Genomic DNA, 144,179 nt, shown 5'->3' on the forward strand with positions numbered 1-144,179 from the left:
AGTCTCGGCTGGGTCAGTTGGCATTTCTGTGTGGAGTTTGCATGTTATCCCCCTGTTGGCTCCGATTTCCCCTCACAGTTCAAAGACGTGTGCAATAGGTGAATTGAATAATCTAAATTGGCCGTTGTGATTGTGTGTGTATGGATTTTTCCATTCTGCTTTCTTTTTTCTTTTTCGATAATCATTTACATTATATCAAATCTTCGTCAGCTAGACAGATTAGACAGACTTTATGTGTGGTCATTCCTTTCTGTTTAATTGATGACTAGTCTCATTTTGGCCTATTCTTAGACATCTGTTAGATTTTTACTTTGTTTTAGCCAAAACAACTATGTTTAGACGCAGGGGCGATTTAAGAATTTTTATTTTAGAGGGGCTCAGCTCCTTATAAGATAAAAAAAAATATATATATATATATATATATATATATATATATATATATATATATATATATATATATATATATATATATATATATATATATATATATATATATATATATAAACCCAAATATTACATTTATAAGTAGTAATTAGTAATTTATAGTAATACACATAAAAATGTTTGTTTATTATGGCAGGGGTGTACACTAGTATTCCACTGTATTGCATTGACAGGCATAGGCCATTTGAGTTCTGGGTAGGCCAAATAGGCTCAACCCACCTGTTTATTGTGGTAAAAACGTTCTATATTCAAGTGCATTTTTTGCTTATGTATTAAATAAATTAAGTGTCACTTTTCTAATTAAATGACACACATATAAATATATGTTTTTAAACTTACAACCTAATTCACATATTTCATGATCTGAATGATAATAATAAATAATCCTACACAACACTTAGGGCTCTATTTTGACGGTCCATGCGTTAGGGCTAAAACGCAGGGCACAAATGCTTTCAGGGCGTGTCAGAACGCGTTTTTGCTAATTTAAGTACGGGAAAATCCGCTTTGCACCATGGCGCATGGTCTAAAAGGGTTGAGTTTATTTTCTTAATGAATTATAGGTGTGTTTTGAGAATAAACCAATTAGAGTCTCATCTCCCATTCCCTTTAAGAACCACCTGCGTCGCGCCAAGAGCGCATTCGCTATTTACAGGACGCAAAGTAAGTCTAAGTGGAAAAACTGAGCATTTCACTAGCAAACAGTTAACAGTAAACAGTTTTTTTTAACAGAAAACTGTTAAACAGAGCATCTACTGCGTGAGAATGAGAGATAATGGAACTACTTTCACATTCGCTCTTGGATAGGGAAACCTTTACGCTAGTCTTCACTTATTTTCAGGCAATGTACATTCTAGCAGTGTACTAACTTTGTTTATTTCTAAAATCTTTGGGGTGATTTTTCAGACAGTACTATGGAGATTTGGATAGTGTTTCCAATATGTGATGCGAAAATTGCTAGACCCTGCTGACAGTTGTTCCAGACATTATTCTGTGCTCAGTCAAAACAGTCTGAGAAGGAGCTTCTCTTATTAACTGAAGTCTGAGCTTTCTGAGGTGGCAGAGCCAGATAAAGGAGCTAGTGTGACTGAAAGAGCAGCTTTTAGAAAGCAGAGGCAATGATACCTTCCTCAGCACTGATTTTCCTTCATATTTAATGTGTCAAAACAGTTCAGTTAGTTTTAAATAGTGCATGAAGAGCTGCCTTTGTGATGCAGCACATGTGACACAAAAATTAGGGTTTCTTCTTTTATTTCCTTTTTTTTTTTTGGACAAACCTGACATGCATGACAGACGGCTTTAAATGCACAATTAAAGTTTATCATTAGTACATTTTTAAAATTCTTTTGAAAGAAATCTCTTAAGCTGACCAAGCCGAAGCCTGTATTTATTCGACAAATAATAAGAATGTAAAAAAGGTAGAATATTTTCCTAACTAAATATATTTAGTGTAAATATAATAGTGAAGTATTCAGTTTTTCCACTTACAAAGGGAAATGGAAGATGAAAAACTGATTGGTTTAATGCATGTTATGCTCAAAATACACCCATAACTCATTAAGAGAAGAAGCACAACGCTGTAGACCATGCGCTGTGGCGCAAAGCGTATTTTTATGTCCTTCAAATAGTGATTCAGGCACAACCTTAATGCTTTTGCACTATTCGCTTTAGACGTTGTGCTTTAGAGTCAGTTGCGTCGCGCCATAGTGCATTTGCTATTTACATGGCAGACTTTGTAGGTGGAAAATCTGAACACTTTACTAGAGAGAAAACAGTTAAACAGAACATCTACAGCGCGAGAATGTGAGATAAGGCCTTCTCATTATCTACTTTCGCTCTCGTGGATAGGGAAATCTTGTACGCACAGACATCAATTAGCCTATAAACAATTAATTTTGTTTGTTAAGCGCAAAGATTTGTTTCTAAACTGTTTCTAAATTCAGTTCTAATTTCCAGCAAACGAATAAATGAACAATAATAACGAAGTGTGCTTAAAAAAAGTTTTATCCTAATTCAAATGCTGCGCCTCATATGGTCTTAAACCTGACAGGTGGGCAAAGCTAAGCTTGTTTTTAATAAAACAAATATAAATATGGATATATTAAATAATACTGCTAATAATAATAACATTTTACAATAGCAAATTGTCACGAATAAACTGAAAAAGCCCCCGAGATGAAGAAGGCATGAAAGTATGGTTTTTATACTTATGTAGGTTAGAAAATAATGTTTTGTAATATTTTAATCCTTTTTATTTATATATATATATATATATATATATATATATATATATATATATATATATATATATATCCTTATTATATCCTATATATCCTTAAAAATTTATTTTCTTTTTATATATATGTAAAGATATTTGCACATCTTGTGTGTATTAAGCAGTGTGTAAGTGAGGCGCACAACGTTCTGCGCTGGACAATAGACCTGATTTGTTCTGGTCTACAGAACAGACTATTATAGTTTTTCAAAATTGCACCGCCCCAGCAATGCGCCTTAAAATGCCGCCTTTTTTAGACTAGAACGCCTATGGGCGCACACATGAGAGCAAATGCATTTGCTATTTAAACACCGTGGCGCAAAACGTCAAAACAACTCTTGCGCCAAGATGAAACTAGCAACAATTGCGCCTTGCGCTGCATTGCGCCGGGTGTATGATAATGCCCCAAGTGTTTTGTCAAACTGACGAAAATGTTTTCTCGGTTTGTTATTGTTTTTCTATTTGCATGTGTTTTCTTAAATTGCAGTGCATTTGAGCTCTCTCGCCTACTCTATAATCAGCTTTTGATTTTAATGTTTCTATTTATTTTCTATTTCTGGACTGTAGTCTTTTTTGGCAAATCTAGCAGAACACTGTGATTTACCATACACTTATTGCTTCTATTTGCAAATTGTACTCCAATCTTTAATAATAATAAAAAAAAAACATGAATGCATAACTGATTATTTTCCAAACCATAGTAACTGTAAACATTATTACTCCAAATGCCTTCGCCTTAGGTCGTTTTTTTCTTTCAGCTCACATACACATGCATGCACACAGACCTGTAAACACACTCACAAATGCAGTTGGACAGACAGTGCGGTCTAATTACACACAGGCTCCAGGACTCACATCTGAATTTCTGGAGCTGGGAAGACAGGTTGGGGAAACGTCAGTCACCATAGGGAATAGACACAGCCCATATCTGGAGATCAAACACATTCAAATGTACCCTATATATAGCTCAAGCAGGGCATGTAGAGGCTGTTTTCCTCCCAGATGAATCAAATCCAGTTGGGTTTTGTGAATGTAGTTGCATCACTAAGAATGAAGAATGAGCTGTGTGTTTTTCATGGTGTGAAAAATGCAGATGGGAATCGCTGAATCCAGAAGTAACAGATTGATATGGAATTTGGCATAAAAGGACTGTTTATATGATCATATTCTGCTTTGAACTGGTGTCTGTGAATAATAATATTTTAAATATAAAGTCTGCATCGCTGCATGAAACATATGCCGGAATAGTTGGCGGCTCATTCCGCTGTGGCGACCCCGGATGAATAAGGGAACTAAGCTGAGGGAAAATTAATGAATGAATAATAACACATAAACTAAACGGACATCCCCCCCCCCCCCCCCCCACACACACACACAATGTCCAACGTTCAACCTAAAATCAACAAAATATTAACATCTAATGATGTTGCAGCTTGATGTTGTTTGAACGTTATCAGACAATGTATTTTGGTTGCCACACCTGACGAATAAATGTCAGTATTTGACGTCAATATGACGTTGGTTTAAGATGTTGGCTCGACATTGGATTTTGGTGACTTTCCAACCCAACCTAAAATCAACCAAATATCAATGCTCTTTGATGTTGTTATTGGATATCAAAATAACATTGCCCTTAGACGCTGGCTTGACATTGATATTTGGTTTCCCCCACAAGTCCAAACACATGTGGTATAGGTGAATTAGGTAAGCTACATTGACTGTCATGTATGAATGTGTATGGATGTTTCCCAGTGATGGGTTGCAGGTGGAAGGTGTGGACAAAAAGAATTTATTATTGTTAATTGTGTCTTTATTTTTTATAAGAAAAAAGTTTAGACTAACAAAAGATTAATACATCTTTTTTTCTTTTGTATGATACTATATACTGACCAGGCACACTCCCTCTTTTTTACTGTGCTGCATACTTTTTACAAGGAACAGCTGATAGGAGGAAAATAACAGAATAAGAATAAATTTAGTGTGGGGGCCCTTGTTCCAGACTGCTGTTTAATACAAAAGTCTAGACATGTCACAAGGAGCATGATGCTTGTAGAAGTTGTGAAATATATTAAAGATGCACGTAATTGTTCAATTCTGGTATGCAGAGAAGTGTTGCAGAAGGAGGAAGTATGTCTGGGGTACAAGAGCCAAAGGACTGCAGAATGACTGATATGTGACGTTACACCAAAAACTCCACCTGTTAATATCAGTTGTGTATATATGCTGGAGTCAGGAAATGTATGTTAGTTGCGAACCTCTTGAATGTAATTCTTTTATTGCATTGGGGTAAGATAACCCAGAGCTCTGTCATCGAATTATTCATTTGTATCTAATAAATTACTAATATTTTTGCCATTGAAGAAAACCCTCTGCAGACCTTTACTTATTGAACACGCTGCAAAAAATGCTTTTCTTACTTAGATTTTTTTGTCTTGTTTCTAGTCCAAATATCTAAAAACTCTTAAATCAAGAAGACTTTTTTAGACATGCAAAACATATTGTCTTGTTTTAAGATATAATATGCCAAAATTAGGTGAGTTTTCCCTTAAAACAAGCTAAATAATCTGCCAATGGGGTAAGCAAAATAATGTTATGTCAAAAGGAAAAACAAGATTATTTTGCTTACTCCATTGGCAGATTATTTTGCTTGTTTCAAGGAAAAACTCTCTTAATAGTGGGATATTATTTCTGAAAACAAGACAATATATTTTGCTTGCCTAGAAAATGTTTCTTGATATAAGAGTTTTTAGATATTTGGACTAGAAACAAGACAAAAAATCTAAGTAAGAAAAGCATTTTTTGCAGTGCACGCATGGAATTGGCTTGATATTCCAACAAAGGGCATCTGCTCTGTAAAACATTTGCTGGATAAGTTGCCGCTTTGGCGACACCAGATACCCACTGTGTCAACGTGATGCCTATAATAATACAAATTAATAATTTAAATCATACATTTTCTTCCATTAATCATGAATGAAAATATTATAATAAAAATAATGTTTATAATCTAGTTGCGAAATATTGATAAAATGTTATTAAATTATTGTATTATTTTAAGAAAAAAGCTAAAATAAAGTTTTATTTAAGGACTGAAGTGAAGTTTAGAAAAATCAAAAAAGCAGCACAGGCTCATAGCCTGTAGCTCTACATACATTTCTGGAGATTGCAAATTATGTAGCTCAATGTATGTATGGAAGCATTTTGATTTAAAGCAAAAGCTATGAGACAATATAATGCTGTACCTTTTCGCGCTTACCAGCTGACTGCTTACCTCTGTATTGATGGCTTTCCCGCTGTTACCAGTTTGTTCGGTAGCTCGCTGCATGCGTCGGCATACTTGTGACATTGAGTTGGCCACAACAATAGGGTTTGAGTCCGGCGAAAAACAGTTCCAGAAAGTGGGTAGGACAAAAACAGAAGCCAAAAAATAAAATAAACAAGTAAATAACAGGGTGAGAATGTGGTAAAACCTGAAAATGTGGTAAAAATAAGGCTGCTGCGAGGGATTTTCTTTTTCTGAATTACTTTTTAAAACACTGTGGGTTATGTTTCGGTAAGAAGGTTGGGTTAGTCGAACAGGGGCCAGGGACAGCAGCATCTAGTGGATTTACCTGAGAACAGCTGGTGCAAATGGCACTCGCAAGAGAAATTTGAGATCTAAAAAAACGTACACAGCAGCATCTGGTGGATTCGTGAAAAAACAAATACTGAAAAAAAAAAAAAAACGTAGCTCCTGGGACATATTGGCCCTCTCCAGAAATGTATATAGTGGTATATTTTCAGCATGAGCCTGGGTTGGAAAAAAGGTAAAAAATAAAACAAATTTTATAGGGCCATATGAATTAGTTTTGTTTCCTCATATTGACTATTCAAGCATTTTTTTTAAATCTAGGGCATCATTAAAGAAGGATTTATGTTCATTAACATTTTTTGCATTCCTGCAGATGAAAAGAATTTTGCATTCCTTTTTCCAGATGAAAGAGTACTGCTAATGACAATAGGACCCATTCTTTGCACACAGAGTGAGTTTTTGTTCCATATTAAATCTTCCTCTAATCATAATGTCCTGTCATTGATTGTTTTTGAGCTTCCTTAAGGTATCTGAGCATCTTTACCGCTCAGCAGTTTCAGCCAGTACCCCATAAATGGGTCTGTTAGGAGAACCGACAGCACCATTTAAGGACTTCACATTCACAGTCTGATATTTGCTGGGGGATTGAGAGAGGAGGTATTCTTGTTCATTTGGAAAGTTTTCAAAAGGCACAAGAGATAGAAATAGCACAAATCCCGCATATCTCCAGGCTGTGGATTTAGCGTTTAGCTTGGATTCAGTGGATTTATTAGGACAGCAAGACTGGTAAAGTCTTTTTCACAAACACAGAGGATTTTCTGCTTCATTTAAATCTACAATTTTACATATTTTTCTCAAATCAGTTGCTAGGTCACTGCTATACATGTAACAGAGCCCAGATATTGAAGTGCTGTGTAGGTAAACCTAAATTCTTTGACGTCTTACATTGCTCTAGCGACAGATGCTAGAGGCCATGGTCTTTAGACCCCTTGTTAAAGCATCTGACTCCCATGCGGAAAGTCGCCACTTAGGTCCCAGCTCGGTGCGGGTTGGGTGCAATAGGATTGGTGGGTTACATTGGTGCTGTGACCCGGATGGGAATGAGGTTTAGGGGGTGAGAGTAGCAGAGGCCAGCTAGTGAAATACTGTGCAGGTAAACCTCACTCCTCTGACCTCTAAAAGCAACCCAAGCTCATTCTGAAAACGTAGTCCCACGGACGTTTCTGGAGACAGCGGAATACGTCCCGGGGGGTACGTACGGCCGCGTTAATTTTTTTCAAACGAACGCTGCGGGGCGGTGTGACGCTGTTCCCTTTCGCCCTTGCCTCACCTCCTTGTGGAGGGCTTCCCCGCTGCAACCCGTTTGTCCACTCAGCTCAGCGTGTAACGTCGGCAGGCTCGAGATGCGGAGAGGGGTCGACTGCGGCGACCGGTTTCGAGTCCAGGGAAGGGCAGCTCCAGCAATCAGGTAAGACGAAAACAGAATCCCAAAAATTAAGTGAACGAGTTTAGTGACAGGGCGAGAACGCGGCGAAATCCGAAAACGCGATGGAATAAAAAAATCAGGGCTTTTATTTTTTCGGACGGCTTTTGTGTACTGTTGCTCGAGTCGATCGGCAAAATTGGTCGGGTTCGGGGAAGGAGGAGGGCGAGTCGGCCGATTGGCCGGTCGCGCAGTCAATCATCCGGTCAGTCGGACGGCGGCCTCCGGCGGGTTCACGCGAGAACATCGGTTCGCGCCCGCGAGAGGCGTCCGAGGTGCGAAAAAGCGCGCAACAGCGGCCTCTCGCGGATTCGCAAAAACAAAAACTGCAGCCGTACGTCCGCGGGACTACGTTTCCACAATGAGCCCCAGATGTCTAAAAGTGCTTTAGCGATGGTTGGGTTTAGAGTTGGGTTAAATGTTAGAAAAATACTATTAATGGGTAATTTAATACATTTTATTTATTATAATTATTATTATTTATTTCCTCGCCACTGGCTTGCTTGGATCAGGACTTGTGGAGCTGCGCTTCGGTGGATTTGCTCTACAGTGTTTGGACTTTCAGCAATGAAATTTAAACCACACTGACATAAACTAAACTGAACTCTGAAATCTTTACTTTACTAGAACTATGTTAAGCTGCTTTGACACATTGTGAAAATAGCTATATAAATAAACATGAATCGAACTGAATAAAATAGAATATTTATAATTTAATAATTGTTGTTTACTTCTGGCTACATCTGTATCCTTTCTAGCAACAACCCAGTACATGGGAAAGGAGACCAGAGAGTGTTTTTTTATGGGTGTCAATGAAAGAGAGGTGTCGCTATACTAAATAAACAGCTTTTGTGAGGGAATAACGTATCCTTTAATGAATTAACACCGTTTGCTAATCTTTACCATGTTTTAGCTGAGTTGAAAAGCATGTTCGTTGTGAACCATGTATAATTTACCCACATTAAAATTTTAAGAGAAGGCAGAGTAGGGAATGCTTGGCATTACTATACAATAATATATGTAGTGTACTGTATGTGTTAATATTGTGTGTTGTCTAAAATATCTTTTTCAATCTTTGGTTTTACCCTTACCTGAAACAAGACTTTAATTGTTGTAATAATAACTACTATGTCTAGCATGAGCCTAATTTATATTATTTATAATCAATTTGAATGAATAATAGGAATGTTGGTCCCACTTTATATTAAGTGTCCTTAACTACTATGTACTTACATCAAAAAAATAAATACAATGTACTTACTGTGTTTATAATGTATTTGAGAACACTTGGGGTGCTTTTGAGTTGGGATAGAGGTTGGGTTATAGACAGGTTTGGTGGTATGGGTAGGTTTAGGGGTGGGCTAAGGTGTAAGGGATGGTAAACAGTGTATTTACAAATGTAAATACAAAAGTTAATTACAGATGTAATTAAATACATATATTTAATCAAGCATAAGTACACAGTAAATACTTGTATTTACACAATAAGTACATTGTAACGAACTCAATTCCTGTGTAGGTACATATTAGTTAAGGCCACAGTATAAAGTGGGACCGGAATGTTTAATATTTATTGAAAAGTGGGATGGCAGGAAGTTGCTATGCTGTTACTAGGGCATGGTTACATGGTTATTGTGTTATATAGGGCATTGTTGTGTGGCTACTAGGGTGTAATGGGTGGTTTCTAGGGCATTGTTGTGTGGTTTCTAAGATATACTGAGTAGTTAGTGGAGCCTTGTTGTGTTGTTACTGAGCTGGGTGGTTGCAGGGGCATTGTTGTGTTGATAGGGTGTACTGAGTGGTAACTACAGCATTGCTATGTGGTTGCTAGGGTGCCATGGGTAATCACTAGGATGTCCTGGGTGATTGCTAGAGCTGGTAGAGTAGGTTAGTATATTATACATACAATTTTATGAATATCAGCTACAAGAGAGCATTTGTAAAAGTATTATTAAAATAACATTAATAACAGATGGGCGACACGGTTGCTCAGTAGTTAGCACTGTCGCCTCACAGCAGGAAGGTCGCTGGTTCAAGTCCCGGCTGAGTCAGTTGGCATTTCTGTGTTTATGTTTGCATGTTCTCCCCGTGTTTGCGTGTGTTTCTTCACAGTCCGAAGACATGCATTATGAGTGAATGGAATAATCTAATTTGGTCATAGTGTATGTGTGTGAATGAATGTGTATGGGTGTTTTCCAGTACTGCGCTGCAGCTGGAAGGGCATCCGCTGCGTTAAACATATGCTGGATAAGTTTGTGGTTCGTTCTGCTGTGGCGACCCCTGATGAATTAACGGACTCAGCCGAAAAGCAATGAATGAATAATAACAGATTGAAACCAGGCTTTAAGAAGATGATAACCACTAATATGTCTCACTATAAACAAAGCAGGAAAAGATGCTCGGAAGTAAAGAAAACTATTTCCTTTTATTTTGTCACAATACATTTAACTGAACGGACATTTTAAGCTTGTTATCCATCGTCATATCTGGTCATAAACTGACATTTTCCTGCAGTGCAAATCATTGAGCTGAGCCCAGTGGAGTGACTGATTCTCTATAAGCTTTTAAGCTCTGAATGTCTCGCTGCTACTGTTTCCAAACAATATGTCAAATAAGCCATGCTTCTTTGAGCAGACCTGTTAATCTTACAAGGTCATCGCAATCTTCAGGCCATTTGTGATATTTTAAAAGGATCAACAAGTTGCCGGAATACACACAGGGATTAGTGTTGCTCAGAATTAAAGACTAAAGATCTGTTAAAAACTCAACCCAAATGGAAAAATGGGCATAGATTTTATTACATGTCTTAAATGGAACAGTAAAATCTATAGTTGCATTACAAATGATAACAAGATGAACAGAAATTATTTGTGGCAATTTTGAAAAATTTTTCAGATGTGTATCCCAGCTTAATAAGCGGAGACAGTCTGAAGTCATTAGTAAAATGTGTAAACACACAGTGGCTTTTTGAGCCGCATTGCAATACTGATTCAACCAACGGCATGAATTTAGAAAGGGGTACACCATGGCAGTGATAGCAGGGCTCAACAATAAGGACTGGCCCATCGCCTGGGGTCAGCGTGTAAGATGCTCAAGACAGTAGACTGGATGATTACTGGCCCAATCAGGCCAGTGCTGCCTTGTCACTTAAGTTATGCAAACACAGTCTTAGAATCGATATCAGTTTGTGCTTTTAAGCCTTTAAATGTCATCTTCTCTGTGAAGTCATTTTAAAGCAGACATTAATGTGGGTACAACACAACGAAAGTGTTGTTTTGCACAGTTTGCCCTCAGTTTGGCAAGTCAGCCACCTTTTGTTTTGCAAAAAAATACCTGCACGATTTCGATACAGCTGTTTTTGTTTGCATAACACTTTAAATTTTGCTCAATATACATTTATCTTTTTATTTTTTAATATTTAAATTCTAAAATCACTTTTGTTATTTTGACACATTATTTATTATGTAGCTAAGAGATAGCAATTAACTTTTTTTGTGGGGCCAGTGAAAATTTTGGCAGGGCAAGTAAAAATCAGGCCAGTAGACAAAATCCTTAGTGTTAAACCCTGAATTGAAATACCTGTCAGAAAAAAAAAAGAAAAAAAAAAGATTTTTGCTATTTTGTTTTTGTGCCAATAAAGGTGCACAAGTCAACACTTCATTTTTAAAATACACTCACTGGCCACTTTATTAGGTGCACCTTACTATAACCAGGTTGGACCCCTTTTGCCTTCAGAACTGCCTTAATACTTTGTGGCATAGACTCAACAAGGTACTAGAACTAATCCTTAAAGATTTTGGTCCATATTGACATGATAGCATCACGCAGCTGCAACAGATTTGTCGGCTGCACATCCATGATACATATCTTCCATTCCATCACATCCCAATGGTGCTCTATTGGATTGAGTTCTGGTGACTGTGGAGTCCATTTGAGTACAGTGAACTCATTGTCATTTTAATGAAACCAGTCTGAGATGATTCACCCTTTATGACATGGTGTGTTAACCTGCTGGAAGTGGGTGCACTGTGGTCATAGTAGTGTACATTATAGTGGTAGAGTAGTGGTCATTGTAGCTTCAGTTTGCTGTTCTCAGCTGACAGGAGTGGCACCCGGTGTGGTCTTCTGCTGCTGTAACCCATCTGCCTTAAGGTTTAATGTATTGTGCATTCAGAGAAGCTCTTCTGCATACCTCGGTTGTAACGAGTGGTTATTTGAGTTACTGTTACCTTTTTATCAGCTTAAACCAGTCTGGCCATTCTCCTCTGACCTCTGGCATCAACAAGGCATTTGCGCCCACAGAACTGCCACTCACTGGATATTTTCTCGTTTTCAGACAATTTTCTGTAAACCCAAGAGATGGTTGTGCATGAAAATCCCAGTAGATAAGCAGTTTCTGAAATACTCAGAGCAGCCCGTCTGGCACCAACAACCATGCCACGTTCAAAGTCACTTAAATCAATTTTCTTCCCCATTCTGATGCTCGGTTTAAACTGCAGCAGATCGTCTTGACCGTGTCTACATGCCTAAATGCATTGAGTTGCTGCCATGGGATTGACTGATTAGAAATTTGAGTTAACAAGCAGTTGGACAGGTGTACCTAATAAAGTAGCTGGTGAATGTAAGGCTGCGTCCGAAACCGCCTACTACTCAGTAGGTACTGCTTTTAAATTTAAACGTACTACTCGGCCGTTAGAAAAGTACGTTCTATACAGTATGAATGTGAAAAGTATGAATGGAATTCGGACGTACTACATCCGGCATTTTGACATAGTCACGTGACCTACCTGCGTAATTTGCAACGATTGCTTTACTCCCATTCATGAATTTGCTCGCGGGGCATCATGGGATAGTGCAGCATGCATGGGATGCACACTCCAGAATCTCGGCGGAAGTAGTAAATCATCCGGGTACTTCTCACATACTGTTTTTCGAATTCTATAGCTGCGTCCCAAATGGCACACTATACACTATGCACTCATGCACTATGTACTTATGCACTTACACACTCAACAGGATAGTATATGTATGTAGTGTTGTCCCAAATGGCACACTAATGTTTTTTTTACTAAGCGGAAATTCAAACCGTTTTCCTGATGACGTTTGACGGTTGCCAAATCAGTGAAATAAACAACTGAATTATCAAATAATACCTGCCGTAAGTACTGCCGTATTGACCATCAGGAGGCGCTATAATCACTCTTGTAGGAGAATTTTGCTTTCACCATCCAAAATAAATAAAGTTATTCAACATGTGCGTCCGATAGCTCCGCCCCTTCCGCTACGTAAGCAAACCTGCGTTCGTTGAGTGCGTGAAGTGTCCATCATTACACACTTCATTTTAGCGGCTGAATGAGTGCATCATCCGGGTAATTAAAGTGTACTTATTATTTTTAGAGTTTTCAGTGTAAACACACTACTTACACTATTCATACTACAAAATGGCGTAGAATAGTGCATAAGTATACGATTTGGGACGCAGCTTATGAATTCTTACATACTACTCGGCTCACATACTGATTTCAGCGTACTATATAGTATGGAAGTATGCGGTTTCGGACGCAGCCTAAGCCTTACACATTGTACCCCCTGCGGTCCACAGTCAAGTTGTAATCGTTATAATAAAAAATAATACCTCATTTTACAACTGTTTCGAAATAATTTTTCTAGATGCATGTGACTGATCTTGTAGTAAACAATTTACTTATCTATTGACTATTCATATAAAAAACAGATTGTCAAACAGATTTTTCAGTTAAATGGCTTATTTCTAATGATTTATTTCAGATAATAGCTTAGTCTCCTTAAATCCTGCCTCTTTTTTGCAAGCTCAGATTCAAATCAATTTTTACTTCTTTTTTACTAATCTGGTTCACTTGGATGTATATTATAGTACAGACGTCACCTCTTCTGTTACATCGCAAAGAAATGCCCCATTTGCATGTATTGACCTTATTCTAAAATGCGGAAGTGCGCCTGTTTTCGCGATTTTCTTAGAACTTCCGTTTCAGTCGCCTATGGGAGAAATGACAAGGTATAATAAACGGCAAAAAACGGTCAAACTACTTGCTCTACAAACAAATGTTTGCATGACTATACAGACCAAGTAGAATAATATAACAAGGAAATATCAGTTTGCAACAACAAACAGCGAAACGAACAGTTTTTAATGTCTAAAAATGAATGGAAGTGAATGAGACCGGAAGTCTCGTGCCAAAAAGATTCAAATGGCAGCGCCCGCTCTTCTGTGGAGAATAAGGTCAATAATGAGCACCAACTGCAGGTTTGTGCTCATGTTAATACGGTTTTAGCCACTTTGCAATTCTGCTGCATTAGATTGTAACAGCAAAGTTAAACTCAAGGTATACTTAAGATTTTACTCATGTGTACATTGCATTTTGTGCATAAAGCCCAGATTATACTTTGCCTGTTCCACTTACATGTCAGTTTGCATACAGCAAATGTTATGCAGATTTCATCCCTAAAATAGTATGTACATTATATATGTGAACGGTCCAGTTTTTGCAATAAACATGGCATGCAGCTCACACATGTTCTTTAAATTGTTTTTGGACTGCTTAGTTCTACTAAAAGGTGTTCTTCAAAACATTGATCTAGTCTGTTGGCTCGGAGTTAGAAGAACAACACACTACTGAAGATGACAAAAACAAAATATGTGCGTTGTCAAGCATTTGTGTGACTGGACGTGTCTGGGTTGATGAAATACAGGGGTCTGGAAAGGAGTTAAAGGACATTCTTTTTGATCGTAACTTTTGGAGATAGAAAACACAGACACTTGATGAGGATAAATTATTCTCAATTTCTGTTTAACGGAAAGAAGATTTTTTTTAACTAATTTCTAAGCATATCAGTTTAAATAACTCATTTAAAATAACTGATTTGTTTTATCTTTGTCAAGATGACAGTAAATAATATTACTACTTACTAAATATTTTTCAAGATGCTAGTATTCATCTTAAAGTGACATTTAAAAAATTACCAAGGTTAAATAAGCTAACTAGGCAAGTTGGGGTAATTTACAACTGTATATACACAAATTAGGCGTACATAAATAAAGTATACCTCAGGCTTAACAGTGAATGTGCTGCTTGCACATGTGCTTTGAACTTTTTTTGTACTTTGTTGGTGTACAAGGTGTCAACACTGAATTTGAAAGTTGTTTCACAGTTTGAATAGAAACAGAGGGGATGTGGATTATATAGATAAAAACCCAAGTATACTTTGAGCTTTACACTGTGTCCTAACTATACACGCACCGAACACGTCACGACAGAAACATTTAAATACCGGACATTAATTTAAATACCAGCCACTTCGCACTTCGGTAAGGGTTATAAGCTTATACATTAAACCTCTTTGTCATAATTAAAAGTACAGTACATAGTAGGGATGCACCAAATATTCGGCCACGAAAACTTTTATGCTGAAAATGGCCCAAAAGAGCAGTTTCGGTTTTCGGTTTCGGCTATGAATTTTCATTTCAGTGCATCCCTAGAACACAGGCTACTGAGTGGCCTTTGTTGGTTTGCAGTCTGGAGTTCTGTTAGTTAGATTTATTTCCAAGATCTGAGATGAGCTATCTGCTGCTGCTTTCAGTTGCATGGCAATAAATGTCAAGTGAAATGGTGTGCAAACTCACATTTGTAGCATTTAACACTGAATAAAGCACATAATCTGTTCCTGAGGTAATTGTTGCCATTGTTGTTTATGCTGCTGCTCAGCTGTGATGTTGCAAAAATATAATAAACAGCTAATTACTCTGGCATATGTTCTATGCGGGTGACGCGGGTAGAACCTTTGCCTCACAGCAAAAAGGTCGCTGATCAGCTGCCATTTCTATGTGGAGTTTGCATGTTCTACCCATGTTAGCGCGCATTTCCGCCGGGTGCTCCGGTTTCCCCCACAAGTCCAAAGACATGTGGTACAGGTGAATTGGGTATGCTAAAATTGACCGTAGTGTATGTGAGTGAGTGTGTGTGTGTGTGTGTTTGTGTGTGTGTATAAATAATTGTGTGGGTGTTTTCCAGTAATGGGTTGTGGCTGGAAAGGCATCCGCTGCGTAAAACATATGCTGGACAAGTTGATGGTTCATTCTGCTGTGTTGACCCCAGATTAATAAAGGGAGTAAGCCGAAAAAAAAATGAATGAATGAATGTTCTATGTGATGGATTCCAGCAGCATAGAAAAGGCATTTCTAAAATAGAAAGGGTTAGTGAAAAAACTAGCTTTTACATGGAAAAGATAGCTTTTATTCAACCCAGGCTTATTGTGGATAAGTACCCAGGTCTAGATTTCTGGGAACCGTGAAATATGTACCCAGAGTTACGTCTGCTTTCAGTTTTTGTTTTCGTAAATCCATCCACTGTGTACATTTTTGATGATCTCAAATTTCTCTCATACCTGCCATTTGTGCATCCTCTTCTCTTTTAAACCCACCAGAGGCTGCAATGTACATTTTAACCAATCAGCTTGCTGTGGACTGACCCAACTAATAGTGTTTAAAAAGCAATCTAGAAAAGAAAAGCCATTGCGGCCTGGTGATTTTACCATCTTTTTCAACCTGATATGTATATATTTTTTGCTTTTGTTTAACCTGGTTTCTGAAACCCTGAACACACAAACCCTGCTATGGTCCACTCCGCTATGCATCCCAAGTCCATTGGTGTACGTGGCGAGCTACTGAGCAAACTGGTAACCCCAGAAAAGCAGTCCATATGGAGGTAAGTGATCAATAGGGTGAAAAAGAAAATAAGTTGTTTGTGGCCTCATACCACCCCATATCGTTCGTTTCACACACAAAATGCAGCTTGACATAGCCCCAAGTACATATTTGTGGTTTCACAGCAATTTAGGCCTTGGTATGTATCCACAATGAGCCTGAGTTGCTATTATTGCATGTTGCGGCATTGAATCGCATGTAGTTAGGACACAGTGTTAGGAATTATTATCAGTGGCATGACGCCAGAAACATGAGCATTTCAGAGTTTTTTGCAGTAATTTTTTTAAAAATTATGGTTTGAGGCAAGTTGCGATATGATTTCCTATTTCAGCAAACACATTTTGATTCCTTGTCATATGAGAGTGGTCTGTAAAAAAACTTCAGTATCTCTTTCTGCACCAGCATGCTGCAGACCTACTGTTACCACCAGAGATCTCCTGCACTGCTGCGTGTGCTGGCTCGCTCTCTGCCCTGCAACCGCAGCATCTCCAGCACACTTCTGGCATAGACGTCCCGCAGGTTCACCCCTATCGCCGACATATCTGAGGCTGAGCTGCGGGTCAGTCTCTTCAGCACCTCCCCATGCCTCAGTGCAGCTTCCTTCATTTTAAGAGTGAAGTAGCAGGCGGAGAATCGGTCATTGATGATGGCGATGGGCAGCGCCAGGATAAGGATCCCTGATAGGATGCAGATAAAGGCCATCACCTTTCCAACAGCCGTGTCTGGACGGATGTCTCCATACCCTACCGTGGTCATGGATGTGGTAGCCCACCACCAGGCACTGGGGACATTGGTGAAGGTGGTTTCTGGCGTGTCATGTTCAATAGCGTATTCCAGAGTGGCGAAGATGGAGATGCCCACAGATAGGAACAGCATCAGGAGACCAACTTCCTCATAGCACTGGGCAATCGTCAAGCCCAAAGACTTGAGACCTGATGACCAACATAAAGAAGAGATATAGTAGCCATTATAGAAAAACTGCATCATCATGTGCATATTTATCCATTAAGATAAAAGCAATCCAAGGTGTAGGTGACAATATTTCTTCAGTAGATAGATTGTTTAGGTGAAACCGTGGTCTTTGGTAATTCGTATAATTGAGAGTCCAAGAAACACATCCACAATGTGAACATGCTTAGGATATCTGTGAAAGGAGGCTGTGGATTCAAAGTTATGACACTGGAAATAATGTTTAGTTTCTTCCACAGACAAGTTGGTTTGATCTCAATTGGGCTGGACGATAAATGCATTTTAATTGATTAACTCGAGCGTAAATTTTACATTGATTTGTTTGAATGAAAATCGGTTTTCACCCTAACACGTGGTGGGTTAAGGAGAAGACAATTAATGGAGAAGACGCACATATGACATAAACTGTTACCGATCTGATGTTGGTACCCAACGGTACTGTTTTCAGATAAATGACATGACCCAAAAACAAAGACATTCATTACGGTAAATATCAACACGAGCTATGTTTCCATCCACAAATGTCAACTAACTTTATGTACAAAACTGGAATATCGCATAAAAGACGTGTGAATAAAGCAGTGTTTCTATACAACGAGAACAAAATCGTCACTTCCTGATTACCTGGCGCCAAATATCAAAAGTAAAAACGTGATTTGCTGCTTAGGAGAAACTGCGTGAATCTTTTCCTTATTTAATAAATGACTTGCGCCTTAGAAGATGATGCCAAAATGCAGTGAACGCATGGTGGCGTTTGAAGGTGTCAGAAGCAAAGACACATTTGACAGTTCTGGAGGTAATAACACTAATACTGAAACAGTTAAGGCATTTTAGAATGACCAAAACAACATTTCATTCCTGCCGGTTTGTCCATTCACACACATTTTTATCATCACATGATCTCTTATATCAAAATCACATGATTTTTTTTAATACGCATACTGGAATTTGTTCAGTAAGTGTTTCCAACCTAGTTTATGTGCATCTTTTCTTATTGAATAGAAATTTATTCTACTTAGTTATGTGCATGCGATAATTTATGTGCATTTTCATAATTTATGCGCATCTTGGTGCTTCCAATAACCATTTTTATCTGCATATCCAAAATGTGCATAAAAATAGGTGGATTGAAACGTAGCTACTGACAAAACTCTCTTGCACTAGACTGATCTACCAGATGCAGTGACCCCACGCAAACAAAAGCAATAAATGCAACCCACTAGTGTAATGTGAAAACTGATATAACACAAAATAAAAAAAGAATAAACCTCTGAATAAATGTTCATTGAAATTAATAAATCAATAAATCATCTTGAAAAAAAAAACCTTTTTAACAATCATTATGAGTTTATTTTCACTGTAGTTTACCTTCACTAAAATTGTATAAAATGGATTAATTTATATCATTATTATAAAAATCTTGTTTGCAATTATATAATTATAATAACTATATAATTATAGAACTTGTTCAATTTAAATTGTTAATAAAATTCTTTTTTTCTTTAGCATTTTTTATCCTATAATTAATTATAATTATGTTAAGTTTATACTGGTTTTATAGATTAATCACTTCAACTCCAAGCATTTTTGGTGGGGGTCATTTAAATCCTCAATCGAATTTTTTTATTAATTTTTTTTTTTTTTTTTGTGAAAAAATTAGGGAATTTTGTTTTTTAAAGGCCATATTATTTTTTAAAGGACTTAATCTCAATGTATCATCAGGTCAGGAGCCAATGGTATTTTTTTCCCCCTGTATTTAGGTATTTTAGTCCTGGTAGCCTTTAACTCCAATGTATATCCAAGTAGCATAGTATAAAATTTTAAATCTTATTTTAAATGTTCTACAGAAGAAAATGTCACCTGTATCTCGGGTGGCCATCCACTTTAATTGAATTCCATTTTATAATTTTGTCCGTACAATGGAAGTCAATTGAAATCTAAACTGTTCAGCTACCATCATTATTCAAAATGTCTTCTGATGTGTCCAGAAGAAAAAACATCATACAAGTGTGTGCAGGCCTTTAGACTTATACAACTTTTTACAATTATATTAAGGGCTGTCATACGATTGCCGAGAGAGCTTAACATGCTGCAATTTAAGAAAACATTAGCAATAACGGTGTAAAAAAACACCAGCAAACTAAAAAAAGATTTTATTGGTTTGACAGCAAACGTGCTGCAAATCCTCGCAACGCAAACACATTAAAACAAATGCGCTGCATTTTCTCACGATGCAAACAATTTACGAAAACGCACTGCATTTTCTCACAACACACAAAGAACAAAACACAACAAAAATGCTTCAAGGGGACCCAAAAACGTGACGGACAACGCTGTGCCGTGACTGTTGTTTGGTGAAGTTGTACGTGATCTTTAAAAGGTGAGTTTTTTGTTTATTTATTTTAACATCCCTATTTCCAGTGTCTTTAGTATTTATTAGCCTAAATAACCATAATCTGAATAGCTGGGTCCGTCACGTTTAAGGCCTCCTTAAAACATTTTCATTGTTTTTTGAGAAAAATGTTACGTAAAATGTTTACGTTGAGAGAAAATGCAGCACATTTTATTATTTGCTTGCGTTGTGTGAAAAAGCAGCGTGTTTTTTTGTATTTGCGTTGATTTACAGTACGTTTGCTGTCAAACTGATGAAGATCTTTTCTCAATTTGCTGACGTTTTTTGTAATCGCACATGTTGTTTTAAAACTACAACACGTTAAGCTCTCTCGGCCACCGTACTGTCAAACTGTGACATAAAATTCATCAAAAGTAAATGCATTAAACTAATTGCAATAATTATTGTTGCAATAGGGCGGCACAGTGGCTCAGTGGTTAGAACAGTAACCTCACAGCAAGAAGGTCGCTGGTTCGAGTCCCAGCTGGCTCAGTTGGTGTTTCTGTGTGGAGTTTGCAGATTCTCCCCGTGTTGGCAAGGGTTGTCTCCGGGTGCCCCGGTTTCCCCCAAAGACATGTGCTATAGGTGATTAAACTAAATTGGCCGCAGTGCACATGTGTGAATGTGAAAGTGTATGGGTGTTTCCCTGTACTGGGTTGCAGCTAGAAGGGCATTAGCTGTGTAAAACATATAAGTTGGTGGTTCATTTTGCTGTGGCGAACCCGGATTAATAAAGTGCTGAAGTCAAATGAATGAATTGTTGTAATAAATAAATGAGCACATGTTTTAAAAAGTAACTTTAGGAGCAAAATAAATGGATGATTTATGTCCACAGCAAGTGCATCATTGTGCTTTCAATACTCTTTTATATTATTCAGAATTAGATGCCCTTTTTCTTTATAAATAGATTAAAGAGCCCATATTATACATGAAATAGGATCATATCTTGGTTGTAAGGGTCTCCAACAACAGTCTAATATGCATGCAAGGTCAAAAAAACACTTTCATGGTCTTATAATCTGCATTTATTTTTACCTAATTATCCCAGCGACTCCTGTATGAATCGTTCAGTGATTCATTTGTTCCCAAACCCCTCCTTAGCGCGAACCTAATCTGCGCTGATTGGACCGATGACAGTCTGTCGCGATTGGTCGACTGCCTTCAGTCAGAGAGTTAAATCCCCAATAGCTAATCAGCAATATAAAAAGTAATCACAGTTCATACACGCTCGAAAGTGTAGGCGTGGATTTTAGATGCCACACACACACAAAAACACACACACACCTCCGGACGACAACGATCCCGCTTCCGCCCGCACCCGCCAGGTTTTAGCCTGAACCCGACCGCTCCCGCTTATATTAAGAATTTGTTGTCCCGGTTCCCGACCCGCCCCACTTTCTGCCCGCCGCGCCCGATCCCGCTAAAGAGCGAGGAAGAACAAAACCAAAAATCACCCAGCTATACAGCTATACTCTTTCTCATTCGCATAGCAATATCCGTGATATTGCTAGACAGCCCGCTCCCATCCCAAATTAAACCCGTTACCGACCGCTCTGCTGACAAGTTAATGCAGACCTCTACCACGGAGCTCCGTAAACAAAGCAGCACGCGTCGCGTGAATATAGCCAGTTAACCTGATACAGTACACTCGGTTACAAGTAACAATTCACAACTAAATACATTTGCAAGCTAGAGTCAACGAGGCAACAACTTTAATCGCACGTACTTACACTTGAGAAATGGAGGAAGAAACTCATCCTGACGTCCATCAGTAAGTTAACTTACTCTTTACTGATCCTTCCTTTAACAAACGCAGATGAAGTATTCTTTGTAGCATGTAGTTTCCAGAAGTTTCCAGTAGTTTCCAACTGCTTGGTTATAATGCTGAGGTTTCATCTTTGGGTAGACACTCGATAATATCCATCTGCAGTGTGACTTCAATCAACCGGCATGTTTGTGTGCGTGTGTTTGTGGGTGTGTGTGTGTGTGTGTGTCTGGGTTTCTGCGTCAGAGGGCGGGGCCTCAGGTTTGAAATCTCCCGGGTTTGCGCGTGCACGTGAATAACTTGGTTTCGTTCGTACGTCATGGCGAAACACCTAATGACTCGGTATCAAGGCGACTCGTTTGAAGCACTATGAGTCGACTCTTTTATAGATGAATCAACCGTTTTAAACACTGTACACTTACAGATTTAAGCCTTAGCTGGATACTTCACTTCACTTAGAGCTGTGTTACACACTACATGGAGGTGGATTTTCAAAAACCCATAATATAGGCTCTTTAAATTTTAATGTAATTTTATCATGATTGCCACACATCAAGAGAACAGAGAGTACCAAAAGTAATTAACCTAATTGCTTAATTACTTTTAACCTTAAAACAATAGCACAAAAAAGAGACTTTTCAAATCACTAGGGAAGGAGAAACACTACGGCGTTTTCAAATAATTAGTGTAATTTTGATTAACATCACTAGAGCAAGCTACTAATGTGTTTATTTTTTAACATGATGCTCAAACGAATTATATTTTTGACCCAATTTGCTACTAGTCAATTTGCTTGCCAAATGATTACATCCCCCATAAGATACTGTGAACAAAATTTAAATCATTGACCACATGATTTTATTTTGGGTGCAACATGTTCTACAGACAGTACATGAAGTCTTTTAGTGATCGATGAAACAGATTTTTATATGGAAACAAGTTTATGCTTGAATGTGCAGCTTTAGGTATTGTGTAGAAGCACTATTCAACAGCTCTAACATGCATCACTTGAATGCATGCTGTACATTGTGCTGTTTTATATAGGTTAGATCCCACAGCAGTTTTAATCCGCTAGTGTGTGATTCTTACACTGAAGGATCAGTCAATAAGAAGTAACAGCGGTAATGAAATCTTTCTAGCCTTTAAATATAGACACCTGAGAACGACGGCTACACTTTCTCACTCCAAAATGGCACGTCTTCCTGAGAAATGCTTTATTTATTCCTTTTTTTAGCCGCCGTGCTGAATACATTTGCAGAAAGATAAGTCCAGCAACCAAAGTCGACATCTAGCCTACTTATTGTGCATATCAAAGCATGTACTTTTAGCTTTCAAGGTAGAAACTGTATTTTTGTTATTAATACTTCTGAGGAGCTGGAGTCGACATAAGTGCCTGCTAAGAAAGAGATGTCTATTTTGAGAAAATAAAAGTGCACTGGGGAACACTCAGAAGATTGACGTTCAAGTGAATTAGCTTTCCATTCATACAGGTTTTGTCCTCATATTCGGTTTTGAGGACCGTCTGCTTGCTTCTTTTTTCATTTGGTTTACGTCTTCTGATCAGATTAGCTACTACTGTGGAAAAAAACAAACACATTTGGTAGAGAGATAGAGAATGCTGCAGACATCAGAGGCCCTTTTATTAAAATGTGTCGGATATGAAAATAGGCTCTGCCGTTCCCTTGGTGGATTATCTGTCGGTGTTTGCTTCAGATATTTTTCCTGAGACAGAGTCGATATTGTCTGCTAAGAATGTTTTAATTCTAAATGTAATGACTGTGCATTTCTGTGAAAAATGTTTGGATTGCTACACTGTAAAAAATGCAGGGCTCCATACAATTGATTATTGTCCCAACACAAATCAATTAGGTTACCTTTACAGATTTGACAAATTTTGGTAGATTGAACTTAAAATAATTAAGTATTCTGTTGTTTCAGCTCATTTTAAAGTAGTTTGAACAAGCAACAAAAAAAAAAAAGTTTTTGAGTGTTCACCTTTTGTGGCCTTCACAGATTTTTCTTTTGTGCAATTTGACATGCTTTTTTTACAGCACATTGTGTTCTGCATCCTGATTGGCTGTAGACCATTGTCAATCAATCTTCTCCGTGTCTCCTGTACAGTACAGGATGCGTTCAGCTTGCCAAATGAACATACATCTTCGATCGCTAGCAGCAGGCCCGGATTGGCTAATCGGGAGCACCGGGAGAATTCCCAGTGGGCCGGTCCGTTTTTTGGCCGCGAGGGCCGGTGTCCCTAGCTGCTTATTTATTTATTTATTTATTTGACCATAGCCACACTATTTTTATTTATTATTTTGCCGCAGCCCCAACCTTTTTATTTATTTTCTCGCAGCCCCGTGAGCAAAATGCAGCCCGCAGGTTAATAATGATGTAACTAAGTTATCATTCACACCCCAAACAGCAGCAACTTAGTGAATATTAATTAATATTAATGAATAATACACCTGCTCAATGAAAATCATATGATTTACTACATTAATAAATCTGACATAACTTGATCAGAAATCTACAAAGGGGAAAATAGAGTAGACATCAATAGCAGCAGATAACAGTGCAATACTTATTTTACATCCAGAACACATCATCCTACCAGCGCCATCTTGGTCTAGTGGTTAGCACGTTGCGTTATCATGCCGCCAATCTGAGTTCGATCCTCACTATGATCCCACTCCGGCCCTGGCTAGCAGTGTAAGTTTCAACAAGTATGCAAAAAGGGTGGTAACTGTCCACAACAAGACCATTGTAAAGGAGATCGCACACTAGGTGCGGCGCGCAATGCCTCACCATGCAGCGCCATGTATTTTAGAATTGTAAACATAGGTTTCTGGGTACACACTGGCGCCGCAAGTCAGCGGTTGTCCACGGTGCCCAGCTACGACTCAGGACACTGCTCATATTTCTGCTCGCCACAGAGAGCCATCTGAATAATTTCATTATAAATAACATGCGAATGTGGGCACCAGGTGTGTTTTACTTCCAACGTTCATGTGCTGGCGCATACAGTGTGTGACCCCCTTATGGATGTAGTCTGCTTTAGCTTTGGGGATCAGTGACTGTAGGAAAAAACGCTGGATGTCAACATTATCCGCACAAAAAGCTAAAAAGCTTTATGAACCTTTTGTGGACAGCGATGACCACATGTTTTGATCTTTGGTTTCGTTTTATTCAGTTTTTTTGAGAGTTTTACACTTTGAGAGTGTTTAAACAAGAGAGAAAAGTGTGAAAATAATAATGTCTGTCTCAGACAGGTGTATAAAGTGTGCAGTGAGGTGATTTAAAATAAAAATAAAGCTATCTACTTCGCGGATTTTGCCTATTTTGCATACTGCTTGTTCAAACTGCTTTTTTAAATTTTGGTGAAACAACACAATTATATTTTTGGAGACAACTTATGCTGGCACACATTTTCATAAGTCGTTAATGTTAGGTTAGATTTAAGTCATGACATGAGGCGACCAAAATTCAATTTTTGGCCAGCGTCTGAGGACAACGTTATTTTGACGTCCAATAACCCCATCAACTGGCGTTGATATTTGCTTGCTTTTAGGTTGTGTTTGAAAGTGACCAAAATCCAACATCTAGCTTACATCTTAAACCAACGTCATATTAACGTCAAACACTGACATTTATGTCAGGTACGGCAACCAAAATCCAATGTCTGATAGACGTCATAGTCACACCAAATTGTATTACAAGGTAGGTGAATTATAACAGCGCAAACTTTTCTGTAACCATAGTAGTGCTAAGCGTCATTTGTTTAACCCTTTAAGGTTACATGCTGACTGACTGACTGTTTTCACTTTTTGCACTTCAGCAGCATTTATTTGAGAGTGCACAAGAAGATCTACGTGCTCTTGAAGCGGCTTATATTAGAGGGGGCGTGCAAGAAGTTTTGTGCACGAGCAGAGGAAATCGGCGCGCAAGTAAAGAGATCCGCATGCTGTAGGCTATTACATAAATAGGATCTCGACTTCTATACTGCCCTCACAACATTTGTCATTGATATAACGTTACAGGTAGTTAGTAGATCTGTGTAAAAAAGGCCTGCCGCCACATCTGGAAAAAATCCTAGAGGAAACACTGTAACATTACCGGTAATTTGCCGGGATGCTGCGCTGTCTCAACGCAGAAGGAACATTGCCGGAAAGAGCACATTCACGTCTATCACGCGCTGCCGTGAGGTGCCTTTAGCCAATCAGAACACTCGCATTCACGCCTGTGCGGTTTATGAGAATAAAAGCCTGTGAACATTTTTCCAGACACATTTAGCTGCTAGATGTTAGTCAGATAATTTTCACAATACTTATCCATCCACAGAGTTTGCAATGTAGTAAAATGTTTACAAATACAAGCGCAGCCGATTAGAGCTCATTTCTGGTTAATGATGTCAGAATTTATCTGTATTTTTGAATGGATGTGTGAACGGTCTTTTTCGGAAAAAATACCGTAACGTCCTTGCTTGTGTGAACAGCACTGTTTTGAATTTACCGGTAAAGTCGTTCCGGAAATTTTCTGGATATTTACCGGTGTACCTGTGTGAAAGGGACTAATGATATTTGGTTTATTTTAGGTTGGCTCTTTGGACATTGAGGACGGCCTGATGTTGGGTTCGGACGTTAACCCGATTTTCATTTCCAAACAAATGGTACAACAGCAATCTGACTTCATGTTGACATCCTGTGCCTGCTAGGGCTGTATGTTCAATCCACTTCAATTTGTAAAAACATTTACATTAACTTAATCAATTTGTGTTGGGACAACATGAACGAATTGTGTGGAAAGCAGCATTTTTTACTGTAAATTAAGCAAAAAAGAAAACAATTATAATGTGGCTTTTAAAAAAAGGTTTAGAATTAATCTCATTCCATAAGATTATAAAAGTTTTTTCTTATATTACACTTCCACATGGAAGTTGGCATGATAAGCCCCTGTCCTACCAAATTCCTCAACTGTACCCCTCTCTTTTAGCTCTCGCATATCATGTTTTTTAATTATTCATGATTCTGTGGCTGCATCTTACAAAGAGATTTTTTCCTTCCACCAAAAAGCTAGATCAAAGCCACAAGTCTGTGCTCAGTAACTATTTGTGTGTCTTCGGATCTTCCTCTAAGTCTCTCTGGGAGTCTATCAAAATATGAATGGATGAATAAATTGACTCACTTTCCCCAAAAATAGACTGAGATCTTCATGAATTATTTCATTCGCAGGGTTAAGAGCCCATCAGTGTGGAGTGAAAAATGCCCAAATGCGTCTGGTGGACTGCTGAACAGTATGCTGTAGAAATGTTACACTTAAATCCCAATATATTCAGTCTGTTTTACTCCTTTTTATGTTTTATATGCCACCGTTATTGTCAAAGTAAATGCTTTAATAAATTTTCAAACTTTTTGATATTGTTATACTGTTGATATAAAGAAACAAGCATGGCTTACAGTGAGTTTTTGAAAGTTTTTGGGTAAAAGCTTCACTGCGCACAATGGTGTCCTTCTATATAAAAACAAGGACCATAACTATTAAAATAACAATCACATGTGCATATTTTAGCATCAAAACTAATTAATGATAACTTTCGGTTCATTATAATCCCAAGCTGTTATTTAGTACTGCTAATTTCAATCTTCACAATATGTCTGGTTTCTCTCAAGGTTTTTTTTCTTCACTCTGCTATTGGTGAAGTTTTTTCCCCTCTCCGCTGTCGCCTCTGGCTTGCACGGTTCAGGGTAAGTAGAGCTACGCATCGATGAATTTGCTCTTCATTGTTTGGACTCTCAGTAATGACTTTAAACCACACTGAACTGGGCTAAACTGAACTGAACTTAAACACTAAAAACTGAACTACCCTGATTCAGTTACTATGACCATTTATGTGAAGCCGCTTTGACACAATCTACATTGTAAAAGCGCTATACAAATAAAGCTGAATTAAATTGAATTGAATGTGTCAGATTCTCATTTTCTGTCCGTGTTTGTTTTCCCAGCTAAAGAATAATAATTATAAACGTGATATAGACCATTTATTTCTTCTGTGACATTATCATTGCAGATGCAGTTTACTTTTAAACACTGATTATTAAGTAATGCTTCTTTAAAACCTAATAAACTGATTTCTGGTCATGTGACATAGTTGTTATTTTCTGTTGACAGTAGGATCCTTTGAATGCAGTTACATAATTTGATTTCATTTATAATTTGTCTGTCAGAAAAAAAAATTCTCAATGTAGGCAAAATGGACCGTTTAATGGTCATAATAATAAAATCCTTTAACATTTTAAATTATTTTGTACATTTATTGGAGTCAATGTGTGGGTAGCACAATCACCTCACAGCAAGAAGGTCGCTGGTTTAAGCCTTGGCTGGGTCAGTTTTCATTTCTGTGTGAAGTTTGCATGTTCTCCTAGTGTTCATGTGGGATTGCTCCGGCTGCTCCGGTTTCCCCCACAAGTCCAAAGACATGTGGTATAGGAGAATTGGGTAAGCTAAATTGGTCATGGTGCATGTGTGTGAATGAGTGTGTATGGATCTTTCCCAGTGATTGTGTTGATTCAGCTTATTTTAATTAAGTAGTTTGAACAAGAAGCGAAAATAATATTCTGAGTGTAAGAGACTTCGTATGATGAGTCTCGGTGTGTCTATCACCTGTGGAGTGTCGTCCGAGTTTCAGCATCCTCAGCGACCTCATCAGCCGCAGCACCTGAACGACCCGTCCTACGTTTTCCAGCTCTGTCGATTCTCCATGCAGGCTCTCCACTGCCAGAGTCACATAGAAGGGCAGAATGGCCAGCAGGTCAATGATATTCACCACGCTCCTGCTGAACTTACATTTATCTCTAACACACAAGAACCTGAGCACCAGCTCTCCGGTGAACCAAATGATGCAAATGTACTCAAGAATGTCCAAGATGATGGGTGCACCAATTACAGAGAAGTCCAGCGAGATCAAAGCCATGTTCACGATGGACACCACCACGAAAAACATGGAGAGCGTCCCAAACGTCTTGGCCGCCTTGGAGGAATCCGGGTTCTCCATGATGTCCCATAGACGCTGGCGTAAATCCTGGCACAAAACACCAGTAAAGTCCTCCTCCTCCTTGTCCATGACGTCAGCATCTTTGCGAATATCCAAAGACTCCTTCATTTCCTTCCTGCGGTAGTACTTGTCCCGACAACAGCTGTCAATACGAAGCTCATCGATGCCCCAGTACTCGATTTCCTGAAGGAACGAGATCACACACAACTCCTCTCTCACATGCAAGTGGCCTGTTTTGTAAAAGTTCATAATGTACTGAAAGGTCTGTGAGTTGCGGTCAAAAAAGTACTCGTTTTCCAGGAAATCGGCATCGTCGCACAGATCCAAAGCAGAGTCTCGACTGGAAAGGGCCAGTTTTCCTAGACGAGTTTCTGGATGAGAGGCCAACAGTTCCTGAGAGAGGATGTAGCGGCTTCCTCCCACATTTATAATGAAGAACTCCAGTGGATCGTCAGTCGGAAGCGCAGGCTCGCTGAAGAAAACACTCGAGTCCAAGGACAACAGCGAAGCGTTGTCCTCATAAAACTCCGCCGGACTTGATGAATCCGTGATCATGATGCTCTGAGTTACGTGAGCCCTGAGAGATCCAGAAGAGCACATTTGAAGTGCATTAGTTTCACACCGTGGAAAGAGCAGTATCAATAATAATGAGGATTTGGCTGCTGACCTAAATTAATAATGAAAATTACATATATTTCTGATTTTTTATATTTTGGGTTTATTTTTAACTCTCGCTGAATAAAATTCTCAGTTATTATGGCGCATGGCATATAGTTTTATTATTTTACTTTACACAGGAAAAAAATTAAATGTTTTTGAAATATAAAATGCATCTCCTTTTATACTCAAGATACTAAAAATGTTTGTTGTAAAACTGTAAATATAAAAGTTTGGACAAATTTTTCTAATTAATTTATCATTTAAAATGAAGACAATATTTTTTGTGATGAATGTAATCCAGAAAAATACAGATTTCATAAGGTTTTAATTAATTTCATTTCTGTTTATTCATTCATTCATTTATATTCATTCAGCTTTGTCTCTGATTCATCAGAGGTTGCCACAGTGGTATGAACCGCCAACTATTTTGTCATATGTTTTAAGCAGCGGATGCCCTTCCAGAAGCAACCTAGTACTGGGAAACCCCCATACACTCTAACATTCACACACAAACACTCATACACTACAGTAAATTTAGTTAATCCAATTCACCTATACCATGTGTATTTGGACTGTGGGGGAAACCGGAGCACCTGTAGGAAACCCACACAAACACGGGGAGAACATGCAAACTCCACACAGAAATGCCAACTGGCCTAGCCAGGACACAAACCAGCGACCTTCTTGCTGTGAGGCGACAATGCTACCCACTGAGCCACAATGTCTCCATTTCTGTTTATTTAACAGGAACAATGCAGAATAACAAGGCAGCACGCTGGTGCAGTGGGTAGCACAATCGCTTCAGGGCATAAAACATATGCTGAATAAGTTGGTGGTTCATTCCGTCGTGGCAACCCCTGATTAAGGGACTAAGCCAGTGGTCACCAAACTTGTTCCTGTAGGGCCGGTGTCCTGCAGATTTTCGCTCCAACCCTAATCAAACACACCTGAACAGGCTAATCAAGGTTAACTAGGTATACTTGAAACACTCAGGCAGGTGTGTTGAGGCAAGTTGGAGCTAAACCCTGCAGGGACACCGGCCCTCCAGGACCGAGATTGGTGACCCCTGGAATAAGCCAAAAAGAAAATGAATGAATGAATGCAGTATAACATTGCTACAGTTGAAAGCAGCCAATACATGCTCACATATATGCTCAGCCAGTGGCTAAGCTCACACAGAATCTGCTCGCAGAAATTTCCACAGATGTGGCGTATTTTCACAGAATTTAAACCCATTATTGAGTCTATGTATTTACTTGTGTATGTGTGTGTTTATTTATATTTATTAAATTATTATATTCAAATTAATTTCACTAAAATTATTACGATATAATAATGGTAACATTAAAATGTTCACGTTATTTCTGTACAATACAGTTTGTAAAGTAGTAATTTCTGTCTTTAGGAGATATATTATACAAGAGACTTCTTTTGTTTACCAATTAAGTGGATCTAATTGGATTTGCATTTTAAACAACAAATAAAAGTTAAAAATGTATTATTTTTTATTTCACATATTAAGTTTTTAGTTATGATAATTCTTAAATCATTCCACATAAATCCACAGATTTTTTACTAAATAGAAAAAAATGTCCGCAGATTCTGTCTGGCCCTACCAATTTGCAGCCTTAGTCACTGATTAGGTTTTTCATACACTAAAAGAGTACAAATATCTTCATAATGTACATATAAAAAGATGCAACATACCAATACAAAAATATATATAATAAAAATGAAAAGGAAACTGCATGACAATCAGTGTTCTCATATTTGATTTAGTTTGTACCAATTATTTTAATTATGTTTAAATCTGTTTGCCCTTTTAGTTCAATCGGCAAGCTGTTCAAGAGTTTAAGAGGCAATTACTCTTATTATTTCTTGTCAAAATTGTCACCCAGGTGATAATAATAATAATAATAACAATATTAATAATAATAAAAAAAATAGATTCATACATTAATGAAAATATACCGTAACTCAATACTATTAGCAAAGCTATAAAGAATATACAAACTAAAACACTTCTCTGTATGTTGAATTATACTTTATTGTCATTTTCATGAAATTTGTCTTGGACTCACATATAATAAAAAGACAACACGTAACATTTACCAACAACAGTGACATTTAAAAACACCATTAAGGTAGTTTGCTTTTTAAAATGGATATTTAATGGGTACCGGTATAAATGACATCTTGTAATGGCTACTTTTACATAAAGAAACTCTATATATAACTACAGTATATATCTATAACTCACTTCCCTAATGCCAGTCTTTTATATATTAGAAATTAAACATGATTTAGATCATTTGCCATTACTTGTGCATTCCTAAAAACCAACACATATGTTGACTGAATTTTGAGATATTTTCATTTTCACAGCAACTTTGACAATAACTTTCAATGCTTTCTATATCCACCAATTAAGGAGTCACCATCTAGACTCCAAACGTCCATAAGGCATAATGGTCTTATTTATCCATTGTTAAAACTATATGACTTTCTTACGTTTTCCAAAAACCTGCTATTACACATTTAGCTTTAGGCAAACAGGGATATAACAACAATCTTTGGTGTTTAATTTAAAATTCAAAAGACAAATATGCACTACCTGGGGTCAAGAGGAATTACTTTACCTTTACTTGAACTTAAGGTATTCCAAATTATAATATTCAACCCTTAAGTGCATTCTCACATACAATAAAAGAAAGTTGTCTTCTGAAATGTGCACTGCTCTTTGGGAAATTCCAGGTTGAAGTGATGTAACTAGAGTGATATATTGTATACTCAAACATTTGTACTGAGGCAAATGGGTGTTCATTGTCTGAGTTTAGGCTTTCAAGCATGCTACTTGCCACTTAGTTATTATTAAAGCCTCCAGGTCAGACTGCCATTCTTGAAGCCTGTCATTAAATGATTCTTTAGATTTGACCACAAGCAATTTATATAACTTCATGTCTTTAGAAACCATGTATGATTTTATTTGTTCTGTGGAACACACATTATATACAGTGCTCAGCATAAATGAGCACACCTTCACAGATCTCTCTTTTAAATTAATATTGTCTACAGGATGCTAATAAATCTGTGGATGTTCATTAGATTAGTCTGTACCAAAACCAAAACAGGAACTAATCTAACAAAATTGTACACCCAAATGAATGTTGGGAAAATATATTAAATATTTTAATAAATAGGAAAAATCTAGCGAAACATAAAATTTGAAACATTTAATTGTTCAATTATCATTTTTGTAATTTATCTTTTTCTTTTTGTATTTTAATATATTACCTTCTATTCCTAAAAATGCCTAAAGATTTAGATTGCTCAAATTTTAATGGAGATAACAAACGAACAAAAATGTCTGTTTATGGGGCGACGTGAGGGCGCAGTAGGTAGTGCTGTCGCCTCACAGCAAGAAGGTCGCTTGTTCAATCCTCGGCTGGATCAGTTGGCATTTCCGTGTGGAGTTTGCATGTTCTCCCCTCGTTCGCGTGGGTTTCCTCTGCATGCTCCGGTTTCCCCCACAAATCCAAAAATATGTGCTAGGTAAATTGGGTAAGCTAAAAAAAATGACTGTAGTGTATGTGTGTGAATGAGAGTGTGTGAGTGTTTGTGTGAGTGATGGGTTACAGCTGGAAGGGCATCTGCTGCGTAAAACATGCGTTAGATAAGTTGTCGGTTCATTCCTCTGTGGCGACTCCAGATTAATAAAGGCACTAGGCCGAAAAGAAAATGAATGAATGAATGTTTGTTTATGCCGAGTTCAGACTGCATGATTTTAGCCCAGATTTTTTCGCTGACAAAAGCCTGAAATGCATTTTCAAAATGTTTTGAAAAATCGCTAAAAAGTGCCTAAAATCTCAAGCAAATCGGTGATCGTTCACATGTAAATAACAATCACACAGTGTGAACTATCAAAGACAAGATCTGAGAAAATCGCTGATGAGTCGCTGAGGCTTGTGAGATATTTGGCATGCTAAACATATATCGCTGTCGGTGATTCAAAATCATGCCTTGTGAAATGTGTTCTGATTGAAAATAACATTGGCGATTACCTACAGCCAATGAGAGAGCAGCATCCACTATTATGGCTATCTGCAGACCAGCTGGAGGTTGAGGAGAAGTTAGAAGGGCTTCTTTTCTGTCTATTTAGACCCAAGAAATGGAGGAAAAACTTGTAGAAATTTGGTAGGAGCACCCGTGTCTGTTTGACGTCATCTGAGCAATACCAAAAGTTGGAGAGAAATTGCTAATTCCCTTCAACACCCAGGAGAGCAAAATAAGTATATTTTCTACCCCACTAAACGCTTCTTTCTTATCCGCTTGTTAAGTGGTGACGTGTTTGTGACGTATGTATACTGTTTTCGGGTCCAAGCCGCCATTCATTTGAGTGGAGAAATCATTCGTTTATCATCGCGTTTTATTCCTATCACACATAAAAGTTAATTTTACATAAAGTCATAGTGTACACAACAATCTCTGGGCTTGCTGCATAACAAATACCAGAATTTTTACAATTTATAAAACAATGAATCACTTTCTGGCCATCGGATATTAGGCATGGACATATATATTGCGATCGTGACTTTCGAAAGTATTAAATCGCTTTGTAAACTTTTATTATTACCATTTCATGAATCTCCCCATTCAGTTTAATAGAGCGCTTGGACCCGGAAGCCGCTCCGCGTGACGTCACACTTAACAAGCGGATTATGTTAATAACAAAAGATATACTATGTGACCTCACGTTGTTTCCATGTCACTTCTCACATGTGTTTGGTTGTGAGTTGTAGTTTGTGGACCAAGACAAAGTTTGTTCTTCCTATTGTAAATTCATGCAGTGTGAAACCCCCTGTAGCCGATTCGTCATGGAGTGTAAACACTGCAGCGACAAAATGCTAAAGGCAGTGTGCAAACATCTGTGACGCAATACTTTGCAAATCATGTCTGAACTCTGTATTAAATAAACCAAAAAATATTGGCTATATTTACAGAGAAATAGATAAAATTATTCATTTTCAAAAGGAGGTGTACTCATGGGGAACACTGTATATTAGTATCCACATTTTAAAACATAAAACACTGAAATATTAACATATTAAAACTTAATATATTTAGACTTTCTCAGTCAATGAGTTCAGTGTCATCTTAGACCCAAAAACAATACACATCTTTTTTTGTAATTCTGTAGAAGACAGAAAGTAAAAGTTTTAAAGGTGAACAAGTGCAAGTAAATTATAACCATGGGACGATAACCGGTTTTAAGGTTTTCCGCGGTTTGAAAAAAAGTCAATTTTCAGTTAAGCCTCTCCTAAGGTATATTTCAGGGGTTTTAATGTGTTTTTCATGTGCTGTAAAGAAATCTGTGTTTTTAAAACTAATGAAAACAGCAGAAGTCAATGATTTATTAGAATAATTTAGCCTGACATATTTACTGTGCCAAAATATTAGGTTTCCTAAAATAAAAAAATATATATTGTGTTCAATGAGGCGAAAAGTTGTTGTTTTTTTACCCAGATATTTTAGAGCAGTTATCACAATACCATGATACTGTGGTATTTTTATCCAAGGTTATCATACCGTCAGAAAGTTATACCAGCCCAATTTAATTTTTGGGGGGGCTTTATTACTTGTAGACCAAAGAAAAATATAATAATGTCTCCACACACTACATCACTTAATGCTTTTGCCATCTATGTTCAACATATTGTACTGTTTTCTATGCTGAACTTTTAGCGTTGAAAGTTTCTGCAGTTGTACCAAGCACATAAATATTCAATGAAGAAAACACTGAGATTTCATGGCTGCTGCTAAAACCGTGCCGTTGCATTCAGGCAGTGCATTGTTTTTTTTTTTTTTTGTTTTTTTTTTACAATGACAGCTTAAAAGTGAAGTTTCATAACCCAGGGTTAAAACTGGCCTTTACACTCAGTTTAAAAATACATTGACTCCCCACACTTTAAAGGTTAAGCTTATAGTTTAAAGCTTTATAGTGTGTTTTATATAACACATAACAATGTCTCATCTGTTTTACTATGCACTTTTGTAGATATAAAACAGTTTTGGCAGTCGTAGTAAAACCAACTTATGGAAAGCTCTGTGTATTGAATGAGCAAATTCCCTTAATGAAAATGTTTTTTTTCTTTCTCTCTTTTACGCCATCGCTGGCAGACATCAGACACAGTGGGAGGGAGAAGAAGCCTTTGGCAGTGTCCTACTTCTTCAAAGCTGCATTGAGATTTAAATATTTTAGCTGGCCTGTCTAATTAATTGAACTAATGGTACTATTCTTGTAATCATTAATTCTCTTTGTAAGCTCTTCTATAACATTGTCAAGATGGTCATTTCAAGGCCTGCATTTTTAACAAGATCCCGTGGGATGACACTACAGAATGTGGAGACGGAACAATACCTATCGAAAAAAGGAACGGTGCGTTTATTTTTATTTTTATGTTCGGACCTATTTTTATTTAGTATGTTCTACATTATATTGAACGCAATCAATGCTTTTTCTAAATATTCTATTATATTTTTCTACATATTTCTTTAAGGTATAACTGAATTTGGCTCATCTGAAAAATATATATTTTGATTTGTACAAGCTGATTTTAGACTGACATTTTTAATTATGTAGTATGCACATTTTACAACTAACACTTTACAGTAAAGTCCATTAGTTGACATACTGAGCAACTCATTTATTAATCTCTGTGTTAGTTATTTAATATTGTTTGGTGTTTAACATATTGTTCAGTTTAGCTCAAAGTATTTGTTTATGTTATAATTAAGATTAATAAATGTTTTGAGATATTTTTCTATTGAATTAATGTTGTTGATTAACAAACAAACACTTAAATGGTTACCCGTTGATTTAGGTGTTTACATCCTTGACAACAAAATATTAAGTTAAATGCTTGTAATGGAAAATAAAACATTGGATTTTACATATGTATGTGAGCAATTCCATGCAAATATCAACCTTCCCATGAAAAAAATTAAGTTTTCACTAAAATACGGAAACCATTTAGAGGTTTTTTGTGTATCAAGTATTTTACAGTGCTTTAGAAATACCCAAACATGTCTCTGTCAATATTTTTAAACAATTTTATTTGATTTACCAAAGTCCCACGAGTGGCAATGTTACATCATCACATCCATACACAACCATAACGAATCTTTTTTTCCTCATAAATGCAAAAATATTAAATAAAATTTAAATCAATCATGTTTGTTCCATAGTGAGCCGACTCTTATCCTGTTGATTAGCATTATTTTTTAGGGGTCGGGCAGTTTAATTCAAAGAATTTCTACTAAGCATGCTGTATACTGCAAACTCGACGTTTTTGGTCACATCCATAACGCATGTTTATTTTCCTTATTTAAAGTACAAAACATGTTTACAGATTGATATTTTTCTGATGACATAACTATTTGGTTAGTTGTTCTGGAAAATATAAACTGATGTTTCAATTTAATGTTAATGTTTACTTTCTATGTGAATTTATGTTTTGAGTTTTTTACTCTAAATGTCACATGCATAACGCTGGAACTGCTTATGTATAAATACGTCATCTAAGAACTTAGAAAATTATGTCAGAAATTTCGCTATACTGCAATTATACTGAAACTAGATTGATGTTGGACATATTCAGGAGTAAATGCAAGAATAGAGGTTTGAGTGGGTCTAATAGCAACAACAACAAATGTATATTTAATCAAATTCACATACATTTCATGTCTTAATCTGATCATTACTGTGTAAATTTATGCACTGCTTGTGAAACCACTTGAAAATTCCCAATTCTCTCTGGATGTACTGAATTTACTAGGTATGTGTTTTAATGAAATTTTAACATTTGTCTTATTCTATACAGGTCTGACACCATTTCTTCCTAATTTAAAATAAAATAATTTAGAGAATTTCTAATCCACAAAATGACAAGTAGTCATAATAACAAACGTTTTTATTTGTTGTGATTGAAAATCCCCCAAATATAGTTTTCTTGAATATTCTTAGATAAAACATGGTATTGTACTGTCTTAAACTGAATATTAAACATGTCTGACGAATTATATTTGTTGTTATATCGACCATTCGTCATTTTATAATCTAAATGACCACATTTTCATTAATAGCTTAGAATAAATGTCATCAGTTTGCAAAACAATACATTGAAACTGAGAATTTCCAAGTGGTCCACTAATATTTCCCAGTATAGCTACTTAAAAAAGACTTGACGTTAGCTATTTTATGACTTATAAAGTCATAAAGTATCACAACATTTCTAAATGACATCCAAGCCTCTAAAAATACAAAACAAAGAAGATACTGGAAGAACAGTAAGTGTGGACACCCACCTTCAGCTTATAAACCTACACTGGAAGCTCGCGCGCGCTTGTATGAGGTGAGCTGGATCCATCTGTCTCTTCACTCACTTCCTACTTCAAAAAATGCGGATCCTCTGTCGATAAACTGAACAACATCATGTACAGTATTAGTTCTGTTCGGCTCCGAAATGTTCGCACCGAAGAGGCGATGCAGCTCAAGGTTTCTCAGGTTCAGGAGAGTTCGGAACAGTTGTGAAGAAGAGCGCGCGCGCTCGTGCACCTTTCACGAGCATTTTAACGCGCTGGAGTGAGTGCGAGCTATCAACCAATCAGGAGACATTTTAAGGCTGCTAGGCAACAAACTCCAGACACTTAATACAACCAGTAAAAAATTAGGTGCTTTGTAATCGTCTGGGAAAATCAAAGCCTTCGCGCTCACGAGATCTGCACCTGCATGCGCGCTACACGCAGAAAAGGCAAAGCATGCTTTGTTCCTCGTGGGTGGGTCAACTTTGGCCTTAAACCTACGCTTGATTCAAATAACTTTTCCCACACATTTCAAAACAAAGTCCATGGTTGGGTAGTTTCGTGGACATGCAGCAGCGAGTTGATTCTTCAAACTCAATTTTTAAAGCCTAAAACATGATAAACAGGGAGGAGAATGTGGTGGAATCTGCTTGGAATTAAAGGTGTATCAGCTCTGCTTTTACCAACCTTGAAATGTAGATGTGTGTGACACATGACTGAGCAATAAGCTGATTTAAATAAATAATATATATATATAATAACAGCATTGCAGGGGATACAATTTGCATTTATTTTATTTGGAAAATATCAGATTAAGTATTGCACTGTATATTGTGTAACTTGATGAATGAATGAGTAAATACTGAATCAGCAGATGACATTGATCATAAATGTGGTGGGAGATGTGTGGTCAGAAAGAAAAACTAAAGAAAGCTTTAGTTTCCATGGTAGTTTTGTAAAATGTAAACATATTACAATACAACAAATTTTACAGTATAAAACTGCAACCACAGTGTACAAAATCCAACAGTGCTATTATTGGACCATTAACATCAGCCACAATAATAACGCCGATAGTAAAAGAACGCTGAGAAAAATCTAATTCACAACATGTAAAAACACATTCACATTTTATATTTGTTATGTAAGTATATATTAATATATATATATATATATATATATATATATATATATATATATATATATATATATATATATATATATATATATATATATATTAGCACAACCAACACTTAATACATTAAACATTCAAATTATCACAAAAACTATTGAAAAACATATAGGCTAGTTTAATTTATTTAAACAAAGTTTCATCAGAAATGTTTTCACTGTTCAGTTTACTTATTTGTCAGTTTGCTGTGCGTGTGGTGTGTGCAAATACATTTAAAGGATTACAGGATTTTGAAATCGAATACAATAGTAAGATTGTGCTGTTACAGCATAAAATGCTCATTGAGTGAAGGCCTTTACTATGTTGCCCTCTGCTGTTAGTAAAGATATTGCTGCTACCAACTGAGGAACTGGAAATGTTCATTTTACATTAGTTTTCTGAAAATAAAAATTAATTATAAAGAAAATTATATGGTTAAAATAATATTAGAAACAAGGAAAATGTAGAAATGTAGAGAATTACTAAAATTCTCTAAAATACCCATTTTTATATTTAAAAGTGCAAACCACCCAAAGCATTTTACAGGAAGCATTTATACACGTAACACAAAAATACTAATGAATAATACTTATAAAATAAATTTTAGCACTTTCTGGCTGGTAAATGTAAATGGAATAGCCTATAACAGCTGGTTAAAATGGGCTATATAAACAACAGTAAGGGAAGTATACATAATTTAAAATAAAATTGGAAATAAATTAAAACTAAAACTGTTAAATTAAGAATGTACTTTTAATACCACGAATTTTCAAAAAGAAATGAAAACTATACAGTCATAATTTACACTCAGTTTTTAAACGATCCTTCGGTGGTGATGTTATTGCAAATAAATTTAATGCGCCATACATACAGCAAATCTGAATGTTGACCGACTGGGATAATCAATATTAATATAAGTCTTACATTTTTTAGGGACATCGAAGTGAAAAAATTGACACTATTATTTTTTGAAGGACGAGTTCTTTTATTATGCTTTTTGTCAGCGTGGTCACGTGACGGCCCGCCCTCTATTTTCAAACGCCATGTTTACTGCGCACCTCCATCACTTCCAATCGGCGCAACAGTAACGTACAGTGAGTATATCCATTAAAGTATGAGCATGCGGCTTTTAGTGCTGTTTTTACAATCTGCAGTATTTTACATCAGTCGCGTTTTCACGTACAAGGAGGCAGGAGTTGTCACGGTTTGTTGCGAATGGAAATTCGGTTGTATTTTTGTGAGCGAGTAGGCGGGACAAATAAGCTAGTCTGCTGTAAGTTACCACCAGTCCCGCGCTCCTAAAACAATTCAGTCGCCAGCTTATGTATACTTAAAAGTTTGGTTTTAATTAAACGTGGTTATATGTTTTGCGATTTCTGCCGTCTCCACTCAGTTTATCTCATATTTGGTCGTAATGTCATAGCTTGTTAGCATGCAAGGGGTTTGCGTCTAGCTTATTCAACTGGAAATACAAACGCGCCAAATTCGTTTTGCACCAAGAGCGCACTGTTGATGAATTGATTACAGGCAATAAACAGAGCTATTGCGAATATATTGTGGCTCAAATTATATACAATTTACTTACTATGTTCATTATGTATTTCACTGTCTAGTGTATGAATTATATAAGGTTATTTTGCCGTACAGTATTAGTTTGATAACTCCGCCCCCTCCAGTACGTATTTATAGCTGCGACAGTTGTCCAAAAATGTCCAACATTGTTTAGTATATACGTCTCTGCATTCTGCATGTTCCACAATCAGTCATAAAAGAGGTGGATACATTTTTGTTCAATTTCATATTTGGTGGAACAGACCACATTATTTAAAAAAGACAGTGTTGTACAATCCAGTTGAAGATGTGGTCTCAATGTTCTTGATGTCAGCACTGCTGTAAGTGTATTTAAAACAAATGGATTCAGAATTACCTGAATTTTAAAGGTAAAATTTAGAGCATCACCCCTAACTAGTTTTTGACCAATGGGGGTTTAGACTTTTTTTTAAGTTATTTATTATTTTTTTTCTTTGAGGTGTAATTTTGATATTAACAAGGTGCCGTTAAAACTGTCCTCTCTTCATAAACAGGTGTGTTTACTATGGATGCTTATAAATAAGCATAATTTTCTCCACATAAATCAGTAATATGGACCAAAAATGTATAACCTTTAAAAACAAATCCCTATTTTATAGAAATTGCTACAATTATGATATTATGTTGGTTATACAGTTATTTAAAAGTGAAGGACAACTTTTTAATTCTTGTGAATTTCTCAATTATCACAAGATCCCCATAACTGCTAAAGAATTTGCAATAGTATTGATGCAATTTCTGGTGGACTTGTTCAGCTCTTATCTGGTAATATGTCCACTGAATCCAACATTTTACATACTAATCTGTTAAGTATCAATGGTGTGAAAATTAAAGACAATAAATGTAATATATTTTTACATTAAAAAGTTATGCAGAAGCACATGGTTGCCTAAATGCAAACCTTTTTGGAATTCTTTATTTGAGCAGATTGAGTAGAAAAAAGTTTGAAACTTGCCTAGTAAATACTGTCTCACCAAAAAAGTTAAAGATGTGACATATAAACTAGTGAACTTTTTTTAGTAAAACAAGTTGTTAAAACATTTTTTAAAGACATTGAATCTGCGTGCACTTTTTGTGAATTAGAAGAGGAATCAATAAAACACCTGTTTTTTGAATGCACCTATACCCAAATGTTTTGGTTTGCTGTTGAATATCTTATATTTAAACTTACAAAATTAAAAATTTATTTATTTTTTGTCAATTTTTTTGACGTACAATAAAAACAATAAAACTTTGGAGAAAAATTTGTGTTTGTAATTTAATGATTATATATGGGAAGTACCATGTACACAAACAAAAATGGTCCAATTATAAACCTAACATTTATTTCTTTAAAACTGATCTTAGGCATTATATCAAAACCCTAAAAACATTATTTATAAAAAAAAAAGCTATAAGGATGTTTGCAATTTTGGAATAATTTTCTTGTGCAATTTTTTTGTAATTTATATATCCCCTGTAATTTAATTTTTGTGTTTTGTTTTTATACTCTATTGATTTGTTCCTTTGACGTGGACAAAAAACAATTGTAAGCATTGTATTCCTCGTTTTTTGTATGCTATCGTTCTTGTTATGAAAAAAAAAAAAATCCAACATTATTCACAGCTTTTTATAACCAAAAATAGAAATATTGTAGAAAAAATATTATGCAGTAATACAGTATTTTATTTTGTCTTTGTATATATACTGCAAATTTGGACCAGGGCTGCACAATATATCTTTTCAGCATTGTGGGATCTATAATGTAGTCAGAAATATAGTTGACCAGAAATTACAGTTAACAACATAGAGGAGAGTAATTTCAAGTTTTAACCCTTAAATGAAACTTTAGTATTTGTATGTGTTTTTTAAGGCCTTGCTATAAGAATTACGAGCAAACTTAAACATTTGGGCACAATAAATTACGTTTGTATCACAACAATGAAACATTTGTAGCTTAAAGGGCAATTTTATTCCTTAATTAAAATGATTTAGTGTTGTTATTATTGTTATAATACTGTGATTACTCAATTTTTGTTTCTGAATACTGTTTGACTCCCCAGAACATAAATCTTTGTTTGTTTGCATGTTTTGTCTGTTGAATTTAACAATGCTTGTCATTTTTAAAAAATGATATTTTATGCAGATGCGCAGCCCTACACAATCACCCCAATCTTTAAAAGCTTTTCAAGTCATTGGTGAAATTGCATTTATATCGCAGTGAATGAAAATTTCGCAATGTCAGTTTTCTCCAATATCCTGCAGCCCTAATTTGGACCGACCTTCTTGTCATATGATGACTTGTGTGAAGTATTTTTTTTTCATATGTGATAAAATAGCGTTATATTGGGCATTTGTAGTGCACTTTTTCCTTTGGAATTTTCATTTTGAACACCCTACTCTGTCTCATTCCTAACAGTACAAATAGCACAGATTAAATAGTGTGCATATAGATTATGTGTGTCATACATGTCTGCTAATAATATTGTTTCATTTTTATATCTGTTTAATTTAGGATGCACCTGAGAAAGTCTGTTCCTCAGTGAAGAAATGGAAGCTATCAAGACAGAAGTACATCCTTTGGATGATGCAGAGCAGGATGAATCAGAGGAATCCTCACCCAAAACCACGTCTAAACCCAAAGTCAAAATGTGTAAGCTAATTTTTAGCTATTCCTTTGAGAAATTCCTGATGCATCTTAAAGGGGCGGCTCGTCCAAAAAACGTTTTTGTAACATTTACATACCCTTTACTTGTTTCAAACCTTTAAAGTTTCTTTCTCCTGTTGAACACAAAGTAAGATATTTTGATTTCGTTAAATATCTGGACTTCATTGCATAAAGCAATGATCAGGATCCAGAATGATTGCCTTACTTTTTACGATTGATACTGTATTTTGTTTTTCTGTTAACTTCTATTCATTGGAGACCCCCGTTTCAAGAGACTGCAGGGGGTGGGGGTATTTGAATAGATTTATTTCATTATATATATTTTTTTTCAGCCTGTGTGTTTATTTTACAATAATTAAAAAAAATAACTAATAAAAAAAAGATATTTTGAGGAAATCTGTAATTTTCTTTAGTATTTGTTTTTTTATACTATGGAAGTCAATTGTTGTTTTAAACAGCCCATTTTGTGTTCAACAAAAAGGAAACTCATAAAGGCTTGAAACCACCTGTGGTTGAGTAAATTTTCATTTTGTGGTAAATAGGGTTGTAACGGTATGAATTTTTCACGGTATGATAATCGTCTAAAACAATACCACGGTTTGACGGTTTCGCGGTATACGGTATGTTGCAAATGTTACAAAATAATAGAACAGTGAAGCAAATTTGACTTTTTCCAAATAATATATTTTTAGTTACTATAAACAACACCACTTACAATGAACAAATAAAAATAAGAAAATAATAAATAATGTGTCAAAGTCCAAATAAACATGGTGCAAATCCTCAGTAAAAAATAGATATAAATATTTACTATACTATAAATAGTTACATAACGAAACTAGATTCAATATGGAACATCCTTAGGTTTTATGTGCCAGCATGGATATGGTTGTCTGTGGATATGGATTTGGATATGGTTGTCTGCAATGCAGACAAACAGCTGCACCTTCATTTGCGTCTTTTGAAAACAGCAAGAGCAGCAGTTCGTCTTTGCTGTGTCACTGTTTTGTCATGTTTCTGTGCTGCTGTGCATGCAAAAGTACTTAGTATGAGAATTATTTCATGAAAAACTTTTTTTTTTGCGTTTTATTTAGCCGCGCATAAATGTATGCCTATCTCTCATTCCGTGTTGTTCAAAAAGCTTGGTCCACAAACAAAAGCGAAACCTATGCTTATTGGTTGTGATATAGCGAGTTTGAACCAATCTGGGCATGGAGGAGGGACAGTGCATCAATGTATCATGTCTGATTTGTCCGGAGACACAGTGACGAGCGTTTCTTTGTCAAATCAGCGTTGTCAAATGTTGATGACGTAACCGCACTGATTCCGGAGCCTCTGAAAGTCCGCGAATGTTATGTGATACAGCACTGGAAAGCTGAGATTCTCTTCTTTATGCCAATCTTTGAATTGTATGAATCGGATCAGCGGATCAAAAGTTATTAAACATTTAAGAGTAATACTTATTTTTAGCCGCGGGCGGCTGTCTCGGTCTTTAAGGGTTAAAACCGTTGATATGCAATTGTTCATGGTATGATAATCGTGCACGTTCAAATCGTGGTAAACCGTCATACCGGTATATTGTTACAACCCTAGTGGTAAACTACCCCTTTAATTTTTATTACTTTGTTAACAGCTTTTATATACTTTTCATCAGCTCATAAATTAAATGAGACCTCTTTTATCCTCACATGTTACCCTTATTTTTAGACATTAACTAATATTATGTTTCTCTGCCCATGCTGATAGGCGGTTATTCAGATAAACATTTCCTGACACAGAAAGTTTGGTCATTTTGAAATTTTATATTCTTTTAAATTAATGGTTTTGAAAGTAATATAGATTAAAAACTTGCTCTTCTCCGTTTCAGCAAGCTGTTTCCAGTCATAAAAACACAAGTTAATTTAAATGAACATGCATAACTTATTAACTGAAGGATTTATTTTTGAATGTTAGTATTGCGTATTAATATTGACTGAATTTCACTTCATCATATACCTTTCCTTGTTGGCCTTTAAGGTGCATAATCAGAGCTGCCCTTACTATAAATAAAGACAAATGACTAATGATGATTAATTCATAGTCATGAACATGCAAAAAGAAAATGCTTTAAAAAAAATTTATGGCTCAGAATTAAGGTTACAATATGTTTAAAACTGTTTTCACATTAAAGAAATATACCTAAACAACTACATTGGCAATTAGAATAGAAATTCACTGCTTAAGTGCACGTATATAAAGTCACAACTAAACCAGCAAAATAGGTGGGATAAAACAGCAAGCAATCTGTCTAAATGCCTAAATGGTTTGGTAAAAATGCAAAGTATGATAACAATTTCATACCATCTTTGCCTTTTCTAGTGGAGTTTTCTTGTTTTTATCTTTCTGTTCAGCTGACAATTTAATCAGCGATTAGGAGGGCAGCCCTCGCAATCTGATTAGGTGTGTTAAAAGTGCTAGCAGAAGTTTTACCTCAAGAAAATGTGTGTATAACAAAGAAACTGCAGTTTTCAGGGTTGCCACACTTTGAAAGTTCTTGAAAATATTTGAATTTAAGACATGTATTCAAAGCCTGGGAAGTACTTAAAAACAAACATAGATCCTCAAAAGTGCTTGAATATAAAGTTTATGATGTTATTTCTAAAATTGTACTGTGCTGTGCTGCTTTCAAAAACTGAGTAATAAAACTAAGACATTATTAATTAAAAAATCTTATATTTATATCTTATGTAAAAAGTATGATAAATAATACACCTTTTATCAATATTTCAGAAATCACATTTAAATATTACCAGTATTGGATTCAATTAGTTTTATTGTATTAAAGTTTTTTGAACATGACTGTTAAAAACTACATTCACGAAAATGACTCATTCAAAACATCATCTTTACAATAACATTTTAATGTAATTATAAGGTGGAAGTAAAATGTTAAGTGATGGAAGACTTTCATTGTATATGCTGGGGGTTTGAATTACAAAGGTACTCGCTTTAAAATTATTAGTGATTTTAAAAGTCCTTGAATTTGGTGTCCATGAAAAAATGGGAACCCTGAGTTTTGCTGTCAATATAAAATAATTCCACATCAGACATTTTCTTTACACGCATAGCATACAATCAAGGCATATTCTGTTCTGCTTTATTGACAGGATAAAAACACACTTTTCTTTAATAATCTGGCAGACTCATCATCGCCATTGCAATGTTTTCTAATTGTCTTTTCAGTTGAACTGGAAATCGTTGAAGGAAAACGTGAGAAAAAGGTCATCCAGAGACTTGATATGATGAGTAAACCAAAGGAAAAGCCGAAGATTGAGAGCAAAGGAAGAGGCGACAAGCTGGGAGACATTGCACGAATTAACCACTCCATTGGGAAGCTTAAAGCTCCTTTGCTCAAACCGCTGCATAAGATCCTATATGATCGACCAGGGGCTGTAAGGCGTTGTTTTGAGATCTTCCTTAACAAATAAGTGGCCAAAATCTATAGCTAATGATGATTCATGTTTACGCAGGCATCAACACTGCGGAAAAATCTGCGGCTCTTTAATGGATTTCCCTTTAAAGAGGACAGTGACCTTTACAACAAAAAGATGGAGAAGGTGAAAAGGTATTTAACTGGTTTGATAATGCTTTATATGTAAATACATTCACATGCCTATGAAAACCGAATTAGTTTATGCTCTATTAGGTATTGTTTTTTATTTTTTATTTATTTATTTATGCACATTTTGGCTTAAAACTGAATGAAATTGGCAAATTGCATATGAAATCTTTAAATACATCTAATAAGCAAGATTTCCATGGGCCCTTAAGGTCAAAGAAAATAATTCAATACAGGTCCTTTAAAGTGTTTTTTTTTTATCTTTCTTAAATCCATGTTATTCCCCCGGTCCACTAATGTGTTTGCATGTTGTGCATACTTGATTTACATTGGTCATCCTGGAAATCCTCTCATTTTAAGTTAACCAAGTTGTGGGAAACTTGAATAAAAATTAGTGCTTTATTAAGATAAGTAAGATATATGAACTGTACCTTTAATATTACGTGCTCAAAGAAAACACTTTTTTTGTGTGTATTAAACAAAACTCCACTACATGCACAGTAGACAACATGAGCATTTATAGGACATAAGCTAATTTAAATATTATCCCACTTCCTTTTTAAGTGCTGTCTTCACCTGCTCAACAGAAAAAGCTGCGCTTGGCTTTAGAAATTAAAGCACAGATGATTCACGCGGGAAGAACAGCCGCAGTTACAGTCTTTATGTGCATAATACGAGGTTATCACAGATAACCCGTAATAGACACAGTGGAGAAAACTCACAACTCAGGCACACTCGTGTGTGAATGCACAAGTGTTGCTTTAACAGCCGAGAGGAGTAGAAAAGTTACCTCACAAACAGGCCAGCGGAGTGGGTCTAATGTAAAAAGTGTGTAAGAGAGAAAGAGACCGATGGAGTTTTACAGCATCTCTCCCTAGTAGTGAAATAACGGATCGTGTGCTGTGCCTTCTCCAGTGTCAAAGAAAGACTTTTCAGCAAGCTAACAAGCAGTTAAACTGTGCATAATTATCTTCCTTTCAAGTAGTAGGAGCGTTTTATTAACCCATCCTCGCCTCCTGCGTCATAGTATTCTACTGCGACATCGCGCATAGGAGATTAATGTCGTCAGTACATATTAACAGGTTATAATCTATTACTGAACCGATATCGAATTGTACCCATCTGCATCGTGGTGCACCAAAGAAACAATTAATTTTGATACTACTGTTGGGCTGCCAAACGATTACAAGACAAGATGGCATGTAAAAATGCTAGTCTGTCTCCTGGGTCATCAGTTTACCTGGGTTTGTTAATACGCTTTGGTTTGTCTGTCTGGCAGGCTTCCCAAGAAACTGCTCAAAACCATCTGTCAGACTCTTGATCTGGAGAGGAGTGGAACACAAATTGTTCTCTCAGAGAGGATTATGAAGTTTCTCGCACAGCCAACCAACTCGGGAAAGGTGAGATCTGCTCTTAAATATTACAGTGGCAGATAAACAGACTGACAGAAAGAAAGAAAGAAAGAAAGAAAGAAAGAAAGAAAGAATGAAAGAAAAACTGATAACTCAGGTGCAGGAAAAAAGGCTCAATCCAAACAAAATGGTGCACTTGAGTTTGGATCCAATGCTAGTGATTATCGGTGAAGTGTCTAAGTTTGTCTTTTGCTGTCTGCAGCCTGTCCTGAAGAAAAAAAGGAAGACGACCAAAGATGGCAAAAAAGAAAAGTCTTCATCCAAGAGCAAAAAGCCACACAAAAAAGTAGTAAGTGGAAAGTCCAAACCCATTGTCACAGATTCCAGTAGTGATGATGATGATGACGATGAGGATGACGACGACGGTGAAGAAGAGACCAAAGGGAAGAGCAAGGGCACTGAGAAGTCTGCAAAAGCAAGTCAAAAACATGATGATAGTGAAGATAAATCTGATATAGAGGAAGAGGATGAGTCCTCGGATGATGATGATGACGACGACAATGATGATGATTCTAAAGAGGATAGCAAGGAGGAAGTGAGTCGGTTGTTTGCATTTCTGATGCTGTTGTTCATCTGATTATATGTGGTCTGCGGTGCTGAAATGTGTCTATTGATGCACAAAAACAAACCTGGTCCTGGCATACCATCACTCTGCACATTTTGTTTGTTTCTTTTAGTGCTTTATAGGTTTGTTCCATAAGTGTCCTTCGAAGTGGACATCACAGGATATTCTGCTATGAATCCAGTTAGAATTAATGCCGAGTTCAGACTGCACGATTTAGTAGTCCCATTACAGATATTTTCACACTGCATGACTACCTGGGGTAGAATTCCATCGCTACTCTGTTTTCACTGCAATTTGGATCGGCAATGGGGAGGTTTCACACTGGAACTGTACAATATTAAGAATCGTTGACAACTTTGTCTCGGTCCGCAAACTACGTCTCACAACCAAACACATAGTATATCTTTTTTTTATTAACTTCATAAAATTTGCTCTTTAGTGTTTGAACTCTCAGTAATGATTTTACATCACACTGAACTGAGCTAAACTGAACTGAACTGAACTTAAACACTAAAAACTGAACTACGCTGTTCCAGTGACTGACCATTTATGTGAAGCTGCTTTGACAGAATCTACATTGTAAAAGCGCTATACAAATAAAGCTGAATTGAATTAATGAGAAAGAAGCCTTTAGTGGGGTACAAAATGTACTTATTTTCTCTCCTGAGTTTTGAAGGAAACTAGCAATTTCACAACTTTTTCTTTTTTTTTTTTCGACCTGTTTGTGATATTGCTCAGATGACATGTCAAACAGACACAGGCACCCCTGCCAAATTTACACAAGTTTCTCCTCAATTTCTTGGGCAGACTGAAAAGAAGGTTCTCCCCCAACCTCCTGCTGGCCTGCAGATACCCACACTAGGGGATGCTGCTCTCTCATTGGCTGTAGATTCTCTCAGAGCGCGCCTTTGATAGTTCACATCAAGTATGTTTACATGGAAACCAATAATTGAACATTAATGTGATTAAGGCTATACTCTTGATTAAGAGTCTACCATGTTAACAGCCTTTTTTTTTTTCAGTTTAAGGTCATAATCGGACTAAAGACAAATCGAAGTAGGACACATGGAGTTTGTTGATTAGGCATGGATAAAAATATCACGGTATTGTGATTACTGCTCTAAAGAATATATATATATATATATATATATATATATATATATATATATATATATATATATATATATATATATATATTTATTTATTTATTATAGTTTGGAGCAATAAACATGTCAGGCTAAATAATTCAAAACATTAATTGACTTCTGCTGTCTTCATTTGTTTTAAAAACAAAGATTTCTTTAAAATTGAAAACAACATCTTTTGATTTATTTTTCTGCTGGAGATACTGTTGTCCTAAAAAACAAACAAAAAATGTCATTACAAAATGTTACATCTTAGAAACAGTATTGCAGCAAACTTTGGCGGTTTTAAAACCTTGACTTTTCCAAACCGTTGTATACCCTAAAAATACCTTAACCAAACTATTACCATGATGTAGGACTTTTTGCCACGTTTAACAACAGGATAGTCCACACACACACACACACATGGCTGTTTGACACTCTCTGCACCTACAAAGTCAGTGCAGACCACAGACACCTACATCGTGAAATGTGGAGGGTTTTTTTTTTTTTTTTCATTCAGCATGCTGTATGAACTTCCATTAAAACATAACTTCCAGCAGTTCATAGTTGCAACTATCTCTTTTGGCATGCATGAAATGTTCCTGAATGAAAGTAAAAGTGCCAACCTGCTGGTAAAGTCGACAAATTAAAAATTCAATACCCGAAATACATGAACCTTCAGAGGTAATGTGGATAACGCAGTGACGCAATGTCATTAATCAAATTATGTGCTATAACATGTAAAACAGGATCATGAAAGGAACTTTCAAAAAGCAGCTCATGTAAACACCTTAGTCATATTATTGTCTTAATTAGAATAAGGCAAATAATTCCATTCTTGATGTTGATGTAAACGTAGTCACTGTGTGATTGTAACTCGTGTCAACGAGCACTGATTTGCTTGTCATTTCAGGCATTTGTCTGCGATTTCACAAAACCTCTTAGTGAGACAAAATCGGGGCTAAAATCATTCAGTCTGAACTCTGATAGGTTTTCAATTTTAAAGGGCACAAAACTGTAAGACATGAGAATCGAAGCATATGCAGTGATTGTGGTTAACTAACCCTTCACTATTGTGTAATAAGTTTCATCTGATGACGCTGCAAGCAACACAGTGCAGATCTGTTTAAACTAAAGTGAAGTAAACTTTGAGCTCAGCTGATTTTCAGTGAACACTATATAGGGAACATGTAAATCTGAACATGTTTTTTTCCCTTGGTGAGCTCTTCTAATGAGCTGGTTATCTAAATCAGGTGTGTTAGACAAGAGAGACATGCAAGATATGCAGAGCGCTGGTACAGGAGCATGTTTGAGAACTGTGGATCTGGAACTTTCAAGCTCAGAATGTTTTAATCCCTGTTTACATGTTGCTTTAACTTGTAATAATATTAATAAATTAATGTTAACACTAGTGTAAACAGGTTTGTTTAGTTGCGACTTGAAATTTGCCATGCAACAGATTCTTTTCCCCACATTTTTGGTTTTATAGTTCGATCTCTGTTGTGACTCAATGATTTTTGTTGTGTGATCAAATCAACAGACATCTCCTCCTCAGAAGAAATCTTCCACTGGGAAGTCCACAAAGAAATCTGACAAGAAGTCTGATCAGAGTCCATCAGATGAGACAACCGATGACAGTGACACATATTGTGAAGACAAGGATGCAAAAAAGGTTGGTAATGACTTTAAAAGGTTAATGTTCATACCATATTGAATCTTTTATGATTCTGAATGTATATTGTGTAACATTTCAAATAATTTTGATCTAATTTAAACCTGATCTAGATAATGAAACTTAATTTGATCTCTATTGGCCCGTTTCCACTGAGTGGTATGGTATGGTACGGTTTGGTACGTTTTTATGGCCGTTTCCACTGTCGAAAGGCTTACTGAACCAAACTGTACCGTACATCTTTTTCGGTACCAAACACGAGAAAGGGTACCAAAAGGCGGAGCTAGACGCGCAGCTGAACGCTTTCGGTTTACATTCGCTTGTGCAACAAGATGGAATGAAAACAAAAGAGCCGTCATGTTTAAAATGCACAGCCGAGAGATATTTTACAGCGTAAATATATACATATAATAACGAGCCATGGTCGACCCGGGATCAAACAAACCTTTTCGTCATCTTGATAAACAGCCACAAAGCCAAAAAGAAGAGCAGATTTACTTTGTGGCCCTTAGTTTTTTACGAGCCAGTCTGAAGCGCGAGCGGTTTTGCTTTCTTGCTTGCACTCGCCGCGCATCTATATCTGAAATAACAACCTTCTTGAGCTGATGATAATATTGTGCACTTGATTATTGATGTGCTTTTGAAACTCGATCCTGTCAGAAACTGACAAACGCGAGGGTAAAGCGCGAAAAAAAAGGAGCACATTATTTTTTTAGCAAACGTGAACAAACTGCCATGTTTAACTATTATCATCACCTTTTGGACTATTATGAACTCAGAATGATGGAATTGCTCTCTAACCGAGGCTAACATGTGCTGCCGAAGATTAAAGACACAGATGAGAGGTCTGCTCTTACTCTAGGCTATGTTTTGTGTTGTTTTAGAACCTATATAAGGACTAAATGTCTGCTGTGTGTAGTTCTTCTGTAGTTGGTATCAAATCAGAGACTGTAAGGGTCTGTATGTGTTCATATATGTTGCATTGATTTATTTATTTTACACAATTGCAGACGTTACAGAAGGCAGTCATTGATCTGCAGTTATAATCAACTTGTGTTGATATAAAAGTTAGTAATAAACATTGATACAGAAGTATTTGTGTATAAAGCATCTGTTTTGTGAGAAGTGTTTCACATGTGAAATGTAAGCAACCCGTTCGGCTTTACTGTCGACATTTTCTCAAGTGAAAATGACGTTGACTGAAACTTTGTCAAACACCACGCCCACCAAAAGGGTACCCTTGGTAGTGGAAACGCAAGCCTGATAAAGGTGATCCATTCCGACCCGAATCTTACCGTACAGTACCAGTCAGTGAAAACGAGCCATATGAAAGCAAATTGTTACAGTTTTGAAAGAATTCAAAACTATTACATTTATGGCACTGTAAGAAACGAGTACAACTTTATAACTGCAGCCACAGATCCGACAATACAAAAATCCTTTCAGCAGAAATTGCATTTAAACTAACAATTTTCATCTCAATATTCCTAGACAAAAAAGAAGCCTGCAGCAAAGAGAAAAGCTCCAGCAAAGCCTGTCCCGAAAACTAAGAAAGCAGACAGCAGCAGCAACCGAAAGAAAAAGACTGCAAGCAAGAGAAAAGGTATTAATGCGGTCATATTATAAATGTTTAATAGAAATGGTAAATATTGTGTTTTGCAGTGTGTAGAGATTAATATGCTGTAGTTCTGCTTCTAGATGAAAGCGAAAGCTCTGATGACGATCAACCTTTGATCAAAATGATCAAAAAACCACCAACAGATGAGCAGTTGAAGGAGAACGTAAAAGACCTCCTGAAAGACGCAAACCTGGAGGAGGTTACAATGAAGCAGATAACCCGACAAGTATGTTATTTCACCTTTATTGGGACAGAAGCTTACTTTAAAGGGTTATGATCTGTATTGCAGTTTAACTAACTAGACCAGGGGTTCCCAAACTTTTCAGCCCACGACCCCTAAAATAACAATTCCAGTGGCTTGCAACCCCCAGTATTCTCTGAGGTGGTTTTACATATATAAAACCAGCACACAATGGTGCACACAACCAATATGCCCAAGTCTATTCGTCGTTTAATTTTGGAGAGCGCCACCCCAAGACCATCCTCCATGTTAAGTTGTGTCATTTATTTATTTTTATAATGTACGTGATTGCACGTGAAATCAATGTGTTGCATCTGACGCTATTCCTATGTCTATAATATAACAATAATCACCACAAGGATTACAAAAAATATTGAAAGGCTTATGGCTTTTTATTTTCATGTTGTTTTTAATGGTTATTATTACCATGCTAACAATGGTACTATAAACTACTATTTTGTTCTTCAGCTAGTTATGGATAAAATATAGTAGTTCTAATAGTTTAATAAAATGAATTCGATTTTTGTGAATTTCCAAGCGACCCCACCTATATTGTCCCGCGTCTGACCCCAGGTTGTCCCGACCTCCACTTTTGGAACCACTGAATTAGAGGACTAATTTATTGCATGCATTTAGTCTGTTTATCACTGTCATCTATAGTCATCACAGGATATAGATGATATTTCGTTAAAGTTTGACAAGTTGAAGTCTTTTCAAATGCTGTTATGATTTATAAACTTTCTCTTTGTTGTAGGTTTATGACAAGTATCCTGACTTCGATCTGAGCAGCAGAAAGGAATTTATTCGTGAGACTGTTAAAAATGTAAGTGCATTCAAAATGCTCATTTATTTTAATATTCATTTGTATAATAGTCAGTTTTAACATGGCTAATGTTCTTGCTTTTCAGATGATATCCTGAAGTGATGAGAAGAAAATGCCTTATTTAAAAAAGTCGACTAGAGTGAAGTTGGTGGATGAATATTCATTGCACTGTTCACTGTTCTGTAGTTTTATGTTTATTTTATACAAGTTCAGCTTTTTTGTATTTTAAAGAGTCTTTTAAAGTTAGAGTTTTGACAATTGACAGCAAATGATGTGGATTTTGGTTGTTGAAATATGCCACATTTTTAAAGTAATTTTAGTTTCATAATTTATATGGCACGTGGCCATACAAACTTAACCATATTTTATTTTGACCAGAAATTCACAGTTTGTTTGTGCTAGAAAAGCCTGCAGTATGATTAGCATGAATTTGTTGATGCTAAGATACTGCAGGCATGTTTTAGAAAGTGTTCATTTTATGGATTGATTTTATCCATTATTAACGCTGGTTTCAGTTTTGAAGGTTTGAATGTCGATTGCAAAAACAAGGTAATTTAGATTAAATCTGTCTGGTTTTTGGTTTCAACATCTTATGTTGTGCAGTGTTGGTTTACATCTCAGTGCTTTGCATAATAGTAGTGTCCAAACTCATTCCTGAAGGGTCGATGTCCTGCAGATTTTAGCTCCAACATGCTTCAACACATCTGACAGGAAGTTTTTAGCATATCCAGTAAGAGCTTGATTATCTGCTTCAGGTGTGTTTGATTAGGGTTGGCGCTAAACTCTGCAGGACACCGGATCTCCAGGACTGAGTTTGGACACTCGTGGCATAATAGAAGAATTTGGTATTTTAATGCTAATGTGTTAAAAGCAAAAAGCTTTAAGTTTTTTTTTTCTTTGTAAATATGCTCTTTAAGTGTATTTTACTTGCTTGTGTCTTAAATCAAGTCATACGAAGCAAACAAATCATAATTCTGTGATGTTACACATTCATATCAGCAGGTCAGAAATGTAGTTTAGGTCCCATAGTAAGACCAGATTTGATCTGTTGTAAACACTGACCTCAGTAACCAGTTATCAATTATTATCAGTCATAATACTCAATGATAGTCTGTCACAAAAACATCAAAACAGAAATGAAAACGTGTTTATTTTGTAATAAATAGATTTTTCATAATATATAAGCTGTCTGTATTTTTGTTCTTGATGTTGTTTTACCTGGATGGCTGTGTTTGTTTTTGCCACTTAAGGTGTATTTGTGATATTTTTACTACAGGTTTTTAGCTATAATTTTGACATAATGACTTTTAAAAACAAGTACCATATAAACAACACTCATTGTGGGAAGACAAACACATCTTGATTTTACTTAGAAAAGCATTTTATAACGATAGCTTATATTTAAAAGATTTTTAAACTAATTAAGTCACGCTTCCACAATTTAGTCTTAATTTTATGATGCAGAACAAAAATTCTACATTCTTTAAGTGTTTAGCGTTAGATTTTACCTGCACCTTTAATGTCCAGCTGTCTTAGTATAATTTTTTTTCCAATAAGTACATTTTGTACAGGTTTTTTGAGGGGTGTGGTGCATTTATTAGAATCAATTGGTACATCAGCTCTTAGTACTTATTTCATCAAAAGTGCACTTTTTCAAACATTTCAGCATATTTTCATTTGTGTACAATAAACAATCACAAAATATCCTTTTCACTACACAAAATACATGTTCTATCTAAACGTTTAATTTACATTAACTGCCTTTTATAATGCTATCACTATCAAACTTATGACTTGCATCTCTTATTCCATTTAATACATTTGTGTCATTTAATTTAATTGATCTTAAAATTTGAATAAATTATATCCATAGATTTTCAACTTGTCTAATTGTTGTTTGATCATTTGTAAGTTACAAATTGCTTGAGGAACTTTTAAAAATGCTAATTACTAATTATTTTCACCCAATAATCACAATTAGATATGTATAAGTTACTTGCGAATTAAAATTATATAACAGAACAATATTTTTCCTTGCATATGTAAATGACTGTTTTCCTATAGAAATCTGAAAGTGGAAATATATGCAAATTACATATATGACCTAAACGTTGTCATTTATCATACATGCAACTTTTCAAAATTACATAGCAAAAGTCTGTTTACATACTTTTTTTCAACCATTGAAATTACAAATATGTCAAAATATATATAACTTTTACCAACTTTTTTTATTCACTTTAAATGTACATGTGTGTGTAAATGCCCATTTATGCAATATTATATAATATATATTGCATATTTTATATCTGTACGTGAAATCCAAATGTGAACTTGTATGTCATATATGTAATTTTATTATATTGACATATATCATAAAGCAGGGGCGGCCAACCCTGTTCCTGGAGGGCCACCTTTCTGCAGATTCAGTTGCTACCCATATCAAACACACCTGAACCAATTAGGATCTGAACACCACGTGATAATTACAGACAGGTGTGTTTAATATGGGTTGAAACTGAAATCTGCAGGAAGGTGGCTCTTGAGGAACAGGGTTGGCCACCCCTGCCATATAGGTTCTTTGATCATGTTTTAATGTTGTTTAAAAGTTTAAAAGTTGTTTAAATATTGAAAAGTTTAAACAAAAAAAAAAAGCAGTTTTACAGAACAATAACATGAATGAGTAATTTGAAGTTTATCCTGTTTTGCTACTGAATGAAATGATTGTCAGTAAGTTAGAAAAGGATCTACTCTTCTCAGTATATATCACAATGATCAAGTGTTCTGAAACGATGCATGATTGTGTGAACTGAAAATAGATAAAAATACAGATTTGAAAGAATGACAGATTTGAAAATGCAATAGCACCAAACCATTAAAAAAACTGTAATCACAATATGTAAGAAATTGACTTCCTGGGAAATTAAAGGAAAGTAAGTTTATCTGATATCTGTCCACAGAACAGTTTTGCTCAGAAACATGCTACAGTTTGATAAATTTGACATACAGTTTTGCTTTTAAAGTGACTTGAATAAAGAAGGGCCCCATTACTTTAAACTTGAAGTGCAAAAAAATATTCTGCTTTTATAGTCAAGTTATAGAACAATCTGAATCCTTTGAATTCATTCTACTCTGCCCCATGAAAGCTTGCTATGGGCATTTAGTGGATAGGCCCACTACTAATAACTCTAAAAATTGTTTAATATTATCATAAATAAGTTTTGTTGTAGTAAAAGAATCATTCCCTGACCGGGAATCGAACCCGGGCCGCGGCGGTGAGAGCGCCGAATCCTAACCACTAGACCACCAGGGAGCGCGTTGTGTTGATGAGAAATGTTTATATTAAAAAGACAGAACAGAGCAATATTTCGTTTTTAAATCAGATTTAAATACACCTGCTGCGTCAAAAAGACACTTTTCATTAGATTTGTTTCATATATTCATTCACTTAACAAACTACATGATTAAATCTCGGTTGTTTAGTCCTTGTAATTTCAAGTTTAATGTAAACTTATATTGTTTATTTTATTGTTAAGCTACCAAAAAGCTATCTGAAATTAAATGTTTCAATCTAAATGGTGTAAATTAATCAGATTTAGTTTAAAATGAGACAGGTTAATGCAGACTTTGGTGAATGAATCAAGGCAAGGCAGATTCTGCTTGACTAGTGTATTCAGCACTGAACTCTTCTGTGTAATTAATGAGATTTTTTATGTTTTTATTGCAATAAATTCTAATTGAAAAAGTTAAACTCCATTAGTTAATACTGTTCAAAGTAATGTTTACTATTTCTAATAAATTAGAAAATTACCCATGGCAAATCTAATGTAAAATAGTCTGGCATATTTATCTTTGGCCCACAGCTTTCACTGATATTTAGTTTTTGGCTTTTTATACAAAAACATTTGGGCACCCCTGGTCTTCAGGCTGTAAACAAATCCTCTGCGTAATTAATTTTTGATAGTTTATCATGCAAGAGACATTCCAAGGTAATCATTTTGGATTATTATTTATAATGATCTGAAAGCATTATCTGCAGTATCAACACTGTATGACCAGGCCATTTTATTTACACACATTTTAAAGACATACACTGACATAATGCAAGTATGATTGTTAGAACTTTATCTTTGTGTATAATCCACTATTGTTAAAATCAGGTGCTTTAAATCAAAGATACTCAAACTAGGGCCCGTGGGCTAATATTGGCCCATGGCAACCTTTGATTTAGCCCACCATCCCATCTGAGAATGTTTTAGAGATTGAAATTTCAAATTTAATGTAACCTTTTATTAGTTTATTTTATTGTTAAGCTTGAAAAAAGCTATCTTAAATTAAATATTTAAATTTAAATGGTGTAATTTATTCAGATTTTGTTTAAAATGTACTACGACAGATGAAGAATAATGCAGAGACTTCAGTGAGTGAATCAAGGCGAAGGGAGATTCTGCTTGACTAGTGTATTCAGCACTGAACTCTACTGTGTATTAATGTAATTATGTTTTGTAGTTTAGTTTGGTGTGTGTAACTTCGACTCACGGCTCTCAATGATATTTGGTAAATAGCATTTAAATAAATAATGAAACATTTATAAAGCTAATTTTATTATTTGTTTCACCGATCATCATAGGTTAAAACATTATTAACATTAACATTTGCCCAACAGTATGAAACTTTTTAAAGGAATGTGAAATTTTGTAAGGTGAAATTACATGTTTCTTGCTGTTTTTTATTATTAACTGACATTGAATGTTTATTTTCTGACCAACAAAATTGAATGATTAAAACATTTTATGATCAAGAAAGGTTTTTAAATTTATACTGCTCAAAGAACAAACACAACAAATGGATGCACAAAGAATCATTTTAATGCACAAAACATTTATTGGTGAACACAGCACACTTCAAAGCAGTTTTCATGCACTGTTATTCACAAACATGTTTCTGATTTGTTCTCATGTGGATGCTCTGTAAACCCCAAGCAGATTCTTGAGAGCGGAAGACGGTTGCTTTTAGCTGACTGAGGCCTCTTCATCTTGACATCCTCATCATCAGTTTGACTCAACATGAGATTTTTTGTCTCAGCACCAGCGACTCTTTTCTGTGTGTCACCAACAGATAGCACAGGAACATGGGTTAGTTTCAGAGCAGGCATGTTAGTGATCATAGGAACACGCACAAATGTTTGTTTGCTTACCTTCACTGGTCCTTTTGGAAAACCTGGCAGTCTGGGTAAGGAAATGTGAGTCTTAACCTCAGGGTCGCTGCCGTTTCTGTGTGCCTCAATATTTACAAAGGTAGAAAACCTGGACACTTGATGCCCTGAAGATCGATCTGTGAACTTCTGTCTAGCTGAAGGCTTCACAAGAGTACGACCTGGCTTCAATGCGGGCAAGTGTATGGGCACAGCGACAGGATTCTGGCACTTGTTTGCTTCTGCTGCTCGTTTCCCAAAAAAAGGCAGAACAGGGAAAGAAAGGTCAACACTGGCAATCAAATCAGACTTACATGAATGCTTAGTGATGTTTTTACCTGAAACTTCTAGCAGATTCCTAGGAGACTTCACTCCTCCATGCTCAGGAGATCTTCCACATGACTCTGATATCTTTTTGCCAGTCTTTGTCAAGAGAAAACGTCCAGTTGGCTTTTTCTGTCCTTCAACAGGTTTTACAGGGGCACGGTTTGGCTTCAAGCTAGGCAAGTGTGCAGGTGCAGCAGGAGCATCCTGGCGGAGTGGTGAAGCCTTGACGACATTTCTCTCTGTCTCATTCAATAGTTGATCAGGAAACCTGGACGCTGGAGGTCCATCAATGGACTTCTGCCCAGCCAAACGCTTCACAGGAGCACAGCTTGGCTTCAACAATGGCAGAACAGGTGGCGAAATTTCAACTCTGGGAATTACACCAGACTCACAAGACGGAAAGCTGATATTTTTCACTGAGACTTCCGTCTTGTGCTTAGGAGAGCTCACTCCTTGATATTTTGGAGGTCCATATGTGAACCTTTGTCCATCAATGGGCACCACAGGAACATGGTTTGGCTCCAGAAGAGTTGAGGAACGGTTAACACTGCCATTCAGCTCAGACTCACACTGGAAGATGATGTTTTTCACTGAAACCTTCGAGCTCACACCTTGCTGTTTTGGATATCCGTCTGTGAAGTTCTGCTTGTTGACAGGCTTCACAGGCATCCGGTGTGGCTTCAGAACAAGGTTTTTGCGGACAGCGAAAATCTTTTCCGTCATCACTTCTCCACTCCCAGAATGAGACAGGGGAGATGAGGAACGCTTAACACTGGCATTCGACTCAAACTCACATGGAAAGATGATGTTTTGCACTCTGACCTTCGAGCTCTCTCCTAGCTGTTCTGGAGGGCCGTCTGTGAAGCTCTGCTGGTTGACAGGCTCCACAGGAACACGGTTTGGCTTCAGAACAGGAATAGGAGATTGTTGGAGAGGTGAATGTTTGCCCTTCTTTGCTGTTGTGCTCCCAAGATTAGGCAGAACAGACGAGGAAGGGTCAAAACAGGCCTTCAGGTCAGACTCAGATGGGTAGGTGGTGTTTTTCACACAACTTGCCATCAACTTTGTATAGGAGCTCACTTCACGACGTTCTTTAGGTCGTGGCAGGACGCGACTCAAAGCGTTTCTGAACCACATGTTGAAAAACGGGATTGGAGATTCTCAACAACTGCAAAAACGAGCTTGAACAAGCGATAGACAGTGTGAGACTGACAAATCTGATGGAATTCTTTCTAATGTGGAATGCTAGGTATGCTATGATGTCACATTATAGAACGTCTGCAGCGTTGACGTCTTTTAGGCATCATTTAAATGTCGAGTGTCTGTTCATTTCTATTACATCTGTATTCATTACATGAATTATTTTTATCATTGTGCTTTATATTATATTGTTACGCCAATAATTAATAAAAATATTTTTGAGCAAATTATTATGAGTTGGTCTGGTTTTTACTCTGTCATTTTGATCGTATTGACAAGAATATTCACTTTAATTATTATGTTTCTTCAAGTGGCAGCAGAGGTCGCACTTTAATGCATTGTAAAGGTTTGTCATTTTCCATGACGCCCGCTAGAAGCCGTAGTTTGACGCTTGTTTTATTCCGCTGGAGGTTGCAGTTGATGGGTCACGTTGGATGGATAGTGGCTTACAGTAGCTGACATGATGCTGGCAGAACACTAGAGACTCACAGCTACCTGCCTGCTGCAGCTCAACGAGAGCAATTCGCTGTTAATAAAAGCCCTCGAAGAGAAAGAGAAGCACCCGCCATTAGGGTAAGCGAACATTTCAATGCTGTTGTTGTAGTTTGTGTGGTGAAATTGTCAAATTAGAGCATTTAAAAGCATGGCAGGGCCCTTGTTGCTCAGCTGCTCAAGGAACAAGCTGTCAAAGCGCTTCCGAAATAACCTAACGTGTATAACTTATAGTTTGTCGTTACGCTGAGGCGATTAAATGTGTATTTTAAAGTTTATTTATTCGAGGTAGTGTGTCTGTATATGTGTGAATTAAACCAGCAGGTGTTCAATACATGTACATGTTGCTAAAAGTTACTTATAAGTTATCAGACACAACAACAATAATAAATTAACATAGTAATATTTATTTATTTTTCCTAAATTAAATTGATTATTTACAGCACATTTTTTGGTAGAAAGTACTTACAAAAAGTGACGTTATTTAGCTAATTTCTTTCATGTGGAAGTGATAATGTGAATAACCTTGCTAAACTCTCATAAATGACAGCTGTTATACAGAAGATTTATATTTAGATGATTACCTGGGGAACATATTCACACAGACATAAATCTGCACTGTGTCTGTAGAGTTTGACAGCTAACATGTTTATTTATTATTTAGATTCCTAAGATAGAATTTTCCCTGAGATGGAATTTTGAGAAATTACCTAATTTTGAACACCTTTTAGGATTAAGCTGTTTAAATGCCACATAGTATTTGAAGTAGTTGAAATCATTATTAAGTATTTCAGTAGTTGAAATCATTAGCTTGTTTTTTTTTTATTATTATTTATTTATTTTTTGATGATCCAAACTAGTAACTTTGTATTGCACTTGAAGTTTTAATCCGGCAGGTTTGATAGATTTACACTTTTTAATGTGTGATCAAGCTTTCAGGTAATGTTTTGTTGCCCAACAACAGGATCAGCATTCAACCACAAGTTTTTATCAGCCTACACTTAGACAATTCCTCAAATTTAAAGTCATTTACTGTTTTTATGTAGTAGAATTTGGCTTGCAGAATTTTAATCTTTTGTTTGGACTGAAAGTCTCTTTTGAATTTTTCAGAGAAGTAATAGACTGTTGGTCAAATTTAGATTCTTACCTGTTTATTTGTTTGTGAAAGTAAATGTTGTATAAATGTGAAGAATTCGACTGAAATTCCAGTCATAATTTTAATTTCTATCAAATGTGCAAGACTCACTTTGTGATAGTTGCTTGTTTCAATTGAATCTATTTCCGCTCATTTAAATGGATTTAAAATGCACATTCCAGGCTTCAGAAAAGTGGGTGGCAATTTGCATTGGACCACAATTGACATGCACTCAAAAATATGTTTGCTGTTTGCTTAAACAACTTATTTTAAATGAGCTGAAACAGCACAATTCTTGTTTTTTTTTGGGACAACTTAATTGTTTTGTGTTTAATCAACTTTAATTGGTAAAAACTAATAAGTTAACTTCATTTCTTCATGTTGTCCCAACACAAATCGATCGTGTGGAACCCAGGATTTTTATTGTGTGTTGTTTACTAATATTGTATTGTACGTTGTTGTTGTTGTTGTTGTTGTTGTTGTTGTTGTTGGTGTTGTTGTTGTTGTTGTTGTTGTGTTAAGCAATCACACATTTTATAAAAAAATGTTTCTTTTTAATATATGATTTAACACTGCATGTGTTCAGCATGTTATTCTTTTGGTAATATTCAATGTAGAACAATCCTGCAAATATTGTAATTAACCTAGTTTAAATTAACTTATCAACAACATTTCATATTTTAACCAGATATATTGATTAAATTTGTTGCTTTTGTGTGAAAAAGAGGGATTTTTTGTTTCTTTTTCTATTCTTTTTTGAGTAAATTATTGCATTTAATAAGCCGTTTAAATCTCTGTTGTGAAACATCATTAAGCTGCCCGTTAAAAATATTTCTGTGTCTAAGATGTCTGATCTGTTTGCATATTTAGACATGTTCTCAGTTCAGTATGCTTTTTGTAATATCTGCTAACAGTTTCTTGCAATGCCGCTGGTTTGATTTGACAGAAACAATTCAACAGCTTAGATCAATGTGTTTAGATTTGTTATTGTTCATATATACAGTGCTATGCATAAATGAGTACACCCCCACAGATCTAATATATTCTGTAGGATGTCTTACAACGATATGTTGTGCATATAGAGTAGATTAGTCTGTACCAAAGCCAAAACTGCAACTAATCTAACAAAAAAGTAAGATTCCAGTCCAAAAATTCGTACACCCAAATTAATGTTTAAATTATTAAAATCAAGAGAAACATAACAAATATCATATTGAGTTGAATTTTCGTTTGCTCAGTGGAATTGAAGTGTATTGTTTTTAGGTGACCAAACTCTTATTTTTATCCATATAGAGGTTTAAAAACAGTTTTGTTTAAATGCACCAAACATTGTTGACTAAATAAGAAAAAAACATTTTCAGAAGGTGGTGTTATCATTTATACTGAGCAGCACTGTGTTCTGGTATATATATATATTCATGCCTAATATTCGATGGCCAGAAAGTGATTAATTATTTATAAATTGTTAAAATATTGGTGTCTGTGATGCAGCAAGTCCAGAGACTGATGTGAACACTATGTTTTTATATGAAATTCACTTTAATGAGTGATGTGACTAAAAAGTGGTCATAAACAAATATTTTCTTCCTTCAAATGAGTAGCGGCTTGGACCTGAGTATTTCAAACATCACGACTTAACAAGCGGATTTTTAATAAAATCAGATAACGATTTTTACCTGGAGAGGCTTTTAGGGGAAATATTTTTAAATGTGGAAGTGGTGTTAGTTAGACCAGCAGGGGCGCTCAACCTGCAGTCTGTGTGGGTCTTAACGCCCCAGGATATTGATTTGGACTCTATACTGCCAGTGAGCACCGTCTTTTGGATGAGACGTTAAACCAAGGTCGTTAAAAATCCCAGGATGTCCTTAAAAAAAGAGTAGGGGTTTAACCCTGGCATCCTGGCCAAATTTCCCACTGGCCTCCTAACCATCTCTATATCATAATGGACTCTGTCTTGTCTGAACCAATGTGTGCTGTCTGGCACAATATGACTGCTGTTGCATCATCCAGGTGGATGCTGCACACTGGTGGTGGTTAAGGAGATTCTCCCAAAAAATGTGTAAAGCGCTATTCACCTTATTCTCAGCTGTCGAGCGGGCGCTGCCATTTGAATCTTTTTGTCTCGCGACTTCCGGTCACATTCACTTCCATTCATTTTTTGACGTTAACAACTGCTCGTTACGCTGCTTGATGTTGCAATTTAATATTTTCTTATTATAATATGCTACTTTGTCTGTGTAGTCATGCAAACATTTGTTTGTTGAGCAAGTAGTTTGGCCATTTTCTGCCGTTTATTATTCCTAGTCATTTCTCCCATAGGCGACTAAATCGGAAGTTCTAAGACAATCGCGAAAACAGGCGCACTTCCGCATTTTAGAATAAGGTCAATATAAATGTGAGGTATAATACAATAATAATATGGCAGATTCAAAACTCTCTATAAGAAATAATTTTCTTTTGTCTTTATTATGTATGGTTTATTTATTTTAATATATTATAAACAAAGCAGCATTTGATCAACAGTGTTTATACTGTACATTAACTTAATATATTTAGAAATGCAAAAAATATTATTTTGATTCTGAAATGATTATGTAATGTTAAATTAATTGAACTTTATTGTAAATCACTAATGCTTGTCTAGTGTTAAATTACAGTTTTTCTCCATTGGTTTGGCTCATTTCTTGAAGCAGAAATTACATTCTCAAAATTCTAAGATCGTTTGGAAAAGCAGTGTTACAGTTTAGCACAACACTATAGCTCACTTACAAAAGCTCTTATCTCTCCAAAAACAGTTCACTCTTGCATCAAAACTAAATTCCTTTCCCATATTAAAAGTCAGTTCCACAAAAACTGCAAATATCCTTCTCAATTGCTTTGGCTCATTTGCTAAAACAGACCAGACATTCTCAACACTCTGGGAGCTTTTGCCAAAATAATGTGGATGGTTCGGCATAACACCATGGTTCACCTGCAACAGCTCATACCTTTCCCAAAACAGTTCACTCTTGTGTCAAAACTAAATTTCCTTCTCATTTAAACAGTCAGTGCCCCCAAAATGCTTCAACCCTTCAGCATTGTGTAAGCTCTGCTAATCAAATGTTTAGATGTTTTGTCATTATGGAAAAAGGCCACTAAATATCCCTCATGTCCACCGTACAGTCTTAGCCTAGTCCTTCATTGACAGTGGTTACTGTACTGTTTTTGTGTAGCTTTAAACAGCTTAATCCTAAAAGGTGTTCAAAATTAGGTAATTTCTCAAAATTCCATCTCAGGGAAAATTCCGTCACACACTACACTTATACTGCCAAGGAAATGGTAACTCTTTTTTTATTGTAATGAACCACACAGAAAGTAGCTTCCATATATCAGAGCAAAAAGAGACTCTATACAGCATAATAAACTGTAATATAAACACACAAACAAAAAACTAGAGTGCTATAAATAAAGCTGGAGTTTCATAACAGTTCTTCACTGCCTGCCGCCCTCACCCTCCTGACCATCCACACGCTGTATTTTGTGTGGCTACAGATTCTCGTCCACATCACAGCGTATGTTCTCTCTTGTAATGCAACAAGGGATGAATCGGTGTGAATGTTACAACCACCCCCTACAATGATCAAATGTTCCAAGCATTCACCCACTGTATGGTATTCATGGTATTTTTGTCTTGACTAATTTTAACAATTGAACAGATTATTGTGCGTGTAATGACATATACAATGAAATGACCCTGACATATTTTGGAGAGAACAACCATTAGACTGAGAACTACCAATCAGTTTAGATTAGTGGTCACCAAACTTATTCCTGGAGGGCCGGTGTCCTGCAGATTTTAGCTCCCAACCCTAATCAAACGCAACTGAACAAGCTAATCAAGGTCGTATTAGGTTCACTTGAAACACCCAGGCAAGGTGTGTTGAGGCAAGTTGGAGCTAAACCCTGCATGGACACTGGCCCTCCAGGACCGGGATTGATGACCCCTGGTTTAGATCAACAAGATCTATTCACTTGGAAATTGTGCTAAATTTATGCTATCTGTACTTGATCATTTGCAAAGATGTACTTAGACATTTGCAATTGATGAAATGAATAAGAAATTCAATTCTGTTGTGAACAATTGCCAAGTGGTTTGGAGGTTTGTCTTTGTTGTTTTGAGAATGTAATTTCTGTTTCAGGAATTGAGCCAAACCAATGGAGAAAAACTGTAAAAACTTGACAGGTTTGTTACAAATCTACATTTCACATATTATCCTGTGGCTGATTGAGAGTGATAAAATGTCCATAATACTTTAAATATGTATCAAATACTCTTTAAAAAAGTGTTTATTTTTTGTTTTTTTTATCAGTCAGCAGAAGAACAGGTAAATCTCTTCACACCATGAATGGAATTCTCCAGCTCTATTTACACTTGGGTTGTGTACATATTTGCACAGATCCCTTGATGCCCGCCGGTGCCCTCGCCCTGGCCGCACACGCAGACTCGATGGCCATCAGCTGACCCCCGCGCCCAGGATGACGGTGAGAGAGCGGCTTCGGCAGAACATCTCGGCCGCCTTCTACCGGCACGGCCTGCTATGCGCCTCATACCCGGTTCCCATCATTCTCTTCACCTCTGCCAGCATCCTGACCTGCTGGTGAGCCTGCACATATGCTTTTATTTTTGATAAGTAGCAGTGAAGCACAATGTTTAATTTACCTGTGGTGGCAGGATGCAAGGACTATCCACACAAACATCGCTGTACTCACACACAGGCTGTAAATCTACTGTTAATCATTTACTTCACTATTTAAATAATAGTAGGATGACTCTATCATGGACAAAGTCATACCAGAGAGGGGGCAGGTGGTCCTCTGTCAGTCAGTAGTGTACACCTTTAAAAAAATTACTGAAATTTACTTTGATTGGTAGAATTTTAGCTATAAAATAAGCAGGAAAGCTATTCTATGTTTACAGTAAACTACTGTATTTCATTAATTTATATAATGTTAATACTCCAGTGTCTTGAATATTATACATTGTTCCTTTGTAACACAGACAATAACGTCAAAAGGAAAGTCACATGATGAACCACAAGCAGAGAAACAAACTAATCTGTGTGTAGAAGGCGCTCAGTGTTATTCACACAACTGCTAAACACCACCATGGTAATACATGACACTAATTAATGCAATAAATATTATTAACAACATTAGATTCAGTATCATACTCTAATGTACGAAACAGAGAAGAAGAAAGAAATGCCAAACGAAAACTGAGGTGTCACTGTAGTGAAGTCCCACTACATTCAAGATTTTAGCTGGCTGAGGCGGCCAAATATGGATCTGATTTCGGTTAGAAAATCAAGAGTGGAGAAGAGATTCTTTCTGATGAGCATTTATTTCTGTCCTGAATATGCAGCTGAGGTATGCACTGGAGATATTGCAAAGAATGGGTGGGTATGTGTTTGTATAACATAAACGCATTTGCAGAGCATAACCTGCGGCATAAACAGTGAATGGCATTCAGTCCGTACTGGTGTGCGTCATGTAAAAATGTCCGTGCGGGAAACAATTACTAATTTAAGTTCCTAGGACAGGCTTTCTGACACAGCCGCCCCCAATTATCTGTCAGGATAATTGTACATTTTAAGAAAGTTTGTCTGCCGTGTCAGGAACATTATCCTCTAGGTGCGGAAGGGGAATTAATCGCACAACTGGACGAGTGTAAGTTTTTTCCTTAACTTTAACTCTAACGGTACGAATTTTACCGTCAGCTCCAGGTAACGTTTCAGACACTGTTCCTACAGGCCATAAAGCACGTGGGAGTTGTGGATCAACAATAAGAACTACTTGGCCCACGGTAAGTTCCTTGCCGTCCTTCCTCCACTTCTGGCGATCCTGTAAACTTGGGAGATGATGGCGGATGAATGCAGTCCAGAAATTATCAGCCAACACCTGGCTATGTCTCCATCTGCGTCTGCCGAGCAAGTTGTTGGAGTCATACAGAACTTGAGGAAGTGAGGCATCACGTCGACCCATAATGAGCAGGTTGGGAGTCACTGGGTCCAAGTCTGCGACGTCAGAGGATATGTAGCCAAGTGGCTTGGAATTCAGAATGCCTTCCACCTCCACTAACAGGGTTTGCAATACTGCCTCTGGCACTGACTGCTCTCGCAGGATGACACGTAAAGCGGACTTCACCGATTTGACCTCACGCTCCCAGGTTCCCCCGAAATGAGGAGCACTTGGTGGGTTAAAGCGAAATCGAATCCTTTGCTCCGCAAGCTGCTCCTGAAGCTTTGGTGCCATGGCATTGAAGGTCTCTCGTAATTCTCGATCCCCTCCAACGAAGTTAGTGCCATTGTCACATAGCAATTCCATGGGCTTGCCTCGTCTTGCGATGAAGCGACGCAGAGAAAGCAGAAATGCATCAGTGTCTAGTTGTTCCAGTAGATCTAGATGCACGCACCTGGTGGTCATACATTTATAGAGGACTCCCCACCTCTTCTCTTGGCGACGACCAACTTTAACCGTGAAGGGGCCAAAGCAATCTACCCCTGTAGAGTAGAACGGGGGTTTGTAAAGTTGCAGTCTGCTGGATGGAAGATCAGCCATTTGGGGTGTCTGAGGTTTAGCACGCCAGAACTGACAGTCTCTACATGTGTGCTGATGTTTCCGAATTGCTTCTCTGCCTCTCAATACCCAATACTGGCGGCGCAGTTCAGCTAGGACCCGTTCGGAGCCTGGGTGAAGGAGTCGCTGATCTGTCTCCTTAATTAACAGCTTGGTGACAGGGTGGCCAGGATCCAACACAATTGGGTGGATAGAATCCAAGTCTAGGCTGTCAGTCTGACGTAATCTTCCACCTACTCGGATGAGACCTGTGGCTTCATCAAACTCAGGGGCAAGAGAGATCAAACGACTGTCAGAAGGTAGAGATTGGGCAGTCTTCAGAGCCTTGACCTCGTATGGGAACGAGTCACTTTGAGCCTGTGCCAGGAGGAGTTTCTCAGCTTCAATATAGTCAGCTGCGTCACTAGAGAAGTTATTATCAACATTAGCCGCCCCGTGCAGGGACCTAACAGTGGCCTGGACAAGTTCTTGCCATGTAGAGAACTGAGTTGGGTCTGGGAGTGAAGGGTTATTCACTGAAATAGTACCAACGAAGGCAGCTTTCTTTAATTCACTGAGTTCTGGTTCTACCGCTAGCTTGGGAATGGATGGCCATTGGTCAACGGATTTAAGGAGAAAGGATGGTCCTGAATTCCATTGGTGAGGGCCTGTTAGCTCCGCTAAAGTTAGACCCCTTGTGATATGGTCAGCTGGGTTGTTGGCCGAATCAACATACCTCCATTCAGCTGTCTCAGTGAGAGTCTGTATTTCAGCTACACGTCCTCCAACAAACACCTTGTAGCGGCAAGACTCTGCGGTCAACCAGTACAGCACAGTTGTTGAGTCAGACCAGAGAGTGACTGAATCGATGGGAAGAGTTAACTCATTTTGTATTACTTGGGCTAACTGGGCGCCGGTCAATGCTGCACTTAGCTCCAAACGAGGCATGGATAGGCATTTTCTGGGGGCCACTCTCGATCGAGCCAAGACAAAGGTGACGGCAACATGTCCTTGATCATCAGAAGCACGTAAATAAGCCACTGACCCATACGCTCTTTCAGATGCGTCACAAAAGATGTGTAGCTCTCGAGTGACAGGAGGATTATCAGGCCAGACTGGTGTGTATAGTCGAGGGAACTGCAACTGAAGGAGTGTTGGAATTTCTCCTACCCAGGTTAACCACTTATTCCTCAGCTGTGCAGGCTCAATCAGATCATCCCAGCCCAAGTTTTGCTTCCAAAGGTCCTGAATGAGGACTTTAGCCCTTGTAGTGAACGGGATAATAAATCCTAAAGGATCATACTGACTGGCCAATGTCTTATACATGTTCCTCATAGTAGGCTCCAATGGCTCTGCAGAACGTAAATTGTAACCCAGAGAGTCATTGAGACAATTCCACCGTAGGCCAAGAGTGGGTTCTTGCAGGTCTGTACTACCTTTGGTTAACCATCGTTCACTGTTGGTGGACAGGGCCTCTGCGGGAAGATGCTGGATCACAGATGGTACATTACAGGCCCACTGTCTTAAATCAAAGCCTCCCTCAGCCAGCAACTGACGCAGTCCATCCACAACGTCCCTAGCTTCATTGGCTGTTGGTGTGCTGTAAAGACAGTTATCAACATAAAAGGAGTTCTCCACTATGTTAACCAACTTAGGCATGTCACCTTTGTGTCCTTGTGCATGGTGTTGGAGGGCAAAGATGGCGCAACATGGACTACAGGTAGTCCCGAAGGGAAGCACCTGCCATTCGTATATATCGGGCTCTCTATCCCTGCACATGTCCCTCCATAGGAAACGAAGCACCTGTTTGTCTTTGGGCAGCAGACGTACCTGGTGGAACATGCCTTTTATGTCCCCGCTTACAGCAACAGCGTGCTGCCGGAATCTCAGGAGGACTCCCAATAACGATGGCCCCAAAGTTGGTCCAGGCAGTAGCTGACTGTTCAATGACTGTCCTTGATGTTGAAAGGAACAGTTAAAGACAATCCGGTCTTTGTTGTTGTGATGTACAACATGATGCGGAATATACCAAGACTCGTTACTCTTGTTGGCTTCCTCCGCAGTTATCTTGGCAACATATCCAGCTGCCTCCAACTTCTGGATCTCAGTGCAGTATGCTTTAGCCCTCTCCGGATCCCGTGACAGCCGGCGCTCTGTGCTGCGTAAACTGGGTAGAACTGCATCCTTTTCTGCATGGAGCAAACTCACAGGTGTCCGTCTCAGCAGGGGTGTAGCGTAGCGTTGAACACCATCCACATTTACTCTGATGGTAGAATCCTGAAGCATGTTGTAAGCTTCCTTATCTTGCTTAGACCTGGTGATTATTTTCTCATTGTATGGAAGGGTGTCAACTTGCCAGAGTCTTTCTACATGATGGATAAGTTCATCACGGGCTGGAGCTGTCATGATGTTAAGACATTGCTGTTTTCCTCGTGAGGACTGCATAGGACTCATCGGGCCTTGGAGACACCATCCGAGTTGCGTGCAGACCGCAATGGGCCCGCCTACTGGGCCTTCGCAGACAGGCTGGATGGGTGTCAGAAGGTGAGGATTGTCAGATCCAATAAGTAGCAGTGGCTTTACCCTGTCCACAGGAGGCAGTGGCAGATCCTTCAAGTGTCGATGGGCATTCTGGAGAGCAGTAACTGGGTAGTTGTGCTCTGCTAGGCACAAACCGGTTGCAGTGAATGCGTTGCATATAGCAAACTTTACCATGGGCTTTGTGACAGAGGACACCTCAAAGGAGATTGACCGCCCTTCCAGCTCTGTGTGGCACTGTTGAATTGTCTGTAGGGGAAGCAATTCAGTGGTCCCGGTTAACTTTAGCTGCCGTACTGCTGGCTGTAATACTATTGTCCTCTCTGACCCGTCGTCAAGGACTGCATGAGTTTCCATAGTGCGGTGGCCATGGTGGAGAAGGACCTTAACTACTTTCAACATAACCTTTGGTGAACGGTTAGGTCTGTCGAGGTAAACCCTGGTGGACGGCATGCTCACCATAAGTACAGCCTTGGACGTGTCATTAATAGTGTTATGTAGAACTGTGAGGTGAAGTTCTTTGCAGACCTTACATGGGCGCTTAAGGTTACAGGTCTCTACTGCATGTGTCCTGCCACATCTCCAGCAACGGTTTCCCTCTTTAATCCAAGTGACAATTTGATCCGAGGTCAACTTCTTGAACTGGTCACAAGAGTTGAGGTAATGGTCCCTGTTGTCACAATGGGGGCAGTATGGTTTCAGCTTTGTATTGGGTTTCTGGGCGGCAAATCCAGGGGGAGGTGTGCCCCTCTCATTGGCCAAGAGTACTGGTGTTGCCCGCTCCTTCGGGCGAGTAGACACTGTGACCCTACCATGAGGCTTGGATAGTTCACTCTGGAACAAAGTTGCGGCTCGATTGGAGATGCGTTTTGCTTGAGATTTGATCTCTAACCAGGTGGCTAGATCAGGAAGTGTGTAGGTCCTATCGGTACCTGTTTGGAGAATCCCCCTGCTCAGGCAGTATTCAACAAAACCATCACGATAGGCAGATGGCAGTTTACTTAACAGGCGATCGACATGAGAGCCACACATGAGCTCGTAACCATTCTGGCCCTCAAGTGTCCTTAGCATGCCCACCAACGACTGAACAGATAAGGCAAAGTTATCAAAAGCATTCGCATCACCCATTCTGATTGGTGGAGTGTTCATCATTACACCCAATTCTGACTGGACAAGCTGTCGCGGCTGGCCATACTTGTCTTGAAGAGCCTGTAGTGCAGCTGAATAAGGACGAGGATGATACATGTAGGCTTTGGCCAGCTGCTGAGCACTGGGAAGTTTTAAGTGGCTTAATAAGACATGGTACTTGTATTGCTCACTGAGATGGTTGTGATTAGTCAACAAATTGTCCAACGCTAATTTTAGCAGGGCAAAGTCACTCTCGTTACCGCTTTCAAAAACTGGTAACTTAGGCTGTGGGATGCCGTAGGCCGATGCAAACAGTAGCTCTGTACCCATATGTGCAGGGTGACTGTTGTGCATGAATGGTGGTGGCTGCACATAGCTAAGGCTGGTAGGTTGTAAAACTGGTGGCGGGTGGCTGGTGATTGGAGGCTGTAACAGATGTGCATGTGCTGTCACTGGAGGTATTACAGTTTGTGGTACAGTATATGACGTAGCCAGCTGCGGGGTGGCTGTGATAGGCGGTGGTGGCATAGACTGCATGCTTGTATGTAAAGGAAGTGCAGAAGTGGACATGACTGGAGCTCTCAAATGTGGTTGGGATATCACATTTGTTGCAGATAACACAGTTCGAACTGGCATAGTTATAGGGGCAGTCTGAGATACCTTAGAGACCGGCGATGAGTCTCCTTGTGGCACTGCAGTAAATGGTGCACCTTTAGACTCAGCTGTCAATTGCAGAGGTCTAAATGATGGCTGATACACCCAGGAGTCATCAGAAATACCCTGCTCTGCATGACAAGTCTGTATTGTTGACGTCACAGCGGGTGACTGAGTAGCGGGCTGCTGGAAAGAGGATGAGAGATGAGATGAACTTATGGCTTGATCGACACATACAGGCTGAGATAGAGACAAATGGTTGCCGGGTGAGCTTGTATGGATAGGAGTGGTCGAACCAGAGTCTTTAACAAGCATAGAGGACACAAGCTTAGCTACCTCAAGCTCAGTTTCTGCTTGTTGCAGCTTACGCTGTCTTTCTAGCTGCTTTGATAAGGTTTCCTTTGCTCTGAGAGCTTCCTCTTGAACTTGCTGGGCTTCTTTAGCTTGTGCCTGTAGCCGCTGGTATTCTACATCAGCCAATGAGTCCTCTGCAACCTGCTGACGAAGACTGTCTAACTGCCTTTGTTTAATCTTCTCCTCCAATATAGCAGTCTGAACGCTAGAGAGCTCAGGTGGAAGATAAACGCCTGTGGAGGTGACAGATCGCCTACTTGTCCTGGAGTGAGAGCTTACACCGCTATGAGACGTTTTCCTCGAGCTGCTTCTTGACTTACTGGGACAGTGGGAAGAAGCTTTGGGAGGAGGGTCCTCAGTGGGTCGATATCCAACCTCATAATCGTCCAGGTGAGAAGGGAGATGAGTCTTACGGCGTGGTCTTTCCATTGTCTCTGATGCGTCATCGTTTGCTGGATCCATATTGGTGTATTATTGCTCTCCTCCGGCTCGAAGGACCATAAAATGTAGTGAAGTCCCACTACATTCAAGATTTTAGCTGGCTGAGGCGGCCAAATATGGATCTGATTTCGGTTAGAAAATCAAGAGTGGAGAAGAGATTCTTTCTGATGAGCATTTATTTCTGTCCTGAATATGCAGCTGAGGTATGCACTGGAGATATTGCAAAGAATGGGTGGGTATGTGTTTGTATAACATAAACGCATTTGCAGAGCATAACCTGCGGCATAAACAGTGAATGGCATTCAGTCCGTACTGGTGTGCGTCATGTAAAAATGTCCGTGCGGGAAACAATTACTAATTTAAGTTCCTAGGACAGGCTTTCTGACAGTCACTAAGGGAATTCTGGAAAGTTCATTTATTGTGATTCATCGTAAGGAAACCTACTGTTAATCTGGTGACATTTTTATTCAAGTAACAATTCCCACTATTAATGACTGGTGTATTACCTGCCTATGATTAGGATGTTGGCTGTTTAATAGTAAATATTATTCTATATTCTTATTCTACATCTCTAATCCTACCCAATACCCAAACGTACCTTACTAACTATTAATAAGCAGCATATTAGTATTTTATTGAGATAAAAGTCTTAGTTAATGGTTTATTAATAGCAAGAATTGAACCTTAAACTAAAGTGTGACCCATACATTGAGCTTCTGCAGCATTTTAGTTTTTTTACTATTGAACCAGATTAAGGTCATAATCGAACTAAAGGGAAATCGAATTAAGACATGTGGAGTATGCCCATTAGGCCTGGATAAAAATATCAGGGTATTGTGCTCACTGCTCTAAAATATATTCTTTATAAATGTCTGCGTAAAAAAACTTTTTTTTTTTTTACCTTTGAAAACAATATATTTTATTTTTTTAAGATTTATAATAGTTTGGAGCTGTAAACATGTCAGGCTAAATAATTCAATAAATCAGGCTGATTAATTGACTTCTGCGGTCTTCATTTGTTTTTAAAACACAGATTTCTTTACAATTTAAAACTTTAGATAGTTTTTTTCTGCTGGAGATACTGTTGTCAAAGGGACTAAGCCGACAAGAATGAATGAATGAATGAGATACCGTTGTCCTAGCGCAGTGACCTGATGATGTTAATCGAGTTATGTGCTATAACATGTAAAACAGGATCATGAAAGAAACTTTTAAAAAGCAGCTTATGTAAACGCTTTAATAATATTATTGTCTTAATTAGAATAAGGCAAATAATTCCATTGCTGATGTTGATGTAAACGTAATCACTGTGTGATTGTTACGAGCACTGATTTGCCTGTCATTTCAGGCATTTGTCTGAGATTTCTCAAAATGTCTCAGTGAGACAAAATCGAGGCTAAAATCGTGCAGTCTGAACTCTGATAGGTTTTCAATTTTAAAGGGCACAAAACTGTAAGACATGACAATCGAAGCAAATGCAGTGATTGTGGTTAACTAACCCTTCACTATTGTGTAATAAGTTTCATCTGATGACGCTGCAAGCAACACAGTGCAGATCTGTTTAAACTAAAATTAAGTAAAGTTTGAGTTCAGCTGATTTTCAGTGAACACTATATAGGGAACATGTAAATCTGAACATGTTTTTTCCCTTGGTGAGCTCTTCTAATGAGCTGGTGGTTATCTAAATCATATGTGTTAGACAAGAGAGACATGCAAGATATGCAGAGCGCTGGTACAGGAGCATGTTTGAGAACTGTGGATCTGGAACTTTCAAGCTCAGAATGTTTTAATCCCTGTTTACATGTTGCTTTAACTTGTAATAAGATTGATAAATGAATGTTAACACTAGTGTAAACAGGTTTGTTTAGTTGCGACTTGAAAAATGACATGCAACAAAGATTCTTTTCCCCACATTTTTGGTTTTATAGTTCGATCTCTGTTGTGACTCAATGATTTTTGTTGTGTGATCAAATCAACAGACATCTTCTCTGAAGAAGAAATCTTCCACTGGGAAGTCCACAAAGAAATCTGACAAGAAGTCTGATCAGAGTCCATCAGATGAGACAACCGATGACAGTGACACATATTGTAAAGACAAGGATGCAAAAAAGGTTGGTAATGACTTTAAAAGATTAATGTTCATACCATATTGAATCTTTTATGATTCTAAATGTATATTGTGTAACATTTCAAATAATTTGACTTAATTTAAACCTGAATTAGATAATGAGGCTTAATTTGATCACTATGAAAGCAATTTTTTACAGTTTTAAAAGAAATCAAAACAATTATTTTTATGGCACTGTAAGAAACGAGTACAATTTTATAACTGCAGCCACAGATCCGATTCAAATCCTTTCAGCAGAAATTGCATTTAAACTAACAATTTTCAGCACAATATATCTAGACGAAAAAAAAAAGCCTGCAGCAAAGAGAAAAGCTCCAGCAAACCTGTCCCGAAAACTAAGAAAGCAGACAGCAGCAGCAATCGAAAGAAAAAGACAACAAGCAAGAGGGTATTAATGTAGTCATATCATAAACTTATAATAGAAATGGTAAATATTGTGTTTTGCATTGTGTAGAGATTAATATGCTGTAGTTCTGCTTCTAGATGAAAGCAAAAGCTCTGATGACGATCAACCTTTGATCAAGATGATCAAAAAACCACCAACAGATGAGCAGTTGAAGGAGAACGTAAAAGACCTCCTGAAAGACGCAAAGCTGGAGGAGGTTACAATGAAGCAGATAACCCGACAAGTATGTTATTTCCGTTTATTGGGACAGAATTCAGTTTGAAGGGTTCACATTTTTTGCTATTTCTGCGAAGAGTTTTGTAAAAAATCTCCCAACACAGCCATCAACACCACATCAACACAGCCCGGACCACTTCCCAACACAGCCATCAACAACTCCAGCCATTTTCCTCTCCCCCTCTGCACTTCAGATCAGTAAGGATAATGTGCATCAGATTTTCAGTAAACAGAAGAGAAGGCAAGCACCAGGCCCAGACGGTGTTTCAGCAGCCTGTCTGGAAACCTGCGCTGACCAGCTGGCTTGCATTTTCTCATAGATCTTCAACAGATCACTGGGACAGCGCAAAGTTTAATCCTGCTTTAAGCGCTCCACTGTCATCCCAATCCCCAATAAGGCAAAGATTACAGGACTCAATGACTACAGACCTGTTGCCTTAACATCTGTGGCCATGAAGTCATTCGAAAGACTGGTGCTAGCATATCTGAAGGACATCACTGGACCCCTGCTGCACCCCTGCAGTTTGCCTATAGAGCAAACCGGTCTGCAGATGATGCAGTCAACATGGGACTGCATTATACCTTACAACATCTGGACAAACCAGGGAACTACGCAGAGATTCTTTTTGTGGACTTTAGTTCTGCTTTTAACACCATCGTTCCATCACTGCTCGAGTACAAACTGACCCAACTCTCTGTTCCCAGCTCTGCCTGTTAATGGATCACCAGCTTTCTGAAAGATAGAGCGGCTGGCGTTATGGTGCAGATAGAACAACCTGGAGCTAAACGCGCTCAAAACAGTGAAGATGTTTGTGGACTTCAGGAGAAACCCCCCTGCACCCCCCCCCCCCCCCTAAAAATCACGAACAGCACTGTGGCTGCAGTAGAGTCATTCAGGTTCCTGGGCTGCACCATCTCTCAGGATCTGAAGTGGGACATTCACATAGACTCTATTGTGAAGAAAGCCCAGCAGAGACTGTACTTCTATCGAAATAGTCCGGACTGCTGAATGAATCACTGGTACTACCCTTCCTACACTTCAAGAACTGTACTCTTCCAGAGTGAGTAAAAGGGCTCGCAAAATTACTCTGGACACTTCGCACCCAGCACACTACCTGATCAAACTGTTACCGTCTGGTCGGCGCTTCAGAGCATCAAGCACAAAAACAGCCAGACACAGTAAACATTCTTTCCTCAGGCCATTACCTCATGAACAGGTACATATTCCTCAACTGTGCAATAAACATGCAAAACTTTCTCATACGCACTTGTACACAGCACCTTATATCAATATACAATGCAATACTTTCTCCATACACATTTGCACACAGCACCGTATAACCTGTATATTTATAACAAATCTGTACATACAATTCAACATCCAGATTTCTTGACTAACTGCATCTCTGTTTAATGTTTATCGTATTTCTTTTTTCCATATTTATTTTGTGTTGTCACTTTATGTACACTGGAAGCTTCTGTAGACAAAACAAATTCCTTGTGTGTGTGAAGCACACTTGGCAATAAAACTGATTCTGATTCTGAAAAAGACAAGTAATTTATTGCATGCGTTTAGCCTGTTTCTTTTGTATTAATACCGGTTTCCTTCATCACAGAATATATAGACTCTGTTATGTCAAAATTTGACAAGTTAAAATTATTCCAGATCCTGCTGTGATCTATGAACTTTCTGTTTGTTGTAGGTTTATGACAAGTATCCTGACTTCAATCTGAGCAGCAGAAAGAAATTCATTCGTGAGACTGTTAAAAATGTAAGTGCATTCAAAATGCTAATTTATTTTAATATTCATTTGTATAATAGTCGGCTTTTAACATGGCTAATGTTCTTGCTTTTCAGATGATATCCTGAAGTGATGAGAAGAAAATGCCTTATTTACAAAAGTCGACTAGAGTGAAGTTGGTGGATGAATTTTTGTTGCACTGTTCACTGTTCTGTAATTTTATGTTTATTTTATACAAGTTCAGCTTTTTTGTATTTTAAAGAGTCTTTTAAAGTTAGAGTTTTGACAATTGACAGCAGTTTCACATAGTTTTGCTTTTTAAGTGACTTGCATAAAGAAGAAGGGTCGCATGAATTTAAACTTGCACTGCAAAAATTGATTCTGGTTTTATAGTCATTAAGAAGTTATAGAACAAACTGAATCCTCATTATTCATCCTGCTCTGCCCTATGGAAGCTTGCTATGGGTCTTCAGTGTATAGGCCTACTACTAATAGTTCTAAAAATCGGTTAATATTCTGAACGTGCTTTCTTTTAGAAAAAATCTCATTCCCTAAACAGGAATCGAACCCGGGTCGAATCCTAACCACTAGACCACCAGCGAGCGCGATGTGACATTTAAACATGTTAAGCTTAAGAAGATAGAGCAATGTTCAAATCAGTTTCAGTCCAGAACATCATTAATGTACGAAATTTTGTGTTTAAATGCACCTGTGCTGTCAATAAAGCAATAAAGACACACTTTCATAGATTTGTTTCATATATTTACTCATTTAACAAACCACATGATTTAATCTAGGACTGTGGTCAAGAACACCTCTGTTGAGTTTAAGACTGAGTCTAAATTTTCAAGTCTTAAAATTAGTCTATAGGCTTTAAGACTATTATCAAGTGATTAAAAAGCATTAACTTTAGCTGAGTACCAACACTGTGGGATCAGGCCATTTTATTTAGACCATTTTTAAAAACATATACTGACATAATGCAAGTATGGACTGTTAGAACTTTATTTTTTGTATGATCCACTGTCAAATCGGGTGCTTTAAATCACAGATGCCCAAATTTGGCTTAAAAAGTTGGCCCATGGGAACCTTTGATTTGGCCCACCATCCCATCTGAGAACGGTTTAGAGATTGTAATTTCTAGTTTAATTTGAACCTTTATTGCTTATTTCAAGAGTTCATACTTAGCTGATGATTGATAGTAAAGCTAGTTTGGCATGCTGTCCCGGGAGAGAGCCCTGAGCTTATAAGATCCTTGAGCCCTGGGCTCCCTCCCGTTGCAAGGCGAGAGGAGAGTTTGAGCTCAGGTAGATCTCGATGACTATCCTTTTTGCTTGTTGTAGCTAAGTGTCAGATATGTATACTGAAAGGTGTACTCAGAGGTTAGCTAATGTATTTTGATTAATTATTTAGAGTGCTTGTTTTTGAACTGTGGTAGGAAACCGGAGGACCCGGGGAAAGCCCATGCGACCACGGGGAGAACAAGCAAACTCCGCACAGAAATGCCGTCTGGTTTGGAAAGAAATTTAACCAGAGGCATTCTTGCTGTGAGGCAACAGCGCTAATCGCTGGCCACTGTGACGCCCGTTTGAAAGGAGGGAAAGTAGGGTTGGGTGGGGGGGGTTTCTTCTAGACGAAGATATTGAGATGAGAAAAGTCTGGTTATTTATAGTGAGTTAAGGATCGTCTGATAGGATAATCAGTCATTAGCTAAAGTTGAAACAGCTGCGAACAATCATAAGCACGTGATCCTCTCGAAATTTGTTTATGAATAAACTTCACTTAATTGTTAAGCTGCAAAAGCTATCTGAAATAAATATTTCAATTTAAATGGTGTAAATTAATCAGATTTAGTTTCAAATGTGACAGAGGATAATGCAGAGCATTTGGTGAGTGAATCAAGGCAAAGGCAGATTCTGCTTGACTAGTGTATTCAGCACTGAACTCTTCTGTGTTATTAATGTGATTGTTTATGTTTTTATTGCAATGAGTTCTAATTGAAAAAGTTAAACTCCATCAGTTTATACTGTTCAAAGTAATGTTGTCTATTTCTAATGAATTAGGAAATTACCCATGGCAAATCTAATGTAAAATAGTTTGGCATATTTATCTTTGTCTCACAGCTCTGTCAGATTTTGCTCTTCATATGAAAAGGGTTTGGGCACCGATGCTCTACAGGCTGTAAGACCAAACAAATCCTCAATTTATTTTTAATAGTTTATCATTCAAGAGACATTCTAAGATAACATTAATCATTTTGAATTATTATTTTAATGGTCAAAAAGCATTAGCTGAGTATCAACACTGTAGGACCAGGACATATTTAAAATTTTTAAAGACATTGACTGACATATTGCAAGTTTAAATTGTTAGAACTTCATCTTTGTGTATAATTCACTGTTGTCAAATCAGATGCTTTCAATTAGATGCCCAAACTAGGGCCCTTTGGCCACAGTTACCTTTGATTTGACCTGCCATCCCATCTGAGAATGGTTTAGTGTCGTTTCAAATTCATGTCACCTTCTATTTGTTTATTTAAGCTTTAATCTAAAAAAAATAACTGAAATTAAATTATGTAAATTATTCAGATTTTATTTAAAATGTACGACGGAGGATAATGCAGAGTATTTAGTGAGCTAATCAAGGCAAAGGCAGATTCTGCTTGACTAGTGTATTCAGCACTGAACTCTTCTGTGTTATTAATGTGATTGTTTATGTTTTTATTGCAGTTCTAGTTGAAAGGTTAAACTCCATTAGTTAATACTGTTCAAAGTAATGTTTTCTATTTCTTATAAATTAGGAAATTACCCATGGCAAATCTAATGTAAAATAGTTTGGCATATTTATCTTTGGCCCACAGCTTTTACTGATATTTAGTTTTTGGCTTTTTATACAAAAACATTTGGGCACTCCTGGTCTTCAGGCTAGTTTATCATGCAAGAGACATTCTAAGGTAATAATTTTGGATTACTATTTACAATGATCTAAAAGCATTAGCTGAACACTGTAGGGCCAGGCCACTTTACTTACACACATTTTAAAGACATATATTGACATATTGCAACTGTGAATTGTCAGAACTTTATCTTTGTGTATGATCCACTAATGTTAAAATCAGGTGCTTTAAATCAAAGATACCCAAACTAGGGCCCGTGAGCCAATATTGCCCCCTGGGAACTTTTGATTTAGCCCACTATCCCATCTGGGAATGTTTTAGAGATTGTATTTTCAAATTTAATGTAACCTTTTATTTGTCTATTTTATTGTTAAGCTTGAAAAAAACTATTATTAAATATTTAAATTTAAATGGTGTAATTTATTCAGATTTTGTTTAAAATGTACTACGACAGATGAAGGATAATGCAGAGACTTCAGTGGGTGAATCAAGGCGAAGGCAGATTCTGCTTGACTAGTGTATTCAGCACTGAACTCTACTGTGTATTAATGTAATTATGTTTTGTGGTTTAGTTTGGTGTGTGTATCTTCGACTCACGGCTCTCAATGATATTTGGTAAATAGTTTGGACACCAAACTAACCAAACTTGGGCATTTAAATAAATAATAAAAATTTTTAAAGCTAATTTTATAATTTGTTTTACCGATCATCATAGGTTAAAACATTATTAACATTAACATTTGCCCAACAGTATGAAATGTTTTAAAGAAATGTGAAATTGTATAAGGTGAAATTACATGTTTCTTAATGTTTTTTTTTTATTAACTGACATTGAATGTTTATTTTCTGACCAACAAAATTAAATGATTAATACATTTTATGATCAAGAAAGGTTTTTAAATTTATACTGCGCAAAGAACAAACACAACAAATGGATGCACAAAGAATCATTTTAATGCACAAAACATTTATTGGTGAACAAAGCACACTTCAAAGCAGTTTTCATGCACTGTTATTCACAAACATGTTTCTGATTTGTTCTCATGTGGATGCTCTGTAAACCCCAAGCAGATTCTTGAGAGCGGAAGACGGTTGCTTTTAGCTGACTGAGGCCTCTTCATCTTGACATCCTCATCATCAGTTTGACTCAACATGAGATTTTTTGTCTCAGCACCAGCGACTCTTTTCTGTGTGTCACCAACAGATAGCACAGGAACATGGGTTAGTTTCAGAGCAGGCATGTTAGTGATCATAGGAACACGCACAAATGTTTGTTTGCTTACCTTCACTGGTCCTTTTGGAAAACCTGGCAGTCTGGGTAAGGAAATGTGAGTCTTAACCTCAGGGTCGCTGCCGTTTCTGTGTGCCTCATTATTTACAAAGGTAGAAAACCTGGACACTTGATGCCCTGAAGATCGATCTGTGAACTTCTGTCTAGCTGAAGGCTTCACAAGAGTACGACCTGGCTTCAATGCGGGCAAGTGTATGGGCACAGCGACAGGATTCTGGCACTTGTTTGTTTCTGCTGCTCGTTTCCCAAAAAAAGGCAGAACAGGTAAAGAAAGGTCATCACTGGCAATCAAATCAGACTTACATGAATGCTTAGTGATGTTTTTACCTGAAACTTCTAGCAGATTCCTAGGAGACTTCACTCCTCCATGCTCAGGAGATCTTCCACATGACTCTGATATCTTTTTGCCAGTCTTTGTCAAGAAGAAACGTCCAGTTGGCTTTTTCTGTCCTTCAACAGGCTTTACAGGAGCACATTTTGGCTTCAAACTAGGCAAGTGTGCAGGTGCAGCAGGAGCATCCTGGCGGAGTGGTGAAGCCTTGACGACATTTCTCTCTGTCTCATTCAATAGTTGAGCAGGAAACCTGGACGCTGGAGGTCCATCAATGGACTTCTGCACAGCCAAACGCTTCACAGGAGCACAGTTTGGCTTCAACAATGGCAGAACAGGTAGTGAAAGTTCAACTCTGGGAATTACACCAGACTCACAAGACGGAAAGCTGATATTTTTCACTGAGACTTCCGTCTTGTGCTTAGGAGAGCTCACTCCTTGATATTTTGGGGGTCCATATGTGAACCTTTGTCCATCAATGGGCACCACAGGAACATGGTTTGGCTCCATAAGAGTTGAGGAACAGTTCCCATTCAGCTCAGACTCACACGGGAAGATGATGTTTTTCACTGAAACCTTCGAGCTCACACCTTGCTGTTTTGGATATCCGTCTGTGAAGTTCTGCTTGTTGACAGGCTTCACAGGCATCCGGTGTGGCTTCAGAAAAGGAAGGTTTTTGCGGACAGCGAAAATCTTTTCCGCCATCACTTCTCCACTCCCAGAATGAGACAGGGGAGATGAGGAACGCTTAACACTGGCATTCGACTCAAACTCACGTGGGAAGATGATGTTTTGCACTCTGACCTTCGAACTCTCTCCTAGCTGTTCTGGAGGGCCGTCTGTGAAGCTCTGCTGGTTGACAGGCTCCACAGGAACACGGTTTTGCTTCAGAACAGGAATAGGAGATTGTTGGAGAGGTGAATGTTTGCCCTTCTTTGCTGTTGTGCTCCCAGGATTAGGCAGAACAGACGAGGAAGGGTCAAAACAGGCCTTCAGGTCAGACTCAGATGGGTAGGTGGTGTTTTTCACACAACTCGCCATCAACTTTGTATAGGAGCTCACTTCACGACGTTCTTTAGGTCGTGGCAGGACGCGACTCAAAGCGTTTCTGAACCACATGTTGAAAAACGGGATTGGATTTTCTCAACAACTGCAAAAACGAGCTTGAACGAGCGATAGACAGTGTGAGACTGACAAATCTCATGGAATTTGTGGAATGCCAGTTAGGCTATGATGTCACATTATAGAACGTCTGCGGCGTTGACGTCTTTTAGGCATCATTTAAATGTCGAGTGTCTGTTCATTTCTATTACATCTGTATTCATTACATGAATTATTTTTATCATTGTGCTTTATATTATATTGTGACGCCAATAATTAATAAAAATATTTTTGAGCGAATTATTATGAGTTAGTCTTTACTCTGTCATTTTGGTCGTATTGACAAGAATCTTCACTTTAATTATTATGTTTCTTCAAGTGGCAGCAGAGGTCGCACTTTAATGCATTGTAAAGGTTTGTCATTTTCCATAACGCCCGATAGAGGCCGTAGTTTGACGCTTAATGTATTTCGCTGGAGGTTGAAGTTGAGGGGTCACGTTGGTTGGATAGTGGCTTACAGTAGCTGACATGATGCTGGCAGAACACTAGAGACTCACAGCCACCTGCCTGCTGCAGCTCAACGAGAGCTATTCACTGTTAATAAAAGCCCTCGAAGAGGAAGAGAAGCACCCGCCATTAGGGTAAGCGATCATTTCAATGCTGTTGTTGTGGTTTGTGTGGTGAAATTGCCAAATTAGAGCATTTAGAAGCATGGCAGGGCCCTTGGTGCTCATCCCTGTTAGCTGCTCCAGAAACAAGCTGTCAAAGCGCTTCCGAAATAACCTAACGTGTATAACTTATAGTTTGTCGTTACGCTGAGGCGATTAAATGTATATTTTAAAGTGTAATTATTAGAGGTAGTGTGTCTGTATATGTGTGAATTAAACCAGCAGGTGTTTAATACATGTACTGTTGCTAATGCTAAATCGCTAGCAGTTCGGCTAAAGATAATGCCATGGAGACGTGTTTCAGGTTCATCTTTCACAAAACAAAGATAAATAAATGATACCCGAGTGTTGTGAAAGAGCATAGGAAGCTCAAACAATTTAGTTAATGCAGAACGGCATGTATGCATTGTTTGGCGGCTGTTAGCTTTGGTGCTGATCTCAGCTCAGCCAATTTACAGTTTAATTGATTGACATGTAACGTCAGATGTGACATCATACTAGGCATTGCACACTGGATTATTAAAGTGCAATAGGTTATGGAGTACCATAACAGTGCAATGGTGTTGTGTGGAGCAACATTGGATTAATGATAATAGTCTGATAAACAACGTTGCAGTATGTATCAAACTACAATGAGTAGTACTATTTCATACGTCGCTGTACCAATGTCTTACGACAGAATTATGTGAGTATATTACCCTAATCTTATACTGTTATACGGTATTTTTGCATTAAAGCCTAAGATAGTTTAAAATGTTTTGTGAATAGTTCTGTTTTTAGTGTCATGCTTTAGTTATAAGCCATTATATGTGTCCCAAGTTGACTATGACTGATACTAACAAGAATTACTGTTTACCTTTTCTGCTGTGGAACTAGATTACATTTAGAAATGTTAAAATTAATAGGTACTTATAAGTTATCATCAGTAGGCCCACACGGAATCTGCACGCGCAGAATTCTGCAGATTTTCCGCAGAATTCTGCAGATTTTCCGCAGAATTCTGCAGATTTCTAGCCCATCATTAATTCTGTTTATTTACTTGAGTAAATGTGTGTAAATCTATATTTATATATGTTTTTATTAATTACACTAATATTACTGACTAATATGAAAATGTGTATCTGATTTATGCACAATACAGTTTGTACAGTAATATTTTCTGTATTTTAGTAGATATTTTATATGAGAGACTTGTACTGTTTACCAAATAAAGTGCATCTGATTGGATTTGTAATTTAAACATTAAATAAAAGTTTAAAAGGTATTACTTTTTATTTCACATTTTAAGGTTTTAATTATCATACTCATAACTTATGCAGATTCCGTCTGGCCCTGGTTATCAGACACAACAACAATAATAAATAACATAGTAATATTTATTTATTTTTCTTAAATTAAATTGATTATTTACAACACATTTTATTTGGTGGAAAGTACTTACAAAAAGTGATGTTTTTTAGATCATTTCTTTAATGTGGAAGTGATCATTTGAATAACCTTGCTAAACTCTCATAAATGACAGCTGTTATGCAGAAGATTTATATTTAGATGATTACCTGGGGAACATATTCACACAGACATAAATCTGCACTGTGTCTGTAGAGTTTGACAGCTAACATGTTTATTTATTATTTAGATTAGTGAAGATTGAATTTTCCCTGAGATGGAATTTTGAGATATTACCTAATTTTGAACACCTTTTAGAATTAAGCAGTTTAAATGCCACATAGTATTTAACGTAGTTGAAATCATTATTCAGTAGTTGAAATCATTATTCAGTAGTTAAAATCATTAGCTTTTTTTTTTTTTTTTTTTTTTTGATGATCCAAACTAGCAACTTCGTATTGCACTTAACATTTTAACCAGACACGTTTGATAGATTTACACTTTTTTTATGCGTGATCAAGCTTTCAGGTAATGTTTTTCGTTAACAGCAGGTTCAGCATTCAACCACAAGTTTTTATCAGCCTACACTTAGACAATTCCTCATATTTGAAGTCATTTACTGTTTTTATGTAGTAGAATTTGGTTTGCAGATTTTTAATCGTTTGTTTGGACTGAAAGTCTCTTTTAAATGTTTCAGAGGAGTAATAGACTGTTGGTCAAAATGAGATTCTTACCTGTTTATTTGTTTGTGAAAGTAAATGTTGTATAAATGTGAAGAATTCAACTCAAATTCCAGTCATAATTTTAATTTCTATCAAATGTGCATGACTCACTTTGTGATAGTTGCTTGTTTTAATTGAATCTATTTCCGCTCATTTAAATGGATTTAAAATGCACATTCCAGGCTTTAGAAAAGATTCAAATAAAATATAAAATGTTCAATTAAGCATTTATAAATAAACTTTATGTGTAATTGGGTGCAATATCCATTCAAATTATTTATTCATTCATTATTTTTTTAAATGCACTATTAAGTTAAACACACAATCTTTCCAAACTTCATTTGTTACGATGCAAGAAATTATTACATTCATGTTCATATGCATGAACCATCGCATGCACCTAAAACTAAAGTATACCTTGCTGGGGGCATTTTTGGGGGGGAGGCAGTTTGCATTTTGACCACAATTGACATGCACTCAAAAAATGTGTTTGCTGTTTGCTTAAACAACTTATTTTAAATGAGCTAAAACAGCACAATTCTTGGGTTTTCTTGGGACAACTTAATTGTTTAGTGTTTAATCAACTTAAATTGGTAAAAACTAATAAGTTAACTTCATTTCTTCATGTTGTCCCAACACAAATCGATCGTGTGGAACCCAGGATTTTTATTATGTGTTGTTTACTAATATTTTATTGTACGTAGTTGTTGTTGTTGTTGTTATTGTGTTAAGCAATCACACATTTTATAAAAATGTTTCTTTTTAATATATGATTTAACACTGCATGTGTTCAGCATGTTATTCTTTTGGTAATATTATATGTAGAACAATCCTGCAAATATTGTAATTAACCTAGTTTAAATTAACTTATCAACAACATTTGATATTTTAAGCAGATATATTGATTTAATATGTTGCTTTTGTGTGAAAAAGGACTTTTTTTGTTTCTTTTTCTTTTCTTTTTTTGAGTAAATTATTGCATTTAATAAGCCGTTTAAATCTCTGTTGTGAAACATCATTAAGCTGTCCATTAGAATTATTTCTGTGTCTAAGATGTCTGATCCGTTTGCATTTTTAGGCATTTTCTGAGTTCAGTGTGCTTCTTGTAATATCTGCTAACAGTTTCTTGCATTGCCGCTGGTTTGATTTGACAGATCTGCATAGTAACAATTCAACAGTTTAGATTAATGTGTTTAGATTTGTTATTGTTCATATATACAATGCTATCCATAAATGAGTACACCCCCACAGATGTAATATATTCTGTAGAATGATTTCAGCAATATGTTGTGCATATAGAGTAGATTAGTCTGTACCAAAGCCAAAACTGGAACTAATCTAACAAAAAAAGATCCCTGTTTATTATTTACCAAATTAGTATGTTTAAACTATTAAAATCAAGAGAAACATAACAAATATCATATTGAGTTGAATTTTCGTTTGGTCAGTGGAATTGAAGTGTATTGTTTTTAGGTGACCAAACTCTTATTTTTATCCTTATAGCGGTTTAAAAACAGTTTTGTTTAAATGCACCAAACATTGTTGACTAAATATGAAAAAAACATTTTCAAAAGGTGGTGTTCTCATTCGTACTGAGCAGCACTGTGTTCTGGTTTATTCTGGTTATATTCTTTGTTTGCCACACTGTAGTTCTCCTTCTCTGTCCGTTTTTTTTATGAAATCTGTTGCATCACGGCTTAATGCAAGTTGCCCACAAGCTTGAGTAGCCAATGTGTAGCATCTCTGTGAGGCTGTGTGTGTCATCTTGTTCATGTAATATTTATAGAAATGCATGAACGCTGGCCTCTCAGGAGGTGAAGTCCTCGGAGGAATGTTTCTTCTCTGTGGTGTAGTCCCAGTTGACAAAAAGGGCTCTTTGTAAAGCATAGACCGCCAGCATAACCCTTGAACCCTCTGGTTTCAGAGTTTAAAAGTCCAGAATCTACCAATGAGCAAAGGGTTAAATCAAATGGAGAGTTGTTTTAAAATAATGAGATGCTAGCTGTTAGCAGAGATTTGTTTAGACTGAGGTTTTCATTAACATTCAATTAGAAAACATTGGTTGGAGTGTTTGGTATCATAAATGTAAACAAACAAACAAAAAAAAGTTATTTTAGAATTTAGTAAGGAGTTGCTGGTAACATTTGCTACTTGATACGGTGTAACAACTACTGCTTAGGTTGGTCAGATTTTGTTTATAATAATAATAATAATAATAATAATTATTATTATTATTATTATTTATTTGGTCATTTATTTTTTATTTAAAGAAATCTCTTATAGGACTTGTACTTGGACACTTACTCAAAGGAGAAGTTTCCCCAAAATGGTAATATTGCAACAGAAACAGAAAATGTTAAACGTATACTTCTGGATTGCTCTATCCACTTGTTGTGTGAGATGTGAAGCGAAAAAGCTTCTTGGTCCAAGCGCTATATCAAACTACGTAGGGAGACTTAACAAATGGTAATAATTAACGTTACAAACCACTGTAATGCTTTCGAAAATCATCATCGCTAAATATATATATATATATATATATATATATATATATATATATATATATATTAGGGCTGTGCAATTAACCGAAAAATCAGATTTCGATTTCGATTTTGGCTTTTAACGATTATGAAAAACCATTAATAGAGATAAACGATTATCACGTACCGCCCCCTTTCCAGTTGTACACGTATGAAAACTCTTTGCCTCTGCAAAACTAAGTTCCACGTGAAAATGACTAAAAGCATGTTCTGTATAGTAACTTTTGCAGCACGGGATGCGCATCATTCTTATTTTTAAAAGCGCAAAAGAGCACGTGCTGTTGTGTGTGTGTGCACGCCATGTTTAGCCTCTGACAGGTAGCGTGTGTGTGTGCCGCGCTTAGCCTCGGACAGCAGAGCACACACACATCTAACGCGATCTTAATGTGAGCGCTGTAATGGTGAAATACATGCACATTTGTGTCAGAGCGCGGTGTTTAGTGATTATTCATATTAACCCTCATTTGTGTAATAAACTAACAAGTTGAGAATCAAAAGACACGAGAAACCATATCAGAGCCGCACTATTCTTAAAGTGAGCGTGCGGTATTCCTGCTGCTGCCGACTGTTTATATTATTAATTAATAATAAAATTAAAAATACAGTGAAGATGCTTAAAGCACAGTTTAAACATAACAGATTTAATAACTCATTTCTAATAACTGATTTCTTTTATCTTTGCTATGATGACAGTACATTATATTTTACTAGATGTTTTTCAAGATACTAGTATTCAGCTTAAAGTGACATTCAAAGGCTTAATAAGGGTAAATAGACAAGTCATTGTATATCAGTAGTTTCTTCTGCAGACAATCAAACATATGTATTGCTTAAAGGGGCTAATTATATCGAGCTATTAAAATAGATTTCAAAATATTCAAACCTGCTTTTATTCTAGCTGAAACAAAACAAATAAGCCTTTCTCCAGGAGAAAAAAATATTATAGGAAATACTGTAAAGAAATCCCTCTGTTAAACATAATTTGGGAAATATTTATATATAAAAATAAATTCACTGGAGGATGAATATTTTTGACTTCAACTGATAATCGTTTTGAATAATCGTGATTACAATTATGACCAAAATAATCGTGATTATGATTTTTCCCATAATCGAGCAGTATATATATATTCATACCTAATATCCGATGGCCAGAAAGTGATTGATTAATTATTTATAAATTGTTAAAATATTGGTGACTGTGATGCAGCAAGTCCAGAGACTGATGTGTACACCATGATTTTATATAAAATTCACTTTAATGTGTGATGTGACTAAAAAGTGGTCATAAACAAATATTTTCTCCTTTTAAATGAGTAGCGGCTTGGACCTGGAAAGAGTATTTCAAACATCACGACTTAACAAGCGGATTTTTATTATAATCAGACAACGATTTTAACCTGGAGACACTTTAAGGGAAATATTTTTAAATGTGGATCCTTCAAAAATGGTAGAATTTAAAGTAAACCTTAAAAACATTTAATTTTCTTTTGTATTATTTATTGCTGTCGATGTCTTTATAATTTTTGTTTTATTGCAGAAAAGTGATATTTATAAAATGTACATTTTGCCATGAAATAGCCAGAGAAGCGGATATTGGCCGGCAGCTAGCTCTCTGCAACTCTCACATGGTCGCCCACTGAAGCTAGGTCAGTAGCCTGGTCAGTACCTGGAGACCACGTGGGAAAGCTAGGTTGTTGCCAGAAGTGGTGTTAGTTAGACCAGCAGTGGCGCTCAACCTGCAGTCTGTGTGGGTCCTAACGCATCACTATATCGATGGGGACTCTATACTGTCAGTGAGCACCGTCTTTCGGATGAGATGTTAAACCGAGGTTGTTAAAAATCCCAGGATGTCTTTTAAAAAAAGGAGTAGGGGTTTAACCCTGGCATCCTGGCCATATTTCCCACTGGCCACCTGACCGTCCCCATATCATAATTGGCTTCATCACTCTGTCTCCTGTCAACCAATAATCTGTTGTCTGGTGTGCTGTCTGGCGCAATATAACTGCTGTTGCATGATCCAGGTGGATGCTGCACAGTGGTGGTAGTTAAGGAGATTCCCCCAAAAATGTGTAAAGCGCTATATAAATGTGAGGTATAATAAAATAATAATATGGCAATAGAGTCAAAACTCTCTCTAACACATCGTTTTCTTTTGTATTTATTATGTATGATTCATTCAAGTTAATATATTAAAAACAAAGCAGCATTGTAAATATTATTAAGTTAAATGTTAACTTAATATGTTAACGAATGCAAAAAAAATAGTTTTTGATTCTGAAATAATTATATAATGCTAAAAAATTGAACTTTATTGAGAAGCACTAATGCTTGTCTAGTGTTAAATTAAAAACTTGACAGGTTTGTTACAGATTTCCCATAATATCCTGTGGCTGAATGAGAGTGATAAAATGTCCATAATACTTTAAATGTGTATCAAATACTCTTAAAAAAAGTGTTTGATTTAGTTTTTTTTATCAGTCAGCAGAAGAACAGGTAAATCTCTTCACACCATGAATGAAATTCTCCAGCTCTATTTACACTTGGGTTGTGTACATATTTGCACAGATCCCTGGATGCCCGGCGGTGCCCTCGCCCTGGCCGCACACGCAGACTCGATGGCCATCAGCTGACCCCCGCGCCCAGGATGACGGTGAGAGAGCGGCTTCGGCAGAACATCTCGGCCGCCTTCTACCGGCACGGCCTGCTATGCGCCTCATACCCGGTTCCCATCATTCTCTTCACCTCTGCCAGCATCCTGACCTGCTGGTGAGCCTGCACATATGCTTTTATTATTGATAAGTAGCAGTGAAGCACAATGTTTAATTTACCTGTGGTGGCAGGATGCAAGGACTATCCACACAAACATCGCTGTACTCACACACAGGCTGTAAATCTACTGTTAATCATTTACTTCACTATTTAAATAATAGTAGGATGACTCTATCATGGACAAAGTCATACCAGAGAGGGGGCAGGTGGTCCTCTGTCAGTCAGTAGTGTACACCTTTAAATAAAAATGACTAAAATTCTCTTTGATTGGCAGAATTTTAGCTACAAAATAAGCAGGAAAGCTATTCTATGTTTACAGTAAACTACTGTATTTCATTAAATTATAAAATGTTAATACTCCACCACCATGGTAATACATGACACTAATTAATGCAATAAATATTATTAATAACATTAGATTCAGTATCATACTCTAATGTACAAAACAAATAAGAAGAAAGAAATGCCAAACGATAAACTGAAGTGTCACTAAAGGAATTTTGGAAAGTAAATTTTTTGTGATTCATCATAAGGACACTGACTGTTATTCTGGTAACATATTTTTATTTAAGTAACAATTCCCACTATTAATGACTGGTGTATTACCTGCCTATGATTAGGATGTTGGCTATTATATAGTACTTATAAAATATGTTCTTATTCTACATCAATACCCTAAGGTACCTAACTAACTATTAATAAGCAGCACATTAGTATTTTATTGAGCTAAAAGTCTTTGTTAATGGTTTGTTAATAGCAAGAATTGAACCTTAAACTAAAGTGTGACACATATATTTAGCATCTGAAGCATTTTACAGTTTTTTTACCATTGAATCCATGGCTATTTTTTACAGTCTATAATGTTTTAAGGGTTAAATAACATCTACAACAGCTTCACAGGTATCACACACTGGACACAACATTTCACGTCAAGTTAGGGCTGCGTACCATTTAAAAGTTTTTGATATGATATTTTAAATTCGAAACTGTGCTGGGCTTTTGCATGAATGGACTTTCGTTTCTATGTATACATCGTATCCTCTCGCAGAAACAATTCACCTAGGCTGCCAGCATCTGTTTATTTATTTTAGTTCAGTTATTTTTTCCATAGATTTGCCATCCTACACATGCAATTCACTAACACTTATGTCATTTTATTCATTAAGGTATCGATACTTTGTACCGTCAGACAAGACATTCATAGATACTAGAATTGAGACAGTTTGGTTAGTGCTTAAAAATATCACCTTCGATACTCAGCCCTACTTCCGATCTAGCTTAAATTAGTTGATCTAAACAACAAACATGCAGAAGTTAAATTTAAGAGTTTAAGTCAACAAAGGGATGTTGATGAGTTTGCAGGTTAAAAAAATAAGATCAAAAACATCAGCTCTTATTCAAAACATACACACTTTTTCAAACCACAGGAAAATGAGCATTTGCAGGGTTGTCTGTGGGGTCTTAAATGTCTTGCATTTTAAAAACTAAAGGCCTTAAAAGGTCTTAAATTTACTGGAAAGCCGTGTTGTAAATTGTGTGGTCTTTAATCATTTTAAACGGGTCTTAATTTTCCTATGTCTTAGTAAAGTTACCTGATCGGGCTTACCAATAACCAATAATTCATCTTTAAAACATAAAACGTTAAAAAAAGTTAAATATTTACCTCTATTTACCAATAGTAAAAATTCTCTATGTGTTTTAGACACACTCTTGTGCATACGTTTTGTTTAATATAGTTTTGTAAATATTTCAACTAGATTTTGCTTGTTTTGACAAATATAAAACGTGATTAAGGTATAACTAAATTAAAATTTTGTTCGATGAGGCAAGTTCAAATCTTTTTCATTGGCCCCACCATGCCATTACAAACAATCCCTAGTGCTTAGCCCCATGTAAATCTGAAATTTACTTCATACTGGTCTTAAAAAATCTTAAGTTTGACTTGGTGAAACCTGCAGAAACCCTGTTTTCTAAAAGATGCACTAAACACAACCTTCCAGCCTTGTAGGCTTGTTAACAACTATTTAAGACAATTACAATTTAATTTAAGGTAAAGTGATGTGAGAAGCTCTCTGTGCACTGGCAGGATATTGAACTGTCTTCTGAATGTCCACATTTTAATCACATGGTGCACTGATTTTTTTTGTCTGCTGTGTGACCCTTCTGTCTCCTCCGCTATAAAATACCCAAATGCAATGATATGATGATGTCAGTGACAACCTGCAGTCATGGTGGGCAAGCTTTTGTTGTGGCATCCCACTATTGCAGAATGAATTTGAAGGAAATGCATGGAAGTGTTGTGCACAAGACCAAAAATCCACAGCTCTATCAATTTTTGAAGCACTGCGTGTTCTTTTGTGCTGCTGTGAAATCACCTATAAAATCTCGGGGTGGGATGTTTTGTGATGTTAAGACGTGTGAGGTGATGGAAAAGGAATTAATTTGTCTTGTGGTTGGTTGTTCTGCACAGTGTGTATCAAATGTAGGATCATGCCAAGAGGACTGTCTGTATCGCAAACACAAAACTGGTACTAAGAACAGGAGAAAATGTTTTTCTCATGCCTTTTCATTTGGCCTCTGTCAGCAAAATGTGAATTAAGACTCTGATGCTTCAGATAAAGGGCAATCCATGTGGAAAAGAGTGAGTGTGTGAACGCTTCTCTCGGTGTGTAGCCCAGTGTCTGGAGGAAAAGAAGTAGGCTTTTGTGATGGTGGAAACTACTTGTCAGTCCTTTTGGAGCTGGAAAACAGAAAGTGCAGATATGTGGAAAAGCTTGACTTGACACAAAAGGGTTAGTTCACCCAAAATTTTTAATTCTTTATTAATTACTCACCCTCATGTCATACAAATTGAGATATTCATTCATTTTCTCTTTAGCTTAGTCCCTTTATTAATCAGGGGTCGCCACAGTGGAATGAACCCCCAACTTATCCAGCATATGTTTTATGCAGCGGATGCCCTTCCAGCTGCAACCCATGACTGGGAAACATCCATACACACTCATTCACACACATACAATACAGACAATTCAGCTTATCCAATTCACCAATAGCTCTATCTTTGGACTAAGGAGCACCCAGAGAAAACTCACACAAACACGTGGAGAACATGCAAACTCCACACATAAATGCCAAGTGACTCAGCTGCGGCTCAAACCAGCGACCTTTTAGCTGTGAGGCAACAGCGCTACCCACTGTGCCATCTTGGCGCAAATTGAGATATTTTAGGTGAAATTGGAGAGCTGTCTTATCCTCCATGTTTCATGGTTTTTCTACGCACAAGTCCAGAAAGTAACCAAAAACAGCCTCAAAAACAGACCACATTGTCTTATGTGATTCAATCAGTATATTATCAAGCTACGAGACTATTTTGTGTGGTCATAAAGCAAAAATAATGATTTAAGAATATCAATGCATAAATCATTCATGCTCACCAGAATAGGAAAGTCCATTCAAATTACACGTAGAGTCCACCAACGTTCATTTCTTTTTAACATGCTTGCATTTGTTGCTTGCAATAGCTCTACTGTGCAGTCATCTAATGATGATAAAATTATGTTTCTAAAACAGGGGTGCCCAAACTCGGTCTTGGAAGGCTGGTGTGCTGCATATTTTAGTTACAACCCTAATTAAACACATCAAACTCAGCTAATCAAGCTCTTTCTAGCTATACTAGAAACTTCCAGGCAGGTATGGTAAAGCAAATTGGAGCTAAACTATGCAGTAAATCGGCCCTTCAGGACCAAGTTTGGGCACCCCTGCTCTAAAAGAATAATATAAAAAATAGTCACAGTTAATAACATAATACTGTCTATAAAATGTGGTTGTTTTATTGGTTTGTTTTTTTAATCAGTATAATCAAAGACTATAGAATACACAAGACATGTCACTCGTATAGTTTTAAATGGAGAAAATTGTAGCGGCAAATGAAGCCCCGCCTTCTAGTACAGTAGCCAATCATTTTTCGACTCTCTGGAGGAGGGGCTCGGACCAGAGTTTTTTGCAGATGTTGTGTGATTTGAACATTTGGACATTAAACTAAAGAGACAGTTGCTGTTTAATTTAATTGATGATTCCTTCGATGTAATGTAATCGTAAGCTTGGCAAGCAGTTTTGGAGAATTTGATGTTTTCCCATTCAAACAGAATGCCCGAGAAACCTTTTAAAGTTGGTCGCCGAGTGAAATGGCTTGCCTTAAAGGGACTTTTATTATAGTTATTCAGTTACTTTTAAAAAGTCTTAGAAATATTACGAATAAATAAAATAATAAACAAAGTATTTTCAGTTTTTAGCCAAGTGCATCCATCATTTTAATTTCGGTGCATCCTTAAATTCAAAACCATTGAAAGAATGCACAGATGAATTTTTACCTGCTGATGAATGATAAAGAAATATGCCCATCAAAATCCACACGACTTTTAACAGCTTTAAGTAGCAGACAACATAACAATAGCGTGCATTTATAAACACTGAAATGCCATTGTTCACTGATGTGGGCACCGTCACGCTAATAAAGTGAATTCATCTGTCAAGGTGGAATTCTACGGTGTGCATGTTGAACTTATGGCAAGGTCACAGCTCCCCTGAAAGAAATATTTAGTTTGCTTAAGGGTGTTTTCACAATTGACAGGTTTGGTTATATTAAAACAAGCTGATTGATTGCTCTGGTAGTGTGGTTCGTTTTGAAGAATGTGAACACTGCCACCCAAACCCTGGTGTGCAGTAAACAAGAAAACTGACTCCACTCAAACTTTGGTAAGGTTTGACTAAAATATGTCCGCAACACAGACAAAAGTAAGTTCATCACACAATTTATGTCTGTATGTTTGCTTTTGAAAATTGTAGTGTGCTTTAAAATGGAAAACAGACATTGATGTACCAATTGGACTGTGGATCTCAGAAGTTTTAACTGTATACCATTGGAGAAGATCACATATTCTTTGAGAGGAAAGGATGAAGTATTTAAAAAGATTTGGAATCCATTTTTGAACTACATTAAAACAGTACCACTTGATTTGATTTGACAAAATGTTTTTGTTTCTACTGGTTTCTACTGTATCTCCTCCCTTTTTTATTTATTTATTTCATTTAATTTTTCTTATTTATTTTATATACTGTGTATGTTTTAATTTAGTTAGTTTGTTAATTCTTGAAAAAGCAAAATAAAAATGTATAATCAGTAATTATAGTGTAAATGCCGAGCAAACTAGGACTTAAGATGTGCTTTATGTCTGTTTCCTTTTTGTCCATATTTAAACCAACAAAGAGAACCAAAAAACCATGGTGAACACACCCTTGTTCATCTTCCAGGAAACAGCTCTTCAGTGAAGCAGGCTCCGTTAAATACTTTTCCAAAGCAATGGAAAGAGTCTGAGCCTTGTTTTGAAGAGGACATTCCAGGTGTAATTTGCACAACCGCCTACTGTTCCTTATGTCAGCAGTGTCACATGTTTTAAGCTCCTCTCTTTAACACACTGCTAGTGTGAGTAGAGGATAACCAGGGATTTTCAGGCATTTTAAAGGATAGTGACTGATGCTTCTTTTGTGACATGTAGGGGCTGGTCAGATTGTCCATCTGGAGAGTTTTCCTCTCTGCATGTGTGTGCTGCTGAGGGCATTGTGCAATCATTTTTCCTAGAAAGAGTAGAAACCCTAGCCTTCTGAAAGCTTGTTTTTGCCTGAGGGATGACAGCATGATCATATTGATCTCGTCTCCCTCCTGGTACAAATTTACAATGTTCACTCTTGCTGCACCTTTGCGTGACTGAGTGAAAGCTTTAAAACTCAGTAAAAAAATGCAAAACAACACTTTGCATATTTTGTACCATTTTTATTCAAATATTATTTGTGGTATGGAGCTTTTCAGGGCTCTGTGAGAAGGCCTCAGTTTGGAGATGTTGTGTCTATGAGGAATGCAGCTTGACGTTAGTAATAAAGATTGATTTGTTGTTGTGTGACCATGCTTTCATTTACAGTTACCCTCTGCTGAAGCTGCCTCTACCAGGAACGGGGCCTGTGGAGTTCACCACTGGAGTACGAGATTACTCGATCCCATCCCATGAGTCTCAGGGGGACCTGTCAGAGCGACCGGATTGGGTAAGATAAAAGGCACTTTTGATATGCAGTGATGTGCATTAACATTAAGTGCGGTTTATTTATAAACTAATTTCGAGAGGATCACGTGCTTATGATCAACACGGCTGGCATCTCATTAGCTCCATAATCTGCCCTATTAGATGATTATGGACGCATTATAAATAACCAGAGCTTTTCACTCCAGTTATCTTCGTCTTGAAGTTTCTCCCCTTCCTCCCCCCCTTTTTCTTATAGGGCAACACTGTGGCCTAGTGGCTTGCACTGTTGCCTCACAGCAAGAACGCCGCTGGTCAAGCCTCCTATTAGGCTGGTTGGCGTTTCTGTGCGGAGTTTGCATGTTCTCCAGTGTTTGGGAGAACATGCATGGGTTTCCCCTGGGTTCCCTGGTTTCCTCCCACCGTCCAAAAACATACACCATAGCCAATCGACTTAACCAAATTATCACCTAAGACAACCTTAGTTTACACTTCTCAAACGGTGACAAACAGGAGTGTTCTTGAGACCTCCCCTCTCGCCCCTCTCGCCCTTCTAACGGGAGGGAGCCCCAGGCTCGTGGATATTATGAGCACAGGGCTCTCTCCCGGCACAGCATGCCAATTACGCTTCACTGATCATCAGCTAAGTGTGAACTCTTGAAAGCTTTTTATGTTATCAGAGGTTGCTTTTTTAAATCAATTCTGAACTTTATTCATCAGTTCTATTATTTTTATCAGAATGTGTAAGAAATGTTAATTGACAAACAATATTTCTGAAGGATCATTGGAAGCAACTTATATTTTTAAATAATCAAGAATTTAAAAAGCTTTTATTGAAATTATGTTTTACATTATTGCCAAATAACTACAGCCTTGGTAAGCATAAAAGTCTGGGCCTAGGCATGTGCATTGTTTTATTTACAATGTTTAGTAGGTCTGCATGGTATTGGAAAACTCTAACATTGCAATATTTTGTTATACTCCGATTATATACTGCAATATGATTTCCAAGTTACTTGAATATCTCTATTTGCACAGAATTAATCAATTTAGATTGATTGGGATATTGTTCAGCTGCATAAAATCTAATAAACAAATTAAAACCATCAATAAATTCAATAAAGAAAAAGATACAGTGCTTTGTTTTCTTTGTTTATCAGTATTCAGCTACAGTAATTAAATGAAAAGAATAATTCAATAAAATTAATCATTAAAATGTAGAAAGAGCACAATTTCTTATGCTAAATGCTTTTAAAATCCTCAGGCTTCAAAAAACACATCCAAATGACACATTTTCACACAGACTCAACATATCGTCAGTGTGACCATTGCGAATTGTCTCATTGCAATAGCGATGCTAAAACCATCTGTTGTGCAGCCCTAATGATAAGATATATATTTTTAAGGCAAATATTGGTTCTAGTATTGGTTAGTTTTGTGGACTTAAATAAAAATCTGAAATCCAAAAAAAGATGTTTTATTACCTTCTAAGCTATCAGATTTAAACCATTTTACCTAATGGACAATAATCCCCCTAACGGCTTACTTATTGACTTTTACCACATCTACATCAGGCTAGGCATGAGACAATAACCGTCTCAAGGTATATCGCGATTTGGAAAAGCGCTAAAATTTTCTGCTATATTATTCCTAAGGTATGTGTAAGATTTTTTATTTACTTTTTTTTAGGACAACAGTATCTCCAGCAGAAAAGACAGCAGAAGTCAATGATTCATTTGATTTATTTAGCCTGACATGTTTACTGCTCCAAAATATTATAAATCTTTCACAAAATAAAATATATAGTTTTCAAAGGGGAAAAAAGTTTTAGTTTTTTACATGGACATTTAAAAAGAATAGATTTTAGAGCAGTAATCACAATACTGTGAGACCGTGAAAGCGTGATATTTTTGTCCAAGGTTATTATACCGTCAGAAACCTTTACTGGTCTTTGCCTACATCAGGCAACTGTAGGAACAACCATTGCACTAAAAACCACTTCAAAGATTCAATGGCAGTGCAATATTCTTCCAACAGCCCACAGCACTTTAGCGTTGTGGCATAGAGATAACTTAGGCAAGCGCCACTTATAATTTCTTTCTAGAAATTTTTAAATTAGGTTCATCTTAGGTCAGACAGAAAATAACACCGTAAAAACAATATAAATAATACTGATATACATAACATGCCATAAAAATCATGCACTCTTATATTGGGTCTCAAACTCAATTCCCTGTAGAGTTTAGCTTCAACTCACACCTGCTTGGTAGTTCCTAGTAGTCTTGAACGCCTTGATTAGTTGGATAAGGAGTGTTTGATTAGGGTTGGTGCAAAACTGTGCAGAGCTGGGGCCCTCCAGGAATTTTTCCAGGAGTTTGAGACCTAAGTCTTTTATGTTTTAACCAAAACTGTTAATCTTCTTGCAGTATCGGGGACCTCCAGTGGCCTACATCCAGCAGGTGTTGGTCAAGGCAGCGGTTTCACCATGGGGCAACAGTTTGGTCCCTGTGGACGTGTTTCGCTCTCCTCTTGGTCGAGTTTTCAGCCTTTTGGATGAGATCAGAAACCACGTTTACACGGACAGGTTGAGACTTTCCACCCTGACTAATTAGTGCTTTTTAATCGATGCTGGATTTCTCAACCTCATTTTTCCTGTTTTGTTTTCTTCTCTTCACAGAAGTTTGGAGGCGCTGTGTTTGCAGGTGACAGATTTGTTGCCAGGTTTGCGGCGCATGCAGGCGGTCCTTCCAGAGCACGGCTGTCTGCTGGTGTCCCCTGGCAACTATTGGCAGAACCGGCGTGACCTGTTTGATGCTGATCCAGACCTCCTGAAGACAGTCCACCAACATGAACCCAAAGGCCTTCATACCTCAGCCACTCTTAGAGGCAGGGAGCGGCTTATAGCCATTTAATCTAATACAGAATTCAAGTTACCTGCTGCTCATTTATGACCTGTGAAATTACAGTTTTTTTTCCGTTGTGTGCTTTTTCAGATTTACTCTTTGGCGTCCCAGGGAAGCAGACGGGTGTTAGCTTGTATAGCAAGAAGAGAGTGGTGACATACACCGTCACAATTGCACTAAGCTCCTATGATGCAAGGTCAGCCTTCCTTTGCATAGACATGGTCATATTTTCTAGTTTTTTTCATAGTTTATAAAAACAACGAGTATTTAGCATCTTCTTTGTTTGTGTGTGTTTATGGACAGGTTTGTAGGCAGTCTTCGAGCACGTCTGAAGCAGCTTCATCCATCAGCAAACTGTACTCTGCGTGAAGACCACATGGTGCACGTCCATTTTAAAGAAGAGATTGGCATCGCTGAGCTCATCCCTTTAGTCACAACCTACATCATCTTGTTTGCTTATATCTACTTCTCCACACGTAAGCACCATCTCTTAGGCTGCACAATATTGAATCAAAAGGCCGGGCCACAACAAGCCAATGTCTAAACAATTAGCGCAAATAGAAACTAACTGTTGTAACTGTGTGTTGGCTCATGTCTGGGCTCATCTGGACCAAAAAGCAGTATGTGAACACACCAAACGGATGGTAGCCAACTGATTCGAGAGCGTGCGTTTTCCACCTGTGTGAGAGGACATGCACGTGGAAGTAATCTGTTTTCTAATTCAACAAAAAGAAATCGAACTTCTGACATTAACGTGCGAAGAGTAAACAATGCAGCATTTAACACAGACGAAGCCCAACGACCAACTGTCGTCTTGGTGTGTCCCGGCCTTAATATTGCAACACATACAGTATATTTTCTGCGATTTATACATTGCATTTGAGTACAACATCAGATGACTTAAATACCTCTTTTTGGAAAGAATTTATAATATTAGTCTGATTAGTCTGATTAGGATGATTATGATGGATAGTGCTATTTAATTTAATCATATCACAAATGTGATGGATACCAGTTTAACATTGATTACAAATGCAAATTAGAAAAGCACTAATTCAGTACATTCTAATGATTTCTAAAGTGACATGGTAAATTATGGCAAAAATAGTCCTGACATGTACTTTACCTTAACAGTAATACATTTTGCGTTTAAAGATTTGCATTTTACAGGGTGTCCATGAGGTCTTAAACTCTTGAAATGTCTTAAATCATAAAAGCAAAAATTTAGGCCTTAAAAAGTCTTAAATCTACCGAAATGCTGTGTTGTAGGTCTTAATCCTTCTTAAACAGGTCTTAATTTTCCTGTTCATGTATAGCTACACAATCTTGCCATTAACACTTACACAATCATTAACAATTCATCACAATAAAGCTTTTAACTTTTTATTTAAAAATATCATTTAATTACTTTTCTTACTGTAATATTTGCTTATCTTCTCCATTTATTTATGGCCGAGGATACTGACCTGCCTTTTTTTTAATTATTATTAAATTATTATTATTGTAGACAATCATTGACAGCTATGTTTTGCTCTATTATTGGTAGGGGTTATAGGTTTTGTGAATGAATAAATTTGAAAATTAAAAAAATATATATTCAAACTAAATTATTGCTATTGTATTATCAAGTGACAACCTTTTTTAACTGGTATATTTTTTTAAAATATTTAGCATTTAGCCTAAAAGTGTAAAAATGTGTTCATAATGGTCATAAAAAGGTCTTTAAAAGTCTTAAAGTTAACTTTGTAAAACCTGCAGAAACCTTGTTTTAGAATATTTTTAATTTTCTTTTAAACACTTGGCAGACACCTTTATCTAACCTTATCTAAGCGATTCACGGTACTTGAATGTACACTTTTATTTTTAATCAGTTCTTGTTTCTCCTGAGGCTCAACCCACAGCCTTGCCATTGTTAGCAGCATGCTCTACCATCTGAGCTACAGGAAAAACAATATTGCACCAATATTTCACAGTATTAGTGTTTTTGCTGTGTTTTTGATCAAGTAGATGCAGCCATAAGAAACATGAAAAATGAACATTACCAACTACAAAATAGTGAACAGTAGTGTACATGCATTGTTTGTGTGTTATGTACTACATGATTGTGGAATGTAATTTGTCACATTGTAAGCTTGGAGTTACAACAGAGGATATCACTGTGTCTCAGTGATTTGTAAACAATAAGTTACTCCTTTAAAATGCGTTTTGAAAATTCCAGAAATATTTTAGTTTAATGTGCCACATACTTTCAAGAGACATCTCATGTGAAATAACTGCTATAACATTTTGTTACAAACCATAAATATATACAGGTAAAGTCAGTGTTATTAGCCTTCCAGTGAATATTTTTGTCTTTTTTAAATATCTCCCATATTATGTTTAACGGATCAAGGAATTTTTCACTGTATTTCCTACAATATTTTTTTCTTCAGGAGAAAGTTTTTTACTTTTTTTTTATTTTAGCTAGAATAAAATCAGTTTTTAAATTATTAATAACATTTTATGGTCAATATTATTAGCTTAAGCAATATCTTTTTCAATTGCCTACAGAATAAACCATCATTATGCAATGATTTGCCTAATTACCCTAATTTGCCCTAGTAATAACCCTAATTAACCTAGTTAAGCCTTTAAATGTCACTTTAATGAACACTAGTATCTTGAAAAATGTCTAGTAAAATATTATTTGCTGTCATCATGGCAAAGATAAAATAAATCAGTTATTAGAAATGAGTTATTAAAACTATAATGTTTAGAAAAGTGTTGAAATAAATCTTTCCGTTTGACAAAAATTTTGGAAAAGAATATACAGGTGGGCTCATAATTCTGACTTCACCTGTAAATCAATTATATTAAATTTATTTATTTGTTTACTGTTTACCAGAGAGAAAGTCAAAACCCTTTGATGGGCATCTAAGGACTTGTATTTTTCTTTTTCTATGGATTATTCTGCAAAGTTTTAATAACATTAGGAAGTGTTGAAATTTGCCATGTTGCCAGGTGCCTGTAGACAAAACGACAAATTGGCAGCAGAAAGCTTTTGGATTAGCGTAACAGATTTCCAACTGAGCATTTGCCAAAGGGGTTTTCAGTCTGGCCTAGCATTTATCCTAAGAACAGCACGTTCAGCGTCAAGAATGTGTCCATGTACCCTCATTCCATCAGAGGTTTGCACAAAGGTTATTAGAGTTAACGGAAAAAAAACAAAAACTAGAATTAAAAAAACATTTTCGTTAAATGAAATAATTTCTTTTTAAAAACTAGAACTAACTAAAACTGCATTGTGTACATGCAAAACTTACTGAAACTACCTAAAATTATAGCAAAAACATCCTTCATTTTAGTCTTTGTAAATATATTTAATACATAAGCCTTTTAGAAGTAAATCTATTTACTTCGCGATGCTAGGTTTTTGAGCCGTACGGCACCTTGGACTCCTGTTGCCATGGGCCAGATCAAGCCCAATTATTAGAACAGTAACTTTACACAGAGATCGGATTTGAGAACTGGTGTACTCATATTAATGCTCATGTGTGATTCAGTAAACCGAACACAAACAGTACATGATAGCCTGCTGGGATTGAAATAAACTTGAACAACTGCAGCACGGGTAGACAAAGGGATTAAATAAGAGGATCTGACGAAACATACGTTTATTTCACAGAAATAAATAACAGAATGACAGAAAATCGTAATGGAATTTAAATAAGTGAATCATACTTCAGTTTGGTTGCAAACATTCATTTTAAGAAACTTTTTAGATCATAGTGATGTTTTAACAGACTGAAATTATGATTGCTGACTAAATTGGGAGCAATTAACATGGGAGAATTGTACCTGTGTATCTAACCCCAGAAGCACACATATTGAATGGTACTTAGACCTGCTATCTTGTGGGCTGTTGTGTTTGAATTTGAGGATGGGTAGATGGTAGTGGTCAAGTGTCCTCTGAATACAGATTTCAAAAACATATCTATGGTTTAGTTATTATACAATTTTCTGATGATTTTGTATCTTGCACCTAACAAATATTCTAGTTTTATAAACAATAAAAAAGTAAAACAGTTTTTTTTTACTAGTACTGAAACTAAAACTAAGCAATTTCAAAATATAGAAACTAATAAAAACTAGTAAATCTGCCTCTAACAACTAATTTAAACGATCTGAATTAGAAAACAAAAAGTTAAAATGAAATAAAAACTAAAACTAATGAAAAATCTTAAAGTTTTGCACGTGTATACTAAAGCTGAAGGAAGTCATTATTGTGCTAGTGGCAAAAACACTTCAGCTAATACTTGTTCACTCTGACATCCCAGGAAAGATTGACATGGTGAGGTCAAAATGGGGTTTGGCGCTGGCTGCGGTGGTGACGGTCCTCAGCTCTCTACTCATGTCAGTGGGACTCTGCACCTTGTTTGGCCTCACACCTACACTGAACGGAGGGTAGGAGCTCAGCCAAAACACACCTTTTGTTCACACACTACTAGCCTGATTCTGTGCATAAACATGACTGGCCTGCTGTTGACTTAATCCCTCACGTATAAAACATTCACTTTTGATCTTGAAGCAGGTTGATGTATAACCAGTTGATAAAATTGACATTTGATAGCCAACAAGTGTTTGAGTGGGCAGGGATAGTCTTCAGCCAGCCTATAAGACTGCATGTATGGACTTAAAGTCACAGTGGTGTGAGTTCAAGCTGTCCAAACAAATTTGGGTTCGCTCACGTTCAGCGCAAACACAATATCTGGGCCACATGCGAACATCATATTGATCCAGCATACAATGGATTATTAACAGAATTGTATGTTATTTGACTTGAGTGGATGTGTTTCTGTTTGGCTAGTGTATTCATTCCTCATATTTCATGCATTTAATTTTTTTACTAAATGCTGTGTTGTTGTGTAAATATTTTCACACTCTCTAGTTGGTTTTGGTTGACTTTTAAAATCTTATTTGTCTTATCTGCTGCTGTTTTTCAGGGAAATCTTCCCCTACCTTGTGGTGGTAATTGGTTTGGAGAATGTTCTAGTCCTCACCAAGTCTGTCGTGTCAACGCCTGTCGACCTTGAAGTCAAACTGCGTATCGCTCAAGGTCAGGCATGATGCAATAATCTGCTCTGTTACAATATCAGGGTTCAACGCTAAGGATTTTTTTGACTGGCCCGGTCAAGCCAGTGGTTCCCCCCCCCCCCCCCCCCCCCACGCACACACAAAACATTAATAGCTATCTCTTAGCCACATATATTCAATATTGTGTCAAAAATAACTTGTTTGTGTGAATCTAGAATTTAAATATTTAAACAAATTTAATAAATGATTATTGAGCAAAATTGCTATGCCAACAAAAAGAGCAGTATGGAAAATTTGCGGGTACTTTACTGCAGTAGTAGACAAGTTTTTTATTAAATAGAAAAAAACTGAAGATCGTAACAGAGAAACTGAATTGTATACAAGAATGAAGTACGCGAAACAAACAGTAGATAATACAAAAGGAAATAATAATAATCAATCATAAATAAACAAATAAATAATAAAATTAATAGATTTAGCGGCAAGTTGAGGGGAGGGCCATTACAATTCAAGTATTTGGAATTAATATGTTCTCAAAATATGACAGAAATGGCCTTCACACTTTTAAGAGTCTATTATTTGAGCCTTGGGTGAAATATGTCATTTTTCCTAGCTTTAGATATTCCATGACATGGTATTTTGGTATTATTAGGTACTTTATTGCAGTTTTATTTAACAAAAAGGTGGATGACTTGCCAAACTAACGGTAAACTGTGCAAAACCTCACTTACATTGGTTTCATCATGTAGTACCCACATAAATGTCTGCTTCCAATATGTTAGCCTCATAATTTGATGTTTTAGTCTCTTCGCTATACTTATTTTTACCAGGTTACGGAAAAAATAACATGCTCACAACATCTATGCAAATATGAGGAACTGAAAAGCAATATGATGTTTACAACTTCAGACCTGCTAACCTGGGTTAAACGCTTCCAGTGAACTGTATGGCATTACAAAATCGGCGCATTTAAGGTCTGTTTTCTTTAAAAAATAATCTCCACTAGCTGTGTGATATTCCATTTAAAGTCAGTCTCAAATTGTACAAAAAGCACTGCATTAAATAAAAAATTTCCCCGATGTCTTAAATAAAATAGGAACATTTATTTTACCCGCGTATATTCAATGGAGCTTCTGCGATAGCTTGCCGATCCTGATGGGTGCGTGCGAATAAACGGCTTTTTGTCTCGTTTTACAATTGAGCAACTAAATGAATGGCAAATCTATTTAACTGATTTTATTTTAATTACATTACAACATCGATGCTGTAAAAGGAACCGTATAAAATGGAAAAAAAGTCACAATAACTGTTCACCGGAAGTTCATTAGTATGGGAAGAAACACTAGCTGTGCATATACCCTATTGACAAATTGTCGCAGACAAATTAAACTTAAGTCGATCGGGCCAGTAACGATCCAGTCCACAGTCCTGAGTGTCTCTGAAGCTGACCCAGGCCATCAGGGAGTCCTTATTGTTGAGCCCTGAATATCTGAATATGTACCCAAAATTGAATTTTTGTGTTTTTTTTTTTGTTTTGTTTTTTCAGAATTTTTTACCCAGTTAAAAAAAAAGAAATAATAATATCTAAATATATAATTATTATTGGGACATGTATGATTTATACATAAAATACTGCTTTGCACACACATGCTTTATTTATTTTTTATTAACATACCTAAAAAACTTTTAAACTTTTTAAAAAATTTTATATGCATTTATAATTGATTGAGTAAAGTTGAATTCAGTTTCTTTTATTTTATCATTCAAACATCACAGTTGAAATAATGCAGAATAAAATTATGTTACATCAGGGTGTCCGAGGGGTCTGATAAATCAATGTAGAGAAATTTAATGCCATTAAAAAGTCTTAAATGCTTTTTTGCAAGGTATTAATTTTTATAGCATTTAGATTATGCCATTTATGGTTTTATGCTAAAGTTTGCCTGAACTAAATCTGTGAATATCAGGATGCTCTCTAGATTATGAAATCAATGAAATCCTACTAGATTTGGCATCATCCTGTTTTGTTTACCGCAGTAACAAAGGCAACACCATTATTTCTGCAGTTAGGCGCAAACCTGCTGAATTAGCTAGATTTAATAGATTTTTATTTAGTGTATAAGTAATGTTTTAGTTTTGGATTAGTTTCTTACATTAATATTTAGTAAATATATTGTAAGTAAAATGTTCGCCATTGTTTCTAGTTGAAGTGGTTATAAGATCTTAAAATGTATGGAAAGTGTCTTTTAAAAAGGTCTTAAAAGGTATTGAATTTCACTCTCTGATTTCTGTTTATACTCTGTACATTGACACTTCTGCTAGAAACATCAGAAAGTTCTATAAAAACCTAACATAATAAATAAGCTTTTGTAATTTTGCACTTTGTAAAAACTGTTTGCTTATTTTATTAGACTTTTACATCCTTAAATCAAATCACTTTTATTGTTATCAACAGCGTGTGATGAGTGAAAAGTTTAGGTGCTGGCTTTAGACAGTGCAAAATACAATGACATACTCCAAAAACAAAACAATTTACTATTAGCAATGTTGACAATAAGTATGTTAAAGACTATAAATGCACGAAAGATAATAAATATGTAAAGAAAAACACACATTACACACATGTAGACACAGATAGACAAGTACACAGTCAAAAAGGTGTACCTAGTTTGACTGTTAGTGGAAAATTATTGCAGGCAATATTGTTTGAAGTAAGGATTCGATTAAACTTAAGTACTTAAATACTTTCAAATATTGCTTTGAGCCCCTACTAATTTTTCATAGATTGATAAAAGTATAAAGTAAGTTGTGCAAAATAATTTATTTTCATACTTTGGTTTTTCCATTAAGGTCTGAGCAACGAGAGCTGGTCAATCATGAAGAATATGGCCACTGAGCTGTGCATCATCCTCATTGGATACTTCACATTTGTCCCAGCTATTCAGGTGAGTATGCAACAAAAGTATGCAACCTACTCTTAGCAGTAGTTGCATTATGTCAGTTTGCAAACGCTTCACACCTTTCCCCCTGTTGTCCTGTGCATGTAGGAGTTCTGTCTGTTTGCTGTGGTGGGTCTGGTGTCCGATTTCTTCCTTCAGATGTTTTTCTTCACCACTGTGCTGTCTATTGACATCCGCCGCATGGAGGTGAGAAACGCCCACACAGGGAACATTTCTTTCACAACTCCTTGACATATTCATAAATCAGCCAAATACGGTGTACTGAACATTCCGTTTTGTTATCTTTTCCCTCACATTGATGTCTCTGCCACAACAGTTGGCTGATCTCAACAGACGTCTGCCAGCAGAAGCAGGGATGCCTCCTCCTAAACCGGGCACTTTACGTCCCCGGGAGACGCCTCCACCACCTCGTCCCTCACCACACACCATCACTCTGCAGACTCCAGCGTTTCGCAACCTCCGCTTGCCCAAGAGGCTGAGGGTGGTGTATTTCTTAGCCCGCACTCGCCTGGCACAGCGGATTATTATGGTAAATAATGATTGATTTGAAAAAATTTGATGTTATTGTTCTGTGCTGTTAATAATAAAAGAACATGTTTCAGTTATGCTACTGTTCAAAAGATTGGGGTCTAGTTATTACTATTTTTTGATTAATTAATGAAATTAAAGTTGTTATTCAGCAAACATGCATTCAGTTAATCAAGTGGCATTTAAGATGTTTCTTTACTTTTGACAATGCCTTTTTATTTTAAACAAATGCTTTAATTACTGTATTTTTTATACAATGTGAATTCTAATAATAATAATAATAATTTATTTTTATGTAGCACCTTTTAAAACTTTTAAAAACTTAAAAAAAATTAAGCTATTTTAAATAACAATAATATTAAAACATTTAAAACAGATTAAACATTCAAATATCTAGGATTATAAAACACACTTTCATATACCTTTTTTGTTAAGAAAAAAATATTTTTTAAAAATAATATTTTTTCAGTTTGTGGGACATAATCAGCATGTCATGCATGTAGCAGAGTAATGGAAGAATGTAGCGTGGTTTACTTTAGTAGATTCAGTTCAGTTCAATATGAATGTCACTGTTGAAGGACGACCTACTAAAGAGCACCTCCTCTGATAACTAAGAAAGCCAGAGGCGAGAGTTTTCAAGAAAGAAAACTTCAGCAAATGATGACAAACCATGAGGGACAAATATCTTTTCCAAATTGGCTTAAAACTTTGAAATATAGAAGTAATCAATGCAACAAATAAAAAAATATATATAAATTATACAGTTAGTATAATAATAGTATAATAGTCTATATTAATATCACTATAGTTAGTATAATGCATTATACAACTAAACATTTATGTTTTATTTAGAGAGACAATTATATATTTATGTTTTGTTGAGAGAAACAATTATTAATTTATATTTGATTGAGAGAGAGAAACATAATTATTAATAATTATTATAATTTATTAGAATTATGTTTTTTTCCTTCTAAAAGTACAGAATAGAAATCGATTAAAAAGTGATACTGATGTAGAACTAGAATTTTTTTTTAAAATATGAATTTAAATGTTAGTTTTTATTTATCCAATAATCCTAAACACTGCTTAATGACTGCTGAATCTTCAGGGCCTTAAAAAGTCTTAAATTCATGGAAATATTGTGATGTAGGTCTTAAATCATTTTAAACAGGTCTTAATTTTCCTATGTATAGCTATCCAATTGGGTCAACACTCAATCACTTACATTCCATCTCAATAAAAATGTGACAAGTTTATTTGTTAAAGGTGCAGTAGGTGATTGTCTTCAGAAACATTTTTTGTTGTGCTGGTTTAAAGTCTCTCTACAGTCCAACAGTACTGATTGCAGTAAATGATATATGTGTTTATCTGTATTTTTATATTCTGGGGAGACATAAAACAAATTTAAAATGTAAAAATTTTCATCCAATTAAATATTGTCATTCTGACATCTGGCATAATTCCTATAAGTAGCCCAAACTGTCTGTCAGCATATGTAGATTCGGACTTCTGCGCATCCGTTCATGCATATTAGCCATTCACGTGTGCCTGCCTGCATGAGCGCTGCGCATTCACGAAACAATCACTGATGCAGTGAAATCAAATGCTGAATAGAATGTTTTGAAAATCCTGAATCAATATTGGAGTTACTTTTGCACGCTGGAGGAAGGAAGACACCATAGCTGAAGTATTACTGTTAGACAGGTAATGTTCTGTTTTAAAACTATTTTAGTCAGGCTAAGCTTATATTAGATTGTGTTGTGTTATGAATGGGTTATATGCACATTGTTGTTCAGCCACTAAAAATCTCCCGGCAAAAGATTGATTTAACAATTTTCAGTTTTATAAGGGACCTTTGACAGCAACAATAATGTAGATTTTTATTTAGTTTAACAACAAAACATCAGTAAGTAGCAATATTTTGCCTAGCCTGCTTTATTGAGCTGAAGTTGCTTTTATATTCACATTTGTTCATTTTGCCTTCCTATACTGTATTCCACGCTTCTCTGAATATTCGTTCTGGAATAGCATGTAAATATGGCTTAATGTAATTCCTGCACGCCGCCTGGGCGGCCAAACACTAACTAACTGGCGAATGACATGAACTAGTGTCTGCTGTTGTAACATGGTGCACGCGTTCACGATTTCGAGAGGCGTGGCTTTGAAATACAGTCTCTCACTGCCGTACAAAGATACTATGCTAAGCGGTTAGCATTTTAGCAGATCACCTACGGCACCTTTAACTATTTAGTAAGATGGTTTAATTATCTTCCTTACAACAGCATTTGTAATTTTTTTATGTTTTAACTGGGCCATCAGAAAAAAAAATCTTACCTTTTAGCCTTGTATAAGTCTGCAATTCCATTTATAATGGTCTTAAAATTTGAATTGATGAAAGCTGTAGAAACCCAGTGAATATTCAGCCTAGCACTCAGGACCAAAATATAATTTTACAAGATAACAGGAGACCATTTGTTTGGATTATATTAATATCTAACAATATTACAGTGTTTTTTTTTACTGTATTTTTAAACAAATTTAGGCCCAATCCTAATTCTACCCCTCAGCCCTTCCCCTTACCCCTACCCCTCGTTTTGCGGTGCACGCCAAGGGGTAGGTGTGTCCCAATTCTCTTTAGCTTAAAGGTGTAGAGCTAAGGGGAAGTGGTGAATAGCCCTTCGAAAAAAAATTTTCAGGACCACACTTGAAATCAAGGGGTAAGAAAATTTCAGTATTGCTGAACCCGGAAGTAAGGAGATCCACAAATTAGTCTTTTTTGTCATTATTACGAATTTTTACGACAAACAAACGTATGTTTTAATATATTCATAACTGCGTTCATGTTTTACTGTCATGCTTTAAAAAAAAAAAAAAAACGCAAAAAAAAAAAAAACCCGCAAAATTTTGCAATCTATAATCCCTATTAATAACTCCTGTACAGCAGTCTCACAGCATTCTGACACTCGAATACCCTTTCAGTAATGTCTAGTGACTGTCAATTGGGATTTTACAGTGTTTGCTATAATATTAATGTTGTTTTTGGTGTGTTTACATAGATGAATATGCCCACTGTGTAAATACACAGTACAGTTACGATCTTATTGCCACATTAGATCGTTATGATAACATAATATATACCTTCAGTGATTTCCTCAAGATAAATACCAAAAAAAAAACACACATGAAGCAGGAGATCGCGAGGACATATGATGATGTGTGCAGGTGGTGTAGTGCTGTCCCAATTCTTAGGGGTAAATTTTGAAGCCCTTCCCCTTAACCCTCAGTTGTAAGGCCCAAGAGGAAGGGGTAGGGTACAAAAATAGAATTGGGATTAGGCCTAAATCCTTTGCAAAAGCCTTTTTTCTAAACTAATAAATTAACGCTATTCTAAAATGTATTTTCACTTTAATTTAATATTATTTGTAATGTGATCTAATATTGTTGCTGATGTGTTTAATAGGTTGGCACTGTAATCTGGATTGGAATCTTGGTCTACACTGACCCTGCTGGTCTGAGGACTTTCCTTGCAGCCCAAGTATCCGAGCAGAGTCCTCTTGGAGAGGCAGGGCTTCCTCCTCACCTGGGTGTTGCTCCAGTATTTCCCGGCGGACACCCGACCAGCACACTGAGCGTCCTCCCTGCCCCTGAACCCACTCCTCTTCCCGAAAACCAGTCCCAGGGCCACCGAGCAGCCCGTCCAGGAGTCGCCCCCGTCTCAAGCCCTCAGATCACCTGGGGCTCCGAAGATGAGGAGCTGTGGAGGAGGCTTTCTTTCCGCCACTGGCCCTCACTCTTCAGCTATTACAACATCACTCTTGCAAAAAGGTGCGCTCTTCGTAAGGTTTGTTAAAGTTTGTCTGTGTTCCAGCTTGTGCTCATGCACATCTCCGATGCCCTCAGGTACATCAGCATTCTTCCAGTCATCCCCGTGACGCTTCATCTGAGCCCACAGGAGGCCATAGACACTCGGCACCCGCAGGACACACAGCACGCTCCTCCTCCTCCTCCCAGCATCAAGACTTCTGATCTGCAGACGGACCTCACACTCTACAAGTCAGTCTCTCACTTCTGCTGTTTAAGAGCTTAAGCTGATTTTACAAAGGCTGAATTAATCCATAGCTTGGGCAGCAAAAGGCAAAAAGATTCATTCATGCTTTGTTTTTGTTTTTAAACATTACTATTTAAATTAAATTATATTAAATTATGGAAAAAGGTGGCTTATGAAAAAAAATATCTCCAGTTTCTCTGGATTTCCTATTTATATTTATGCATTTCAGAAAAACACAAATTTTATGACATTTCTTCCAAATGATAATAAACATATATTTTGGTAGCACATTAACAACTTCAGCAGAGGTAATAATAGTTAAAAATAATATTTATAATAATAATTTAGAAAAATTATTATTGGCAACGCATTGGCGCAGTAGGTAGTGCTATCGCCTCACAGCAAGAAGGTCACTGGTTCGAGCCTCGGCTGGGCCATTTTTTGTGTGGAATTTGCATGTTCTCCCTGCAATTGCGGGGGTTCCCACACTCCAAAGACTTGCTGTACAGGTGAATTGGGGAGGCTAAATTGTCCGTAGTGTGTGAGTGTGAATGTGTGTGTGGATGTTTCTCAGAGATGGGTCGCGGCTGGAAGGGCATCCACTGCGTAAAACATGCTGGATAAGTTGGCGGTTCATTCCGCTGTGGCGACCCCGGATTAATAAAGGGACTGAGCCGAAAATGAATAAATGAATGAAAAATTTTTTTGGTGTTAAAACAATAAATGTTTGTCATAATACATTTATTGGTCTGACCAACTGTAATAATAAATCTCCATTATTTCCTCTATAATATTTTCATATTTAAATACTTCATTTTTAAACATTACTCTTCAAAGATTGTATTTGGAAAAATTGTGGATAAATGTGGTTTATAAAAGAACAGTATTTAAATACTTCCAGTTTCTCTGGATTTCCTATTTATATTTCCGCATTTCAGTAAACCATAATTTGATAACATGTAATGATGATAAACATGTCAACGTTTTGATGGCACATTGGCAATATTTATAACTTCACAGGGTTTCAGCGGAATCTTAAGTCTAATATTTTAATATTTTTATTCTAAATTTAAGGCCTTAAAAAGTCTTAAAAATCGTGGTTCTAGGTCTTAAATATTTTTGCACAGGTCTTATTTTTTCCGATGTCCATGTAACGCTACATGTAATGCTTATTTAAATTCTTTTTCTGTAGTTGTTGCTTGGTTTTCGTGGTGTTGTAGTTCATGTAGTTTCACTTGTCCAATTGTAATTTGCAGTATTACAACTACAAATGAGACCAACATGCAATAGCCAATCAGTTTTCTGTTGTTAAACTCAATACGCACGGCGAATGTGACATCATCCATATGTTTGCTGAGGTTCAATTTGGGTTCGTGCGACATGAATTCGGCTGGTGGAGCTCACAAAATTTTTTGAAACTCGTGCGAACGGTTCACGCAGAGTCGCATAATTTGCCATAAAAAAACAAAAAAAACAATTGTAGAGCAACTCATGTTCTGTTGCCATTTAATATTTAATTTTAATAACAATGATGCATCAAAGTTTGATTTAGAAAATCTTGAATGGTTTTTAAAAATTCTTATAATTATTATAATAAATTATAGAAATAATAAAAAACAATTTGTTTAAAAATCTTTAGTGATATTAATTATATGACTGGGTCCAGGAAACTTTCTACTTCTCTGTTTATCCGTCTGATTTTACTGTCTGTTTCTTTTGACCACCCGCTGTCATTTAAAAGAATATCTCAATGGCGAACGCATCCAGTTTAAAAGCCTCTTACGTTTCGTAAGTTGCGCGATGTGACGCATCTGACATGCCTTTTGTACCGTTCAATTTGGTTACATATATTTTGCCACTAATTTTGGGATTTTGCAATTTGTCTGTATATGCGTGTTTTTGATATTGTAATATAGGTCTTAAATTTAATACTTGATGGTCTTAAGGTCTTAAAGTCTTAAATTTGACATTATGATATCTGCAGAAACCCTGCTTCAGAAGAGTTAATAATAGTAGTTTATAATAAATCGGAAAAGTTATTATTTGTTTATTATTATGTTTATTTATTAAAAATTATTATAATTTATAATATTTTCTATTTGGAAGAAATTGAAATAATTTAAAAAATATATGAATAAAACCATTATTAATATTACTAAAAAATTCAGAGATTTTTAAAAACTATTCAGACAAAATCTTAGTGACCTCAAAATTCTGAATGGATTGTTTTGATTTACATTTATTAAAATTTTATTAATTTTATTGTCTTTCATTATGAGTCAAATTTAAGTATCACACACCAGCCTGTGGCACTGCGTTAAAGAAAGCATAAAAGTAACAAAAAATACCCTCAGATTCTCAATTTCACTCCCACATTGTTTATTGTTTATATTTTACATATTTTTTCTTATTGTTTGACTTTTATTTAACATATCTTTAATTTAGCTTGTTTTTTGACAAGGCTAGTAAAAATCAGAAGACTTACATTTTCTTGAGAAATATTAGTTAGTAATATTAGTTTTTAACAATTGTATTTGTGGTTATGGTATATCACAGAAACACATTTCACCAGGCTTGTCGTGTTACAATAAATAAAGCCTCCCTTCTCTTTTCTAAAACTCCTCCGCTCTTTGTGTGCTTATCAGAGGGTTTTATGAATCGGAATGGAATTTCTTTGTTGGTTTCACACCTTGTTGTATTTATAGATCAGACAGCAGTCATTCATTGCTAATCTGTAAGTTGCTCAGTGACTTTACTCAGAAAACGTGCATTACCGCTTCCCTTTGTGCTCTTTCTGTGAACAAATGTCAAGAGGTTTTAAACCTCATGGCCAAAATATTCTTTTAAGCAAACAAACACCTACATTTCTCATTTATACATGGAACTGTTACTGATTAACAACAAGCCCTCATTCATATTGCATATTAGCACACACTAAAGGTCCAACTATGCGACTGCAGAGACAAACAATAGCCTTGTTCTTAAACAAACACACTCTGATTGCGGCATTGAAGGTCATTGTTTCAAGGCTTTGCTTTTATCTTTGAGGTTGTTGTTATGGTGGTTAGATACGCATCAGATGGATATAGGTCAGGTTTTTTTTAAAGCCTGGCCCCCTGCCTGCGTTTACCGTTTTCTGTTTACTGTTTTTACTCCGTAAGGAAAACATCAACACTGAGTGCACAAACTGAGATCTTGTTTACCTAGAATTCCCATTTGTGGAAGTGTGTTGACTGGAATTTCTAGAGGGACTTGTTTTGCGAGGGTTTAAGTTCCAGTTTAAGAGGGTTCAAATGCCAGCTTTAAATTGATTTATTGGCCCACTAATGTGGCACTTTAAAGATTTGGTTCAGCCAAAAAAGAAATTTTTTTATTACTTAATTACTAAGTTGTTACAATTCTTTTTACATATTTGTTCATATTCGAAACACAAATTAAAATACTTTAAAGTAGGACTAGGATGAAAATTATTTTTGTATTTTGTTTGTACAGCACTGTCTCTAGGTATAGTGTGTTCACAGTTATATTGCAGTAACATAAAGACAATATATCTCTTTTTGAATTTCCTGATATTAAAATAGGATCCAAATTCCTCCCATTTTGAGGCTGACTGCAATGTGATATAGGAGTGCGGTTTCCCCACTCACCGAATTTATTGACATCCGCGTATTAACATGTCTCCGTTTTAACACGTATAATCTTGTCAACAAGACAGGACATGCGCAAAGCAACTGGGATTAAACGATCTGTTTAGCTCGCTGTCTATAGATTATCAATCTTCATCAACAGTGCATGTTTGTTATGAATTATAGTGATTTTACCATCTTTATCATCACAACCGCATGTAAGTACAGTTATAAAAGATCCTGGGTTGTGGACGTTAAATCAGGTTTATTTTGCACATTAACATAACAGATGTCCGTGCAGCAGTGTATATTAACATGCAATGTTAAACGCTTGCAGTGTGTGTGTGGGTGTGTGTGTGTGTGTGTGTGAACTTTGTAACAACATTGCAGTAAAGCTTGAATTAACTCCATAACAAATACATCAAATAATCATTGGGAAAGTTCTCACTGTAGTATTTCTCACAAGCATGCGATCGGTTTCCTTCATGTCTGTCACTGTGCTGTTTATCTGACGGAGTCGGAGACCTAGACACACTGACAGGCAGGTGGGAACGGTGGGCGTAGAGAACTAGCATTAAGACTAAGGCAACAAAAACAGCTACATATTGTTTAGAGCAGAAAAATTCCAAATATTCTGAAAGGTATAATATATAATCTGACTGGTGTTTGGGCTGAAACTTTACAGACCTTGAAAAAGGGTTAAAATAGGTGCCCTTTAAATGAAATCTGAGGGCTCATCCTCAAATGATCATAGTCCAGGAAAGGAACCAAAAGCTAAATCAGTTGTAATGATAGAAATTTTACTTTCGTGCACTAAAATGACTACGAGAAATACAACATATTTTCCATTAGAGTAAGCAGCATGACATGTAAGCATAGTATTGCATGTTGTAAACACTCACCCTGATCTGATGTTTAAGAGGTTGGTACATTAATAAATTCTTTTCATTTTGTTTTAGAGGTCTCATATAATGTCTAATATTTCATTAATTCAATTATTTAATTGATGTATTTATCAGGGATGCTGATATCTATGTCAAGTCAGCACTGTTTCATCCTGCTTTCAGCTAAATCAGAGATATTTAGGTTGTTCCCTACATTTTGAGCATTTCCCTTTAGAGCTGTTTCATGATCGATATAAGGACTATCTGCTTGTAAACAAACCAGCGCCATTTAGTTCCACAAGGAAGCTTAAACAGTTGAAGACAATTTATTAGTTCCTATTAACTATCAACTCCTTTTATTAACTCTTCATTTTTACCTAGTGTTGTTTAGCTGAGACACATTTTAAACATAATTGTTTTAATAACGAATTTCTTTCATCTTTGCCATGATGACAGAACATAATATTTAACTTGGTATAGATATATATAGACAGTATTTAGCTTAAAGAGCTAATTAAAGGCTTTACTAGGCTAATTATGTTCACTATTATTACTCAAGGTGGAAAATAATATTGTTATTTTTTATTCAAATATTTTATTTCAGCCAAACTACAAGAAATAAGAATTGCTGTGAAAAAAATCCTCAAATTAAACAATAAAATGTGAAAAAGTGAAAAAGTATTACAATTTTACTGGAGAGCTAAATATTTCGCCTTTATAAGTATGTCATACCAAACATTTCCTGAACATGTTATCATTTTATTGAGGGACAACTGTATTTTGATAATCATCGTTTTATCATGAGTTCCCTGATGTGAACACAATGGTGTTGGCTTTTCCATATCGATTCAGTCACAAAGCAAACTCTTCAAGGTCTCAGTTACAACTACTGTGTTTGAGAGCAAAGTGCACACACATTGGCGGCCAGTGAAGACCATAGGGTTGGCATTATGCAAATTGGGCTAAGACTGGAATTACTGACGACTCATTTCAGGCAGATCAGAGTCAGTCCGTTCTGATAAACTCCAGTGTCTGCTTTTAAATGAGGGAAACTATGCAGATCATTCACAGGTAAAACTTTAGTTCAGGTTACAATTCACGCTATTAACTACCTGCCTGTTATCAAGATATTAACTGTTTTTAAGTACTAATAAGGTATGATCTTATTCTCTGAATCCCTAATCCTACCTTAAACCAAAACCCACTTCTACCTGACTAACTATTAATAAACAGCTATTAATAATTAGTAGATTATTAAGATACTAGTGTTAGTTAATGGTTTGGTAATACTGTGAATTGTGACCTAAACTAAAGTGTTACCCTTTCACATTCATAAACGGCTGTATCACACACTTCATGAATGATAATACCAAAAAAAGTGTACTGGGGCATTTTCAGTGAAGTGTGTAATTTAATTTGTTTTGCAATAGACACATTTAAGGAAAAATAGGCAGTATTTAAGCACATCTTGCCTCGATTGGACAGGTTGTTTTAGACTGTTGTTTTGAATATTAAGGTTTAACATAGTTTTAATGATGATAACAGTCTGTATTTTTATTTACATTACTATCGTTCAATGTAATTCCTGATTGACTGTTTGCACTATCCAATTCCCCTCGAAATGAATCCCATTCTTGTATATAATGTTAAATTAATATTATAGAGCAATTATATCTATTATTTACTTTATATATTTATTTATTTATTAAATATTTATTTTGTTTATATTGTTTATTCTCATATTTCTTTAATGCTAAAGGTCACTTCGAGCCACCAAGCTAATTTCATTGTATCACTACAAGTCTCTTATGCTTTATAATGTGTGTGTGTTTGTGCAGAGTGGCAGCTCTTGGGCTTTTCGCTGGTGTTTTGCTGGTGCTCTTACTCTTCTGTCTGTATCGTGTGCTCTGCCCTCGAAACTATGGGCAGAACGGTGTGCCCCATGGCCGTCGTCGTCGTGGAGACCTGCCCTGCGATGAGTACGGATATTCACCCCCCATCAGTGAAATTTCCCCTCTGCTGCTGAGAGGTCACAGTATGGTACGTTGACTGGAGTCATGCAGGATTGAATTTATTTTTCCATAAATACAGTCTTGAGATATTTAAAAGATCTTTTGGCACCTCTCTTCAGGACATTGAGTGTCTGGCCAGTGATGGCATGCTGCTGGCCAGCTGTTGCCTGGCAGGACAGATCCGTGTATGGGACGCACAGACTGGAGACTGTCTCACTGTTATACCCAACAAAGGGTAAGGAAATGTATAACTATAATAAATAGACAGACTGCTTAATGTTCAATTAATGTACACTCAAAAAATTATATTTACTGTAATCTGCTTGTTTAAAATATTTTTGGGGGGGGCAACTTAATTATTTTATGTTCAACCCTTTTTAATTCGTAAAATCGAATAAGTTAACTGATCATTTTTATGTTGTCCCAACACAAATCGATTTTGTGGAACCCAGCATTTTTAATGATGTACATATAAAATAAAGTTTTTTTTACATATATAATAATAAATGTGCATATAGACAATTAATAAAATATTACATTCATTCATTCATTTTCTTTTCGGCTTAGTCCCTATATTAATCTGGGGTCGCCACAGTGGAATGAACCACCAACTTATGCAGCGCATGCCTTTCCAGCCGCAACCCATCTCTGGGAAACATCCACACACACTCATTCTCACACACAAACACTCATACACTACGGACAATTTAGCCTACCCAATTCACCTGTACCGCATGTCTTTGGACTGTGGGGGAAACCAGAGCACCCGGAGGAAACCCAAGCAAACGCAGAGAGAACATGCAAACTCCACACAGAAACACAGAGGCTCGAACCAGTGACCTTCTTGCTGTGAGGTGACAGCACTACCTACTGCGCCACTGCGTCACTGGAAAATACTATATTTTACATTCATTTTAACTGTTTTAAAAATTGTTATTTCCACTAGTCCTGGATTTATTTGATAATATTACAAAAAAACATGATAATATAAATTGTAAACATTTTTAAATGGTCGATGTGGTTAGTGGTTAGTGCATCGACATAGCACTGAGATGCTTACAGAGATTGATTCCTTTCCGATTCTACCCCTCTCTCTGCTCCCCATGAATTCTTGTCTCTACTTACTTTCTTATAAAATAAAATAAAAAAACGTTAAAAAATATATATATGTATATATATATATATATTTTTTTTTTTTTATTGAAGTATTGCTACAATAAAATGTTTTCTTTTAAATATTACTGTGACTAAAATATTGCTATAATATTACCTGTGATGTTGATTTTTTTTATTATTACAGCGCAAAGTCTTAAAATGTCTTACATTTAAAAAAACATTTTAAATGGGTCTTAGTTTTCCTTTGTTTATGCAAAGCTACCCAGTTGAAAAAGAAATGTGCGCACATCTAGGAATCTCAAAGGCTGGTGCTCGATCAAAAACAAACACCGTAACAAAAGAAAATCGACGCACTGCCACTTTACCTCTCAAAAAAATTGAGATGGTCACCTGATGAAGACCATGTAGTTCGAAACATGACATTAAAACATTTTTTGAGAGCTACAGTTAAGTGGCAGTGTGCCGATTTTCTTTTAATCTAAAGCTACCCATTGATCTATCACACATCCAATCTTTAATAATACATCTCAATAAAACTTTTACCAATAGTCTATTCATAACTAATATTATTACAGTCTTTTGTGCATACATTTAGTTTATTAAAGTTTTAAAGAGTTATTTTTAAGTTATGCTAAAACAAATTGCATGGATTTAAAGTGGGAACATTTTTAAAATATGTGCAGAACAAGCAATGAGATGCTGATTAACTGATCATACAGTATTCATTGTGTGTTAGTCTTTCCATGCTTTTTTGGCATGGTAAAATAAAACCCATATTTTGTCATAAACCATTTTCTCATTTAAATACCATACACAAGTTTAGTGTTTTCCTCTTCCCAATGTATCTTGTTTATCATATCTTGCTGGTTTAATTCAACTTACACAATAATAAAAAAAAAAAAATCACCTTGACCACTACTGTATTGTGTATTTTAACATGCTTGTGTCCTCTGTTAGCCTGCGCAGGAGCAGCAGCAACGGTTGTTGGGAGCACCGTGATGGCTGGGATCACATCAGTGCTTTTGAAGTAGAGGGAATAGCTACAGACTTTCGAGAACCAGGAGGAGCGATGGGAGGCCCAGATGTAGATATTTTCGCTATAAGGAGGAGGACCACCCCTGCTCGTCCTGCACTGTTTGGAGACCAACCAGACCTCACGCCTCTCATCGACACCAACTTCGGGGCGCTGCCTCCATCTCAGGCCCTGAGCGGCTCTGGCTTTGACTTTGGGAGTTTGGTGGAGAAAGCGTACCAGGAGCATGAGCCCTCTCCAGTGTTGGTCTTCCCTCCGTCTCCTCCAGCCTCACAGCAGAGACGCCGCAGCCTCGGGGATCAGCCGGTCCTGCCTCCTGAGCTCCCTCCACAGAGCAGTGCAGACTGGGACAGCTCAGTGTGGGCCATGGAGCTCAGGGGGAACCTCATTGCTACGGGCCGCAGCACTGGAAAATTGGAGGTGAGGGAAAGATGTGATGTTTTTTAACCGTAAATACCTAAAGTTAAAGCCAATATAATTTTTTCTTTTTCAAATATTTTCCAAATGATATTTAACAGAGCAAGGAATTTTTAAAAGTATTTCCTGTAATATCTTTTCTTCTGGAGAAAGTCTTATTTGTTTTATTTCAGCTTGAATAAAACCAGTTGAATTTTTTTTAAAACCATTTTAAGGTCAATATTATTAGCCCCCCTTAAGCAATATTTGTTTTTTGATAGTCTACAGAACAAACCATCGTTATACAATGAGTTGCCTAATTACCCTAACTTGCCTTATCAACCTAGCCTTTAAATGTCAGTTTTAAGCCTTTAAATTTAACTTTAAGCTGAATACCAGCATCTTGATGTCTAGTAAAATAATATGTACTGTCAACATGGCTAAGACAAAATAAATCAGTTATTAAACTATTTTGTTTAAAAATGTGCTGAAAATTGTATGTACATTTTAGGATTCTTATAAAAAACAGCGTTTTTAAGTACAAATATCCCCATAAATACTAATAATGTGCTCAACTGGGTGTACATTTTGAATCAGATTAAAAGATATTATGTTCATGAACTTGATGGAAACACATTTTCTGAATAAATTCCTTGATGCACATCAAAACCATCTTAGGATTTTTCCTCAACAGATAATGTGATTGTATAACTAGATTAACCAGTAAACTGGTTTGCTATCTACTGGTCTGAGGTGGAACTGAAGTGTAAAGAGGAAAAAAAGATAAAAAAATATATATTATTCATATGTGACCCTGCCCTGGAACACACCACCTTATGGTGATTTTGGCAAACGACAAAAATGCATTTAATGGGTTCAAATTATAAATTTTTCTTTCATGCAAAAAAACATATTTGAGTATTAAATAAAAATTGTGTTCCATTTTATATATTTAGTAAATTTCGGTCTGTAAATGTATCAAAACTCGTTACTAGGGCCAGACATAATCTGCGGACATTGTGTGCTATTTCTGCTGAGAATTTAGTAAAAAAAATAAGATTTATTTGGAATGATTAGGAGTATCGTAACTAAAAACTTAATATATATAAAATAATATAATATATGTTTTTAACTTTTATTTCATTTTTAATTTATTTTCATTACTTAATTTAAACAACTTTTAAAGGCAGTTTTGTCAGTATTTGCATGTTTTTGATGTTTTGAAACCTCAGATTCTCTGATAGTTGTTTCTCTGTCAGATATTGATCTATCCTAACAACGTATACATCAATGAAAAGCCTATTTATTTTTTTAATAAAGAAATGACATTTAAGACATTTATCATTCTAGTTTCTTCGTTTTCTTAACTTTCCTTCTGTTGAACCCATGAAAATGTAAACTGCACTTTATAAATATTTCTATTTTTAAGCATAATGTAAATTCAGAACTTTGGATGGGCTCATAGCTAGGGTTTTTAACTTACCTTCTTTATTTTCTGTTCTACCAGCTGTGGGATGCAGTAGAGGGATCTTTACGGTGCAGTAATGAAGATGGAGTTTCTGGAATTACAGCCTTGGCTTTTCTTAACAACAGGTGCATTTCACAGCAATATGAATTGCATGCCTAAGCCACACCAGTTTCACACCAGCTTGCATTCTTCTGCTAACAGTGATGTTTTCTTTTGCAGAATTGTTGCAGCCCGATTAAATGGCTCACTGGATTTTTTCACAGTGGAGATCAACAAGCCACTCGGGTTGCTGCAATATCGAGGTGAGGCATGTCTTTAAGTATTCGGCAAAGAACATTAAAACACTTCTGTTTTTAAAAACCCTGCAAATATCAGGGAATGTAGTGTCAGGAAATGTAATGAAAATTGAAATGTGATGTATACTCATTGACTTAAGTAATTTTTTGACAGTTCACTAAATGCTCTAAATAGCACTTTAAAAAAAATCCTTCAACTCCTCGAATTTCATTGTACGTACAAACCATGATATTATTAAAGATTTTAAGCGAATTAAAAATATATCAAGTCTGGGTAAAGTTTTATTATTGTAGTTTTCTTTGCGGCATGTGTGATTTCAGGGAAATAGTTTTTAGAACTCCAGACCCAATGTTAAAAAAAGAACTGGTAAATTTCTGGAAATATATTAGATCAGAAGGCATGGAAATGTAAAAAATAGTTTACCTGATATATATTTTTGCATCAGGACCACCAGGCCGAGGTAGTCTACCACCGTCCCCCTGTTACAGCAGCGAGGATGTAATCAGCTGTCATCTCACTCGCTCAGTACAGTGTGCCCATCAGAAACCCATCACTGTGCTGAAAGCTGCTGCTGGCAGAGTGGTCACCGGCAGCCAGGACCATACAGTCAGGGTAAGATCATTTATATATAACACACACACACACATATATATATATATATATATATATATATATATATATATATATATATATATATATATATATATATATATATTTATTACAATAGCTTGATAATCTGAAAAGCAAAGGAAGCAACACTTATATAATAAAGTTTACCTAAAATATTAGGTGCTAACGCTTTATGTAGGCACAGATTCTGATTCCTACAGTTAACGCATGCCTACTTTTTATTTAATCTAATTCAGTTCATTTCAATTCAAGTTTATTTGCATAGCGCTTTTTACAATAATTCTAATTTTAATTCCTTTTTAGGTGTATCGTTTGGAGGATTCTTGTTGCCTCTTCACCCTGCAGGGCCACTCAGGTGGTATAACCGCCATCTACATAGACCAGGTCAGAAGCACACCACTATATCACACTTGCATGCTTGTGCAGTACTGCAATGATTGATTAATTGATTGATTGGTTGGTTGGTTGATTGGTTGATTGATTGACAATGAATGGACAAATAAATTAATGTGTGGTTGGTATGTGGAAATATGAGTGAATGGATAGATAGATGGTGACAATGGTGCATACATGGTTGGATACAGGGGTGAATACTAGGTATGAGCTGTTATAAGATTCTGATGGTATGATAACCTTGGATAAAAATATCACGGTTTCACAGTATCATGGTATTGTGATCACTGCTTTAAAATACAATTTTTATTTTCATTTATTTTATTTTTAGTTTATTTTAAATGTCTGGGTAAAAACACAACAACTTTTTGTCAATATATTTTATTTTAAGAAACATTTAAAATAGTTTGGAACAGTAAACATGTCAGACTAAATAACAAAAATAAATCATTGCCTTCTAAAATCGACTTCTTTATCCTTTACTTTTCCCAATTTGTGAAGTTTTTTTTCCTCACCACTGTCACCACTGGCTTGCATAGTTCGGGACTTGTAGAGCTGCGCACCGATGGATTTGCTCTTCAGTGTTTGGACTCTCAACAGTGAATATTAAAACACACTGAACTGAGCTAAACTGAACTACACTTAAACTCTAAAAACTAAAATGACACCATTTCAGTTCACTTTAATCTTCTATGTAAGCCTGCTTTGACACTATCTACATTGTAAAAGCACTATGCAAATAAAGATGAATTGAATTAAAAAGTTAAAAAATTTTATTCAATTTCATATACTGTAGGAACGGTATTACAGGAACATTTAACATTTAGGTTTTAAAACGTTGACTTTTCCAAAACCACAGTAAACCTTGAAACTAGTTATTATCCCATGCCTAGTGAATACATGGATGTATTGTTGTTGGATACATGAATGAACACATGGAGGATACATACATGTATGGGTGCATAAATGCATATTTTGATGGATGGAAGTATATAATATTGGGTGGATATGTTGATTGATAGATAAGATATCTATATTCAGGGTTCCCATAATGATGACATTTTATAAGGTTTATTCCAGACCTATTGAAAGTCAGGGGATTTTATATTTGTTTGGTCCAGGTCATGTCATAACAGGGAAATCAAGAGTTTGTCATTTAAAATTTTACTTAAATATAAATATAAATATATATATATATTTTTCACTTAAATTTTATTCCTTTTCTCACTTGGCAACTGGCAATTATACAGTCACCAGGCTGAACCTGTTAAAATACTGTCACTGGCTAAATTTTGTCTGCTCAGTGCTCAACCAGTCCCTCCTAGATTTAACAAAATTAAGTTTTGATTTTTGCAGCCTAATAGGACTATTCTCCAAATTTGTGGCAATATTTACGACATTTGTTGTGTTGTTTTGAAAACATACACAAAATCACACATCTTAGTAGTATTGTTTTTTTTACCTGAAGATCTACTCAAGACAACTTCTGACTTTTTTTTCATCATAAGTCATGGAAAAAATTTTTAGTCAGTAAAATTCAGGGAACAGTCATGCCATTTTACATTAGACTTTAAATGGAAACGATGTATATTAATTGATGGATGAATGAATGGATGGATAGGTGGGTTAAATCATTTAACTTTCTGTTATTACAATAGTAAGCACATGATTCAGGAGCACTAAAATAAAGTGTTACCTATTCTCTCCAACACTAATGTCCTTCTGTGCTTTGTTATAGACTATGGTTCTAGCCAGTGGAGGCCAAGATGGAGCCATCTGCGTGTGGGATGTCCTAACAGGCAGCCGGGTGAGCCACGTGTACGGTCATCGTGGTGATGTCACCTCACTGGTTTGCACAACATCCTGCATCATTAGCAGCGGTTTGGATGACCTCATTTGCATTTGGGACCGAAGCACAGGCATTAAGCTGTACTCAATACAACAGGTGCGTGATTGGAAGAGTTAAAGGGATAGTTCACACAAAAATCACTATTTACTCACCCGCAAATGTTTTCAACCGAGTTTCTGCCTTCTGTCGAACACTTTTGAAGAAAACTTTCATAAAAGGAACTTTCATAATAGGAAAAACAAACACTATGGAAGTCTATGGTTACAGGATTCAAACACTTTTCAAAGTATCGTAATTTGTGTTACACAGAAGAAAGAAACTGAAACAGTGTTGGAAAACAGCATTGTTGTAAATAAAAATACATCATCATTATCTTCTCAAACAGTGTTGAAACAAATAAAGGGTGAGTAAATGTCAACCGAATATTAATTTTTTGTGAACTATCCTTTTAAGACCGTGTGAATCATTCAACAAAATGAGCATTTTACACAGATATTCTCGTGTTTCAGGAGGTGGGATGTGGGGCCAGTCTGGGGGTGATTTCTGAAAATCTGCTGGTGACCGGAGGACAAGGCTGCGTGTCATTTTGGGACCTGAACTATGGGGACCTGCTGCAGACGGTGTACCTGGGGCCGAGCAGTGAAGGTCAGAGCGTCCGGCAGCTCCTGGTTTTGGACAACGCCGCCATCATCTGTGACTTTGGTAGCGAGCTCAGTCTGGTCTATGTGCCCTCTGTTCTGGAGAAGCTGGACTGAGCACAAACACACATGAACAGCAGCCTGCAGATTCGCAGAGCGGCTGGCAACCCAAGCACTCACCCTTTAAAGAGCATCACCGCTGGGTCACTGCACACATGAATGGCGTTTACATGTCCTCTTATTGTGCACCCTACACTGAGTAGGGAGAAAGCGGACGAGTTCTAGCACATCTGAGCCGGATGGAAATCTTCTTCTCTTGTCGTTCATCAGGCCTGAACACTTTTTTTACTTTTTGCTAGAACATTATACAGATTATTCTGTGTGAATCTAGATATGAGGGTGTTAAAAAAAGCTGCTGACAGCGAGAGGTGGCTCTCCTGCCCTGCCTTAAGATGCCCATGTGTGTGAGTGTGTGTGTGTTTGATGGTGAATGCTGTCCAGCACTAAGAGATCACCATAATATTTGCAAGAACGAAAGGTTGTGGATGGGGCAGAAAAAGGCAGAGTTTGTCCTGCTGAAAGGTTTGAATCTCATGAGAGCTGTAGAAATGTACAGGTTCTTCTTCACCCCGTAATCAAAAGAATTTTCAGAGCTTTGATTACAGTGGAAGGCCTGTATCATAATAACCGCATAGGAAGATGAACCATTGGTCAGGAAAAAGCTATTTTAGGGTCATTATTTTTCTAATATATGTATACACACACACACACACACACACACACACACTACATGTTATTATAACTTATTACTAAATTATTACTAAATTATTAATCTTTTTCAATTCACAACTGTAAGTTTGAAGGGGGTCGCACACCCAATGCAGCGCTCGACAGTTGAAAGTATCACACACCAGACGCGCACAATCGAAAGTCATTTAATATAAAACTATTCAGATGTCGCTCTGTGGCACGGCAGAAGTCGTAACTGGGGGCCACTGTGCTTACCCTAGGGCTGGGCGAGAATGCAAAAAATTATTTTCCATATTAAACGATATATATTTTAATATAAGTCATTAATGCTTTTAGATTTAAAAGAGTAGCCCAACAATGACTGAAGGGTCCAGTAAATGGCCAAACATTTTTGGCAGATAAATATTCAGTGCCCGAAAATTTGGAACATCTCTAATATCAGCACACTTCTAGATTCCATTGTTGCACATTTCTGCTGTGTCATTGGCTCTAAGATCAATATAGAGTGAAAAAGTCCAGAGCTTTTCACTGTTATTGACATCAATTTTATCGAGAGTCGATATAAAATCGTTTATTGGCCCAGCCCTAGCGTACCCTGATAGAAATCTTTGTTTAGAATTCTAAAATGCATGGGGCTGTGCCAAGCAGCGCAACCCGTGTGCGACCCCCCACCCACCCCCACCCCCCAAGCAAATTGAATTTTTGCTAATGTAACAGATCTTTACGTCCTTACAGGATGATTTTTATTCTTTTATCGAAGTGATCATTTTTTAAATGAAAAAAAGTGTTCTACATTTTCACTAAATGCTGTCACCGTGCAAATAATAGACAACTGATTATATTTGCGACCCATCACTTCTCGTTTGCTTTTGATTTTGGGGTGAAACATCTGGATGCTGTGTTTTCTGTGAATGGTCGCGTTATCAAAAAGCATACTGTACGTCTGAATCTCTGGGGAAAAGGCGGAAGGGGGGGGTCTATCTTTTTAATATTGAGATCAATTATTTCTAAGTGAAATTTCTAACAATTTGTATTTGAATTTAAAACTTATAGAGAAGTTAAAGCGGAGACGTGGTCATCAAATTTAAAACACACCAAAAGCTTTGACTAACTTACACCATAATAATAAGATCATATTGACATTTTCGGTGTAGTGTCGGTCTTTGTCGGGTAGCCAGAGACATGAGAAAGCGAGATGTTCTCATTTCAGCTCTGCCTTAAACACAATAGAAATGTTCACGCGCACATTATGATGTACATGTATTACGAGTCACCCAAAGTCATATTAATAGAAATGCAGCAGATTTTAGGCTGGAAGGTAATGGATAGGGCTGCTTTTTTATTATTAGATGTTTCTATTTTCTTATTGCGTTTTTGTTGTAGATCAGTTTACAGGTTTCACTGAGATTTTGTTGACATTAGTTTTTACTGTACATTTTATTTTGGGCCCTGTAACCAGGCACAGTGGATGTGTGTGTTTGATGAATATTAGTGTATCCAGTCCAGCCCTGCAGAATCCGCACTAATGTGTGCATTGGTTCGGCTTTTTTATTTAATACAGCCATATCAATCAAATAATTGATTGTTTTTCCCTGATGTTCTAGTACTGGGATTGGTACAAATGCACATTTGTTGTCCCGAGAACTTAAACTGAAATACTAGAATGCACTGAGAGAACAGTAGCTTTGTTTTGTTCGTTATTTGTTTGTTTTGATTTTTTACAGATAATTAAGCTCATACGCATGTGCGCATCTGACTCATTTTGTGTTTTGGTTTATGATTTGGTAAGAAGATATACCAAAACTTTTCCAATTTTCAATGCAAATAAGTCTTAGGTGGTTTTTACTGCACTTTAGAACTTTATTTTGATGCTTTAAATATTTTGGGGTTACGGATTGTTTGTTTTATCATGTGTCCCTCCATTCTTTTGAAAAACAACTATTGTCCCCATAAAAATTAACAAAAAAAATTGATTTATGCAAGTAACTAAAATGCACATGCTCCCTCAATTATTAGCCATGTTTTGTGAATGTAAATATTAGTTTGTTTTGATGAGAGGTTTAGTTTTGCAATCTCAAACCGTATAGTAACATTTGGCCCTCTTTTTGTGCGATTTTCGTTTTTTTATATATATACGTTTATAATTGGGTTTGCGATTGTGGCATTGATATGGCTGAGCTTTCACAAGACTGTGTGAGGCTGATGTGTGTAATGCAAGGATGCTCAAAAATCATAAAAAAATAGCAATCATTTTAATTCAGTGTGTGGCCAGTTATTTCTAAAAAACTAAAGCAGACAGGAGTAGTCCAGAACTGTTTATTTATGGAACCATGTCAGTATCAGAAATAATACATTTACAAAATAAAATTTATACACCTTTCACATTTGTAATATTTAATTCGCAAATTCAAAACACAGTTCGTAAATATGCAAATCTGATTTGTGATTTGTAAATACGCAAACAAAATTTGTAATATGTAAATCCAAATCGGAATTTCAAAATCCAATTTGTGAATATGCAAATCCAGTTTGTAAATTCAAAACAATTTAAACATATGCAAATGTGATTTGTAAATTCAAAATCCAATTCGTAAATATGCAAATTTTGTTTGTAAATTAAAAAAATTTAGAAACGCGCAAATCTGACTCGTAATTTTAAAACATAGTTCATAATAAAGCAAATTCGAGTTGTAAATTCAAAGCACAATTCATAACTACACAAAACACAATTTGTAAATTTAAAACAGTTCGTAAATATGCAAATGCCATTCGTAATTAAAAAACCCAATTCATAAATACGCAAATCCAATTTGTAAATTTAAAACACGATTCGTAAATACGCAAATCCAATTTGTAAATTTAAAACACGATTTGTAAATGCGCAAATCCAATTTGTAAATTTTAAACAATTCATAAATATACAAATCTGACTCTTAATTTCAAAACACAGTGCATAGTAAAGCAAATTCGATTTGTAAATTCAAAACAGTTTGTAAATACGTAAATGCGATTTGTAGTTTAAAAACACAATTCATAAATAAACAAATCCATTTCGTAAATTCAAAACAATTTATAAATACACAAAACTAATACGTAAATTCAAAACACAATTCATAAATACGCAAAATATAATTCATTAATTAAAAACAAAATTTGCAAATATGCAAATCCAATTCAAAAATTTTAAACAATTCATAAATATGTAAATGTGATTTGTAAATTCGAAATTCAATTCATGATTATGCAAAATCCAATTTGTAAATTAAAAATACAATTCATAATTATGCAAAATCCAATTCATAATTTAAAACACAATTCGTAAATATGCAAAATCCAATTCATAAATTCAAAATCCAATTCATAAATACACAAAATTCAATTTGTAATTCAAAAACACAGTTCTTAAATCCACAACATTTAATTCGTAAATTAAACACAATCTATGAATACGCAAATCCAATTCGTGATTTCAAAACACAATTCATAAAAGCACACTTGTAATTACTTTGGCAAAGTGTTTTGGATTTCTACTTGTGAATTCACAAATTGTTTAGAATTTACGAATTAGATTTTGTAAATGTGAAATGTGTTGTGGGTATTTCAGTTTTATTTTTAAAAATGTTTTATTTTTGAGAATCATCTGGCTCCATACTTATTTGAGTGGTTGGAAATGGCTCTCAGACTATGAGATTACATATTAACCACGTGAGAACCAACTGCTGAGAGAAGACAATGATTTATTATCCTTGGCATGGCCATACTGAAAGCATCATTTACTTGATGGCCATAAACAATGTCAGCTGTTTTTAGTGTATTGTGAGGAGTGAAATAGCACCGCGCTCCATTGTGTTCATTTTACTCTCCCGTCTCAGAGGAGTACATTCCTAGACATGATTCGATGTTTGCGGTGTTGAAGTGAAATACCGCTCTCGACTTGCTGTATCTTTTACTGCTGCTGAAGTAGGAGTGGGGTGGAGGATCTTTTAAAGTGATGTGAAATGCCTGAATGTTGCACTGTTTCTTAAGATGGGGAGGGGGCAGAGACAGATTGATTGGGTGTAAATATTGTTTTTGTTTTTTGTTGTTGGGGGGTTGCTCTGCCCTCTTCTCAATCTTTCCCAAATACACTACACAGTGTAACCAGACAGTAGAGGATGTAACTAATGCTCTGTTTTATTTTTAACACAGGAAAAAAAACAACTTTGTACTAATTTGCAAATAAAAAGGCTTTCATACATTTTTGTAAGTTTGTTTCATTTTATTATTGTTTTCATATGCTAAACTTGTTTTATTTAAGTACTTTTCAAGGTTAAATTCAACAGTATATTTACCAAGCATGTTCTGTAGAAATCTACATTGAGATTCTTCTTGATAGAGATCATTCCAATGATCTATATCAGGGATTACCAAACCTGTTCCTGGAGGGCCGGTGTCCTGCAGATTTTAGCCCCAACCCTAATCAAACACACCTGAACAAGCTAATCAAGGTCTTACTAGGTATACTTAAAACACCCAGGCAGGTGTGTTGAATCAAGTTGGAGCTAATCCTTGCAGGGCATCAGACCCCCAGGAACGAGATTGGTGACCCCTGATCTATATCAATATCTTTATCAGATGCTAAATTTAGTTAGCTAAATATCTAAAGGCTAAAATAACAAATGGACATTCTTGTAGGTACATTCTAAAACTACTTTTTGTTAAAACCTATTAAAAATATTTACGAATGGCAAAATAATATCTTAAATAAAATTTCCGTTTTGAACTGCCATTGTTATATTCCGGACGAGCCCCCATAATACGACCGGCTGCACAGATATCAATAAACAGAGGCAACACAGATCAGCCAGTGGCAAGAAGTAATTTCTTTACAAAAACATGATCAAAATATACTTCAAATTATTTAAAATAAAATTTCAATTTCGAACTGCCATTGTCATGTCTTTGACGAGCCCCCATATACTACGACTGGCTCCAAGTATCTTAAGGGCTAAAAAAAAATCATTCTTGTAGGTACATTCTAAAACTGCTCTTTGATAAAAACCCTCTAAAATATTTACGAATTACAAAATAGTATATTCAATAAAATTTCCTTTTTGAACTGCCATTGATATATCCCGGACGAGCCCCCATATACTATGATCGGCTCCACATATATCAATAAACAGAGGCAACACAGATCAGCCAGTTGCAAGAAGTAATTTCTTTACAAAAACATGATCAAAATATACTTAAATTATTTAAAGTAAATTTTCATTTTGAACTGCCATTGTCATGTCTTGGGCGAGCCCCCATATACATCTGTACATACATCTGTATGCCGATGACACAATAATATATACAGCAGCACATTCTTTAAACCAAGCTGTACAACATCTACAGATTGCCTTTCAAATATTGCAGTGTACGTTGCAAAATTTAAAATTGGTTTTAAATTCAAAAAAGACTAAATATATGATTTTTAGCCGTGGCCGCACTAAGTCAACAGATCAGACAATAAAAACTCTGAACGGTGTTCAAATAGAAAGAGTTAGCTTTTTTAAAAAATCTAGGAGTTTGGATTGATGAGAGATTAGCCTTTGATACACACATTGACAAGTTACTGAAAAAGGCTAGGCCAAAGTTAGGTTTTTTATACCGGTCAAGAAATTGTTTTCCTTATAAAGCCCGCAAAAAAATTAGTAGAGAGTACATTTCTGTCTATAATGGATTATGGTGATCATCTCTATATGCACGCAACCGCTACCCTATTAAGAAAATTAGATTCTGTTTATCATGCAGCAGTACGTTTTGTCACAGGTGCAGATTCACGGACGCATCACTGTATTTTGTATGATTCCTTAGACTGGTTATCTCTATATCAAAGGAGAAAATTACATCTGTACTTATTTATTTTAAAGGCTCTTTTAGGTAAATTACCATCCTATATTTTTAATTTATTAACATTTCACACCAACAATCAACATACTAGATCTGGTTCATGTATTCGTCTGATAGTTCCAAGGGCACTATCAGAACTTGGCAAACGTGCTTTTTCCGTTCACGCTCCCAGGGCTTCCGACTCTGAGTACTTTTAAACATCTTTTATACAACATTTTAAAGGACACCTGCAATTGTTTGTTATGAGCTGATGTTTTTAAGAATGGTGATTTTGTAATTTTGAGGTATTGTTTGTGATTTTTATATGAAACTTTATGTGCTGCCTGCCATCTTGACCAGGTCTCACTGGAAGAAGAGACAGTACTGTCTCAATGTGATCTCCTGGCTAAATAAAGGAAATAAATAAATAAATAAATATACTACGACCGGCTCCAAGTATCTTAAGGGCTAAAAATTTTTTAATTATTCTTGTAGGTACATTCTAAAGCTATCAATTAATAAAAAAACACCTAAAATATTTATGAATTACAAAAATAATATCTTAAATAAAATTTCCTTTTTGAACTGCCATTGTTATATCCCGGACCAGCTTTAGAGATAGTTTTAGAGATAGCTTTGGAGATAGTTGTCACATGCACAGACTGACCAGACCCAGCCATAGACTTGCAAGACCTTGAAAGTTCCCTTTGGCCTCCTGATAGCTTCTTTTACTAATGTCCTCCTGTCTCTGTCATTCAGTTTGAATGGATGGCCAGATCAAGGCAATGTGCAGGTGATGCCATGCACTTGGCATTTCTTAATGATGCTTTAAATAGCACTGCGAGGGATAGATAAAGCCTTTGAAATGTTTTTGTAGCCATCTCCTAACCTGTGCCTTTCTACTTTATCCCGAAAGCACTTCCCCAACCATTATGAATTCTTTGCAGTACCATGCACTATTAACAGAGGCTTTTTTTAAACAAGCCTTAAAAAAAAAAAACAGCTTTTATCCCCAAGAAATCAACACCTCTCCTACTGATGTCAGATGTCACCTGGAGCTTAATTTTGGAGGTGATTGCTTGCACCAGAGCAAGTTTATAATGTTTTACTCCAAAGGGACGATCACTTTACCAAACCCAGGCATTTCACTGATTAATCCTTTGGCATTTATTTCAATTATATTTGTACATTAATGATGAGGATTATAATGTTTAAATGCAGCTAACAAAGTTAGACCATTTATTTTATTTTCCTGGACGTTTTCATTCGGTATGATAATTTTCTATAGGCACTGCGTGCTCCATATACCACACAAAACTATTGTGATTTTATCGCAAGTTGTATTTACCCCCACCTCAAAATGCTCAGTGATGGATGAATAATTTTAAGATACAGATAGAGAATGGTGGGGCGATGCAAGGAAGTCAGTTTTTAAGGCCTTTGACTTGAGTGCTAAAATTCACAACCTGAGCATCCAATCCCAAATCCCTTCATGCAAGAGAAAACCATCATCTTTACAACTGTTTACTTGAGGTAAATGTAGATATACATGCAAGTTTGTAGTGTATTAAATTCACTTTTTCAACATTTTCACTGTCCCAATCATGAACAAAACATCTGATTGGTTGCTTGCTTTACAAGTTCAATTTACCTTTGGGAGCCCAGACTTTCTGCTTTTGGTCTACAGAAGACTGAAGTGTCCCCTTTATATAATATTCATTCATTTTTTTCAACTTATTCCCTTTATTCATAAGGGGTCACCACAGGGGAATTAACCGCCAACATATGCTTTAAACAGTGAATGCCTTCCAGCTGCAACCCAGTACTGATAAACATCCATACACTACAGCCTAGTATATTCAATTCAACTATATTGCATGTTCTTGGACTTTGGGGGAAACCGGAGCACCTGGAGAAAATCCATGCAAACACGGCGAGAACATGCAAACTTCACACAGAAACACCAAATGGCCCAGTCGGGACTTGAACCAGCGACCTTCTTTCTGTGAGGTGACAGTGCTAACCACTAAGCCACAACGTCCCCCCCCCCCTTATATATTATATTTTAATAAAAAAAAAAAAAACTCAATACAACAAGATGTTGACATTTGTTAAGATTTATTTACACAGTTCAAAGAATGACAAGTTAGAATCAACTCATAAAAATGCTATGATTTCTGAAGAGATTCAGAAATGTGAGTGTTTTGTAAGTATGACGAGTACATCAAGACATATCAAGTAGTATTTTCATCACCAGCTTCAATCTGTCCCTACATACAAGTCGCAGATCACTGTAGCTCAAGGACAGGTGCAGTGACTAATAATATGCAACCCACAGTGCAAGCAGCATGTGTACAAAGGGTGAGCAGACAGTCGCTCAGTCAGATAGTTTATAAGCTTTCTTGGGTGTCAGTTTCTATCATACTTTATCCACTCTCAGTCTTTTGGTGTACAGGCAAAAGCCAACTGCAACAGAACCAAACTCAGGCACCTTACAGGCAATCACAAACAACATGGCATTAGGAGTGCATGCTAGGAGACAAGACTGGATTTACGGAATGTAACCTGAAACACCAGGATCAGTGCTGGAAAAGTGCCGACAGAATAGACTTATCAGGACACAAGCAGACACACAGTGATGAGGTCCAATAGACATGAACAAGATGGTTCACGGGGTCTGAAACGATTCAAAAGAGGACTGCCTGTGGGGGAGAAGATAAAAGAGACTTGTGTTGTGTTGTTTCAGCTTTTGTTAAGAGTCCACAGAGGATCCAAACTACTGAGTGGATCATCGCCCTCTGGAGGTCCCTGCAGGCCTTTGCCTTCTTGTGGCTGTAGGAAGCTTTGCTTGTTAATCCTTTGCTTGCCTCGATGGGCACTGTCCAGTGTGAAGGCTTCAGGTGTAAGAGAAGCCAGCAGATCTAAAGAGGAGGATGTGGGTGGAGAAGGCCCACGAGGTGTTGCTTCATTGGACGGGTGGTGATTTGAGACAGGAGAGGCAGGAGTAGACCCGTTAAACCCATTTCCTTGACCACTAGGAGGTGAAGGTGATTGTGTCTTGCCTGGAGAAGAAGTGCAAGAGAGGGGCGGACTGATGGAATCAGGCATAGTTTCACAACAAAGAGGGTCCTGAGATGGTTGAAGTGGCACATCTGTGGGATCTGGTTCCCCTAAACCTGCCACTTCTGAAGTAAAGGGCATTTGATCCTGGCTGGGCTCCTGCTCATGGTCAACACTTGGTGGTCGAATGCTTAGTTTGGCAACAGTAGCCTGTATAGAGCTAATAGGCATGTCTCCTCCCAGAACAATGTCTTGAGATTCCTGTCGCGAGTATGACTACAAAGATTAGAAATATTAGATGAACAAAATCACACTGTTGTTTGGTTTTCATACAGACAATTGAGCAAATAAGTGGTTTACCTTTAGTGTAATGTTGTTTGGGGTCCTGGTGCAAGGTGATGTAATGATGCCGTGACGTTGAAGAACCTGTTCTGTATGTTTAAGAACGGCCTCGTAGCAAAATTTGAGGTGAAGCTGTGGACATTTTTAAACAAAAGTTCTTTTGTATCAAATGAACAACAGCACAAGATTTTAAATATATCCAGGTGAACTATTACCTTTTCTTGCAGCATGTTCTTCCTCTGCTGCCTCATTTTCCTCACCAGTTGGATCAGGTCAGGTATACCATTGCCTGCCTCAATTTCTTGTAAGGCTGCATAAAGCAGGCAGAAGGCTCCAGTGCGGCCAACACCAGAACTAAAAGAAAAGGGAAAAATAGCAAATGTCTTGTTCTTTTCTACTCTTTAGTATTTAAAATATGCTTGATGTGTGGTACCTGCAGTGCACCACAACAGGAGTGTGTAATGGACGCTGAAGCAGATAATGTCCATGCACTTCTTGAATGAAGCGGATAAGGTTGCTTTTACTCTCTGGAAGGCCCCTTTTAAAAATAAATATGATTTTTTAATGAAAAATAGAACTTCTAATATGTTGGTATACTCTTATCATGTATAAAAAAAGTCCCTTACAGTTCAGGCCATGATGTAAACTGAAGGTGCACAACGGTGCGTCTTAGACTTTGGTCCCGATACTGCAGTCCTATCATGCGTTCAATGTGTGTAGGAGTGCTCTTCTGGGTGGTCAGTGTAAGGGTGATTGGCCCCTGAGCAAGTTGCTGGCCTCTCTCTGATGGAAAGTAGCGCAATACTTTTTGCTGGGGATAAAAAGAAACATTGCACATTATTTGAAATTGCTTGAAAAGCCAACGAGATTGTAGAAATTACCAAAAAATCCATTAACATTAAACATTTACCTTCTCTAGTTCTTGCTCAGACACTAGCATGACGATTACAGAAACCTTCTGCTCATAAACCATTAGCCAGAAGTCAGCTGCAGTGCCGGTGAGGGGAGCCTGTGTTGCAATGAGCCGGGGGCAATATGGAGATAGGTCCTCAGTGAAACTGGCATTTATATAATCGTCTTTACCAGAATGCAAGACAACGCGATTGCAGTCATAAGGCATCACATCCTGATGGCGGTTCTTCATAGTGTAGCAACGAGCAATAGCAATGGAGAGCTGCCGAGTATCCTTTTCCTGCTGCTCCTGCAATTCTTTCCATTGAGCATCAAGTTCGGACAGACCACCCTCCCCTGTTGGGCGCTCTAAGGATTGGACGGTTGAACGAAATCTCTCAAGCTGTGCGCTGAGTTTTGAAACCCTCTCTGGTGCTTGATAAGGGTCACCCTGAATAAGTCTCACACCCTCTGCTTTTTTTCTGTGATGTTCCTCTTGGGGATCAGCTTTGGTTGGTAATAAGACACAGGCGGTGTCCTTTGTGCCTCCATGCTGGCTCTCAGGACTTGAGGAGAGCAAATCATCAGTACTAGAGTTCTGTCGCTGAAACAATGTGGAGTCAGGTTGAGGCATGGTACCAGTGGGTGCTGGACCCTGAACAGAAGACTGTGGCATTGCTGCTCCTCCAACTGGTGTAAGAGCAGGAGATGGTCTCTGTGTGGTCATACCAAGGGAGGGAGGACCAGGAGATGGAGAAGGTGACGGAGCAGGAGAAGGCAATACATGGGGCTGTGGTGCCCCTGGTGCTCCTGAGGATGGAGGTATCATGCTTTGTGGCCCAGGGGAAGCAGTTGCAACGGGATGTTGCATTGCTCCAGGGGGAATATTCCCAACTTGTGGAACAGCATAAGATATTGGTCCTCCTGGGGGAAGCTGTTGTGGGACTAAAGGCTTTGAAGAGGGTGGCTGAGACTGAGGTTGCAGAGAGGGCACAGACTGATGGGGAACCATAGGGACACCTCCTGGAAAACTCATAGGTGCAGAGATAGGTGTAATAGTTGGCTGAGGTTTGTACATATTGTGAGGGAGAGCTGGAGGACAGGACTGGGGAATGATTTGAGGATGAGGGTGGTTTTGATGCTGTGAAGGAGTGTTAGGGTGTATTTGCACTTGTGAAGGGAGTGAGCCATGGGGTGCCTGAGGTTGAATAGGAACAGTAGCCTGCATTGGAACTGCTGGGTATGGTGGTTGTTGATTTGGTTGATGAGCAGGAATTATATGGGATTGGGGGCAGTGAGGTGGTGGCTGAGAGACTGAGGGCATCTGTGGATGAGGAGGAGACATGTGAGTGGATGATGCATGCATTTGAGGCTGTTGGGGAGGAGGCATCTGTGTTGGGGCAGCAGGTATCTGCATATGAGGCGTGGGGCCTAAATGATGAGAGGATGGGTGTATCTGACGGTGAGGAGGATGAGACAAATGATTAACAGGAGGTGGTTGGGGCTGTGAAGCAGGAGGAATCTGTTGACTGACATGTGCTAAGTGTGGCATTGAGGCAGAGGACACTGGTTGGGAGGATGGGGCAATTTGCAGATTAACACGTGCTAAATGTGGCATTGACATTGAGGGCACTGGCTGGGAGGATGGAGGAATATGCTGATTAACATGAGCCAAGTGTGGCATTGACACAGGGGGAACTGGATGGGAAGATAGTGGCATTTGTGGACTAACGCCAGAATGGGACATCTGGCCTGGGTTGATAGTGTTAACTTGTGGAAGTGGGGCCTTTGGAACAAATGAAACAGGGGGATATCCCTGATGGGGTGGAGCATGGGAAGGTGGTGCTCTAAACTGTCCTTGCATCTGAGGTTGCTGAAAGTTTGGTGGTCCTGGTTGTCTTATGTATTGTGGAAATTGAGGTGTAGTATGCTGTGAAGGCTGCGACCCTGTCAAAGGTCTTGGCATTTGCTGTTGACTTGGTAAAACGGCTTGTGGATAAAATGGCTGTGGTTGGTTTTGACCCCCTTGTTGAGCAAATACTTGAGGTTGAGGCTGTGGATGAGGGGCTGGCATTGCCTGTGGGGGCTGACTCATTGGAACACCAGGTTGCTGCATGTACTGGACATGGGGTGCCATCTGAGGTGGAGTTGCATATACAGAAGAAATGGGATGCGGCACTTGGTGCTGGCCAGGAGAAGGCATAACTGCCTGGGCAGATGCAGGACTGTAGCTAGTAATTGGTGTCTGAATGCTATCCACTGTAGTAGTGGAAGGACGAACTGCAGTAACTGATGGACCAGGTTGATTTTGTGAAGGTTGAGGGTGGTACCCAGACACAGGTGGTGGAGGAAGGACCTGAGGGTTAGGCATCTGTGGAAACTGTTGCTGCATTAGAGAAGGCTGGGGAACACTGGGACTGAAACTCTGAGACAGAGGGGGTGTTGGAAAACGAGAAATTTGAGCAAGAACTTCAGGGGGTGGTAAATTTTGGGGAAAACGGTGCTGCCCATAGTGTAAGGTTGAATTAGCTCCAGGCCAGCGCAGAACAGAGCCAGGAGCAGCTCCAGAAACTGGATGAGCAGATGACGGAATGGTGAGTTCAGGAGGCAGGCTGCGTAGTTCTTCTGGGAGATCTCCACCAAGGGCTAGGATAGCAGCACTCAGCTCAGCCAGTTCAGGGTCATCTGAAATTGAAGGACCCATATTTTGGCCTTTGTTCTGGGCAGGCTTTGGGGCAGTGGGTCTTTGAGGAGCCTTTTTCTTGAGCTCTCTGTCAGAAATTAAGCAGAGTCTAAATAATAGGTAACACATTACAAGTTTTATTTGTGAATGAGACAGAAACATGAATAGACTGGGGATATATTCCTAAGTTACCTTTCAGTAATTGCTTGTCTCTCCTCCTTTCGGGCCTTGCAGACAGTCTTGGATTTCTCCAACAAGCGAGAAGCTTTTGTTTCAAGATCTTCATAAAACTCTTTGCCCTCCTGAGATTTCTTCATTAGATCTTCATAGGCTTCATAGGATGCCACAAGCATCTGCACAGTGCTGTTCCATCTAAAAAAAAAAGCAACCATTTAAAAGCATTATGATGATGCATCAATTGATAGTGTTTTTCTATATTTGTCATACTAAAGTGTAGGGATGTAACTGTATCAGAATTTCACAGTACGGTAATACCTCGGTATGAATGGCACGGTACGGTATTTATTGAATCATTAACAGGAAAAACAAAACTAATGAAAATACTCCAAAAAAGTGCCAAAAGTGTAAATGATATAAAGTGTCAACTATAAAACCATGTAAAAAAATAAAGTTTCAATTTAGTATTGTTGAAAACTCATCACATTCAAAATGTAATCACTCACTCACTTAGATAGAAATGGGTTTTAAGGAAAATGATCATATAACTATAATCTGGTAAAAGCTGAGATCTCTGGGCATTTACAATGTCCCCTGCAACAGAAAAAAAACCCTCTCATTTGGGACTGAGGTTTCTGGGACAGAGATATGACTTAGCCAAGGTTGACCGCAGTGGGTAACGTTGTGCATTGTCTTTCCCCCACTTGAGAGGACAAGATGAAAGAGAGGTCTCTTTGCGGTACAAGTCAATGTCTGCATCAATTTGAACAGTGTGCTATGTTTCTGCAGTCCCCATGACTGTTATTAGTCGTATTCCCCAACTTCCCTTTTAAGTCTTGGATAGAAAGTGCCCTTCCAAAATGATCAAAAGTGCCCCTGCGACGCGACACACCCTTCATCCCGCCCGACGCGACAACAACGCAATTCAGTACGCGCACGGCATCAACAACAACACCCCCAACCCCCCCTCTTTTTATAGAGAAACCGAAATGCTTCCACACATCCGATTTAAAACCCGCTTTAGGTTCGATCATTTCCAGCTCTTTTTCATCCCCGCTACTAGCAGCACACTCCATTTTCACATTACTGGATCTGTAGCGACAACAGACCGCAAAGGATGATGGCCACGCCTGGGCTGATGGGAATTGTAGTTTCCGCTACCTCCCGTTCGCTTCATTCGCCTGAGCAAATTTTCACAGAAGACCTATAGTTTTACTGAGTCATGCGACTACGGTAATATTAAAAAAAAAAATGCTATTGCGGTATGCCAGCATTTACAATACCGTTACATCCCTACTAAAGTGCTATCCCTCAAGACATACTTGTGTTCAGTTTCTGTCAGGCCCTTCCGAACAGTGGCATACTGTACATTAGCTTCTGTCAGTGCCTTCAGGATATTCTCTTGAGCTGCCAGGTTCTGATCAATGTATACTTTGACCTGCTCATACTTCTTAAGCTGCTCCTCAAACAGTTTCTATGAGGGAAAAGTGAGCAAAGTTGTGAAACTACAATGCATAGTAACACATTTCTAATATGATCGCTTAAAAACATAGTGCCACAGTCATGTGAAGCCAATACCTTCATGTCAGCACGCTCAGTCGTGACCAAAGCAGTAGTGATGTCATCTTGCTGAATAAGGTCTCTAAGCTGTTTCTCGAGAGAACTTCGTTGGTCCCGCATCTCTTGCACTTTACCCAAAATTCTTTTCATAGTCTGGAGACCTGCCATCTCATCTAAAAGTGTAAAAAATTTAATGCTTAAAAATTGTATAGCACAATATTTCATCCAAATTAGGTTATTACAGAACACCTACCCTCACTGAGTTGAGGTCTTGGCAATGCCTCTCTAAGAGTGTCCAGTGGACCACCGAGGAGTCTCAGGTTGCTAATGTGCAGATTCATGGCCCGATGAAGTTCTGTGTTGGTAAAGCTAGCTTTTTCATGGGCTTCTAAATATTTTTCCAGGTCCCTCCGCAGCTCAGCTAGGGTCGACGGCCGTTCTGGTACAGCCTGCTTCCCGACAGCCTCTTCTAAGCTTTGCTCCTCTGTCTCATCCTCATCCAAG

General features: G+C 36.9%; 7 protein-coding genes and 1 non-coding gene across 21 annotated transcripts in view; 3 read left to right on the forward strand and 5 right to left on the reverse strand.

The window, feature by feature from the left end:
* Positions 1–10,179: 10,179 nt before the first annotated feature.
* Positions 10,180–37,935, reverse strand: kcnv1 (potassium voltage-gated channel modifier subfamily V member 1). Of its 2 annotated transcripts, XR_012392450.1 has the most exons (5): positions 37,712–37,935; positions 28,297–29,264; positions 16,932–17,445; positions 12,003–12,117; positions 10,180–11,919 (listed from the first exon to the last, which is right to left on the reverse strand). XR_012392450.1 is itself a non-coding variant. In XM_683312.7 (3 exons), exons 2-3 carry the CDS (start codon positions 29,240–29,242, stop codon positions 16,934–16,936), a joined length of 1,458 nt encoding a protein of 485 aa, XP_688404.1. In that variant the 5' UTR covers positions 29,243–29,264; positions 37,712–37,935; the 3' UTR covers positions 10,180–16,933. The 2 variants fall into 2 exon arrangements, 1 of the variants encoding a protein (XP_688404.1); XM_683312.7 differs by having other exon boundaries at positions 10,180–17,445.
* A 1,974-nt stretch (positions 37,936–39,909) lies between these two features.
* On the forward strand, positions 39,910–55,348 carry dek (DEK proto-oncogene). 4 transcript variants are annotated; one of them, NM_001045276.2, is made up of 11 exons: positions 39,910–39,973; positions 42,964–43,101; positions 46,339–46,547; positions 46,626–46,720; positions 47,994–48,114; positions 48,329–48,661; positions 51,359–51,490; positions 52,982–53,093; positions 53,189–53,334; positions 54,104–54,172; positions 54,258–55,348. In NM_001045276.2, the coding sequence occupies exons 2-11, from the start codon at positions 42,999–43,001 to the stop codon at positions 54,267–54,269; spliced, it is 1,332 nt and encodes a 443-aa protein (NP_001038741.2). In that variant the 5' UTR covers positions 39,910–39,973; positions 42,964–42,998; the 3' UTR covers positions 54,270–55,348. The 4 variants fall into 4 exon arrangements, with proteins under 4 accessions (NP_001038741.2, XP_005158284.1, XP_073781392.1 ...); XM_005158227.6 differs by having other exon boundaries at positions 39,916–39,973; positions 53,177–53,334; XM_073925291.1 differs by having other exon boundaries at positions 39,923–40,771; positions 53,177–53,334.
* A 2,065-nt stretch (positions 55,349–57,413) lies between these two features.
* On the reverse strand, positions 57,414–57,485 carry trnae-cuc (transfer RNA glutamic acid (anticodon CUC)). The gene has a single exon. It is a non-coding gene; the product is annotated as a tRNA-Glu (tRNA).
* A 1,548-nt stretch (positions 57,486–59,033) lies between these two features.
* Positions 59,034–61,265, reverse strand: LOC141378300 (uncharacterized). The gene is made up of 3 exons (XM_073926512.1): positions 59,705–61,265; positions 59,370–59,611; positions 59,034–59,273 (listed from the first exon to the last, which is right to left on the reverse strand). The coding sequence occupies exons 1-3, from the start codon at positions 60,828–60,830 to the stop codon at positions 59,103–59,105; spliced, it is 1,539 nt and encodes a 512-aa protein (XP_073782613.1). The 5' UTR covers positions 60,831–61,265; the 3' UTR covers positions 59,034–59,102.
* A 68-nt stretch (positions 61,266–61,333) lies between these two features.
* Positions 61,334–79,311, forward strand: LOC101886041 (uncharacterized). Of its 8 annotated transcripts, none has more exons than XR_012392453.1 (8): positions 61,334–61,466; positions 66,699–66,742; positions 66,870–67,157; positions 76,209–76,340; positions 76,637–76,745; positions 76,841–78,196; positions 78,683–78,751; positions 78,838–79,311. XR_012392453.1 is itself a non-coding variant. In XM_073926526.1 (8 exons), exons 3-6 carry the CDS (start codon positions 67,098–67,100, stop codon positions 76,874–76,876), a joined length of 351 nt encoding a protein of 116 aa, XP_073782627.1. In that variant the 5' UTR covers positions 61,334–61,466; positions 66,699–66,742; positions 66,957–67,097; the 3' UTR covers positions 76,877–78,196; positions 78,683–78,751; positions 78,838–79,311. The 8 variants fall into 8 exon arrangements, 4 of the variants coding, with proteins under 4 accessions (XP_073782627.1, XP_073782624.1, XP_073782626.1 ...); XR_012392451.1 differs by having other exon boundaries at positions 66,957–67,157; positions 76,841–76,986; XM_073926526.1 differs by having other exon boundaries at positions 66,957–67,157; positions 76,623–76,745.
* A 2,910-nt stretch (positions 79,312–82,221) lies between these two features.
* LOC137487956 (uncharacterized) lies at positions 82,222–84,765 on the reverse strand. The gene is made up of 3 exons (XM_068214208.2): positions 83,236–84,765; positions 82,901–83,142; positions 82,222–82,804 (listed from the first exon to the last, which is right to left on the reverse strand). The coding sequence occupies exons 1-3, from the start codon at positions 84,356–84,358 to the stop codon at positions 82,634–82,636; spliced, it is 1,536 nt and encodes a 511-aa protein (XP_068070309.1). The 5' UTR covers positions 84,359–84,765; the 3' UTR covers positions 82,222–82,633.
* An 83-nt stretch (positions 84,766–84,848) lies between these two features.
* On the forward strand, positions 84,849–133,343 carry scap (SREBF chaperone). Of its 2 annotated transcripts, none has more exons than XM_681493.8 (23): positions 84,849–84,981; positions 92,225–92,425; positions 98,404–98,524; positions 100,926–101,083; positions 101,177–101,385; positions 101,493–101,598; positions 101,706–101,878; positions 105,719–105,845; positions 106,385–106,497; positions 109,326–109,420; positions 109,523–109,621; positions 109,752–109,964; positions 113,427–113,791; positions 113,867–114,019; positions 120,363–120,564; positions 120,656–120,771; positions 122,610–123,105; positions 124,589–124,674; positions 124,769–124,851; positions 125,292–125,458; positions 125,780–125,860; positions 127,608–127,814; positions 128,228–133,343. In XM_681493.8, exons 2-23 carry the CDS (start codon positions 92,304–92,306, stop codon positions 128,471–128,473), a joined length of 3,738 nt encoding a protein of 1,245 aa, XP_686585.3. In that variant the 5' UTR covers positions 84,849–84,981; positions 92,225–92,303; the 3' UTR covers positions 128,474–133,343. The 2 variants fall into 2 exon arrangements, with proteins under 2 accessions (XP_686585.3, XP_005158307.1); XM_005158250.6 differs by having other exon boundaries at positions 84,969–85,693.
* A 3,720-nt stretch (positions 133,344–137,063) lies between these two features.
* The window catches only part of ptpn23a (protein tyrosine phosphatase, non-receptor type 23, a), a 19,272-nt gene continuing 12,156 nt past the window's right edge, over positions 137,064–144,179 (reverse strand). For both annotated transcript variants that reach the window (XM_005158195.5, NM_001202507.1), the window contains 10 exons: positions 143,929–144,179; positions 143,694–143,848; positions 143,438–143,589; positions 142,131–142,310; positions 139,275–142,026; positions 138,991–139,175; positions 138,798–138,902; positions 138,580–138,718; positions 138,383–138,496; positions 137,064–138,298 (listed from right to left, as the gene is read on the reverse strand). The exon at positions 143,929–144,179 is cut by the window's right edge and continues 55 nt beyond it. In XM_005158195.5, coding sequence (XP_005158252.1) covers positions 137,705–138,298; positions 138,383–138,496; positions 138,580–138,718; positions 138,798–138,902; positions 138,991–139,175; positions 139,275–142,026; positions 142,131–142,310; positions 143,438–143,589; positions 143,694–143,848; positions 143,929–144,179 — 4,627 coding nt within the window. In that variant the 3' untranslated portion in view covers positions 137,064–137,704. The remainder of the gene's footprint in view (positions 138,299–138,382; positions 138,497–138,579; positions 138,719–138,797; positions 138,903–138,990; positions 139,176–139,274; positions 142,027–142,130; positions 142,311–143,437; positions 143,590–143,693; positions 143,849–143,928) is intronic.

This window comes from Danio rerio, chromosome 16 (assembly GCF_049306965.1).
Source record: "Danio rerio strain Tuebingen ecotype United States chromosome 16, GRCz12tu, whole genome shotgun sequence".
Taxonomy (NCBI): Eukaryota; Metazoa; Chordata; class Actinopteri; order Cypriniformes; family Danionidae; genus Danio; species Danio rerio.

Excerpts from the sequence above, each read along its gene's own strand:
- LOC101886041 (XM_073926526.1), top strand. The coding sequence starts at position 67,098 with ATGCGCCTCATACCCGGTTCCCATCATTCTCTTCACCTCTGCCAGCAT. Across the intron at positions 67,158-76,208 it reads GCCAGCATCCTGACCTGCTG|ACATCTTCTCTGAAGAAGAA; the intron begins GTGAGCCTGCAC and ends TCAAATCAACAG. Across the intron at positions 76,746-76,840 it reads AAAAGACAACAAGCAAGAGG|ATGAAAGCAAAAGCTCTGAT; the intron begins GTATTAATGTAG and ends TTCTGCTTCTAG.
- kcnv1 (XM_683312.7), bottom strand. The coding sequence starts at position 29,242 with ATGATCACGGATTCATCAAGTCCGGCGGAGTTTTATGAGGACAACGCT. Across the intron at positions 17,446-28,296 it reads ACTCGGACGACACTCCACAG|GTCTCAAGTCTTTGGGCTTG; the intron begins GTGATAGACACA and ends GTTGGTCATCAG.
- LOC137487956 (XM_068214208.2), bottom strand. The coding sequence starts at position 84,358 with ATGTGGTTCAGAAACGCTTTGAGTCGCGTCCTGCCACGACCTAAAGAA. Across the intron at positions 83,143-83,235 it reads GAATCTGCTAGAAGTTTCAG|CAGAAACAAACAAGTGCCAG; the intron begins GTAAAAACATCA and ends GGAAACGAGCAG. Across the intron at positions 82,805-82,900 it reads TTCCAAAAGGACCAGTGAAG|AAAAGAGTCGCTGGTGCTGA; the intron begins GTAAGCAAACAA and ends GGTGACACACAG.
- dek (XM_005158227.6), top strand. The coding sequence starts at position 42,999 with ATGGAAGCTATCAAGACAGAAGTACATCCTTTGGATGATGCAGAGCAG. Across the intron at positions 51,491-52,981 it reads AAGACAAGGATGCAAAAAAG|ACAAAAAAGAAGCCTGCAGC; the intron begins GTTGGTAATGAC and ends CAATATTCCTAG. Across the intron at positions 53,335-54,103 it reads TGAAGCAGATAACCCGACAA|GTTTATGACAAGTATCCTGA; the intron begins GTATGTTATTTC and ends TCTTTGTTGTAG.
- LOC141378300 (XM_073926512.1), bottom strand. The coding sequence starts at position 60,830 with ATGTGGTTCAGAAACGCTTTGAGTCGCGTCCTGCCACGACCTAAAGAA. Across the intron at positions 59,612-59,704 it reads GAATCTGCTAGAAGTTTCAG|CAGAAGCAAACAAGTGCCAG; the intron begins GTAAAAACATCA and ends GGAAACGAGCAG. Across the intron at positions 59,274-59,369 it reads TTCCAAAAGGACCAGTGAAG|AAAAGAGTCGCTGGTGCTGA; the intron begins GTAAGCAAACAA and ends GGTGACACACAG.
- scap (XM_005158250.6), top strand. The coding sequence starts at position 85,626 with ATGTATCAAACTACAATGAGTAGTACTATTTCATACGTCGCTGTACCA. Across the intron at positions 85,694-92,224 it reads ATGTCTTACGACAGAATTAT|ATCCCTGGATGCCCGGCGGT; the intron begins GTGAGTATATTA and ends ATATTTGCACAG. Across the intron at positions 113,792-113,866 it reads AACATCACTCTTGCAAAAAG|GTACATCAGCATTCTTCCAG; the intron begins GTGCGCTCTTCG and ends CGATGCCCTCAG.